This window comes from Molothrus aeneus, chromosome 20, assembly GCF_037042795.1.
Source record: "Molothrus aeneus isolate 106 chromosome 20, BPBGC_Maene_1.0, whole genome shotgun sequence".
In the NCBI taxonomy this organism is placed as follows: domain Eukaryota; kingdom Metazoa; phylum Chordata; class Aves; order Passeriformes; family Icteridae; genus Molothrus; species Molothrus aeneus.
Window position 1 is genome coordinate 5,279,107 of NC_089665.1, and position 136,497 is coordinate 5,415,603.

General features: G+C 51.4%; 9 protein-coding genes across 13 annotated transcripts in view; 5 read left to right on the plus strand and 4 right to left on the minus strand.

Annotated features, from left to right (window-relative positions):
* Positions 1-377: 377 nt before the first annotated feature.
* On the minus strand, positions 378-8,954 carry MDH2 (malate dehydrogenase 2). The gene is made up of 9 exons (XM_066563379.1): positions 8,813-8,954; positions 6,626-6,794; positions 5,808-5,891; positions 4,763-4,872; positions 4,113-4,238; positions 3,398-3,475; positions 2,178-2,277; positions 1,618-1,769; positions 378-678 (listed from the first exon to the last, which is right to left on the minus strand). The coding sequence occupies exons 1-9, from the start codon at positions 8,870-8,872 to the stop codon at positions 547-549; spliced, it is 1,011 nt and encodes a 336-aa protein (XP_066419476.1). The 5' UTR covers positions 8,873-8,954; the 3' UTR covers positions 378-546.
* Positions 8,955-9,107: 153 nt separating this feature from the next.
* On the plus strand, positions 9,108-19,835 carry STYXL1 (serine/threonine/tyrosine interacting like 1). The gene is made up of 9 exons (XM_066563380.1): positions 9,108-9,235; positions 10,351-10,412; positions 10,879-11,029; positions 11,528-11,584; positions 12,487-12,632; positions 13,999-14,144; positions 15,162-15,256; positions 16,904-17,013; positions 19,078-19,835. Exons 1-9 carry the CDS (start codon positions 9,133-9,135, stop codon positions 19,207-19,209), a joined length of 1,002 nt encoding a protein of 333 aa, XP_066419477.1. The 5' UTR covers positions 9,108-9,132; the 3' UTR covers positions 19,210-19,835.
* A 749-nt stretch (positions 19,836-20,584) lies between these two features.
* Positions 20,585-27,297, plus strand: TMEM120A (transmembrane protein 120A). Its single transcript, XM_066563377.1, has 12 exons — positions 20,585-20,689; positions 22,595-22,713; positions 23,155-23,271; positions 23,677-23,736; positions 24,413-24,508; positions 24,750-24,839; positions 25,185-25,250; positions 25,338-25,399; positions 25,597-25,689; positions 26,282-26,346; positions 26,910-26,978; positions 27,059-27,297. The coding sequence occupies exons 1-12, from the start codon at positions 20,615-20,617 to the stop codon at positions 27,170-27,172; spliced, it is 1,026 nt and encodes a 341-aa protein (XP_066419474.1). The 5' UTR covers positions 20,585-20,614; the 3' UTR covers positions 27,173-27,297.
* Positions 27,298-28,572: 1,275 nt separating this feature from the next.
* Positions 28,573-58,819, minus strand: POR (cytochrome p450 oxidoreductase). 3 transcript variants are annotated; one of them, XM_066563374.1, is made up of 17 exons: positions 58,756-58,819; positions 56,285-56,420; positions 45,872-46,061; positions 39,809-39,857; positions 38,833-38,961; positions 38,279-38,428; positions 37,313-37,437; positions 36,356-36,445; positions 35,808-35,906; positions 35,055-35,171; positions 34,236-34,354; positions 33,006-33,187; positions 32,160-32,309; positions 31,051-31,378; positions 30,040-30,185; positions 29,761-29,846; positions 28,573-29,555 (listed from the first exon to the last, which is right to left on the minus strand). In XM_066563374.1, the coding sequence occupies exons 3-17, from the start codon at positions 46,045-46,047 to the stop codon at positions 29,411-29,413; spliced, it is 2,091 nt and encodes a 696-aa protein (XP_066419471.1). In that variant the 5' UTR covers positions 46,048-46,061; positions 56,285-56,420; positions 58,756-58,819; the 3' UTR covers positions 28,573-29,410. The 3 variants fall into 3 exon arrangements, with proteins under 3 accessions (XP_066419471.1, XP_066419470.1, XP_066419472.1); XM_066563373.1 differs by having other exon boundaries at positions 56,285-56,425; positions 58,756-58,802; XM_066563375.1 differs by lacking the exons at positions 56,285-56,420; positions 58,756-58,819 and adding an exon at positions 51,654-51,725.
* Positions 58,820-63,013: 4,194 nt separating this feature from the next.
* Positions 63,014-70,273, minus strand: RHBDD2 (rhomboid domain containing 2). The gene is made up of 4 exons (XM_066563376.1): positions 70,138-70,273; positions 68,134-68,535; positions 67,509-67,659; positions 63,014-65,359 (listed from the first exon to the last, which is right to left on the minus strand). The coding sequence occupies exons 1-4, from the start codon at positions 70,271-70,273 to the stop codon at positions 64,969-64,971; spliced, it is 1,080 nt and encodes a 359-aa protein (XP_066419473.1). The 3' UTR covers positions 63,014-64,968.
* A 3,440-nt stretch (positions 70,274-73,713) lies between these two features.
* Positions 73,714-95,343, plus strand: TAF15 (TATA-box binding protein associated factor 15). Of its 2 annotated transcripts, XM_066563245.1 has the most exons (16): positions 73,714-73,823; positions 77,939-77,975; positions 78,813-78,861; positions 79,045-79,135; positions 79,214-79,331; positions 81,873-82,156; positions 83,262-83,376; positions 89,783-89,817; positions 90,418-90,450; positions 90,967-91,076; positions 91,610-91,739; positions 93,149-93,238; positions 94,258-94,342; positions 94,427-94,512; positions 94,609-94,711; positions 94,978-95,343. In XM_066563245.1, exons 1-16 carry the CDS (start codon positions 73,814-73,816, stop codon positions 95,015-95,017), a joined length of 1,416 nt encoding a protein of 471 aa, XP_066419342.1. In that variant the 5' UTR covers positions 73,714-73,813; the 3' UTR covers positions 95,018-95,343. The 2 variants fall into 2 exon arrangements, with proteins under 2 accessions (XP_066419342.1, XP_066419344.1); XM_066563247.1 differs by lacking the exons at positions 73,714-73,823; positions 77,939-77,975; positions 78,813-78,861; positions 79,045-79,135; positions 89,783-89,817 and having other exon boundaries at positions 79,143-79,331.
* Positions 95,344-101,106: 5,763 nt separating this feature from the next.
* On the plus strand, positions 101,107-119,447 carry MMP28 (matrix metallopeptidase 28). Its single transcript, XM_066563762.1, has 8 exons — positions 101,107-101,519; positions 110,026-110,268; positions 111,458-111,603; positions 114,393-114,614; positions 115,821-116,066; positions 116,461-116,610; positions 117,032-117,199; positions 118,807-119,447. Exons 1-8 carry the CDS (start codon positions 101,107-101,109, stop codon positions 119,199-119,201), a joined length of 1,983 nt encoding a protein of 660 aa, XP_066419859.1. The 3' UTR covers positions 119,202-119,447.
* Positions 119,448-122,705: 3,258 nt separating this feature from the next.
* GAS2L2 (growth arrest specific 2 like 2) lies at positions 122,706-128,746 on the plus strand. The gene is made up of 8 exons (XM_066563763.1): positions 122,706-122,805; positions 122,892-123,261; positions 123,908-124,149; positions 124,565-124,672; positions 125,218-125,314; positions 125,650-125,882; positions 126,060-126,350; positions 126,466-128,746. Exons 2-8 carry the CDS (start codon positions 122,904-122,906, stop codon positions 127,312-127,314), a joined length of 2,178 nt encoding a protein of 725 aa, XP_066419860.1. The 5' UTR covers positions 122,706-122,805; positions 122,892-122,903; the 3' UTR covers positions 127,315-128,746.
* Positions 128,107-136,497, minus strand: part of RASL10B (RAS like family 10 member B) — a 10,608-nt gene continuing 2,217 nt past the window's right edge. For both annotated transcript variants that reach the window (XM_066563431.1, XM_066563432.1), the window contains exons 2-4: positions 135,025-135,351; positions 132,501-132,625; positions 128,107-131,235 (exon numbers count right to left, since the gene is read on the minus strand). In XM_066563431.1, the coding sequence (XP_066419528.1) occupies positions 130,965-131,235; positions 132,501-132,625; positions 135,025-135,240 (612 nt within the window). In that variant the 5' untranslated portion in view covers positions 135,241-135,351 and the 3' untranslated portion in view covers positions 128,107-130,964. The remainder of the gene's footprint in view (positions 131,236-132,500; positions 132,626-135,024; positions 135,352-136,497) is intronic.

The window sequence follows — 136,497 nt, forward strand, 5'->3', positions numbered from 1 at the left end:
AGTCGCTCTCAGCAGTTTAATTATTGTCTTAGTGCAGGACTGACGTTTCAAACGCTGTGCTCTTTCACTAACTCCTTTAAAATCAAATTACATAAGAGATTAAGGTAACACAAGGTAATAGAAGTAATGCCACCTCCTGAAAAAACATCTTTTACATAATTTCACTCAGTTATCCCTATACCCATCCTGATCTGGTCACACCTGGTTCCCAGTGGCTGTGCTGAACAAGGAGCCCAAACCCAGGCAGCAGCAGAGTTGGGAGTAATGAGTTCATCCCCTTTCCAAGGCTATTCCATCCCTGCTGAAACCAATTCCCTCTTAGAGACCTGCAGCCTCCACCTTCCAAAGGACAAGCACACCAGGACACCTCCACATGGTACACTGAAAAAATGAGGCTGTTTTATTGATGATTAGACTGCACTGGCAACAAGCATCAAGCTAATACAGACAGACTTCAACCAAAGCATGAGCTTTGAATCAGAAGTCGATAAGTGACATGATGCCTTAATAAATTAAGGAAGTTAATTCCTCTCCGTAGTCAAGTCTTCACTTGAAGTTCTTTGCAAATTCCTCTCCTTTCTTAATAGAGCCCTTCAGCTCAGACATGGCTGCAGCAACCATCTTCTCTTCAAAGGGGGAGAGCTTGCCAAGGCCTAGGTTCTTCTCAATTCCTTTTTTCTGAGGGAAAGAGGATTTAAGGATTAAGCATTCATTGAATGACCTAAAGAGTAGCTTAACAGTTCTGACTAAGTATTATCCAGCTGAGACAGAGACCCAGCCTGGCACCTGTGTCATCTCTAGTCTGCCAACCTTGTACTTCCTGGAAAGAAGTCTCTTATTATCTGTGGCAACTTCTAGAGCCCTCACAAACTTCTCATTCACTGTTCACATGTGTGAAACCAGAAGCCACAGCAGCTCCTTCAAGAGGAGACTGACACCAACTGACCTTTCCTAACTTCACACCCACCATCTGGCAAGAGGTGTGTATGTCCTTTGCTTGCCATCTCAAACTGCCTCAGAGTGGTACTCACAGGTTTTCAAGATGTCTACATTCCCTCTTAATACTCCTCTGCTTGCATCCCCTCACCAGCAAACACCACCCTTGGCATCCCAGCAGCCATGACAGGGCTGCAGCATCACTGTTTTCCATACCCCAGGTTATGGGTGACAAAAGAACACTGCTTTCAGAGTTCAGCAGAGGTCCTGAAAGCAAGCTATTAATCCTAATCCATGCTGCAGCTCCCCATGTGCCTCAGTTTCTGAGGATTTGCTTGTAGCAGATCAAGCTGAGGAGACAGGATTGCTGACTCTGGTTAATCATATGAAAGCCCAGAGTAAACAGGCCTGACTTGAGGCTAGTGTTGACCTCTTAAGCCAAGTCTGAACCTCTGGTTACTCAGTGACCTGCAGTCTAAGAGCAGATAAAAGCAGCAGCATCCTTGTCAAGCTGAGCTATGTGCCTAAACACCACACCCAAATACTGCAGACTCTTAAAGGCACACTCAGCTGCTAACTCCAGCAATAGCAGGCACTCAGCTAAACTGAACCCCCTGAGTAAAACCCACATGACACAAGCAGTAGCTGCTGCTCATAAGGCTTGTGATGTAAAGTACATACCCCAAGCTGCAGAGGTGTAGAGAAGTAGGGGACCTCTGTCACGTCCGACCGAACAAAGGCACATTCAACAACCCCCTGCTTTCCACTCATGGCCTCCAACAGGGAGAATGCAAATCGAGCACCAGCATAGGCCATGGACAAGGTGGCAGATCCTGCAAGAGTTACACCACTTTCAGAACAGATCACACTGAAATTTGATACTTCCTTTAGCATCAAAGGTTTCCATACCAGTATGTTGTCAGTAATAATGTGTCACTGACTTCAAGTTCATGGCCAGTTAGATAAAGCAGAAGCTTTTAGCCAGTTACATGTATCTAACTGACAAGATTTATAAAAGAAACAGCTTAATTTGACAGAGAGAATTCTTTTAAAGCCACAGGTGGTGTGGGATCAGTTAATAGTTAGTGTTACACACTGAGCTGTTTCTAGTAGCACAGCCCAGGCAGCAGTGAGACTGACAACCAGCAGTTCATAACCTGTAAATAAGATTAAACTGCAGAAGACTGCAGCCCTACAGACAGACAACAAGACTTACTTGGGAGCTTTACTCAAGAACCCACCTGCTCCTGCTTTAGCTTGGACAACTTCAGTCCCAGCTTCTTGAATTCTTGCTGTAAGCTTCTCCAGCTGATCCTGAGGAAACTCCACTTTTGGTGTGCACTGGATGGGAAAAAAGAAGTTACTACAAATACCAGAAGCCCTCTAGATGCAGTATAAACACACAATATTTTTTGTACCACTGCAGTTGTTATCAATAACTCTCAACTGGGCAAAATGGGTTTCCCCAGCTTGTGTGACACTGACCAACTGCAAAAGTCATCAGAGCTGGGGTTACTGCATGGCCTGGAACAGGAACCCAGCCCTGCCCAGCTTCCTCAGGGACAAACCACAGCTTCACAGCCAAACCAGGGCTTGCCATGGCTCCTCACGACTGTGCAGTCCTGTGCATTACAGACACCCTCCAAGCTTGAGGAATTTCAGAAAGTCATCTTGTAAATATTTGGGTCACGGTGGCATTATGGAAGTCAAGCCTTATGGAAGATCCAGTTTCCCAGCAGTATTTAGGAATTCACTGAACCTTCAGTTACAGCTACACCAGCAGCTTAAGCACAGTTGTGTCTGTCCCAATGGACTGTTTAACTAAAGCACCTCTCAGCATTCAGCTGCTCCAAAGCCCTTGCTCTTATTCCCAAGAAAATTCTTCTCTAAAGGATACTTTATTCCCCACTTAGAGCACAGCTTTTCTCCAGATTGCTCCTTGGCCACATCCCAGCATCTCCCCATGAGACTGCACCTGCTTCAGAACTGCATTTCAGCCTGGCTGAAGGGCCAGACTACCAGCATGGCTGGAACAGGCCTCCCTGCACAGCCTGACCTGTGCCTTTCAATGCTGGAGCTTCAAGTGGGGTTTCCACTCCATCACAGCAAAATCAATTCAATTTTTCTCCTGAAGCCAGGTATTCCTGTCATGAGATACCTGTCACAAACAGTGCCAGGACACCTAAACACCCACACTACCCCTCAGTTCTTATCCCAAACTCCTTTCCTTAGAGGAAAGCTGGAACTGTTTATACTGCCCAGGTGGGTTCAGATTTAGGCTGCTGCCTTCCACCTCATCCTGCACTCCATCCCAGAAGGAAAGCAGCCATGAGAGCAGGAAGAGATAGAGCAGGATAGCATGCTCTATCCTGGCACATTTCCTGCCATCACAAAGGCACTTTATATCAACCCTAACATGCTGCTGAGTGTGCTGCCACACACAGCTGTCACCCTGACTCACCTGAGAGATCAGAGGGATGATGGTCTTCCCAGCATGGCCACCAATAACTGGCACAGTTACTCGAGCTGGATCCAAGCCCTGAAGGAAACACAAAACTTTCCAGCTTCTGAAGCACACGGGCAAGAAAAACAAGTGACTTCACTCCCTGCCCTGGATATCAGGACACACAGGGCAGGAGTTCCAGAGGCAGCTGCACTGCAGGGACAAAGCCACATCTACAGAGCAGAACTCTGGGTTACTCTGATCACTTCATACAGTTACAGGATATTATTACTGCAGGGCTGGATAAAGAGCAGCACAACATAAACACCAGCAGGGCTATTAAGAGCAGTAACCTGTTACAGCTCCTGATACTTTGCAGAGTATCCTGTGACACACAGCACAGAGTTTGACTTGCAAACACACACCACAACTCAACCCTCTCCTCTGGCTGCATGGCAGGGCTGGGAATGCCAAGGGAATTAAGGCCAACACGTAGCTCACTTGCAGGGCTCAGCTATGAAAAGGAAAGGTCAAAGTCTCTTGAACCACATTTTGCAAGAAACCTTATCTTCAGGCTCCTCTAAATAAGGGAGACAGGGAATCATTGCCTTTGCCTCTAGCTGCACAGAAATCTGAGCTCCTTTGGCTCTCTGCAGTGATTTTGGAAGAACTTCATAGATCTGATGATCAAAGCAGGCAGTATCCCTCCCCCTGTACATTAACCATGACCTGCCTTTAGTTCAGCCACAAAAGTGTTCGCTCTGACGATGTCCAGTGTTGTAACACCAAAGATTTTGTTGGGATTATACACACCGTGCTTCTTGAAGACCTCTGAAGTTATTGGGATGGTTGAATTTACCTACAAGCAAGAAGAGGCAAGCACTGATTAAAAGCAGTTTAATAAAGAAGCCAATGCATGAACTTAACAGGCAAATTAACAATCTGAACTATACTTTCAATTTGGAAACAACTGTAGCCAATTACTTTAATGCCTAAATTGAAGAGCAATTTACAGTCAGGCTGGAATAAAAATCATTAATTTTAAATAACCATTAAGACAATAAATTTGTTCATTCCCATTACAAAGGCTCCTCCCTTAGTGAGCTAAGGCTTTTATCCCAGCTAATACACCAGCTTGCATTATAACCAGTCACACAGACTTGGAGATATTAAGCACTTTTACATCCAAGTTTTCTCTGAATTAAAAATAGCCAAGAAAAATGGGTTAGTAGAACCAGGCTTTTCTGCAAATACACTGCAGATTTTAAAGACACTGGTCAAAATTAGTAGGAATTAGGATTACTCTAGTATTTGGTATACTCTAGTATCTGGAATTTGGTGAGGTTTTTCCTCTACATTCCAAGGTCTCCAGAAAACACTTACTGGGTTAGAAATAATACAGATCATGGCTTCTGGACAGTGCTTTGCACAGGCAGTTGTCAAAGAGGCAACAATGCTGGCATTGGTGTTGAACAGGTCGTCACGGGTCATACCTAAAACACAGCCAGGGCAGGATTCCAAGTTACCCACAGTTACCATCACAGGCAGGAAATGCAATCAAAATCCAAAATCAAAATTCTGCTCTGCACAGACACACATCTGGTTTCACAGATCAAGAACAAATTCTCCAGCTGCAGTAAGGAATTGGCTCCACAGGTAACTCCTCTCACTAATAGAGAGATCAGCCCTTCCCAGGAGGAACCAGCCCAACAGAACCCACTTCACTGAGACTGCCTGAGTGCACTGTGACCACACAACCCACACCAGAGGTGCTCAGAGCAGCACAACTGCTCCCAAGATGAATTCTCTTCCCCCTTTTAAGTCACTTCCACAACTACAGTTTAAATGACAACTGCTGTGTGCAAATATTGCTGGCTGTGTAAGTGCCACCCCCCACTGCTGTTGCAGCAACCACTTTAACTATGAAAAATGAATATTTAGGAAGAGCTAGGCATTAAAGTCTAGAATTTCGTTATGTTCCTAACAGAATAATGGAAAATAGAAATGGAGGAGGTCAGAAACATTCCAGAAAGGTTTAACAGCATTTATTCAGAGATGCCCCAAGAAGTTGCTGTAAAATTGACACAAACTAAAATGGATTATTTCTCTTCTGCTGAGAAATTAAACAAAGAACCAGTTTTTATTCCTTGAGCATTGCTCTGGGACAAGGAACACTAAGGGAGATTTAGGATCACTTGCATCAAAAGCCTTTGCAGCTCAGGCCCAAGTAGGAACTCCAGAAATCCATTTAGCCCATTTCAGAAGGGACAGTGTAAGAGAGGCTGAATGAGCTGTCTGATAGCACCAGGAGCTCTGGGGCAGAAGCATGAACAGACCTCTGACACCCCAACAGACACAGCTCTGAGCAGCAGAACTGCAGAGACCCACTGCAAAGCAGCCCTGGGGCTTTCCAACAAACAGAACCTACCTGGTTTTCTTGGGACTCCTGCTGGAATAACAACAACATCACAGCCCTTCAGACATTCTGGCAACTGCTCAGGTCCCATGTAGCCTGAAATGGAAGACATTCAGGTATTATGTTTCTGATAGTTATTAAACAGTTGACACTTTGAAGTATAAAATCATGCCCAGAGGCAACCAAGTTTTTTTTTTTAATTTAACCTTCAATTTAGACTTGATGCTGAAAAGCAAAGCAACACAATTATGGATGGATCCCATTTGATGTCTTATTTTTATCCTTGTTTCAAAACTTCCAGAATGAGAGTGGTGAGAATCTCACATTCACCTGTTTCCAAACTCTCAGTTCCTCCAGCTATGTGTATTTACTCTCCAAAAGCCTTGGCACTAGAGTCAGTGCCCCCAAAGAACTGCAGACATGTAAAATGTCACCTTTTGGTGATCTTCAGATAAAAGAAAGATGAGCAGATTAAGTTTTGATTTCATTAGAATCTAAGAGAAAAGAAGCACATGGAATTCACCCAGGGAGTGTTAAACCTATTTCTGGTCAAACTTTTAAATTCAACGCTCTGAGATAATTTCACTGAATGTTTCCTGCCAGATGTCACAAATTTCCCTTCAACCACAGCCCATATTTATCTCTATACACGTCAATCTAATCAGCTAAACCTTAATTAATCATTCACTGCTTGAGGAAAAAGCTACTTAAATTGATACTGGGCTTCAGGATCAGTGGGTGAAGACTTCCCCTCAGGGGCAATGGGCACTCAGGGTCAGAGCCACCCCTGTGGGAGGATCCCTTTGGCAGCGAGGCCATTCCCAGGGTACCTTTGACGCTGGCTTTGGTCTCGATGTGGCTGAGGTCGGCGGCCACGCCCGGCGTGTGAGCGATGTCGTAGAGGCTGAGCTTGCTCACCAGGGGGCTGTTCTTCAGCAGCAGCGACAGCGGCTGCCCGATGCCCCCCGAGGCCCCCAGCACGGCCACCTTGGCATGGTTCTGTGCAAAACAGACAGCAAACACGTTGGAGAGCTGTTCTGGCACTCACCTCCCCCAGCAGTGACCTTGGGGATTTCACCACTCTTTCTTTACTTTTAGTACTTTTAGTTCTGCTTCTCGTTTTTTTTTGGTTTTTTTTTTTTTTTTTACCAAGCACTGTGCAAACTTGATGGTTTAAGCCTACAGGAAATGACCCTCACAGCAGCCTCCTCGAGGTTTATTGGTAGGACAGGTTGGAGGAAATGGTTACCTGTGATCTGAAGCTCAAAAGGGAAGCTAGGCTAGGTTAAAGGAACTCAAGGGATCACCCTTCCCCCAAAAGAAATGCCTGCCTGAGACTAATACCTGCTACCCTGTGGGCCCAGGCCTGATTTAGGGCAAATCTGGTTTGTAGTTTTTCTAGTTTACATTGCCAGTATAAAAAAAAAAAAAAAGCTTTCCATTTGGCAAATCAGTACATTCAATGGACTACAAGAAATGTAATAACCACTGCATATATGTGAAGAACATGTTTAGACCTGATATAAATCCAAAATAGCACCTGCAGATTGAGGACAGAGAACATTAAGTGGCTACAATTTCCAGCTTTGATCACGCGGATGAGAATCAAGTAAAATCAACTCTGCTTGGTTGCCCTGTGGACCAATTTTATCCTCACTCAGGTACCGACTGGCAGAGTGTAATTTCTGTCAAAAATGCCTGTTTGCAAAGTGCTGCTCCACAAGAGGAAAGCTCCTTCCAGGGCCAGAACAACCTTAAAGTGCAACACTGCCAAAGTGATGGAAAACTCCTGTGGAGAGGTAACGAGCAATTACTGCTGACAAAGCCATTCTTTATCACAATGTTTCCAGATAAAAGCCATAATAGCTCTACTTCTCGTCATGAACAGCTTAATTACTGTGCTATGCAGGAAAAAATCTACCCAGGAACTGGACCAGATTAACCTCAACCCAGTTTTCTTGCTATTGCAACAAAGATAATTTTGCATGAAACTCTTTAAGAGGAAGCAAAGTCTGGCTTGAGTCACTGCTGAGCCCCATTTGTGACGGAGCTGACACCGTGGGGTCAAAATCTCACTGCTAATCAATACAGTTTCCATAGACAAGGCTGTCCTATACAACACTTATTTACAGCTGCAATAATCACTCTTTTACATCCCACCAGACCTATTAACACTGGACAGAGGTCGGTTTCTATCTGTGCAGCCACAGCAGAGTAGTCTGGAGCCAGCACAGTGGATTTTGGCACATGAAGGATTATTGCTAAACCAACCACCAGCTTTAGTTCTTAACACCTCCGGAACGCAGGGGCATTTTTGCACTGGAGTGAGGAAGCAGCAAACCCATCACCCTCCGCACACCATCAGAGAGAGGGAGCTCATTCGGGATCATCACACTCACAGCCCGGCTGGGCTGACACCCGCAGGGCCACGGTGCTGTCACCGGGCACACCCAGCACCGAGACCGCCCAAGCCCTCTGCCCTGCGTGCCTGAGGCACCGGCACAGCTCCCAGCCCCTCTCCGAGGTGTTCTAGGCTACACCCGAGCCCTGCAGCCCCGCTCTGCGGAGCTCCTGGGCTCCACACACCCCTCATTGAGGCCCCGGGCTCCTTCCCGGCCCCGCAGCCCCGCTCCGAGGAGGGGTCTGAGCTCTACCCCGAGCTCCGAGGAGGGGTCCAGGCTCCACCCGAGCTCCGCAGCCCTCACCGAGCAGACCCAGGGCTCTACAGCCGAGGAGCACCGGTGCTGCCTCCCGACCCCGCAGCCCCTATCGAAGGCCTGCGTTCCACCCGAGCCCCGCAGGAGGAACTACGTCCAACTCCGGCCCTGCAGGCCCAGAACGGAGAACAACCAGCCTGCATCCCCGCTCCGCACCCCTTCAACCGGCTGCGCCCGTGCTCCACAGCCTCCTCACCGAGCAGCACCGGGGCTCCTCCCCGGCTTCCCCCCGCGCTCCGCGGCAGCCCCAGAGCGGAGGAGGAAGCGCGGCGGGGGGCGGTGTGTGTGCGGGGGCCGTACCTGCGCGGAGGTGGCGATGCCGCGGCGCAGGGCGGTGGCGGTGCTGAGGCGGGACAGCATGGCGGGCACGGCGGGCACGGCGGGCACAGCGAGCGGCGGCGGCTCCGGTGACTCCAACGACCTCCAGGGCCCGCGGTGCGCCTGCGCGGCCCCGCCCGCCGCTCTCGCGAGACTGCTCCCTGCCGCGGGGAGGGGGGGGGGAAGTCTCGCGAGATCCCGCCTGAGGTAACCTTGGAGACCGGCGGGCGTCGCTGCGTGCGGCTGGGCGGGGAGGGGGAGCGCGGTGTCGCGATAGTCGGCGACAGCCGGGCGGATGGGGGATGGCGGGGGTGATGTTCTGCGAGCCCCGACACCTCTACAACATCATCAACCAGTACCGGTGGAGATCGCGGCTGGCGGAGCCCAACTACCTGTGCCTGCTGGGTGAGGCCGCGGCATAGGCCTGTCCCTGTCCCTGTCCCTGCCTAGCCCCATGCCTCCCCCTGCTTGCTGCTTCCCCTGCCTGTCCCTGTTGGTGCTGCCCCTTCCTCTGCCTATCCCGGTCCCTCCTCCTGCCTGTGCATGCCCCTCCCTGTCCCTACCTGTCTTTGCCCTGGCTGCTCCTTCCCCGCCTGCTTTTTCTGCCCCTGCCTGTCCCTGCCTGCCCCAGGTCCTTCCTTGCCTTGTCCCTGCCTGTCCCTGTCCCTGTCCCTGCCTGCCCCTGTCCCTGCCAGCAGCCAGGCACTGTGCTCAGCCCAGGCAGATATCCTGAGCCATCAGGGCTTGTGAGGAAAAGCACAGACATCACTTCTCAGCATTTCTGGGGGCTGGCACTTGGCACTTCCCTCCCATCCCATTTCAGGTGCTGTGAGCTGGTGCTGTTTGGCTTTCCTCGTGCTCTCCCTGCTCTCATCAGTCCCATGCACAAACACTCTCCCCTGCTGCTCCCAGAGGTTTTAGAACTGGACTAGATTTCTCACCCATTACACAAAGATCCCTGATAACCACATCCATTCTGCATAGTGCCAATACCCCCAGAGGGGCGCCTGTCATTCAGTGTTTTGCTGAGGGGGTTGGCCAGTTTGGGAGTGGGGCTGGGGTCTTTGCAGTGCCCCTCTCCACAGCTCTGGAGCAGCAGAGGCAGAGCTGCTGGGCAGGTCAGGGCAGAGCACAGGGCAGAGCACAGGGCAGAGCACAGGGCAGAGCACAGGACTGAGGCTGGCAATGCTGCAGGAGCACACTTGGGGCAGGACTAACACTGCTGGTGTTACACACAGACTCACATCCACCTTGGAGTTTGTTATACCCACACCAGAAACCCTCAGTTTCTAAAAAAAACCCCAAATCACTAAATCATCAAAGTTGGAAAACACCTTTGAGTTCATCCAGTCCAACAGGTGCAACACTACAACCACCCCTAAACCATATCCCCAAGTGCCACATTTCCAAACCTCTTTCTCTGAGTGCTGCCTGGATTCCCACTGACAAAATACAAAGAGGATTCCACCTTTAAAATCCAATTGCTCTGTCTTGGTTGGTTTTGTTTGTTTTTTTTTCAGATGCCCGTTCTCAGCTTGAATTTGATGACAGCCACATTGTTACAGCCCAAAGGATTGTACTGGTGAGGGGATTGCTGTTTGTGTGAGCCACCCCTGGATTTAGCAATTAGCAGGAAGCCAGAACTGGTTTGAAACCCAGGGGAAATGTCCCAGCCCCTGCTCGGCCGTGCCCCGCGGCTGCCACTGGGGGGATGTATTCTGTCACAAAGCAGAGGTGGCTCCAGCAGCCCCAAGGATTGGCACACAGCAGCTGAAAATCAGGGAAAACATTGCACAAGAGCTCACCCAGCTCTAGCCTTGCCTCACAAGGCCAGCGCTGGCATCTGCACCGCTGCTGCCGGTGGAGCAATCAGCGGGATTTGCATCATTCCTGACTCCTAAGCGGGGCTGTCAGTGCCGTGTCCACCCACACGTACAAACACAACAAACCCAAGCCAGAGTTGTAACTTGCAGGATGTCAGGAGTGCTGATGCCAGCAGAGGAGAGTGGAGCCGTGCCCCTGATGGAATTGCTCTGTGATTTTGGCAGAGTCCTGCAGGGCAGTATGTGATCCCCAACCCCGAGGAGCTGGGCTATGTCAGATTCTGTGTGGTGTATGACCACGACACTGGATTTTTGACTGACACTGACAATCAGGAGGAGGAGGAGGAGGAGGAGGAGGAGGAGGAAGAAGAAACAGGTACGTGTGACCTGTGTCAGTCCAGTCCTCACTGCTGGATTGAGATTCTTCCCATTCCTCATTTAATGTTATGAGGAATAATAATGTTATGAGGTGGATTCCTTGGGAGGAGGAGGAGGAGCAGCCATCTCACATAATCTACTCCACCGAGGGGCGTGTTTAAAACATTTGTGAAGAATTTAATTAAGACATTTCTTTTTTTTTTTCCCCTGTTTACCTAAAGCAGTTATGAGCTTGTTGGAAGAGATGTAAATGTTCCCAGATTTATGTGAAAAACTGTGCCCTGCCTCTGTTTTTTCACTGTGTTGTGTATGTTCTCAGGCTTCAAAAATCCAGGTTTTATTTCAAAGCATCCTGGCAGCCCTGGTTTCCCATCTGTGGATGATCCTCACAGGATCCTCATGATCCTCACATCCTAGTTGCATGTGAGGAAAGGGTTCTTTATTTTTTTTGGCCACATTTCCCTGAGATTTGGCTTGTCCAACAATTGTCTTTCAGGGAGCAGCACTTCTTCAGAGACTGAAATCAGCAGCTCAGATTCCGTGTGTTCCCAGAGTGAGTACTTCCTTCTTTGAAGGTCACAAAAGGCTTTCACTTCATGATATTTTAAAAGAATTACTTTTAATGGGGGTGGTGATTTGATGGGGTTCACCAAGAAATGTGAAGTGCTGGAAACTTTTCCATGGCATTATTCAGTTTTCCTTGAACCATGGAAGTGTTTGGCTTTCACACATCCTTTGGCACATCCTTCTGTGAGCAGAACCACTTCTGTTTGTTTGAGCTTTACAAAAGCTACAGAGTTTTAGCAAATATTTACATCACTTTTTAAAGAAAAAAATAGCGGAGGTGTGAGGGGAATGAATAAAGCAAGCAGGTTCCTAAATGCTCAGTGGTAGAGGGAGTAGAGGCAGTAGAGGGAAGGTGTGAAGAATCAGAGCTGGGTTTCTATTGTGCTGATCCATTTCTAAAGCAGACATAGCTAGAGGGAAACAGGATGGAATCCTTGGGAGGAGGAGCAGCCATCTCACATAATCTACTTCACTGAGGGGGGTGTTTAAAACATTTGTGAAGAATTTAATTAAGACATTTCTTTTTTTTTCCCTGTTTGCCTAAAGCAGGCTAAAGAAAAGAGCCTCCATAAAACTAAGATTATTAAATTTGAATTAATAAAACTTCCCTATTATGGAAACTTATTACAAGCATTTCCCAAAGTAAAACAGGGAGAGGAAATCTGGTCCTAGAAAAGAAACCAGGAGAGGAATAAAAGATCAGGATGAGAGGGGAAAAGCAGCACCCCCCTGTAACTGACCTGCAGCAACAAGTAAAGAATAAGTTGAGCTTTTAACAAAGTTTTCTCCAGAGCATTAGATGGAATGAAAAGGGATTTGCTGTGGATGCCAGGGAGGCAGATGGAGACACTGAACCTGCCCAGGCCAACAGCTCTTTGGTCTCTGTAGGTGCTGAGGAAGGAGATGCCCTCTTCCATGCCAGGAACTTGGAGCAGTTCACCCGGCACCCCGTGCTCCTCCTGAAGGGAGGCTACAGGCGCTTTTCAGCTTGTTACCATTTCCTGAAGAGCCACAAGACACTGTGGATGCCCCAGGTGAGATGAGACTAATTTCCAAGCAGATGACATTAATATTCAACTGGTGATGGCTGCTGAATTCAGGTTAGATGGTGTTGCAAATGTGGTATGACAGTAACTTCAGACAAAGGAATTAAATGAATTTGAGTTACTGTGCTTGCTCTGAGTCTCACCACTGATTCTTTTACAGCCACACTTCTTCCTCTTCTACTGCCTGAAAGGAAGTTCATGGAAACAAGCTGGGAATGTTCCCCTGATAACCCCAAAACTGGCCTATGGAGAGTACAGATAACTGAACAAACAGTAGCAAGTGGTGACAGGAAGCAGGCTGCTCTCTCACACGTGGTTATCTGGCATAGTACTCAGCAAATGTTTTCAAACACAAGTACAATTCCTACCAAGCACTGTGATCCATGTCTTTTCATCAGAAAGGGTCACAACTGCCTTGTTTCAATAGGCCCAGGAAGAAAACAGCCATCCACTCAAACACTGAGTCCTGATTGCTTGGTTTCACCTGTAAACGTCAATCTATTTAGCTTATGAGAAACAATTACCCTTTATTGCACATTTAGGACAGGCAGGGCAGGTCAAGAAGGTGCTGGACAACAGAGCATTTCATTCCAAGGTGTTTTTTGTTCCCATTGTTCCCATCTGGTTCCCAGGAAACAGCCCATGACACAGTGCTAACCTGGGGATGCCACAGCACAAGAGAGAAAATAATTCACTTTGTGCTGCCCTGTGAAGGGCAATTCACTGCTGAGCTTCCTGCTCACACTCAGCTGGACACAGGCACCTCCTTAAATTGAGAATTGTAGCTTTGAATTGTTCGACTCCTCCTCTGTGCTCCTGGAGCAGCATCCAAGGCACATCCCCTCAGGGATGTGAGGCACTGCTGGCTGCACATCCAAGGCACATCCCCTCAGGGATGTGAGGCACTGCTGGCTGCCTGTGTGTTTTCCTCCTCAGCCTCCAGGCTGCCACACCGGATGCAGCTGTGGATTTGTGCTGTGCCACTCCAGGGCACCTGCAGCTCTGCAGGTGGCAGATGATTTCATTTAGCCTTGTAAACAGTAACCAGGGAGAACATCAAAGGAATCTGTCCTGCTGCAGCCCCTCCAGACAATGGAAAGAATGTATTCCACCTCCTGTTTAGTTGGGATTTGCTTCAAGTAATGCCACAACAACAGTGAGGCTGTTAATTATTCTCAGTAAAACTAGCAAAGACTTCAAAATACAGCAAATCCAGGTGATTGAATGAATCATTACACTAAAATATGTCATGGGCTGCTGACTAAGTACCTGTTCAACTCTTCACATGACTTCTGTTTAAGATATATCCAGCAAAGACACTCTCTAACCTGAGCCTGTGGTTTCTTTCTGGCAGGAACTAGACACCTTCCAGCCATACCCTGTAGAAATACTGCCTGCAAAGCTATATATGGGCAATTTCAAGCAGGCCAGTGACAAACAAATTCAGAAAGATCTGAGGATCAAAGCACTGGTCAACGTCTCAGAACAGCCCGTGATTCTGTAAGTCAAACAGTTCAAGGCTCACCCTCACCAGTCTGTGATGTGAAAAATAGAGGTGACACAGAGTTTATTGGCAGAGGAGTCAGTTCCTGTGGCTTTCCAAGGAAACCTCTGCAGATTCCAGTGCCATTTCATGGTCACTTTTCTAATTTCTGCTCTAGAGTTAACACAACAGCAACACAGTCCTGCAGCCTTTGACCATGCCACGGGTGAACTGGGTAAGAGGAGGACTGGGAAGCCCTTGGTATTTCAAGTCTATCACATACCACCTCTCTTCAGGAAAAACCTGTATCTCTAAATAGCTTTCAGAGCAAAATCTTACCAACACATCTGTGTAAAAGCTAAGTCAGCAATATGTCACGTTTTTGGTCTTCCTTCCTTACCTGCTGTGTCCATGAGCAGACAGCCTTGCTGGAAATGCAATTTCACACAGTGAAAAACCCAGTGGCATTTCTCAAGGTGGTGACCCAAAAAAAGTAACAAAACCAGTTACCCACCCCAGGACATATGCACCAGCAGACATTTCACATGCCTTTGGCTCCAGAGGAATGTCTCTGCACTGTGGGTAATATTCCCATGCCCTCTGCATGATGTGCTTCTACATTTTGGAAATTCCTCACCAATTTTTTGCCCCTCTGAGTCTCTGGAAGGCGAAGTCACTGCCATAGAAAACCACATGAAGGGAACTAGGGGGCCCCACAAAACAGCCACCACACACTCTGTGAAAGCACATCTGCTTTCAGTTTATCTGTTTTCACTTATCTCTCTGTAGGTTATCTATCTGTAGGTTAAAGCATCAATACTGATACCATTGAAATGGAAAATCAGTGACTAAACTGGTTCTGTGTTACAAACATCTCTGTGCCTCACCACAATAAATCCCTTATCATGTTAATGATGCTGATGATTAAAAACTCACAAATGTAACAGCAAACAAAATGATCACCTTGCCTCCAACAAGCACATCTTGTCAAGGCTACTCCTCTGCTCCATGGGGTCTGTGTGCTCTTTTTCCAGGTTTGCAGAAGAAGGTAAATCCCTCCATGTACCTGTTCCTGATTCACTCGAAGCAGATCTTTTTTCTTCCTTCCCCACCATTTCTCATTTCATAGGTGAGTGGATCCTGATGTGGAATTCCTGAGCCCTTGCTCACTGTAGCATATTAGATGGGAGTGACAGGAAGCCCAGGTAGGAGGGTAAGCACACCCACACCCTGATGGATACCAGAGCTGCCTCACTAACCAGCCTGATGGACAGAGAGGAGATTTTACAGAGCATCTGACTCTGATGTCCCTGCTCACCCTAAAGGATACCTCACTCTGATAACAGGGAGCTTTGCATCCAGATCTTTGCAGCTGAGAATCTACCAGAGCTTCACAGGATTCCCTCTTACTCCTCTGACTCTCACCAGCCCAAATCTTCAGCCACCAGAGCTTTATTTGAAGCAGAGTGTGACACACATTAGAGAGCTCAGCATGAGGCATTGATAATCTTTGTGATTTGCAGTGCAGACCCACTGTAGGGCCCAGGAGGACTTTCAGGTTGGACAGCATGGACCTGCCTTCAGCTGATTACATCAGATAGGACAAGAAAAAACACTCTGCAGCTCAGTGCCTGCAGCTCAGGCTCCTGCAGCTCCATCCTGATGCTGTCCAACCATGTTGTTATCTTTTATTGTGCTTATCAAATAACATCTGCCACAGACCCAGGCCCTGCTGAGCTGTGCTGGACAGAGCCAGAAGCAAAAGACCACCCTGAGCCCACAGAGCTTAACCCAAGTACAATATCAGACATGACAACTGCACACAAAGAAACAACATTTGTTGTTGGATATAATTTTGTAGTTCTGAACTGAATTTCATTATTTGGTGCACCTGAATGTTGACATTCACTTACTTGCCTTTCATTGTGCCTCATGCTTTTCCCCAGTAGTATTTCAGAAGTTTCCTTCTGACATTACACATGATTTGTGGCTGTTTCCAAACCAGACTACAAGAGCCTATTAGCTGCACTTGTGGAAGTGTTCCACTGTTTACCTGATAGTGGAACTGTTTGTTTGGCAGTGGAGAGCAGATTACTCAAACCAGAACACGAGACTAAAGCTCTCCACATACTCCAAGAGGAGTGTGAATGTCCTCATGCCAGGTCTATGTTGGAGTGAGGCCAGTTCTACCCAGATAGAAGTAGTATCTCACAATAGAAATGAGTTTAAAAAGGCTGATTTAGTGCTTGGAAAAAAAACCAACCAAACAAAGCATCTTGACAGCACTAAAAGAAAAGGTTTTGCTCTATGAATTCTGGAGTTCAGTTGCCAATATTTTAAAAACATCATTCTGTCTAGAGAGGGAGAGAAAGAATTAAAAAGTTATTAATTAAATATGCAACCTTCCAGGCAGAATAAAATTTCAGTACCTTTAGACCTGTCTGGGGAGAGTTTGTGATGCTGACCACAGCTGGTAGGTCATGAAAGACCACATCTCCTCAGATCCCTGATGTGAGGGTGACACTGATGTGTAATGAAGCATTGACTGGTCATTGTCATTGCTGCTGCTCTTCAAGGCCACGTTTTAACTGAGGATTTTTAAGAAAGGCAAATGCTTACAGAAACGGGAGCTGGCAGTGCCCATCTGCTGCTGTCAGGGCTCCTGAGGGCTCCTGTCTCTAAGAATGCAGCCCCCCTGTCAGCTGTCACCAAATGAGTGCCACGGGGGGCTCCGTTTCCCAGCTCACTAATTTGTGACTGGCATTTCTTGGCTCAGATGCTCAGCTGGATGAGGGAGCAGTGCTGGTGCTCTCCAGCCTGGGGATCAGCCGGAGCAGCACGGCCACCATGGCCTATCTGATGCACTCCTGCCGCTTCTCCCTGCAGGTACGTCCCTGTCACAGTGCCACACCACTGCCTCTGCACTCCCCTGCTCCTCCTGAAACCCCAGCACTCATGCACAATACCCACCTGATGATGGAACTGATTATGATTTGAGATTGCATCTTCTTTAGACCATTAAGGAGGTGGATTAGGTGTGATTTTGGATCTTTGAGTCCTTACTCTAGAACTTGAGATATTTTTGTTTTTCCTACTTAACTAAAGGGCTAGAAAAGCAAAGCTGTGGATACAGAACATGGTACTCATCTCCTGGATTTGAGGGAAAGAGTGGAAGCTACTGCAGTTAATCCTATCTCTAATTCCATGGTGTTAGAGAAGTTCAGAACACAATGTTTGCAGGGTTCTCATTCACCATTGACTTCAGCACTGCCACCTTCCAAAATCCTTTTTTACTCCTCCAGAAGCAATCCCCTCCCACAGACACCCCTGTATAGAAATCTGCAATGGGATAACACCTGCCCAGAGGGGATGTGCAGGTCAGATGTCCAGCACAGGCTGTTCCATAGCTCTGAACAAGGAAAGAAATGAATGAAGGATGGCTGGGGATGGCCTGGCTGTGCAAGAGCCTGGTGGCCTCTCCCCTGGTGCCAGGCCTTCCTCCCTTTGCAGCATCTCCTGGTGGCTCCTGACAGGGAGCAGGAGAGTTCCCATGGCAACTGACCAGCCTCTCCTTGAAAACCTCCCCCTTGTTTGGAAAATTCAGGAGCTAGAAGGGATTGATCCAAACTTCACTGAAGCTGGGTCTGTATCTGATAAGGTGATTGATTTTGTGCAAACATGTCCAATGTAAGAGGAAAGCTCTTTCCATGGCTGTGTGCCAGTGGGTAATTAGAGGCTGAGGGTGCCAGCAGGGCTCAGACAGGGTTCAGCCCCTGCTCTAACAGGGATGTGATTGCTCCTGCAGGCTGATAACAGCCACTCACTCACTGAATCACAGAATGTGCTTCCAATGGCAGTGCAAAAGTCAAAGCCTGAGCCTTGCCATTCCCCTCAGTTGGCATCAACAGGTTGGTCTCAGCATTTAACTAAATGCCAAAAAAAAAAAAAAGAAAGAAAATATTGACAGGGCAGTGCTTGCCCACTGTTGGCTGGGCAAAGCTTTCCTGAGGGATTACCCTGGCAGCCAAGTTTGTTTCTTGCAGACAAAAGCAGTGCAAAGATTTCTGTGTGATCCTCCAGCCAATCCAGGCAAAGATCTTTGAAAGCTTCCAAAAAGGCAAAAACAAGGCAGAATTGGGATGTGCAGCCCCTGATTCTATTAGTGAGCAATATGTGAGTAAATCCATTGAGTCCAGGGGAACCAGAGACACCCACACTGTGAACCCAGAGGAGTAAATATTGGAATATCAGCCTCAGAGCCTGCAGAATCAGCAAGATTAGAAAAACAAACCAATGGAGCACTATCTGCTGACCTTTGGTCTCATTTCCCTTAAGCAACCCTCCAAGTGCAGGGGTCAAACTCTTTTATGAGCAGGAAGATGAGCACTGACAGGAAAACCCAGGGATGGAGCTGGAGTAATGCTGGGGGATCTGCCCTGTGTGTGTCAGAGTTTCTAGGTGATTACTTGGAGCTAACAAATAATTAAGATGGCTGTAATTAATACAGTGGGACAACTGCAAGGTCATAACTGCTCTGCCACATCAGGTCACACCAATCCAAAAATGTGATAACCTCCATTGCTTTATAACCTTTATGGCTGATACTTCACTGCTTTGCTCATCATCTGTGGAAGGAGCAGCATTTTAGAGTGGAAAATCCAGGACTGCATCGCTCCAGCAGAGTAGAATAACATCAGTAGTGAAAACAGCCTGAGCTGTCCTCATATCCAGGAGAGCAGAGCATGAAAGGGGACAGGTTTCTCTCAGGGTCACATCTGGATCCAGCCTGTCCCCACTTTGATGCCAAACTCCTCTCTGCATGTTCTTGCTGTCCAGCACAGGCAGCAAATACAAAGCTGTGTTGACTGAAGTGTAGCTGCTTTGTGAAAATGCCCAAGAGTCACTTTCTGTTCAACTCCTAACACTTCTTTACTTTCCTTCTGTTTACAGAGAGCTTGGAAATACCTTCTGAAATGCAAAATGAACATGAGACCAAACCGGGGCTTTGTGGAGCAGCTCTCAGCCTGGGAGACCCAAATCTATGGGTACCCAGTCACAGACGTGTCTGAGCCAAATTACTGACAGAGAACACCCGTGGGCAAAGCCACTTCCCTTCCCCTCTCTGAGGAGAAAGTTACTTGAAAGCTGTGTGAAAAAAGTCCCAAATGTAATGGAAAAGCTTTCCTCTAGCTCCATGTTCATTTTGGGTCAAGATCTGGAGCTTCCTGGGGAACTCAGCTGTGCTGGAGGAGGTGGAAGTTTGGGGAATGCAAGTCCTGCAGGCTGTGGCCCATTAGACACAGCTCGACTCTTTTGTAAGCAAAGGGGATTATAACCACAGCTGTGGGGCAGTCAGTAGGGTTATCACTGTAAGGGTTTGTTAGCCATGGTCTGGAATAGGAAATTTAGAGTCTGACAGTGCCCACTTCCAGTTTGGAGAGGTGACAACAGAATTTCCCTGTTTCAGAAGTCCCTGTGCCCTGTAAGTACCTTCTCAGCCCCCTCAGCCTGGCTGGCTGGATTGGTGACAATCCACCCTTCCCATTTGCTGCCTTCTAATCCTACAGCCAAACCCCTGGGCAGAGGTGGTGATTTTAAACCCTCAGTGCTGTCACATGCAACCTCAACCAGTACCTAAATCAGTCCATCCTTTCTCTTACTCCGAATTCTGTTCTTTGAATCACAAAATAAAACACCACAGAAAACCCTCCCTGCCTTTGCAGCACTCTGTGTTTGGGATTTAGCAGTGGGTTTGGGTTTTTCATCCTGACACGCGCAGCCAGGGACGGGAGCGCATCCCGAGAGCTGGGAGTGAGCCCAGGGCACCAAGGGCTGCCATTCGAGGGAATTTCTGGTTTTCCAGACTCTGCTTTAGATGGAATTTCTGGTTTTCCAGGCTCCGCTTTAAAGGGAATTTCTGGTTTTCCAGACTCTGCTTTAGATGGAATTTCTGGTTTTCCAGGCTCTGCTTTGGAGGGAATTTCTGGTTTTCCAGGCTGAGCTTTAGAGGGAGTTTCTCGTTTTCCAGGCTCCAATTTAGAGGGAATTTCTCGTTTTCCAGGCTCCACTCTAGAGGGAATTTCTCGTTTTCCAGGCTCCACTCTAGAGGGAATTTCTGGTTTTCCAGGCTCCGCTTTAAAGGGAATTTCTGGTTTTCCAGGCTCCGATTCAGAGGGAATTTCTGGTTTTCCAGGCTCCGCTTTGGAGGGAATTTCTGGTTTTCCAGGCTCCGCTTTGGAGGGAATTTCTGGTTTTCCAGGCTCCGCTCTAGAGGGAATTTCTCGTTCTCCAGGCTCTGATTTAGAGGGTATTTCTGGTTTTCCAAGGGAATTTCTGGTTTTCCAGGCTCCGCTTCAGAGGGAAGCGCGGAATGACGGAGGCCCCGCCCCGCCCCGCCCCTGGGCGTGTCCGGAAGGGGGCGTGGCCAGCGCCGCCCGTCGCCGCGGGCCGGGCCGGGCCGGTCGCCGCCGCCGCCGCCATCGCCGCCATGGCCTGGGGCGCCTCGCTCGCCGAGTGCCTGCGCGAGTGGGAGGAGCTGCAGGACGGCTACCAGCGCATCCAGGTACCACCGGGCCCGGGACGGGCCGGGGGAGCGCTCCGGCCGAGCGCGGCACGCCGCGGTTACCGGCACCGGGGGTGGGGGATCCCCCGCGGGTGCCCCGCAGCATCCCCAGCGGGCACGGCGGGAGCCGGGCTGTCCCCGCTGCAGTCCTGGTGCTGGCCCCCGTGCCCCAGCCCCCGTGTGCCTTGGGGCAGAGCGTTTGGGAGCAGGGCAGGGGTGCCGGGCTGTGCCGGGCTGTGCCGGGCTGTGCCGGGGCTCGGGAACAGCGGGGCTGCCCCGGTCCGATGCCCCAGCCCGCCGCGGACGTGGCGTGGAGAGCTCAGATCTGCCGGTTTTGCTGCTGGGAGCGGGGAGCGGCGGTGCCCGGCGTGGCACGGCCGGACGAGGTGCGCAGATGCTGTTTCAGCCCTTATCGCTGCTCTCGGGGCAGCTCGGAGCCGGGCAGCCCCGCGGGGACAGCGGCCGGCGGAGCCCGGCGCTCCCGGAACGCAGGCACGCTTCAGCCGTGTCCCCAGCGCCGTGCCCTGTCACCGCTCCGTGCCACGAAGGTGACCGGTGTCAGAGGTGCTTCCACCTGCTTTGTGTAATCCCCAGGGCGCTGCCTGCCGGAGAAGGAGTGGGCAGGGTTCAGCTCGCACAGGGTCACCCCAGGGAAAGGTTGGCCAACCATCTCCTGCTGCCGCTCAGGTCACTGGGCTGCAGCTGCAGCCGTTCCCTTTCCCCCTCCTTCCCCCCCGAGACCGGGGTGAAGCGGATGTTGTTGCCCAGATCTGGGGCAAGGGAGGCTTTGAGAAACCTCCTCTTGCTCCATAGGGCTTGCGTGGATGTCCCGGGTCGCCCACTCCGAGCCCTGAGTGCAGCCGCTCAGCGCCGGCCCTTCCCTTGGGACACCTCCTTCCTCCCTGGGTCACTCCTCACCCGGGCTGTCCCCGATGCTGGCACGGCCAAAGGACTTGTCACAAAAGCCACTTGCTCACGGTTTACTCCAGAGCCAGAGGGAGGTGACTCTAGGTGGCAGCAGGAAAGCTCGATGGTCAAGCAGGGAATGTCCTCGGATAAATCAGGGACATAAATCACTGCTGTGGAACCGGGACTATCTGGGATCTGTTCCCTCCTTGCCGCTGCTTGTCACCAGAGGGAGAAGGGTTCTCTCCTCTGCTCTTGGTTTCACCTTTCTCCTTTGGGAACAACTTTTAAAATCTGGCGATCGAGTGGTTGATAAGAGCTACAGAGGTTAGAATTTGTTTGTGCCAAGGTCTAGTCCAAGGGTTGGAGTGAGCAGCGTGTGGAGGTGGCAGTCAGGCTGCTGTGGCTGAGGTGAGGCTGTTTTCCTGCTGACCTGGACAAGCAGCAGCAGCATTGATCCAGCAGCTCTCCCCTTTCCCTGCTAAAAATAGTGGAGAAATGCAGCCAGCCTTATCCAGGTGTGGTTGGGTTACAGGGCATTGGCTGCAGCCCTGCTGGGAGCCCTTCCTTTGTCCAGCTCACGGACAGGCTCCTTCCAGCTTCCCAGGGGAGCTCAGGCAGAGCCCCAAAGCCACCAGCTGGGAGAGCTGAGGCACAAAGAGCTGCTCATCCTGTCCCAGCACCCAAAGCCCCTGTGGTACCACAGTTGTAGCCTGGCCCACTCAAGGTTTATTCCCAAGTCTTTCCTATCTGCTGTGTGCAGTCATTGGTGTCCCAAGCACGGGAACATCCTGTGCATGTCCTGCTTGGGACTGGGGCTGGGCATCACCATGGAAGCAGGGCTGGCTGTCCCCAAACACACCTGGCCTTCTGCAGCCACCCCTCCTCTCACCCAGCAGCTGCACAGGTGAAATTAAGGACATTTTTCATAGAGGGCCCGAGGACAGGAGTGTCTGGGGAGGCAGGTCTAATGTGTGCTGTTCTCTCTCTCCTTCCCAGGACAACCACAGGCTGTACAAGCAGAAACTCGAGGAGCTGACCAAGCTGCAGGATGGGATCTCCAGCTCCATCGCCCGGCAGAAGAAGCGGCTGAAGGAGCTGTCCCTGTCCCTCAAAAAGTGAGTCAGTGCTCTGTGACAGCACAGGAGGGGACAGCAGCTAGGACTGAGCTCCCCTCATGCCTCAGATGCAAACCTCTCTGCAGCCAGGGGCTGTGGGGAAGTTGTTCTTCCCCAGCCCCCCTTTCCTGTGCCCTGTTTGCAGTTCAGAGCTTGCAAGAGTTTTGCAGGTACCATGAACTGCCCTCCTCCTGCACAAAGCTCTCCCCATCCTTGCTGAGGGTGAGAGACCCATCTGGCCTCACCCTGCTCCCTTCTCTTGAGCAACACCACGGCCTGACAGAGGAGCTCGTCCTGCAGATGGAGTTGTGGACTTGCCTCCCATGCACCTTCCCTGTCCTTGGGGTGTCCTTGCCCCAGCCAGTCACTTGTGGAGTGCCAGCATGTGCCACTCACGTTCCAGAGGCTCTCCTGGTGCCAGTGCCTGTGTTTGCTCCCCAGATGCAGAGCCCAGGCGTCTCCCGAGCAGGAAGCATCCATCCAAGAGACCCAGAGCCTGATTAAAGAGAGGCAGAACGTGTTCTTTGAGATGGAGGCCTATCTGCCAAAGAAGAACGGGTGAGAAGGCACCTCAGCTCTGGCTGGGCCACCAGGGCCACCCTCCCCATCCCTGTGGCTGTAAGGAACAGCCCCCAGAGCTGCCACCCTGCACCCATCAGTGTCACAGCTGTGCTGCTCCCCTTGGGCTCCCCAAGGACATCTGGGCAGGAGCCAGCAGTGCTTCCCTCACTCCTCTGCCTGCTCATGGCCATCACCCACCCTTGCCCAGTGGCTGTGCCCGAGGAGAAGCCCTGGTGAACACCCCAGTGCCTGTGGGAGGTGGGGTGTGTGCTCCCCACGCATGGGAGGGGATTCCAGAGAGTTGTGGAAGCACCTGGGGGCTCATCCCTGGTCTCACTGGTGGCACAAGAGGGGACAGCTGCACAGGCAGGTCCTTGTCCTAACGCTCTGCTCTCTCCCCAGGTTGTACCTGAGTCTGGTGCTCGGCAATGTGAACGTGACCCTGCTCAGCAAACAGGCCAAGTACGGCCCCTCCTCGCTGCTCCTCTGATTTTCCTGCCTTGGGATCCCCTTGGCACCAGGAACAACAGCTCTTCCCAGGCAGACACGGGGCTGGCTTGGCTCACCTGGTGTAGATTCCCTTCCTGAGCTGTTTTCTGCATCATTTCCCAGGAATCAGCCAAATCCTTGGCTCCCCCTCACATTCCTGCCGCTGGGCTGGGCTGGACCATTAGCTCTGACAAGTTAATGGGATCCTCCACTGAAGCCATGTCCGTGTTTCCACTGTGTCAGGAACTTCCAGGAAAGACAGACAGTGGACAGTCCCCTCCTCTTTTCTTTGGGGAAACACCAGAAGTTGGTTTTGGCCCCTTAGAGCCTTTCCTTTGCCAGAGATGCCCAGCCAGGAGCCACTCCCCTCTCCCTCTGCTCCCCAGTCCTCCCAGTGGAGATGTGTGCACATCCCAGTCTGCCCAGCTCCCCCTCCAGGGCCACCCCCAGGCTGGGGTGGTTTGGGCTGCTCAGACATGTCCCAGCTGTGTGGGAGCAGCCTGGTGTGCTCTGCTCTCAGAAATCCCCCAAGGCAAGGTTCTCCCCGAGTGTCTCCCAGAAACATCACTTTGCCCAGCCAGATGGGATAGGAGGACACAGATTTCCAGCAGCCCCCTTGCTCCAAGCCTGTCCTTGTGCTTCCCTGCAGGTTTGCCTATAAAGATGAGTACGAGAAGTTCAAGCTCTACCTCACCATCATCCTACTCATTGTCTCCTTCTCCTGTCGGTTCCTCCTCAACTCCAGGTGAGTCTGGCTTGGTGCTGGGCAGAGATCTCCTCCCAGAGCCCCCCTGCCTTCTCTCCCATCCTGGAATATCCAGAGCTGAACAGGAGGTCCTGCTAAAGCATCTGAAGGTGGGGTGGCCTTTGTGGCCATGGTCGGTGGTGGGGAGCAGGTCCCTTCCCTTGGAGGTGGGTGTCCCACGGGCTGTCACCGTGCCTGTGGCCCCAGCACGTGCCTTGACAGCCTGCTCTGTGTGACACAGGGTGACAGACGCCGTCTTCAACTTCCTCCTGGTGTGGTACTACTGCACCCTCACCATCCGCGAGAGCATCCTCATCAACAACGGCTCCAAGTGAGTGGCCCGGGGAGGGGCTGGGCCTTCCCTGCAGGGCTGGGGGAGCTGGGCCTGTCACAGGGGAGCAGCTCCCTCCCACTCAGGGTGTGTGGCAAACCCTGCTGGGAGCTGCAGGAGGGGGCAGGAGGAACCTCCCGTTCCCACGGGGGCGGCGCGGGCAGGTGGAGCTGGCAGGGCGCTGGTGCTGCCCAGCCCCGAGGCCCTGGGTCCTGCTCTGAGCCATTTCCCAACCAGCCCTGGGAGCTTGGGGTGGCTGGGGCTGGGCTGCTGCACTCCCCAGGCTGCCTTTGGCTTGGGTTCATGCTCCAGATGTGACGCTGCTTCTCTGTGTCTGCCCTCCAGGATCAAAGGCTGGTGGGTTTTCCATCACTACATCTCCACCTTCCTCTCAGGTGTCATGCTGACGTGGTAAGTCTGTGTCCCTTGTCCCATGGAGGGGCTGCCTCCTGCCCCCTCCCAGCCCCACGTCCCCCAGCCAGCACTGTCTCTCCACAGGCCAGATGGGCTCATGTACCAGATGTTCAGGAACCAGTTTCTGTCCTTCTCCATGTACCAGAGTAAGTGCTGCCACGTGTGCTGGGCCAGGGACTGACCCCAGGTGCTGGGAGTGCCTGCAGAGCTCTACACACGGAGACCTGGCTGCAGCTGCTCAGCTCCCAGATCACCTGGCAGCTCCCTTGGCCTCATGGGGTGATGCTGAGGCTGGAAGGTGATCCCTGGGCAGCTCCTGACAGCAGCCATGCTCTCCTTGCAGGCTTTGTGCAGTTCCTGCAGTATTACTACCAGAGTGGGTGCTTGTACCGGCTGCGAGCGCTGGGAGAGAGGCACAACATGGACCTGACTGTGGGTGAGTGGGATGGCCCCTTGCTGCTGCTCAGCTCACTGGGAGCTGTGGGTTCTACTGAAGGAAATGGTGATACTTGGATTTGAGGTCATTTTTATCAGTGGCAGGAACAGTAAAACTACAAGTGAAACCAAAGCCCCAGAGCAGCATCTCCTATGGGGCAGCACCACCCCATAGGCTGATTGTCCCCCTCCTCCTGCTCTGCTGGGACCACCAGCCCACAGCTGGCTGCCTCAGGATGTGAGGTGGCAGTGGATGTGGCTCTGGGCATCCCAGGTTTGCTCAGGAAGCTCCTTCAGACATGGCACACCCCTCCAAACCCCAGGCACTGTGGGCTGTCACCTCCCCAGCCCCTGGGACACTGAGGGCAGGAGCTGAGGGCCAGCTGCACTGCAGCCCAGAGCCCTGTGTTGGATTAGGGGTCTCTGCCACTGTCCCCTGCAAGTGGCCACAGTGAGGCTGGAATGGCAGGACCTCCTCAGCCAGGCACGTGTGGGCACTGAGCCTCCCTGCCCTCCGTGTCTGGAGGAGCTGGGCTCCATCCCCTGTCCACCAGCCCATTCCAGCTCCTCACAGAAACCTTCATCCTTTGCAGAGGGCTTCCAGTCCTGGATGTGGAGAGGCCTCACGTTCCTGCTTCCCTTCCTCTTCTTTGGGCAGGTGAGGCTGCACCAGTCCTTGCAGGATGTCAGAGCCTGGGGTGAGAGTGGGATGTGCCACATTCCCAGCTGTGCTCGGTGCTCTGGACGTGGCACAGACCCCACAGGCTGCCACAGCAGGGAAATGCTTCCAACAAATGCCAAACCTTTCCCTCCAAAGCAGCCACCACAACTGGGGAAGTGAGGTGGGGAGGAGCTGGGGTGGTTCTGCTGGGTGCTGTGGTAAGAACCCTTCCAAAGCCCTTCTGAGCTTTGAGCTGCTGCTGAAAGGATCAATCAAGTCCTTCCTCAGTCACATTGTTGAGGCTGATGGCCAAAGGCTGCTCTGAGGCTGCCTGAGGCCCTTGGGCTCCAGCTGGCCTGAAACAGGGGGGATGTCCCAGCTGGGGTCCTCTGGGAGGGAGCCCTCTGTCCCTGAGCCTGGATGGGGTCTCAGTGCCCCCACACGAGGTGGGTGTGGGGTTTATACCCAGAGGGAGCAGCTGGACAGGCACCAGCCTGGGGCTGAGCCTCTGGAAGCAGCAGCAGCAGCAGCAGCTGCCCTGACTCTCCTCTGCCCTGCAGTTCTGGCAGCTCTACAACGCCATCACCCTGTTCCGCATGCTGCAGCACCCCGAGTGCAAGGAGTGGCAGGTAAGGAGGATCCTGGGAGGGCCCTGGCAGGGGCAGCCCCAGCAGGTCCCTCCTGCTGACCCCAGCCTCTCCTCCCACAGGTCCTCATGTGTGGCCTCCCCTTCTCCATCCTCTTCCTGGGCAACTTCTTCACCACCCTCCGCGTCGTCCACCAGAAGATCCAGAACAAGAACCAGGACACGAAGGAGAATTGAAGAGGGGCCCTGTGGGGGCCTGGACTGTTTCTTCCCACTGGCTCCATCCCCTGTCCCCATCTCCTCGATTCCGTCCGGACTCTGGGGTCTCATCCCATCCCTTGGAGGCCTGGGTGTGGGACAGAGCTTGGGGCCTGCTCCTGGACAGTCCCTGTGCTCAGCACGGGGCTGGATCCGTGCTGGAGTCCCTCACCTGCAGCCTGGAGCACCCTGCACCTCCTGTCCTGGCTGCCTTCCCCATCCAGACAGCAGGATGCCTGGGACAGCCACTCCCCTCCCTGGCACTGGGATGTCCTCTGGCTGCTGCTGCTCCCCACTGGGACAGGGCAGTGTCCAGGGACTGCCTCCCACAGCTCCTGGGGTGCTGGAGGCTCCCCCTTTTCCCCCCAGCCCTGCACCCAGGGCAGCCCCTGTGTGCTGAGGGCAGGGACCCTCCAAGGGCAGCTGGGGCTGTGCACAGCTCTGATTCCAGGGCTGCCCCAGCTCCTCCCTCACCTTCAATCCACAGGGAAGGGGTGGCTGGGGCACGGGAGGGGTGGGAGCAGCAGGAGCTGGGGCTGTGCAAGCAGCAGCCTGGGCTGGCAGCTCCTGAGGCTGCAGATGTGAAAATAAAGGGAAGGAGCTGCCCTGGCTCAGTCTGGGAACTGCTCCCACACTCTGCTCTGTGGCTTTGGTTCATCAGGAAGGAGGTCCTGACACAACCTCCCTGAAAGGAGGGTGGAGGTGGGGGGCAATAGGACAATTGTCACAACAGGACAAGAGGAAACAGCCTCAGGTTCCACCAGGGGAGGTTTAGGTCAGATACTAAGGAAAATGTCTTTACAAAAAAGGGTTGTCCAGCCCTGAGAGAGGCTGCCCAGAGCAGTGGTGGAGTCACCATCCCTGCAGGGATTTAAAAGCCATGTAGATGTGGCAGTTGGGGACACAGTTGAGTGGTGGGTTTGGTATTGCTGGGTTAAGGGTTGGACTCAATGATTTGGAGGGGCTTTCCAGCCTAAATGAGCCCATGATTTTATGGAAAGTCATCTCCCTGTGCCCTTCCACCAGCCTGAGCTGCAGGGGGTTCTCCTTCCCATGGCATCCCAAGGAGCCCAGCAGAAGCTCAGTGTCCCTGGAGGTGGGGAAGAGACACCCTGTACCAGCTGTACCAGCACTGGGAGCTCTGGAATAACCAAAGAGCAGGTTGGGCACAGCTGCACCCCAGTCCAGAGCCCCCCACTGCCATCCTCCTTCCCCCTTCCACAGCCCAGCACTCAGGGTAGGGGCTGCCCCAGCTCAGACCAAATCCAGAGCTGCCACCACATCCCCAGATTTCCTCCTGGTTATCATCCATTGCTCCTCCTGCCTCCTTCTTCTCTCTGGCTGAGCAGAGAGATGCAGGAAGCAAACTCCAGACACAGGGTTTTTATTCCAAGGGTAAATGTATTTAAATAATTTACAATCACTGGACAGCCTGGAAGTCTGGGGTTTCCGTTGTTTCTTGTTTTGGTTTTTTTTTTTTGTTTGTTTTTTTCCATGCTAAAATCACAAAGATGTTCAAAATAAAAACCGTATTTAAAAAATGACCGTACATGGTGTGAGGGAGGGGCTGGGCTCAGGGGAGCAGGCAGGGCCCCCATGGGCTGAGACCCCACCTCCCAATCCGGCTGTATTCCACAGGGAGAGGAGCTTCCCGCTGCTGCTGGAGCCAGGGCAGGCAGCAGGAATGGAGCAGGACATGCTGCTGGGGCCATGGGACAGCTCTGTGCCCAGAGGCAGCTGCCAGCCCCACATCCCAGGGGTGGCAGGAGAGAGGCAAAGCTGCGACGCCAGCCCCAGCACAGCCCCTCCACCCCTCTGCTGTCCCTGCAGGCCAGGCTGGGCTCCAGCCCCGGGGATAAGGTAACACCTCATGTCCAGGGAAGGAGTCCCTGGCCGTGTCTGTCCCTCGTGGCCGTGTCCCTGCTGTCCCCGGCCTCAAGGCCAACGCTGGTGCACCCTGAGGTGCTGGTGACACCGCAGCTCCTGGGCAGCAGCCTGAGCTACCCCCCTGCCCCTCTCAACCCTTTCCACCCCCTGAGTGCCCAGCCTGCCCTGAGGGAATGCAGAGGCCCAGGAAGGGTTGGGAGTGACACTGGGGTAGCCGTGGGCTGGGAGCCACACCATCACCCACAGCAGCAGTGGGTGAGCAGGCACTTGCCAGCTCCCCTGGCCCATGCCTGGGGACCTGTTCTCTCCCCGGCCCCGGCAGCCCCGCTCTTAGCTCCACACATCCAGGGAGTAGCGGCCCTTTGTCATCAGTTTCTTTACATAGTCCACGGCCTGGGGCTGGCTCATGCTGCCAAACTCGGACACGATCTCGTAGAAGGTGTTCTGCACGTCCCGGGCCATGTTCCGGGCATCGCTGCAAACACGGAGTGAGTGAGACACCAGAGCACGGCCACACAGCCACCTCCCACTCTGGAGGGTGTGCTCACCCCAGCCCCCTGCCCTCCTCTGAACCAGGACAGCAGAACCCTCCCAGGGCTTGTAATGCATGGCTGGGGAAACTGAGTCACACTCCTTTTCCTGAGAATTGCCCCCAAATCCCCATCCTGTCCCCAACCTACCCGCACACATAGATGTGAGCCATCCCCTCATTAACCAGCTTCCAGACGTTCTCCTTGTTCTTCTTCAGTAAGTGCTGGACATAAACCTGGCAGGAAACAAGGTGGAGGAGTGAGGGGAGAGGAGCAGAGCCCCCTCACCACAGACCTTTCAGAGGGAGGCTCAGGAAGGCAAGGCTGTGCTCGTGCCTCTGGCAGACAGGGCAAGTGCTGGGTGCTCCTGCCTGCCATGGGAGCGATGGTGGGCAGCAGGAACAAGTGGCAGGAGGAACAGTGTGGTACCTTCTCAGCCTGGTCCCTGGAGAAGGCCACGTTGAGCTGGGTGAGCACTCCCTCCTTCTGGAAGCGGGCCAGCTCCTCCCTGTACAGGTAGTCCTCGCGCTCATGGCGGCAGCCATAGTAAAGCACTGTCTCACCAACCTCCTTGCCTGCAGGGTGGGTCACACAGCCCCCATCAGCTGGGCCCTGCCAGCCCCAGCCCTGCCCCTTCCCAACCTCCCCTTGTCCTGACACCCCCAGCCCTGTGCTCTCCCCCACCCTGGGCTCGCAGAGCTGCACGATGGTTTCTGGTTACAAGGGGAAGCTCAGGACTGATTCCCAGGAGTGGCAACAGGCTTTGGATTCCAGTCTGAGTGACCTGACTGTGGTTATTTGGAGGTGTGGTGGTGGCATGTGATATTCACATGCCCTCTGAACAGAGGGAAGCTGTGAGACAAGCAGAGAAGTCGGAAAACACAATTCTTACCTTGCTTGCTGTGCCTGTGTTGTGCTAAAGTAGAATGCAATATGGAGATTGTTTACCCAAAGTGAGGATGCTTTGTTCCCTTGGCCTATCAGGGCCAAGAAGTGTGTGTGTGTTGGATTGTCAGGAGAGAACCAGAGATGAGTGCAGGTCTGTGCAGCTGTGAGCAAGAGTGCAGGGCAAATTCAATGTAGATGAAATGTATATAGTATAGTATAATAAAGTAATTCATTAGCCTTCTGATGATGGAGTCAGATACATCATTCTCTCTCCCCTTCATTGGAGTCACCTTTGATTTACAATAGTGGCAGAGATCAGAGAAGTGGCCCAGCTCTGTCCACCCCCAAACATCCTCTGTGGCCAAGAGCAGGACAGAACACCCTTGTGTGGACAAAACCACTCAGCCCTGTTCACCCTGCCCCAGCACTCTGCTTTTGGCTGGGCCAACCCGCAACAGGACCAGCAAAGCTGCACCCTGGAGGCACCAAACTGCCCCCAGAGACCCCTGCAGCAGCTCCAGCCCCTGGGCACTCACTCACTCACTCACTCACCCTGCTGCTTGAGCCAGGCCCTCTCCTGGATGAAGCCCATGAAGGGGGCGATGCCGGTGCCTGGCCCAATCATGATCACGGGCGTGCTGGGCTTGAAGGGCAGCCGGAACTGCGACTTGCGCACGTACATGGGCACCAGGGAGCTGCTCCCCTGCTGGACAGGCACCTGGGAGCTGCTCTCCTGCTGGCCAGGCACCTGGGAGCTGCTCCCCTGCTGGACAGGCACCTTGCTCCTGAGCCAGCTGGTGGCCACCCCTTTGTTCAGGCGGCCCGTCTTGGTCTCATACTCCACTGTCACGGCACAGATGTGGATGGAGTTGGGATGGACCTGGGTAGGGGGATAAATATAAGGAAATAAAGATGGTGTAGAAAGTAATCTTACCCCTAAGGAGTTGCAGCTGGGTCAGTTAGCAAAGATTAGGAGCAGGCCTGACTTGAACAGGCCACAGCTGTGACCAATGAGACGAAGATGCTATAAAAGAGTGGGGTGGCTGGTTGGGAAGGGAACTGGAGTCATTTGGCTGTTTTGTGAAGAATAAAGAGTCAGTGCTCTGAGGAACTGCCCACGGGAAACACCAAGAAGGTGTGAAACTTCTGTGATAAGGAGACAACAGCATGGAACCCCTGCAATAAGATGACAGCAGACCTGCAGGGAAAAGATGCTGGAACCAGGCAGAGAAGGAGTCCAGCAACCCCACACTGTGCTCAGGAATGTGGGATAAGTTTAACTTCATGTTAACATTGGGACAGCTACTCCTCCCTGTGTGCTCCTCATGGGGCTTCTCTCTTGTCCTCAACTCATCACAGGACCACTGAGCTTCCCTGGAGGTTGCCAAGAGGGACTTTTGACCAGCCCCTAAAATGCCACCTTGCCAAGCAAATGAGCAAAGAGGAGCAGGGCTCCAGAGAGTCTGGTGGTATCAGGGCACAGCTGGCTGCAGCATGGGACTTTGCACAGACCCTCTGGGAAGCTGGGATAACTCCATGCATGAAGATCACTAAATCTGCCCTTCTCATAGTAAATGTCACCAGGAGAAGCTCCCAGCTGAGGGAAGCTGCAGCTGAAGAGGTCCCTCCACAGGCACATTCCCTGCTGGAAGCACACCCACCTTGGAGGAGGAGGCGATGGAGTAGTAGCGGGCCTGCAGGCGGGGCAGGAGCTCGCACAGGTGGTCGATGGGGGGGCGCAGGGAGGGCATGTCCTGCAGGATGGCCAGGATGTTCCTGCGGGCCTCCACCACCCAGCTGAGGTACAGCGCCTGCAGGCAAGGAGAGCACAGGCATCACAACCTCCCCACACGGCTGGCAAACACTCCCCTTGAGCCTGAACTGCTGCTAGTAAAGTCCAGGGTAAAGAAACAAAAAGGGCCTTTGCATAATATCCACAGATGTTTAATTCAGCTGCACCATGAGATGTTCAGGTGTGGAGGGACAGAATGTAAGAGAATAGTGCAGAAGGCAATCTCACACCTGAGGAGTGCAGCTGTACTAATCACCAAAGATTAGGAACAGGCCTGCCCTTAATAGGCTACAGCTGTGTCCAATAAGAAGACAAGTGCACCACAAAAGAGTGGGTTAGCTGGTGGAGAAGGGAGCTGGAGTTTGTTGGCTGTACTGTGAAGAAGGAGTCAGTGCTGTGAGGAGATGCCCATGAGAAATCACCAAGAACATATGGAACTTTTGCAATAAGATGACAACATTCAGGTCTCCAGCACACACACCTGGAGAGCTCAGCTTTCTCTCCAGGGGCCTGGAGGCTGACCCTGGTCTGGGGGCAGTACAAAGATACGGGCCAAGCAGGGAAATGTGAAGGAGTGGCTCATGAACATAGGGACAGAGGAACAGGGGAAGCAGCCAATGGGGCATAACTTAGGAGATGCCCCCCACACCCTGTGGGCTCTCTGGCTGCCTTTTGGGGACCCCCCCAGCCCAGGTGGGCAGGGCAGTGCTCCCACCTTGCCCTCAGCAGCAGACGAGGCCATTTTGCGCAGGCGCTCCTGCTCGCCGCTGTCCGAGGCGTACTGGGCCAGCTCGTAGAGCACGTTGGTGCGGGGAGGGTTGGTGATGTCCAGGTAGTAGGTCAGGGCTGTCCTGTATGATGTGGGGCAGGGGAAGGGATGCTTCTTGTTGGATTCCTCTGGAGAAGTGGGAGAAAAAGAAAAAATAAAAATCCATCCGTCTCGTGCTGTTGTGTTAAGAGGTTTTGTGCCAGCTGCTACACACGCAGTGAGGGCTGGAGACAGAGCAGAGTGGGCTTCAGCAGCCTGTGGGTCAGAGCCCCAGCTCCACACTGAATCACCTCCATCTCCCAGTAGCCCATTTTGTGTTTCACAGATGCTGCCTGATAGTTTTGCAGCAAAAAACACACCCTGTGTTCCCCAAGGGGCTCCCTGCCCCGAGATGTGCACGAACAGTCCAGCAAACCCCCAGGCTAAGCAGGGGGCTGCCCTCCATGGCTAATTCGGCCTCAGGCACTTACAGCTCCATCAGATCTGGCCTCAAAAGTGTCCTTAGGCTCTGTCAGCCACATACAGCTGTGCTCCAAGGCCAGACCCATTCTGTTCAGCCTTGAGAGGTCCAAGGCTGGGGGACAGGAATGACAGCACAGGACACTGCACAGGGGGCCACAGGCTCCAGCAATGCCTTAAATCCACTTTGTCTCTAGAAACCAGGAGCTCTCTCAGGCTTCTGGGCCAGCACATCTGCTGCCTCAGGTCTGGCTGTGCTGCTCCAGGACTGTGATGGGCAGCAGCTGCCATCTCCCTCCTGCCAGAGGCTGGCTCTGCTGGGAATGCTCACCAGGAACAGCTCCTTGGATCAGCACAAGTGCTCCCTGCTGGCAGTTCAGTCCCCAAGCCTGTGCCTCCTCCCAGGACTGAATAAGAACATCTCACACACTCAGGGCCCTGAGGAGCTCCAGGGCTGCTGAAGGATGCTCTGGTGGGCTGGTGCTCCATAATTAGGAGTGTGCTGTTACATAATTTGTGGTTGAATGGGCTCACCAAGCGCATTTCACAACTGACCCACTTCAGCTGATCTCAGCAGGCAGGCTCTGAGCCCCTGCTAAAACAGCACAACACTGAGAGGGGCTGTGGGACATCTGGAGGTGCCCCACAGGATCTGAGGGTGAAGGACAGAGGCCACAGCTGGAGAACTGGAGAGCCTCAGGGGTCATCCCTACTCACCATCCAAGTTGTTTAGGGACATGACAGTGTCCAGGTCCGTGCCCAGGATCTCACCAATCTGGTTCACCAGGGAGGAGTCGTTGGCTGGGTACACAGCCACATGGTCCCCAGACTCATACCTGGCACAGAGCAGGAGGAGAGCACATGGAACACCTGCACCACTTCTTGACCACCCCCAGCAGCTCAGCCAGAAGACAAGGGGGCTGGTGCAAGAGGCAGCAGGACAACACTGAGGTCTGATGCACAGGACCTGCACCACCAGGACCCACAGAGCCAGCAGTGACAGCAGCAGTGACATTGTGGGATAATGGTTTCCCAGGGTTTTTATTAACAGCAGTTCTGCCAGAGTTTCAGCAAGGACAGGTCAGTTTCCCAACAGAACAGAGCAAAGCTCCTCAAAACCTCTGCAGTTGTTATGTTAAGCCACCTGGATTCATGACTTCCTAACAATTTAAGGAATTTAAGCCAGTGAGAGGGTTTTAAGAACAGGGCTTTATTCCCCTATGCACATACACCTAAACCAGGCACACAGAGGCAAGAGCAATCCTCAGCTCAGCTGCCCTCTCATTTATTGACTTCTAGAGAATTTCTGCAACTGGCACTGCTCAGGTAGGACAGAGATGTGGGATGGGATGGACCCAAAGCACTGCAAGAGCTGGGAGCAAGTCCTGGCAGGGGGTACCTGGTACAGAAGCCCAAAGGGGCAGTTAAGGCTGTGCTAAGGAGCAAGGTCCCCTTCTAAGTGCTGGATGAGGCTGGTGCCACATCTTTTTCTTTGCTCCTGACAAAAGAGAGGAGCAGTCTCCCCCAGGGAAGTACCTGATTTTGGAATTGGAGATATCCAGCTCCAGGTGCATCAAGTGTCGCTCTCCACCCTCGTTCAGCTTGCGGTTCTCTGTGACCTGAGCCAGGAAGGGGTTCTTGGCATCAAAGGGGCTGCAAGGAAAGACAAAGGTGCTCTGGGATTGGCTCATGGAGCTCCTTGTGTCCAGGCATGATCCCTCTGACTCCAGAGCAGGCCCCCATGACTTGATCCTGTTCCAAAGCACACTGCACCCCAGCATAAACCAAATCACAATCTGCTGCTCCCCACACTGGCACAGAAAACAGATCATGAGCCTGCTGCTCCCCACACTGCCATAGAAAACAGATCCTTTTCCTTCTCAGCACAGCCCAGCAGTTGACAGCTTCTTTCCCATTAAGGACACATGACATCCAACGGGATTGGAGGCACTGTCACATCTCAAAGAAATATTTCAGGCTGGAATTAATGTTTAAAGCTCATCTCTCCCCACAGCAATACTGCCAGCAGCCATCATGCATTGGCTGCTGCAGGCAAGGAAAGGCTCAGGACAGATGCTGTGGATGTACCAGCCAAACAGCACATGTGACCACAGCCATCTCCTCACCATAAATGATTCATTAATTGGGGAATCTCAGAGTCCCAGTGGAGCTTTGAGCCCATTTCTCTTGGGCAGAGAGCTGCTGTGCTGCAGGTGCTGTTACAAACATCAGGGAGCCACCAGCCAAGCCCTGCCCCAGGCACAGCCTGCCCAGGGGTTTGGCACTCACGGCTTCTGGTTCTCGTAGCTCTTGAGTCTGCCCATCTCCCCTGTGTAGACTTTGTTCATGTTCACATCTGTGTGCACCACCAGCTCGTACTGCCGGATGCTGGGGGGAAAAAGGAGAGAAAAGAGAAAAAACTCACATTGGAACCCACAAGGTACAGCTGGAAGCATCATCTCCTTTGCTGGATTTGCTGCAGCTCAAAAACAAATTCCACCCCTTTGCCCCTCTTGAGACATGAGAAAACAGGAAGACTCTGCAGAAAGCCCAAAGCAAAGGGAACCCTCAGCCTCCCTGGAGCCTCACAACCAGCCCCAAAGGAACCAGAGCTATCATCTCCCCACTCAGAACAGGAACCCAGAGCTGGGCTCAGACTCACACCAGCGCAGGCTCAGGCCAAACATCCCCACTCACTGCTATACTTCACTTGTGCCCTTGAATCTGGAAGGGGAGGCAGTGCAGAGGAAAGGGAACAGCAGCCCAGGGCTGATGACACAGCCACCAGTCAAGGTGGCCAGTCCGTGACACCCAGGAGGAGCTGCTCCCAAACCCACCTGGACTCTTCTCCTGTAGCCTCCACCCCGAAGTGCTCACACACTGCTGGCCAGAACTGCTCTCTCCAGGTGATGAAGTCTTCTTCCAGGCTAGCCAGGGCAGAAGAGAGAGTCAACAACCCAGCCCCATTCCCAGAGAAGCCACCTGAGACCCCTGTGTCCTCCTCCCATCACTGTGGGAAAAAGCATTTGCCTCGGACCCGGCACCCTTGGTACCTCCACATGCCCACAGATCACCAGGAAAGCACCTGCAGAGCACTGAGTGGGAACTGCTGCTACACCAGACTCCCCTCCCTTCCCCAGCTCTGCCAAGGAAGGCTTGGCAGGCATTTAGGCTCAGTCTTTAAAAAACTCCCTGTTGCCCACCCCTGGCATGAGGTGACCTTCCTAAAAGGTCATTATTCCATTGTGGCACTGCTTATTATTCCAGGCTCAGAGCCTTCCACACATGGCATATCCCTCCCACAAGGCCCTGCAGAGCTTAGAGGTAGAGCCACAGGTTGATATAATGTTCCAAGGTGCTCAAGTGAACACAGAGAGGTAAAAAAAAAAAAAAAAAAAAGAAAATATCAATATCATTGTCCGAGTTGGAAAGTTGCTGCCTCCCACCATAAAACAGCTCCCAAGGAGATTAACCTGCCTCCCTCACTGGGATGGGTGAGTTTATCCACAAAGGCAGAGGAGGCTGCAAAGCCTGCTCCAGTTGTCCCATGAGCATTTCAAGACTTAAAGCTGAGGTGGGATTTCCCAGACACAGGATCCCTCAGAACACTCCCTGTGCACAGAGAGCTGATTGTGGAAGACACAGCAGGCACACACACTCACAAACATGTCAACCCAAACAACAAGCCCTGTGGAGCTTATTTCTGGCTTGGTAGTGGAGCCAATTCCCTGCCAAGGTCTCTTCCAAGATGCTTTCAGCCAGCTCTGACCAGCCCCTCAGCCCAAGGCACTCACTTGCCATCGTCATCTCCCAGCCCCAGCTCAAAGATGCGCTGTGCTCCAAGCTCCTCCAGCCTCTTGTCCACGTACTTCCCCATGGCATTGAAGTGCTCATAAGTTTTGTTCCCCAGCCCAAAGACCTGGAAGGGAACACTCATGAGCATGCAGAAGCAGGAGATGGACTTTCCCCATCCATTTGACATCCTCTGGACAGGTATCACCCCACAAAGGATGCAGAACAAAGACAGTGAGACCTCTCCCAGCTCCCCCATCAGCTCTCCAGTAAGAATCTACCACTGAGAGTGTGTGGTCAGGAGGCACCAGCACCTCCCCTGAGCCTGGATGCACTTCCAAGAGCTCCTGCATATCTCCTTGTGGGACCAGTAAGAACCTGGACTGCCTGGAGAGCCATTGCTGGCCTTTGCCTCCCACAAACCACACAGTAAATAAATCCTTGCTCACTGCTTCACACAGAGTAGCCTCACATCTCCACCAGTGGATTTTACTCTCATTTGCAATATTATGCTGCCTAAGGAATTTGGCCAGGTTTTAGGTGAGGTGGCTGTTTCTCAGCCAGTATTCAGCTCAGCACGGGAAGAGAGCTACACACTCCTCCAAGTGATTTAATTAGTGGGAGAAGATCTGGCCCCAGGCTGCTCAATTAGCTTCTGAAGAGCAGCAGCAGCCTGTAGCTCATTTACAAACCTGTATTCAGTGCCTGCAGGGCTGTTTGGGGCTGTTTATACCAGGGAACCCTGATGATTTAAGGAGTGGAGAGCAAACTCTGACATTTGCATTTAAAGCCTCCAAAAGTACATTTGCAGGTGTCCACAAAGCCTGGGCAGGAAGACAGCAGGGACCTCATCCCAGACAAAGTGTACAAGGCACAGACATCATGTTGGGCCTTTCCCCAAGCCACTCTGGAGGGCTCTTGGCCTTCCTGCCCAAATGCAAGACAAGAACTGGAATAGAGCCACTTACTGCAAACCGGAGACCCGAGAGGTCGGCATCAGCCTCCTGCAGCCAGTCATAGAAATCCTGGGCATTATCTGTGGGATCCCCCTCTCCATAGGTGGCCATGCAGAACACTGCCAAGGATTTGTCAATCTCAGAGAGGCGACTCAGGTCCGACTGCAAGCAGAGGAAAGAAGGAATATTCAAGGATCCCACACTGTGGCTGTTGGGAAATTCCTATTCCCACAGTGTAGGTGTGCAAACAGCACCACGTGTTTACAGAAGGGGTTGGGAAAGGCCAAACCCACCCAAAATGGCTGGGAAAATAAAGGAAACCACCCTTACTGGACTGCAAGTCAATATTTCTGCTCCACCACAAAGAAAAGCAATGGGATTTTCCATGCAAGGCTTTAAAGGACCAGGAGAATGTAGAACGGCAAGGACCGAGCCCGTACCTGCATCTCTCAGGCTGATCTTTTCTCCCCTAAATGACACAACTGTCCCTTGGCCAGGGTCATTGGATTTCTTTAGGGGGCACTGAAAGGTTGTGACTATCCCCAGGCTGTTCAGGGCTAAATTACCAGGTCATACTCCTCTGGATCTGCTGCCATGCCCCGGAGGCCATAGCGATGGGCATCTTTGGCCAGGCGATTGGCAAACTCCTCTGCTGTGCCTGTCTGGGAACCATAGAAAACCACGATATTTCGGCCCTGGAGAGAAAGAAAAATCCCTTTTAAATGGTGATTAATCATTTGGCAAATGCATGGATGAAGCACAAAGGAAATGCCTAAGATCAGGAATCCTGGACTGCGACCTAAAGGCAACCAGGAGTGTGCGCTTGTGCAGGACTCCAAGAGCTTGGCAGAAGACTCAGGGCTGAGCTGTTAATGAGAACATGACTCTTGCCACTCTCAGAGGGGAGATTCAGGTCAGACTAAAACCCAAAGCAAAGAATAAACTTTCCAGATTTATTCTCAACTTCGAGGCTGCAGCGTGACTCCTGGAAACAGGGAACACCCTGGATGGGAATGCAGAACTTGCCAGAGGCTCTGGGCAAGTGCCTGAGCACCAGAGCTCCTGCTCTGCTGCAAGCCAGCTACTTTGAAGTAGAATGGAAAATGCATCCAGCCCTTGCTTCCTCTTGTGTCCAGAGCAGCAGAGTCAAAAGCTGACAGTTCTGTGTACAATTCCCATTGCACAGCCAGCCAGTTTGGGAAGCAACCACACAGATAAACAACTGCCAGCCAATGACTTCAAAGTCTCTGCCATTTCCCTTCTGACTTTGATCTCATATTACATTATTTTTTTCCACCACTGAATTTTTACTTTAATTTCTTCTCTAAGAACAACTCTCAGGCACAGACTAAAAGAGCTATTCCTGGCTGCTCACACAGCCTTCCTCTGGATGCTCTCTGCAGCAGCCATGTGTCTGTATCCAAACCAGCTCCTCCTGCTGACACTTTCCAGAGGAAAATGGGATGGTTCCAGAGGAAACTGGGATGGACATGAGCTCCCCCACCTTCCCAGCACCCCTTGGAGGCAGAACAAGCAGCTTACCGTCTTCTTCATCTTCTCAATGAAGCTGCTGTCTCTCACTGGAGCTGCTCTGAAAGACAGGAGGAACATCTTTTCAGATGAGTACATTCATTTTTGAGGTCAGGAATAAGCAAGTGGGAGAAAAGTGGCCTCCAGACGTCAGGAAAGCTGCCCAGAAGGGTGTGAATCTCCACTGAGCACTGTTATTCACCTGGTCCCAGGGATGCCCATTGCTCAGCCACAGGGCTTCTGCACACAACCATGGAGCAGGGACTTGGAGCACAGGGGAAAAGCTGAGCTCCTGCCTGACCCCCATCAGTGAATTCCCCCACAGGAAAAGCCCAGGCATACAGCCCTGCCCACCAGGAAACCTTTATCAACTGCTCTGAGAGGTTTCACAGCTGAGCTAAAGGATCTCACAGGAGCAGGTCTCCAGATAAGTCTCAGGGGCCAAGCCATGGTTTGAAAGAAGGGAATGGAAAACTCCCTCCTTCCCACACCACTGTGGGCAGGCAGGATCAGTCCTGAGCCATGCCCCCCAGGGCATATCCCCCAAACCTGAAATCAAACAGGGCTAAAAATCAGCTGTTTGAACCTCCAAACAGCATGCCAGCCATGAGCCCCAGGGCTGCAGAGCCCTGTGGAGCAGGCACACGCAGCTGATCAGAGCCACAGAGCTCCCAGCAAGGCCACCACTGCCAGCCAAGGTCCTGTGGAGATCATTCTGTGCTGGTTTCCCATTCCCAGGATGGATCTCCTGCACAGAACATTTGCATTATTGAATAGATGTGGCTTTCCCTAGCTTGGAAGTGGGACAAACCCCAGCAGAGCCAGAAACATGGAGGTGGGGATTCACACTGCTGGGGCTGCCCTGTTAGGGAGGGAGCCAGAAGAGCTTTGCTATCCTTAGCACATCTTTGGATTTTCAGTGTCATGGAGTGAAAACAGCCCAGCCCTGAGGACTCTGGGAGCCTCACAAGCAGAGGTGACCATAACTACAGCCAGATTAGGTGCTGGGAGCTTTTCAGAGCAGGCTGGGACAGAAGCTCCCCCGCTGTCCTCCCCCAGCTCTGGTAGCAGGGAAGAGGAACGTGGGACCCGTTTCTGTGCCACAATGGAAGAATGCAAGGCCGGGTCTCCTGTGGGAAGAGAGAAGCCTCCAGGCAAAAAACAAATGGTTTTGGCTCCAGCCCATGTAAGAATGTGAAGAGCTTGCTAACAGTTTCCTCAGCTCTGTAGCCCAGAGGGAGGGATCCTGCGGATGTGCTGAGGCATTTGTGGAGAGCACACACACACAGAGCAGCAGGGTGGGGGACACTGATAAAACATCCCTTCCAGCACCCCTTGCTACCCAAAGGGATCAAGGAGCTCCATAACTGGGCCTGACAGCTCTGAGCACCAACAGTCTCATACAAAAGACAAAGCACACACAAAGGACAAGCAAAGCTGACCCCAAAAAGCTCCCCAAGGCAGCCATGCTCCCAGGAGAGCTGCTTCACACCCTGCTTGGCTCTCTCAGCAGCTAACAGCCTCCTCATGTTGTCATTTGTCCCCTGTTGGGAACTGGGATATCACAAATATCCTAAGGGAGCAGCCTCAGCCCTGCCCACGCTGCAGCCAGGGCATGGGCTCGGGAGAGCTCTCAAGACTCAGCTCTCACTTAGTTTTTATCTCCTTGGTGAACTTCTTTAATTCCTGCCCTCTGCAAATGAGATCCAATTAAAACAACTGTTGGTTTAACTACTAAACAAAATGCTTTTAAAGGAGGAGAAAAAGAAAAGTTTTTAGATCCTTTCAACAAGCTCCCTTTGGAAGAAAAAAGGGAGCAGCACATGGAGCTCGTCCATTTTCAAAGGAGGCAACCCTGCACTGAAGTGAGTGCTGGAGAACAGGCTGTGGCTCAGATACAGAAGAAATAATGAGTCTGGCTTTGGAAAAAAGGCTACACAACTCACTGAAATTGCTTCATCAGGGTGGCCTGAAAATCTGAGCAATGAAAACACACAGGCACCAAAGGCAGAAACTACACACATTTCCACTGCTCTGCCAGGGAAACTTGGAAGAGAAAGTTTGTCCTCAGCAAGGACTGCTCTTACAGCTTAGACAGCTCAAGGTAGCAGCTCCAAGCACCAGAAGAAGCACTGGGTGGAGGGAAGGGGATTAACCCCATTGTCAGAGTGAGTCTGTAACTTGTACAGCTCCCCCACCCTTGGTGAGAGCCCACAGCTCAAACAACTCCCAGGGCTCTCTGTCACTTTGGTTTCAGGAGAAAGAAAGGACAGGGGAGGAAGCTTCCAAAAGCTCAGCAGGAATACCAAAGCCTGTCTCAGCTGAACACTTCTCCTTCAGAAAGCTCCCATGGCTTTCCTGCTGAAAGCAGAGATACATCCAGAAGTGAGGACGCAGGCTGGATGCTGCACAGAAACCGAGCACTGACAGCAGGGACTCCTCTGGAGCAGCCTGCTTCCAAGCAGAGCCTCTCCCCTCCCTTCTCCTCCTGTTGCAGAGGGAGGAGGCACCCACTCCACCCAGCTTTGGAGCTGGAAGGACCCCAGCAGCCCATCAGGCAGAGTAACTCACCTGGCCACGGCCGGCTCTTCCCGCGGGGCTGAGTACACACAGCCCATGGCAGGGCAGGGAGGAGGCAGACAAAGAGTCCAGGGCAGCTGTGTCTGCAAAGGGAGCTGTGGGGGGACGGATCTAACTTAGCTCTGGAGCCACAGGCACACAGGCCTTTCCATTCTGCTCCTCCCGGGCGTTAAAACCAAGCATCAGCCTTTTGTTGAGGAGAAGAGAGCCAGCACAAAAGGTCCCGGCACGGGTCATAGCAGGAGTGGTGCTGTCCACTCCAATCCTCCTGGTGGGGCTTTGGAAGTTACTGAGTGGATCTGCACAGTCCTGAGAAACTGCAACATCTGGCAGCAGTGGCAGAAAGGAATTAGGAGTGGAGAATGAAACCTCCCAGGATCCTCCGCAGCACACGTCCCTCTCCCACCCGCACGGAGCAGGGGACGGGACACAAAACCCTCCCCCTGCCTCGTTCCCTTGGAAACTGTTTATATCACAGCTGCTTTTATATATTCTTTTATTAAAAAAAAAAAAAAGGGGAAAAAAGGGAAAAAAAGCTTGATGCTGTAGCTGAATGAAACGATTCCAGACACTGCGTGAGCAACACTTTGGGTAACTATGGCAGTGCCATTACAGACGCAGCTCAAAGGAGTTTGTTTTCCTCAGGATCCTATTAAATTAAATTAGAGATGGTCTCTCTCACACACACAGGCAGCAGAGAGCTAATCAGGCTGAGGACTTGGAGCAATTCCTGCCACAGGAAGCCCTACAAGTACCAGGGAATGGATTTCTGCATAGCTGCAGAATAGAGATAAGCCAGTTTCTGTCCCAAACAATGTTAAAGAGGGGGGGAGAAGGGAGAGGGTGACACTCAGCATACCAATGGCTGTCCCACCAGCATCTCTCCCCAGGATGACTGTCTGCAGAGTGGGGACAGGAGAAGGGAAAGAAATCTGTGATTGAGAAACTTGCAGAGGAAGAGCAGCCAAAGAGCAAAAATAAATTCCTGCATTCCCCGGCAATGGCCCTGCGAGGAAGCGCGGTGGCCGTGGCTGCTGCTGATCCAGAGCTGCTCTCCCTAACGACATCTGCAGAGCAGGCCACAGGGAGGGCTGCTCTGGTGGTTTTAATTAAGCCTGAAAATGGTCAAAACACAAGCAATGCTCAGTCAGTGGGATCCCAGCCTGGCCCACACACACTTGTTACACGTCACAGGTACAGGACACGTCGTCTGCAGGAGACACTGCATGTGCTGGGTTCTGTCCCTTCCGTGGGCACTTCAGACAGGAAAACAGCTCCACTTAAGGGTGAAGATCAGCAGCCTGATCCCTCTCTGAGCTGTGGCTGAACCTGGAGATGCATTGCTGGGGCAAGATCATGATGATTCCCAGGCCACGCAGAGAGAACCCAGAACAGGGCATCTCAACCTCACATCTGCTCTTCCACAATCAAAGGCAGTAACAAAAGGCATTTTCTTTGCAGACCCTGCTGAGCTGACATGGTTTTATGAAGGTGTGCTGCTCCCAAAAACCCCAGAAGGGCACTGAAGTGCTGGATGCTGTGTTTAGGTCAGCATTGCACTTTAGCAATCACATTGCTAAAGCAGCAGCCACTGTGATGTGTCTGAATTGTTATTCAGCACCTTCATCCTCCAGTGTTCTGAGGCTGAAATTGGGGGGCCAAAGTGACACAACAGAAACCATCAGCCAATGCCATCAGATAAAGCAGTTCAGGACACTTTGGCAGAGCTGCAGAGAATGAGCTGAAGAAATGCAACCCCCCCTAAAGGTCAAGGCTCTCCACTCCAGCCAGAGACAGCCCCACTGAGGCCTCTCTGCCTTCATGGGTCTGGGACAGCTTCCCTGCCCCCCACATCCAGCCAGCCACAGGCAGAGGCTGGCAGTGGGATCCTGATTTGCTTGTTCATCAGAAAGGAAACTCCACCCCAGACTGAAGGATTACAGGAGGGAAGGAAACCCAAGGCTGACCAAGCTTGTTTTCTCACTCATTTTCCTCCCGGTTCCAGGCATCCCATAAAATCCCACTGCAAAAGCTGCAGGAAGTCACTGTCTCTGTCCTGAAGGATGGATGTGCCACCAGCCTTGGCTTTTAGGGTCACAGTGTCCTGGGACCAGCTTGATACAATGACCACAGCAGGTCTGCAGCAGGGTCCAGCGAAAAAAAAACCACTCCACAGCCTCCTGTCACTCTGCACCTGCCTGGCTGACACTTTTCCAAAGTGCAGCTGTGTCAGACACCTTGCTGAACAACCTCACCTCTCTGGTTATCAGCAACAGGAGGTGCTGCTGCTCCACATCTCCCACAAGGAGCAGCTGCTCCCAGGCACAGAGAAGGCAGCACAGACCCCAAAGAAGAAACAAAGTGCCTGTGAGGCAGCTCAGAGCCAGGGCCTGCAGCCAGGCTGGGATGGAACCCATGTGCTGAGGCCCTGCAGCAGAACAAGGTGGTAACACACAACCAGCAGTCAAAGCTTCCCTGCAAGGTCACCACAGCCTCTGGAAGAGCTGCACATGATGGGCTGCAGGTGGAATCAGTCACAAGGATGGGGAGCACGGGAGCCCAGGCTGTGCCATGGCAGGATCCAATTTCAGATGGACAGTGCCCTTTCCCCAGCCAGCACAGCCATTCTTACAATCTCCAGAGGCAACCACGTGCACTGACACACACAGCCCTGGCTGGCAGGCATGGCAGGGAAAGCATCCCAGCAATCCAACAGGACACATTCCCAAGGTAAGGCTGGGCTGGCACAGGCAGCTGGGCTGCTGCCAGCCATGTGTGCACCCATCTGCACAAGGTAGCACAGCCAGGGACACTGCTGCCCTTTAAAACCCTCCCAGCCAGAAAATGTACTTTCCAACCTCCAGAAACAAAGCACGAGCTTAAAAAAACCCAGCAGAAAACTGAGTTAAGTTTGGAATGTGACTGAGACAAGGAATGAAATGCACCCAGATCTCCACCTGTGTGGCTCATTCCTGGCCCCAAGCCCTCTGCAGGAGACAGGGTAGAACAAAGCTCTCCTCCTCCAAATTCAGTCTCCCACTCCAGGGCTAACCTGGTATCAAAAGCCAATCATGTTTTACAGGAGCTGCCAAGCAGCTCATCCCAGAAACTATTTCTTTCCTTCATAGCCAAGGGTAGATAAAATCTCCAACAGGAAACCTGCTTAAGAGCAAGCAACCTTTCTCCAGATTTACCTAAATGTGACTTTTATCAGAAAACACCAAGAATGAAATCCTTAAGAGTTCTGAAGTACAGCCAGAGGCTTTCCTGCCTTGCTTGGGAAAGGCCAATTCCCAGTTTGGGCCACACAGTGGGGTAAGGCAGAACTGCAGCCTGGCTCTTCCACCGGGATTTCTGCACTGTGAGCAGAACCCACAGCTGAGGGCACAGAAACGCCCCCTCACCGACCTCCCACAATCCAGCTGAGCCTCCCAGAGCCCACCACAAGAGAGAAAAGCTCCACTAGAGCCACACAGGCTGAGAGTTGTTACTTACACTGTCTGCATCTTGGGGAGCTCAGGCACTTCCTCCTTTTTCTTGCGGAAGAAGAACCAGTAGGTGAAAAGTCCAGTGATGAGGGAGATGAGGAACACGTCTGTCATGCTGAAGAGAGAGTCCTGCTGTGCAGGGCTGTCAGCAGCAATGGTTGGGTCCATGCTGGGCTCCCCCATGGCACTCAGAGGCACTGTGAGCAAGGAGAAACAGTGAGCACCAGCAGCCACACGGGACAGCATTACAGCACACCCTGAAAATGAGTTTTGCTTTACACTTTGTCTTAGGAGCACAAGGCTGCCCAACAACTCTTGGGCTAGAGGCCTTGCATCACAGCTCTGCAAGGTTCTTCTGTGTCCCACCAAGCTTTTTCCTTGCTGTTGTATCCATGCTGATCCATCCCTCTGCCAGCAGCATCAGAGCAGCCCCACACTCCAGCCAAGGAGCCAAACCAGGCTCCTAACCCCAGCAATAGGGACTCATGGCCAGCCTTTACTAAAGCCCTCACTCACCACACAACCCCTGGGTGTTACTGAGGGATGACCCCACTCTTCAGTCATCCCACAGATCTGGGGCTTCCTCCCTCCTTCCCACAAGGTGACAGGATGCCCTGGCCCCACTGCTGTGCTGATATTTCTGATTTACTCCATTGCAGATTGGATTTACTATCCATCTCTCTCTGGGCCTTTGGCTTCCCAGTTCCCTCCATGATCTCCCCCAGTTTAACTTCCATCTCCTTGAATTGCTCCTTTACACTTACCAAGGCAGAGTTTAAGTGATTTGGGACTTGCCCACAGCCATACCCACAGAGTCTGTGGTAGCACAAGGATAAACACCCAGCCCTCAAATACCCAGGCAGCCCCATGGCCCCTGTCCCTCCCCTGGGGAGCCACCCATCCCTCCCTCCCTCCCACTGCTGTGCCAAAGCTCTGAACCCCTCTGACCCTAACCCAATGGCAAGATTATCTTCCCTACACACAAGGACACACTCTGTCCAAACAGACAGATAATTAACTCTAAACTTGATTTGGAAGGGCAAAGTGACTCTCTCTTTGTACTTGGGCATGCTGCCAACCCAGGGGACCATGGACATTTGAACTTGCACGTAGAAAAGTGACTCAGAGCCTTGCTGGTGTCACAGAGGATACATGCCATGGCTGAGAAATAAAAGTGAGAAGAGAAGAGAAGAGAAGAGAAGAGAAGAGAAGAGAAGAGAAGAGAAGAGAAGAGAAGAGAAGAGAAGAGAAGAGAAGAGAAGAGAAGAGAAGAGAAGAGAAGAGAAGAGAAGAGAAGAGAAGAGAAGAGAAGAGAAGAGAAGAGAAGAGAAGAGAAGAGAAGAGAAGAGAAGAGAAGAGAAGAGAAGAGAAGTGATGCTTAGGGAGCACTAATGAGGGAGACCAGGTACCTTCAGCAAAGATCAACCCCCTGTTGTTACCCACACAAGGGAAGTCCAGCTCCAGACAACACACAGCCCTGTGCCACAGGGCACCAGCCATAAAAATCACCCTGTGGAGCACAGGGAGAGGTCCACAGCCACCTGGCAGTGACCCTGGGCAGGTGCTCTGGAAACCAATGAGTGCTCAACCCCACAAGAAGTTTCATTTGGTGGAGAACTTGGCAAGTAATTGCATTACAAAGAGCACTCAAACACCACCTCAAAGCTGCCTGTTAGATTCCCACAGAAGACACCAAGGCACGGTGCTGGAAGAAAAATAACAGTGATGTGACTGCAGACAAGCAAATTGCACATTCCTCTCCATCAGACAGGTCACCCTGTCCTCCCTCCTTGCAAACAGGCTTTCCATGGCTGGAGCTTGGAGCCAAGCAAGAGCTGGATGTTACTTCTGTACAACTGTAGACTAAACTGTTAGTTAAAGCCTCCACAAAAAAAATTAGTTGCCAAAAAGGCACAGCTCCCAGGAAGATCCCTCTCCTCCTCCTCATCTGGTTCCAGTAAATCAGAAAGGAGCTGGTCTGGCAATCAGCATCAGGGGAATCTGCTGGTGGGGGAAAAATGTTGCTGGTTTATTGCTTTTATTCCTGATTAAAGAAGTTTTAATTACAAGCTCTTCTCCTCTCCCCCTCTGCCACCCAACCTGTAGGAATTTCAGCCAATCTCAGCCAAAACCTGCCAGTGAATCCTTCATTTCACAGAGTTTTGGGGTTTTGGTTCTTGCCATCTCACTCATCACTTGAACTCTCATTACACCTCAGGGCAAAGAACCCCTGAGTGGTCCATGGTTCCTAGGGAGCCTCAACTGCTGCCTGTGCACAGCACAGCCCAACTCTGCAAAGAGATGGAGGAGTCAGTGCCCAGACACAGGCAGGAGTAAATATCTCCAACTCTGCAAGGTGGCTTGGTTTGTTCAGCAGCAGTTTCACTGCCCAAATTACACAAGGGTGGACAATTCCCCTCACACAGGGCAGTGATGGCCATGTCAGTAAAATTACCCTCAGAACAGCCTGTCTTTCACTCACTTTCCCTGAAAACTCCAAGGCACATAAGGCAATGACAAGCCTTTGCTCAGAGGAAGCCACGAATAAACACAAGGCTGATGGAGACCGTGCTGAGCTGGTTTGGGGCAGGAGCTGCAGCTCTTTCCCTTCTGAGCCCTGGGAAAGGCTCCTTGCTGAGGACACAGCAGCTTCCCTTGTCACCAAGGGCAGGTGCAGAGAGCTCCAAACCAGACATGTTTGTGGTGATCAGCACCTGGCCCACAGCAATTCCCAGCTCCAGACAGCTCAGACATGGATATTCATGAGCTGCCCTGTGTGGGCAAAGAATGAGGGCAAGAACCAGCCTGTGCTCTGCTCAGCCAGGTGAGGGCTTTGTCTCCAGCCAAAATTCATGACTGTGCTCAAAGCAGCAGAGCTGCAGCTCCCAGAGCAGAGGGGTTTGGCTCTCTCGAGCCTCCAGAGGAGGTCTGCTCTCCCAAGCAGTGCTGCCCTGGAGAGAGGCATCCTCAGGGAGCAGCTGCCAGGAATGCTGCCTGGGGGGATGTGGGGGTGGAAGCTGTGCTATCTCCTTGCCTTGACCACACTGCAGCTCTCCAGGGCTTCAACAGGGAGCCCTGCAGCTGCAGCCAGGCCACCCACTCACTGCCCACAGCCAGGGAAGGGAATATTCCAGGAGGTTCATGGCTCTGGTGCATCCAGCAGAGCCTGGTTTGTTCTCTCTTCATTCACAATCTCCACTGCACAAAGTCTCCACACTGACTTCTAACCCTGGGAGGAAATGTGATCATGGCCTGGTGACAAGAGCTGCTTTAATTTTGATTAATTTTAATTTTGGGCTCCCTCTGGTCCTGGACATTTGGTTATTCAAGGTTTATATCCCAGCTACAGATTCTTCTTTTTGCTTTCCCTTCACCACCCCTACCCTCAGGAAAAGGTTTGCTTAGGCATAGCAAGAGAAAGGCCAAGAATGTGAAATCAGACCTCATTTCTCTTTTTTAAAGGGTTGTCTTAACTCAGGAACTATTGAACTCACTTCACCCAGCACAGGAAGATTATTGCTCAGCTTATCTCAGTCTCACCTAGCTGGCTGTAACAATTATTTTCCAGAAGTTCACAGCAAATCTGTCATTTTCAAATGACATTTTCATGTCATTTTCAAATACATATCCTTTACTAACTTCCAGTGAAAAGAAACCTGACTCTTACTTGAAATGTAGCTATCCTGGGAATCCTGCAGTCTCTGGAAGGGCCTTGGTAGAATCCAACTAGATTTTTAAAAGGAAAAGGAAATTTATGATACAGGAGTAAAACTTTCCCTGACAACAGTTTCAAGGGTGGTCATTTTATCCACAGTGTTTATTATATCTTCAATCTAGGTAAGACAAGATGTCCATATCCCTGGGGTTTTTTCTAATGGTGGCTCCAGTTCCTGGATCCCTGCTTGTGCACACAGCAAAGCCATCAGGCTCAGCAAGATGTGAGCATTTTCATCACACAGAAAAGTCACAACATTTTGAAAGATTGCTATCAAGCAATGCTATGTTTTAGCACAGCTTTTCAGCCCCTGAATGTGAGAATTTGCTTGATAAATGGCAGCTCACAATAATTCAAATCATCAGGGACCTTCTTTGCACATCTCTGTGCTAGCAAACACTTCATCTTCATATTAAATGAAATGTATCCCTCATTCTCATGCACACCTTGGAAAAAGAAAAAGGACTGGAAACACTCTCAGTGCCAGGCATCCTCAAATTCCCCCTGATTTCCCTACAGACTAAAGGGTCTATAAGGTCACAGGGTTAAAAATACATAAATATATATAGAAACAGTATTGCAACAAACAAGACAGGAGTGATGAAGGCCAAGTGGTCAGCAACCTGAAGAGATTTATTCTCCTTCCTTGCATCAGAAGATGGTGCATCAGATGCCCCCAAAAGCACCCTAGAACACAGCACCAAAAGCACAAAAGGTGGCTGGGAGGTTTCCCCTTGTGGAAGTCACCCTGTGATATCTCCTATGACCAAAAGCCTTGGCTCTGAAGCTAAACTGGCAATGTGGGCAGGAAGTTGTCTCTCTTGAGACTGAAGCAGCCTTTTTCTTAATGTAGTATCTGTGATGGGTTTCAAGTACCTCAGCTGGACTTCCCAGTCCCAGACCAGGACTGCAGCCTGTGACTCTTGCCCCAAAAATGAGTGACCAAGTTTCTCTGCTTGACTCTGCCCCGTGCCACCACCAGCACACCCTGACATGCAGAGTCAGCCTCGCCCAGAGGGGAAGGAGAAGGAGAACTGCTGAGCAAGCACAATCTCACAGGGTTTGTGTGATACTGGCTGCTAATCCCTGGGCTGCTCCAGGGAAGGGGCCAGCTGAAGTAAGATAAAGTGACACATCAGCATGGTCCCAAATGAAATGCTCTGGTATGCAGAAATCTGTCTTATCCCACCTTGTGTTCAGCACTGCATTCTCCTGGGAGGTACTGAGGTTTTAGCAAACTTTGGAACACAAAAGTTATCAATTCCTGGATGGGGATGGACATCTTTCTGTGGGTCAACACACTGGCTTGATTTTATTTAAGAAATAGGAGGGGCAGAGGGAAAGACTCAGTCCCAGGGTTTTCCTTGAGAAGCATAAGAAGGGAGATGCCTTGCTCAGCAGGGAAGGAGAAGGAAAACTGCTGAGCCCAGGCTGCTCACTGCCCCCACCTCTGATCATCCATCCCCAGCAGCAGCTGGAGCACCAAGGAGCCCCTGACTGCAGCCCAGCACACCAGAGAGGGATCCCCACACACCCTGCAGACACTGCCTGCCCTGGCATGGCTGGCACAGGGGCTGCACCCCCAGAGCTATCAAAACACCCAAGGTTTTTCCCTTTGGACACCTGCAGATAAGCACAGGAGCTGCAGGTGGAACCTGTGCTCTGCAGCATGTGGAGAAAGAGAATCAGTGGTGATGGAGTCAAAGAGGAGCTGCGTGACAAACGTGCAGTGCCACCAGCCACCCTCTGCCCGACCCTGGCACCAGTGCCAGGCTACATTCAAAGGGAGCTCAGCAGGGTGCAGGCAGAGGAGCCCTCCCAGCCCACAGCAAGGTCCAGGCTGCCTCAGCTGAGCAGCAGCAGGGACAGCAGGCAGTGGTTTGGAGCCAAACCACCCCTGCAGCAACGAGATCCCCTCATTTCTCACATCACAGTGCCAACTGGAGCTCTGGAGCCCCTGTCCCCCCTCCACCAGCCCACCATCCCCTCATTTCTCACATCACAGTGCCAACTGGAGCTCTGGAGCCCCTGTCCCCTCTCCACCAGCCCACCCAGCCCCTCCAGCAACACTCACCAAAGGACTGCCTTCCAGATTTTCACAAACAGGAGTCCATGCAAGGCTAACTGCAGATATAACAGCAACACACACTCAAAAAGCTCCTTCAGACTGCCCTCCTCCAGCTCAGACTGAGAGCCCTGCAGAGGCACACAGGGCAGGAGACAAGGGGGCACTGCTGGCAGGGAGGGCACTCGTGCTCCTGCAGCCATGTGACAGTGACCCTCATGTCCCTGACTCAGCATAGACATCACGTTAGGCAGCACAGAGGAAGTGCAGCTGTGATGATTTCCAGTGCTGGCAGCTCTGTGTGGCTGGGGATGTCACCATTGCCACCAGACCCCCCTTTCTGACCAGGAAGGACCATCCTCAATTCCCAAGGCAGAGGCAGGTGGGTGTGTGTGTGTGACCAGATTTCCCCTCTCACCTTGTCTGCCCCAGGGACTGCCCTTCCTCTTGTGCTGACAGATTTAGGGCATTATCAGCCTTAAGAAGAAGCCTTAAAAAAGCCCAATTTTAAATCAGAGACCAATTTTTTCCACCAGCATCATGGCACAGCCCCAAAATTCAACCTCAGAACAGACACATAAAAGATAAGCAGCAAGCCAAGTGAAAACTCTGACTCTTTGTACAGCACTGACCTGCAGCCCGAGATTTAGGTACAATGGCAAAACAGGGAGACTGTAAATAGAAATTAAACAACTGAAATATCTGGGAGGAAAAAAAGAAAACCCCTGGACAGCCCTCTCACAGGTCTGCAAAGTTTGTGGAGAGCTCACAGCACCAAAAGGAAGCTGCACTGAGACCCCACCACTCCTCCCAGCAGCAGCAGAGGAAGAGACTTGCCCACAAACAGGAATGCAGTCTTGTGACCAGCCAAGGGCTCTCTTCTTTCACCCACTAATGACATCAGGCAGGTCACTGGTGGCTGTCAGGGAGAGGAGCCCCACAGACACAATCCCAGGAGGGAGGAGAGAGGCAGCAGCAGCAGAGACAGCAGGGCTGTGGTGGAGGTGCCATTCCTGCCCTGTGCCTGGTCTCCTCTGAACCCCACTGCAGCCAAGACTTCCTGCATGTTAATGTGTGATATTGGGCCAGGAGACCCTCAGGGCAAAACCAGATCTCTTATTCCTCTTAGAAATGCAATAAATTAGACTGAAGAAATTCTGTTTACATCAGCCTGTGCCAGCTTCAAATGAGCTCTTTTTACTTTCCCTTTTAGTAAAAGGAGACCTGGCAGGAAAAATCAGCCTTTCCAAAACAAAAGCAGTTCAAGGAAGCAGCTGCTCAGATCCAGGATATTTAACAACTGCCTTGGGTCAGCCTTTTCTCCACAGCTCTGGCACAAAGAGACTGCATTTCCCATCAACAAGAGGATGCTGATCTGGGCAGACAAGTGGCCCTGTTTGGCCTGGTCTGCACAGGCTCCATGCTTGGGGTGGGAATCATCCCACAGGTGAGTCCTGGGCTCATGGGAAGGAAGGCACAGTGAGAAACCTCACAGCTTTCCTTGTCCCTTCAGCCTCTGTTGGACCACAGGTCCTGGGGTGAAGGATTGCTACACCTACAGCTTCCCTATCCCTTTCTTCCCACATATTTCCCACAACTTCCCATTAACCAGCTCAATAAAGAAGGGTAGAAAGTAGCAAAGCCTCAGAGAAAACCAGGAAAGTGCTTCTGCACTCTTCCACCAGCTCAGAAATCCCAGCCCAAGCTGAGGAGTTGGCTGCAGCAGCACCTGAAGCAAGGAAGGGAACACAAAAACTGCTGGGTTTTTTTGTGAAATAAAATTTACTCTCACTGTGAAAGGTGTCTTCTACCCAGACCCTGACACACCAGCTCAGACATCAGCAAAACTGCTATTTTAGACACAGGACAGATACAGAATGTGCATCAGTCAGTCTGGATCTTGAAATACTGCATATTTGAGCTTCCACTGTGTCACACTTGCATGTTTTCTGGCCCCTGGGTCTTATTCAAGGACAGCAGAGCAGCTGCAAAAGCAAGGAAGAGAACAAGAACTGTTTTACTGAGGCAGAAATCTCTGCTATGGGTATGCTCAGGTGAGGCTGTGCAGTGAGCCCAGTGCACTGAACCAAAGGATTTAAGGCATTATCCAACACAAAAATGAACTCAAACTTGCCAAGCTGGCTTCAAGCAAGCTAGAATTACTGAACTTGCACATTTCCTTCTATGAGATAAAAGCCTGACTCTGAACCTTTAAACATGGGGGATCTCCCCAGCTTAGGCACTTGGACACCTTCCTTCATAGATTAATGTGAGCCAGCAGAGAAAAACAGGATTTCAGGGTTACCAGGACAAACACAACCTGAGAATGGCAGGTAACTGACCCCCTGTGAACCAACACTGCTCCCCAACCTCTCCTCCCAGTGAGGGACAAATCCAGAGCACCACAGCCCAGGAATTGCTTGGAACAGGAACAGGGGCCTTGCCAGCACCAATCTTCAGGAGCAGGGACAAGCCTGCAGGAGTTCTACACCACCCTGATGCCAATTCCACGGGCACCTCTCAGGCCAACAACTGCTCAGAGGGCTGCAAAACCTCAGGAGAAACCCATCCAGGCATGGGCTCTGCATGGCTCAGGTCCTGCTGAAGATGTTTTTCTAAGATCAAGAGGGAAAATGCCGGTTTTTCAGCAGCCTCTTCTGTGAGTGCTGTAGCCTGTGCTGCCACAGCCAGAGCTGGACATTCCTCCCCACAGGCTGTTTGCTCACCCTCTGCCTGAGCTTGTGGAGGGTTGGTGTGACAGCCTGTGGCTTTGCCTTATGCCACCACTGGGAAAGGAGCCCTATGGATGGGGTCAGTAGCCAGAGACTTTGACCTCTTCCACCAGGAAAAGTTTAAACAACAAAACCCTCCAATGCTGGTCTCTTTTGAGAGGTTTCCCTTGAAACCAACAGCTGAAAGAGCACCAGAGGGACAGGGTTATACACATCTTGCAAAGTTTTCACAGTTGTCAAGACTTTTGATCAGAACAGTGTGTTTTGGGGATTTATTCATTTATTTCAAGAGAACCAAGAACTGTTTGTAAGGAGCCAGGATATTTTGTATTTATAGCCCAGTTTCCTCTGAGAATGGAAGAGCTTTTCAGACATTACAGGCCCACCTCCTGCGTTGCTGTAGGGGATGGAGGTGTCACTGCATTACCCTTGCACCTCTTGGAATCTCAGCACTTAAGCTGTCCTGCTCTGGCTGCCCTATCAGGAGGATGTGCAATCACCCTACAGAACCTCCCTGCCTGCCATGGGTCAGCAATCTGACCTGGACTTCACCTTTTTGAAATGATTTGGGAAACACAGATCACTTCCCAGCCCAGCCCCTTGCAATCACACACAGCCATGGCCACAGCAGACCTCAGAACATCAACTCCATCCCCAAAACATGACACAGGCCACCAGACACCTGAGAACTCAGGGGTCACAGGCTGAAAGGCTGGTCCCAGGCTGCAAAAACCACAGCTCTCCGATGCCCCAGCAGAATCAACACAAAGAGAAGAGACTTGACACGGGTTTTTAGTTCCTCTGTAACAGGAGCTGCTCCTCTTACCTCCAGCAGTTATGCATTGAGTCCTGTTACACAACCAGGGCTTGCACAATCCTTGCAGGCATTTTATCAACTTGCTCCTCCAAAGCTTGGAGTTAGAGAGGAGATGCAGCAATGACCCGTGAAAGAGTGTCAATTGATGTGTTTCACAACCACACAGCAACATCCAGCACCACAAAACCAGACCTACCAACTCCCCAGGCTGTTAAACCTTCCCAGCAGACTTCCCTTGCACTGCCAGAGCCAGATTTTACCAAGGAGAAAAATCCAACCCCATCTCAAACTCCACACAGCAAGAAAGGAAGATAAATAAATCAATACCTCCATTCCTTGCAAAGGAGTGACTGCAGGCATGAACGTGGCTGATTACTAAGCAAAAATACTACAATAATCTGCCACCACGGGTCAAACTCAGCCACTCTTTGGACTTGTGGCCCTCCAGAAGCCACCAGACACAGCTTCTGATCTCTCTATCTCGATTCCATGGGTGACAGCAACATGCAATTAACTTGAAATGTTTACTCAGGGACAAACAGCAAGAGATTATGAGCAGCCTGCAATTATTATTTGTTCTGACCTATGAAATTGTCAGGCCTATAAAAAAGCAGAGGTGCACCTGTCACTGCAGGGCTGGTGATTCACTCTCCACAGCAGCATGTGCAAAGTAATCTCATCACTGGGATCAAATGATCACGTTGGGAAAGCAAATTATGCAAGTTCTAAGAATTGTGGTTTTTGAGGCAGGAGAGTCCACGTCAGGAAACAGAACAAAGTTCAGTGACCACAGAGGTAACTGCAGGTGATTTTCCTTTATACCAGGGGAGGAGAAGGCAGGAGCACAGACCTGAGCAGGGAAGCCTTTTCCCCAGTCCTTCAGAAGTGAGCAAACACAAACTTTGCTGTATCCCAACAGGCAAAGGAGAGAGCAAAGACCAAACAGGATTTCAGTCTGACAGCTCCACACTTTGCTTTTGCTGCAGGTAAAGAAAGCATCACTCCCAGCACCCACTGCCAGCCACCCTCCCCAAACCCAACTGCACCCAGAGATGCTCCACACCCTGTGACACTCAAAAGAGAGTGGTTACCTTGCACCTATGGCTCTGCAAACAAGAGCTGGTGGGGCCTCTGAGCTCCAGCACGGAGGGTGGTGAGCAGCAGGGAAAGTCTCCCTTGAGGCAGTTCAAAGAGTTTTGGTTGTATGGCCCTGTCCAGCTCCTCCAGCTGCTCTGCAAGAAACAAAAGAAAAGTTGCAGAAGGCACTTGGCTGTCCAGGAAGCACAAACCCAGAAATTACTGACTGAACTGGAGGCAACTGCGAAGTGATGACAAGCAAGAGGTTCTTCTCTGTCACAATTAGAGCAGGACTAATTAAGAGGGGATTAAGCCAGATTTGTGACACTACACCCTCCTTCCTGCCCACTCTTCAAGGCTTTCAGGCTCAAGGATTAAAAGAAGGCACTCAGCTGGTGTTTCTGCCTGTAGCTCTGTATCCTCCCTGCTCTGTTCTGCAAACACAGTTCTCGTGCACAGTCACATCCAGGTGCAAAACCAAGGCACACTCCATGCCATGCACACCCTGCCTCAGTGCTGTCAACCAGCCCAAGAAAAACCTGTACTGAGACAATGCTGGGTTTTCCAGGAAGGGTCTGGCTTAGCAGCCCTCCCAGACAAAACACTGATTTCCTCATTTGCAGCAGATTAATCAGCGAGCTGCTCTGCGTGTGTGCAACAGTTCCTCGGAATTTCTCAGAGAATTACAGAAATATTGGAACAAAGCCCATTCCCTTCCATCTAGCAAAAGGGGGATGTGTACACCACTGCACCTCAATAAGCAAAAAAAATTCTGAAACTCCACAGCTCCTCCTGGCAGCCCACACAAAGTGTAGAGTTCTGTTGTGGAGGGGATGTCCCCACCAACGCTATCACTGATTCACTTCCACAACTCAGAAACACAGACCTCACTCCTTCTTCCTTGCACTTTTCCAGCTTCTCAGCCAGATTTATGTTTCTACTTTTTAAAACACAAACTCATTTCACTTTTCCAGACTCACATCAGAGCACCTCAGTGATCCCTCTTCTCTGTACACATTCCACTAAGCATTCCCATTTCCTTTCACACTCCAAAAGCTAACCCAAGGTCTAAGCACTGGCAGAACAAAGCACACTCCAGGCTGTACCAGCAGTGCTTACTCCTGAAACTAAGACAACTCCCCAGGAACCAATTCCACGCTGATGACTAACTCCCAACACCATCATCCAGGTACCTTCGCCCCCTCCAGCCTCAATATTCCCTAAACCAAGGGGTTCCCATCATTTCCTTTGACAAGCACACTCCCTAGGTGAGTAATTTCACTCTTCTAAGAAACTCCTGCAGGAAAAGTCAGGAGCAAACAGTCTTCCCACACCCCAGCAGTTTATAAAGTGAAATAAATGGAGCAACAGCAGAACAGCCCAGCCTGCAGCAAAGGTATCAATTAAACACTGGGAATAACGTTCTCCGGGGAAGTGCCAGAAAATTAAGCTCGTTAAAGGCTTTAAACCAGCAACACCTTGGGATGGGGTAAGGCTGAGCAACCCTTCAGTGCTGTGGAAGCAAGGCAGGGCAGGCATCACCCCATTCCCAGGGCTGCTAGTCTGTCCCCTGCCCCACAGCCCCTGGGGTGACAGATGTGATGGGGTTCCCCCCGAAAAAATAGGGGGGTGCACGCATGCCAGCCCTCCATACACACACATTTATTTATTTCAAAAGAACCAAGCACTGTTTGTAAGGAGCCAGGATATTTTGTACTTATAAACCCAGTTTCCTCTGAGAATGGAAGAGCTTTTCAGACATTACACATCGGCCACACCAGTCTCGCCAGTAACAGGGGATCAGCACCACCAGATATTCCCAAATAAGAGGGGCTCTGGTCACCCCAATTCCAACAGGTAACAGGGGAGCAGCCACATCAGACTCTCCAGGTAACAGGGAGCTCTGGTCACCCCAATTCCCCCAAATAACAGGGGACCGTCACATCAGATTCTCCAGATAACAGGGAGCTCTGGTCACCCCAATTCCAACAGGTAACAGGGGACCAGTCACATCAGATTCTCCAGATAATACGGAGCTCTAGCCATCCCGGTCCAAAACAGGGGACAGCAGAGCACAGTGCCCACGTAACAGGGGTGATCCCAGTCCTCCCCGACCCCCTCCCAATAAGAAGGATCTCTAAACACCCAGTAACCCCCAGGAACAGGACACCCACTCACACCACACCTCCCAGTGAACAGGGGGCTCTGGTCATGCCAGTCCCCCCCACATTCACATGGCGGATGTCCCCGCCAGCGACAGCGGTGCCACTCACCCCTCACACAGGGGACCGCAGTCATGCCCGTAACACGCAGCCAGTACCCCCAACACAGAAACAGCCCCCATGCCACGCCAACCCCACCGGGGGATGCCGGACCGCCCCTGCCCAGCACAGAAGCCCCCGGCGGCGGAGCTCAGCCCCAGAGAACCCCTGGTGCCGCACCCTCCTCACCACACGCCCCCGGTGCCGCGGCTCCCCACACCCACCGCCGCTCCGGCCCGTCTGGCGCTGGCGGCTCCCGCGGCCCCGGCGCGGCCGGCACGTACGGCGGACCGCACCACCCGGGCACACGCGCGGGGGAATACTCCGCCCTCGCCGCCCGCTAATAGGCGGAGAGCGCGCCCGCTGGTGGAGATCACCCCTCTGCGGCGGCGCATGGTACAGCCCCAGGACGGGGGTCTTAAAGGGACAGGCGCGGCGGGAGTGGCCGGGTAAGGTGAGGGTCAGGGGACGGTCAGGACTGAGGGGGCCATGGGTGGGGTCAGGGTGCAGAACTGGGCCCAGAGGCCACCATGGGTGCCAGCAGGGGCTCGGTCTGGGGGCAAGCTCAAGAGGGGAGGCAGAGTTGGGGTGAACATTGTAGTTTGGGGGTGAGTATGGGGGCAAGCGTTGAGGTCATGGCAGGGTCAGAGTTGGGGTGACAGTGGGAGCAGAGACTGGGGCACTGTGGGGTCATGAACTGGGGTCAGTGTTGGACACTAACTGGGCTCAGCCAGGACCTGCAGACCCAGGAGCCCTGTCTGTGGCCACTGCTGGGTGCCCATGGTGTGGGACTCCCAGCCCCCCCCCAGGGTCATTGTCCACACCAGGGCCCCGTGGGGACTCAAGGGGACCCCGAGGTGGGGGCTGGCACCCAGTCACTGCCATCCTCTGTGGGATCCAGGGGCTGCTTCACCCGGGGCAAGCACATGCTCCTGATGTAACCACAGCCCAGATGATTTGGATGGTTTGGGGTGGTCTTTCTCTCGCTGCCACACGTGGAAGTTGCTCAAGCAGCTCTGGAAGCATCCCCAGCAGTCCCAGTGGGACATTTCACAACCCAGACCTCAGATCCCACAGGAACTGCTGCTCTCCTCCCTGTTGTTTTTTTTGGGGAGGGGAAAGCTGGGTTATAACTGCACTGTTTCCAGCTTGGCCAAAGCCAGAGGCCCAGCTTGCCACTGAGCAGTCCCACGGTTATGTGGGGTCACCCCGGGCTGGGTCCCCTCCCTTTGCCTGCTGGGCACTGGCACATCCAAAGTCACCGTTCTGGCACCATCGCTGTGTTGACGCTCACTCCAGAGTCAATAAAACACTTGGGGAAGGTCCAAAGTTCGAGCTGGGCCTGGCAGGCACCTGAAGAGGTGTGAGGAGGGGGCACAGACCCAAAGAACAGCCCACGGCTGCATGGACTGTTTCCTGACAGCAGCTGAGCAGAGGGTCGAGGGCTGTGAGGTCACCTGAGTCCTGGTGCTCTCAAGGTGAAAAAAGGGAAGTTTATTTTCTGAGTCCAACATTTCTAGTTTTCCAAAAGTGACAGCAGATTGGAGGGTGACGGTGCCACCTCTCCAGTGTCACTGGACAAACAAACAGTCCATCAAATTTCTCCTCCTCCATAAAAGAATGCAAAACAATGAGTTATTCACAGAAAGTGTGTGAGACAGTTTGTTACAAGAATGTTAACATCAGAAAGTTTAGAAAATCTTAAAAAATCAAGGCGACACTGGTGCCACTCACAGCAGCTTTGGGACTGACCCCATGGAAGCTCCCTGGGGTGGCTGGTTTGTGACCATCCCCCGTGGGGTGAATGGAAATGGGTTAAAGATCCCAGTGGCCCTGAGGGAATGGCAGGACTGAGCAGGTCCATGGCTGGGGTCATCCCATCAGGTGCCCAGACTGGCATTATGGCACAGCCTGTCCCATTCTGTCCCCACAGGAAAGGGACTGGGAGCTCATCACACCCAGCCCAAACCCCCCAGGGACAAGCAGCAGAGTCCTGCAGCCCACAGAGTCCTCTTTGGTCAGTGCTTTGTCTCTCTGCTTATTTCTCCCATCTCTCCTCCCTTCCCAGCACAGTTTGAGGCTGAACTTTTGGCCACAGAACCCTCCCAGTGGCAGCCAACAGGGGACATCATGGGACAGTCATGGAGGTGGTGTTTGGCAGCGTCCTGGCCCTGGCACAGGGAACCTGGCCCCCAGTCAGGATGTCTGCATGGGTGTGCTTGGCCAAAAGTTAATGGCAGGAAAGCAAACACAGACCCATTTTCCTGCCAGCATCAATGTCACCTGCCAGGCCTCCCCACTTTGTGGGTCCCCTCTCACTTCTGCATGGGGCAGCAATGGAGGTGCAAGTCAGTTCTGCTTTCCTCGTGTATCCCTGACCCCTTTTCCCTTGCACCATGCAGAGGGGATGGACTTGGACTTCCAGAGCATCCCTCCCATGGCAGGACAGCGACTCCAAGAACAGGAAACAGCTGGCTCTGCTGCCAGCACTGTCCCCAGACTGTCCCTCTGCAGCGACCCTCTGAGGACATGGGGGCAACCCATGGGGATTTCTGGACTCTCTGCACACCCTGTGGTCACACACACAGTCCTGGCATGGGCAGTTTTACTAGGAATGAGCCAGAGGCACAGAATAACAACCTCCAGGGACAGCACGTTCCCAGGGCAGTCACCCCAGGGGCAGCCATCCCTGGCTGAACTGGGAGGTTATTGATTTTTTTTCTTCTTTTTAAATTTCATTTCCTGCTTTAGGAACTTCAATTCTCTGTCTCCCCACCAAGGAAATGAGTGGGTACTGCAATGTGTGATGAGTAACATTACTGTGAGCTGAGATAGGCAGATGCCAAAGCCCAGTGAGCTGATGACTTTTACCTCCCTCTCTTCAAATTTAAATCCCCTTCTCAGCCTTTGACACGTTGGCAAATTCTCATCCCAACCTGCTTCCTCTCTCTCGGCAACTTCACTTCCCTGGGTGTTGAGTTCTGAATTCACACCCAGCCCTGAGGAACTGGGACTTGTTGGACTCCACTGCCCAAGAGCATCTCACTGTGGAATGGATGCCCTCAGGAAAGCAGGGAACAGAGAAGAAATCTCCACAAACACCCAACTGAAGGGCACTGAAGACAGGTCCAACACATTGCACATGACCAGGAGGTGCAGCTGGACTCTGAACACTCCTTGGGGACATGGTGGAAGCTGTAGAAATCAGAGAGACCAAGTGATCTGCCACAGTCACCGAGAAGCTCCCGAAATATCTGGGAGCAGAAAGAAAATAAATCCAAACTCCGGTTTTGTGCTCAGTCCTGCCCTCAGGGCTCACCTGGAAGGCTGTGGCAGTTGTCTTGTCCCAGCACAGAAAGGTTCATGGCTGGGACCTGCTCCTTCCCTCCTGGAGGGAGGTTTGCACCACCTGGGACTGGGGTGGCGACTCTTACAGGGCTTCCTGGCAATAAAGCCAGGAAATGCTCCCTGGAAACACATCCCTGGGACAGCTCTGCGGGGAGAGCGACTCCCTCACCGCACCACTGATGGAGTGGACAAGGAAAAACACCAAGATTCCAGCGGATCCCAGCGTGCAGTACCGTCTGTCCCCAGCGCTCGTCCTCACTGCGCGTCCTAAGCCACTGGCCTGACACTGCTGAGCCCATCCTGCCCCACTGATCCCACCCCAGGGATCCCACCCCACTGATCCCGCCCCACTAATCCCACTGATCCCATCCCACAGAACCTATCCCACTGATCCCACCCCACAGAACCTATCCCACTGATCCCACCGATCCCATCCCACTGATCCCACCCCACTGATCCCACCGATCCCATCCCACTGATCCCATCCCACAGAACCTATCCCACTGATCCCACCCCACTGATCCCGCCCCACTAATCCCACCGATCCCATCCCACAGAACCTATCCCACTGATCCCACCCCACAGAACCTATCCCACTGATCCCACCCCAGGGATCCCACCGATCCCATCCCATTGATCCTGTCCCATCTGATCCTGCCCCACAGATGCTGCCCCAATGATCTCACCCCACTGATCCCACCCCACTGACCCTGCCCCAGGGATCCCATCCCATGGATTCACCCCACAGATCCCATCTCACTGATCCCATCCCACAGACTCTACCCCACAGATCCACCCTACTCATCCCATCTCACTGATCCTGCCTCACAGATCCCATCCCAGGGATCCCATCCCAGGGATCCCATCCCACGGATCCCACCCCACAACAGATCCCACTCCAGGGATCCCATCCCACCCCACTGATCCCATCTCACAGACTCCACCCCACAGATCCCACCCCGCTGATCCCACCCCACAGATCCCACCCCGCTGATCCCATCCCACAAACTCCATCCTCCTGATCCCATCCCACTGATCCTGCCCCACAGATCTCGCCCCACTGATCCCACCCCACCCATCCCCCAAGGGGCACGCTCTAGCTCCCCACTTATAAACGCACCCAGAGAAAACCAGTCCATCTTTCAGATTCTATTTCAAGTTCACAGTTTGGAGACACACAACATTTGTGATTGCTATTGATCCTCATCACCCTTCTGGAAAAAAATCAGTGGTAAAATTCCTCAGTTTACAGGCAAGGATTTCACAAGGAGGAAAAATCAAGGCACTAACAGGAGTGGAGTGTCAACACTTCAATGTTATCTCTAGCATTTCTTTCCTGGTATTAAAAACATGCTTTTAAATTCCAAACAAGCTCCTTATCCTGCTCTTGCTCCACACTAAAAGTATAACAATGCAATTGCTGTCAGCAGGAAAAAGAGGACCATGAAATCAAGTCCACTTGTGATCCCACAGAGGAAATAATCAGGTATGAAACAGAGTTGTTCCCCAACTCCAAGTTGGTTCCCAAGTACTGCTGAAAGCCCTGCCTGGGTGCTCACCTTCACAAGAAGAGCTTCTTACTCATGTCTTACTCCTGTGAGGTGCAAGTTCTCAGCACTGACTTTGGTCTCCTCCCAAAGGAAGCCCCTGCATCCCAGATGGGACCATGGCAGTGACTCCAGAGGGGCTGCTGGAGAAGTAAAGCAGCTGGATGGCAACTCAGGGTTTGTTCTCACCCTGATGATGGAAAAATCAAAGAGGCAGGGATGTGGTTTGGAATGTGCCAGAACTCAGCCTCTGGCCAGGCTCAGTGAGAGCAGGGAGGAGCCCTGAGGCTGTTGAGTTTCTGGGGATGGGTGAGGCACTGCAAGAACATCTCCAAGAGCAGGAATGGCACTTTGTGCTTCATGAAGCACTTTTTTATGGAGCACAGCAAAACTCCAAGGAGAGTCAAGGGCAGTTGTTGAGATCTTGGCTGATTTACAGGCACAGAGACAGCAGATTCCTCCTGGGCACTGTACAGTGAGCTACACAGCTGGGAATAAAGCTCAAATCCCAGCAACTCCTTCATTATAGCCTCAGGCAGCAAACAGTGAATCCTATTGTAAATCCCTGGCTGAAAACTCCCCTCTCCCACACACCTGCCCACCAGCTCTGAAAAAATCAGAGAGATTGTGCTAATATTGTTGGGTGAGATTTCTGAAGCTGAGCAGTGTGAACACCCCCAACAGCACTGCTACATTCCACTTAATTCTTCTAACCCATTGTTAAGGTCCCTCCCAGCTCTTTGGATTTATAAATATTTGCTCCACAAAGGGCCAAAATCCCTTATTGAAAAGTGTCTCACTACTTCACAGGCATTTGAGGCTGCCAAGTGCTGGTGATACAGGCTAAGCTGGTGCAATGCTCTCAGAAAATGAAGGCAATCCATTGATGCAGGCACGGGACCTTCAGCATTTCAGAGCTGTGTTTTGGGGCAGAAGAAGGTACTCTGTATTCTATCCTCCTGCCCCAGGCTGGTGTAACAAGCCCCCTTCAAGGCACTCTCTTAAGAGGACAAGTCACCAGTAGAACAGACATTGTCCTCCTCCATTTAATTTTAAGTTACAACCTAAGGCTCATATGTTTCTCACTCTTTTGGGTTCTAGCTACATCAAACCTGTAAAAAAGACAGGAATGTAAATGGGAAGTGCTTATTGCTGCAGCTTAGTTAAAGCCCAGATTTGCTCAGTGTTTTGCCACTGAGGTTCCTGCCTTGGCCTGGGGACCTGGTGCACTGGAACTCCAGTGGACTTGTGGAAAAAGGCAGCTGCTAAATGCAGCAAAGAAAAGACATAAAAAGGATGAGAAGTTCACTGAGGTGATACAGTTCCCATCCTCCAGCCACATCAAAAAGTAAAAAAAACCCAACAAAATTATAAAGGAAATATTCAAGTAGACCGTGCCAGGGAACAGGGAAATTCAGGGGAATGGCCTTCACTGGAGCTACCAACACTCACCCAGACACAGCACAGATCCCAACAAAGCACTGCTGTGCCAGCCTCACACAGCACTCCTGCCCTGTGTGAGTCCTGCTGCTTTCTGGAGGATCAGTACACCTGCACTCTGGTAAATTCAGCTGGAACAGGGCCCACTGGGGCTGCTGGATACCCTGGTGCTTGCTGAAGGCCCATGGCTGTGGGTGGCTGTGGCTGAGCTGGGCACACACGCTGTGGGACAGAGAATTTGCCCAGCTGGCAGCACTGTCCTGGTGAGGCTCCAGCCTGGGCCTGCCCAGGGCACTCTCCAAAGGCACCTCTGGCTTGGCAGTGGGCAGAGCTGAGGCTGTGTCCTGCAGCAGGGCCATGCTGAGGTGCCTGCTGTCCCAGAGCCTGGCTGTGATGAAAGCTCTGGCCCTGAGCACTGGGGTGAGCAGGAAGAGCCAGAGGCGATAGGCAGTGGTAGCTCTGGGTGGGGTAAGTGCCAGGCACGGCTTTAATCCTGGGCAGGAAGAAAACAGAAAGTTACACTGTGCTCAGAACTGCCATTGCCTAATTAGGGCTGGAAATGCCCTGGGGGCAGATTTCCTCCGACCAGCGCTCAGAGAGGTCACTGCAACCCATCAGAGGGATTCACTACAACAGAAGCCCTTATTATAAGCAGCACTTGAGTAAAAAATGGCTTTAGTGGCCTCCCAGGACAGCTGTTCCCAGTCCCAACCCACTCTCACTCCACACCCACTGAAGGAGCCTGGCTCTTGGCCCCAGACTCTTTGTGCAAGGAATACACAAAGCCAAATTTCAACATGCTTTGAGATTCCTGTGCACATCCTCCCTGCCCTGTGAGTGACACATCTGCCAAGTCATTAATCAGGAGAAGTTACAGCTGCCAAGTGTTATTTATCAAGAAAACACAAAAGGCCTTTGGTGCGACTAAGAGCCCAGAGTATAGAGCAAAGGAAAAAAAAAAAAAAGGAAGGAAGAAAGAGTTAGAAATAAAAGAGAGAGTTAGAAATAAAATTAATCATTCAGAAGCAAGGGCTAGGAAGGGTTTGCCAGCAGAAGGCATGACTCATCCTGCCAAAACCCATCAGGAGAGAGGCAATCTGCCTGCAAGCCTCAGCCTCTGGGACTTCAGGAGTGCTGCTCAGCCCACGCACATGAGGATGAGAGCTGAGAATCCAGGCAATATTCATGAAGCCATGGGTGCCAAGTTCCCAGCAAGAAGAAGAGACTGGCTCATGCTGGGATTTTCAGGCTTGGAGATTTCTTTTTAATTATTTCAGGTGTGGGTTTGAGTTTGGATTTTTATTTGTGGACATAAACATGATGCCAAGGCCTGGACTTCAAAGAATTATCTCCTCTCTTGCAGCCATTTGATGCCTGAACCTTATGAAAATTTAAGATTAAAACAAATCCCAAACTATTAAGAGCTCTTGCTTGGAATAATCATCAAAATAATAAAAATTAAACTCCAGAAGCATTTACAGAAGTTGTATCTAAGACACAGACATGCAAATTCAGCTGCAGCAGTGGAAGCATCCTAGAAACACCTTCCCACGCCCTGCTTGATAGTCAAACGTTCATGTAAATACCTTTGTGTCACAACAGCCTGTGTCACCTCACCAAAGGAGGCAGGTTCAGACACTGAGGTGCTGTGCACAGCAGGATGGCACTGGTGCTGACACAGGCTCAGCACAGAACCAGGCTCCCTCTCCTCCCAAAACCTGCACTTGCACAGGAGGGAGAGAGGGAAAACAAATTCTGGGCCTCTCTGGCCCCCCCTGCAAGCACCCACACGTTTTGAACGTCCTGATGGACTGGGGGACACCCCTGCTGCAGGCAAGGGTTGCTTTTATGGTTTCCCATGGGTGAGGGCAGTGCAAACACCTGGGAATGCTTCCACTTCAAATAAAACTTTACAGCAAGCTGATGGCTTAAACAATACATAAAATGTAACCCTGAATAGAAAATTATTTTTCCTCTGTGAAACTGAAAGTATACCTTAGAATAAGTAAATATTTGACCTGCATTTTGAAACTTTTTAGAGTACAAGTGAATCCTCATGGTTTGTATTAAACTTAAAACCTTTCCTGCATGTCAGCTCTGGGCCCCAAGGTTTCTTTTCTGTAAAGCAACATTGCCTTGACACTGAAAACCTGCTGAAAGGTTAAAAGACACCAAAAGGTCTGCACTGAACTTTGTAAGTGCCATCCTTAATTTACAAAGCTCTGGTCCTAAGTAGGTTTGGACACAACTCACTTCACAGCATTCCTGGCAGGAAAGGTGGGGCAGATAAAGATAAGGATCATGGCCCAGGGAGCCATATAGCCAGGAACAATTGCCTAAAGCTGGGGCAGAGTTACACAACTTAGCTCTCCTGTCAGCCAGAGCTGCAATATTCCCATGTGTACACGCTGCCCTTGCAGCAAAGGAGAGGTCTACAACCTCCATTTAGAGATCTGGTTAATGTGTGGTGATTCATTAGTCACACCAATGTCACCAGTGTAACAGCACTGGGTGACTCTGCTGCCCATGGCACCCACTCTGTGAACAGGAGAGGTACAATACAGCTTTTAGAGATGAGTTAAGGCCTCTGCTCACACCTCAAAATTCCCCTACAAATGTTTCACAGGAACTCCTGTACTTACATGCTGTTTCCAGAGGCTCTTCTCTCTGCTAAGGACCCTGGGATGTATTTCAGCCCTGGTATCCTCTTCAGCAGAGTGAAAGGGAACACCCAGTCCAGCTTAGAGCCCACAGACTCTGGAAAATCCAAGCAGAAACAGTAGCCAAGACCATCTGAAATCAGGAGCTTGTTAAGGAGAGCTGAGGACAACACACTCATTTCTGACACAGCCACACAGAGCCCCCTCTGTTCCCAAACCACTTCCTCTGGGGAATTCTCCCTGCTCTAACCAGCAGCACCTTCAGAGACCATCCCCCTCCTCAGCTCCACCTTCTCTGCAGGCACTGAGAGGGGCAGGGGGAGTGAAACACAAATGCAGAATGGGAGCGGATGAGTATGAGAAAAGCCAGTGAGGGTTAAGGGCAGTGTGAGTGAAACACAAATGCAGAATGGGATGAGCATGAGAAAAGCCTGTGAGGGTTAGGGGCAGTGTGAGGTGGAACACAAATGTAGAGTGGGATGAGCATGAGAAAAGCCCGTGAGGGTTCAGTGCAGGGCAAGAGTCCAGGGAAAGCCAGCAGTGAGAACTACAGCACTTCCCACCAGGATCTCACTCTGGCCCAGGGCTTCCCACTCAGAAAGGATACAGGCTTCCCCAACCAGGAGCCCACACAGGTTCCCCAAGAGGGAAGAGTGGGGGACAAACCACGCCAGGCAGAGCCCAAGCCACGGCACCAGCAGCACAGGAACTCTGCACCCCAAAAGCAGAGTCCTCTTCATGCGTGAGCGGGTGGTGGAGACCCCCAGCATGGCAAAAGCCACGGGCATGAAGCCCTTGGCATCTCCCACTTCCAGCAGCCTGGAGACAAGGGGCTGGAGGAAGAGGTAGAGGAGGGCAGAGAGGACAGAGAAAGTGGCAGTGAGGATGCAGTGCTTCACTGTGCCCACGTTCTTCTCAAAGCTGCCAGCAAAGTACCAGATGATAACAGCCCCACAGGCCAGGGAGATCAGGTCCTCGTAGATGAAGATGTAGGTGATCAACCTGTGAACTGAGCACAGCAGCACCTCAGACAGGCACAGACAGCACTGGGGCTGCTAGAAAACAATTACAGGCTTGAGCAGAGGGGGAGTGAGCCCATGGGATTAATTAAGAGCTTTCATTTCTATCCTGGTAGAGAAAAGAAGGAACCTGAGGCCTTTAAAACCAGGCATAAATAACAAGATAGAGTGGAAAAAGTGCTATCTTGGGTGTCACAAACATATGGGCCGGCTCTTGCTGCTTCCTGGGAAGCTGCCTGGAAAAAAGCAACAGCATCTGTAGTAAATTTCAGTCTCATTAAAAGAGAAGGCAAGAGACATAAAAATAACTGTTACAGTACTGATGATTTTGGCAAAAAGATAAACACTTCTTAAATTGCTGGCAGGCTGATTTTCACCACCAAAAAAGTCTGGTGTCACCATGATATTTTCTGAAAAATCCTCTTTGCCCAGGATTTTCTCCTGAGAAGCCTCAGAAAAGAATGAAAACAATAATTACCTGATTGCTTTGGAATGTGGCCTGGAGATCGTTTACCAACAGGTGCATTTTTGATTGGTTCCATGTGAATTGTTTTTAATTAATGACCAATCACAGCCAGCGGTGTTGGACTCTCTGAGTCAGTCATGAGGTTTTTATTATTTATTCTTGTTAATGAATGAACCTTTTTAGTATGGTTTTAGTATAGTACTCTATAATGTAATATATAATATGAGATCATAATATATAATAGAAAGTATAATATAATATATAACAGAAAATATAATATTATATATTCTACATTACATATATTATATTATATATTATATATATAACACAATAGAAAATATAATATAATATAACAATAAATCAGCCTTCTGAGAACTTGGAATCAGATCCTCATCTCTTCCCTCGTCCTGGGGACCCTCACCACAGCCTGGAGGTTATCACACCTCAGAAGTGCTTCTGGGTCCTCTGTTTAGGTGTTCCCCATGACACATAGCAGGGATTGAGACACTTCACCTCCCTCCCATCAACCTCAGTTCCACAGCCAGAAAAACAGCAGTGAGAAACAAAACAACAGAGTGCAACCCCTGGAGACACGTGAGGAGATGGTGGAATCACCCATCAGCTCAGAGCCCTGGACTGATACAGGAAATCACTGCACGGGGGCAAGCTGGAACACAGGAATTAAAAGTGTGATAAAAATCATTCTGGGAATACAAGAGGGACTGAGAAATGCAAATCCCTCAAGCTCCCAGTAGCGTTATCCCCTGGGCTGACTGTCGAAGGACAGAGATGAGGGTGTGGAAGAGCAGTTGGACATCGAGGGACTGAGATGGGTGCCCAGCAGGCTCGGGGCCGGCCAGGGGAAGCGCACGGAGAGCGGGAAGGGACATGGACAGGGAGAGAGGGAAGAAAAGGGACACGGAGAGAGGGACGGGGGGGAGCAGCGAACTCGGAGACAAGCTTGAGGAAATGCACAGAAATGGGGGCTGGGGGGTACCACGGCGTCCAGGGCAGGACAAGGAGAGGCTGGAGAGAGGGGACACAAAGGGATTTGGGGAAGGCGCGGAATGAGGCGGGCAGAGGGACCAAGGAGGCAGCGGCTGCGCCCGCCGGCGGCCCCGCTCACCTTCCCCGTCCTGCAGGGCTGCGGGGCGCAGCGCGGCGGCGAGGGGGACACCCCTCAGCAGCCCGGGCGCGGAGGCTCCGACCGACAGCAGCACCGTGAGGGCGGCGGCGGCCGGCGGGGCCGAGGGCGCCGCCATTGCTGCCCCGCGCGCCCGCCGCTTCCGGGCGCCGCCGGAAGGCCTGGCCGTTACCAAGGCAACAGGAGGCGCCGTGCGGTCGTTACCATGGTGACGGGGGGATTTCTCGCTTTCTCTATCTCCACCCCCTCATTTGAATTTTTATTTAATTATTGTTATCTTTTCCCTGTTCAGAAGGAGAAATATCGCAGCGAGAGGTTGAGGTCCGCTCAGGGCTGGATTCTAGCCGGGTGTTCCCGCACTGCGCCCCAGGGTGTGGGAGGCCCATCTAAGCCACCACCCACTCCCCCGAGCCTCAGGGTCTGGCTGCTGGGGAGCAGAGAATCAATCAACCTGGAAAAGATCTCTGGGATCATCGAGTCTAACCCGTGACTGATGAACACCACCATGTCAACTAGCCCAGAGCACCGTGTGCACATTCAGTGTTTCTGTAAACACCTCCAGGGATGGGGACACCACCACTACCCTGGGCAGCCCCCTCCAATGTCTAATCACCCCTTCTGTGAAGGAATTCCTCCTCATATTCAGCCTGAACCTGCTGTGATGCAGCTTATGACTAAATCCTCTCACCTTGTCCCTTGGAGCAGAGCCCAACCCCCACCTGGCTACAACCTCCTGTAAGATAATTGTAGAGCACAAGAAGGTCCTCTCTGTGAAAAATGTGTATTTTATGATTGGTTTTTTGCAAATATTAAAATGAATATTATATATGTTATATTAGAAAGTTATGCTGTTTTAAGTTTCTTAAGTAGTGTGTTAAATATAGTTTTAGGCTATAACATAATGTTAAAATAGAAACTATGCTATGTAAGATACTTTTTTTAAAGAAAGGACTCACAGCGAGATAGCAGCCACAGGACACCTAAATCTGTCAGAGAAAAACAATTTATTGCTCCATTATCAGAAGAAATGAACTTCTTCCTACCTCACTCATCCCTGTAGATGCTGTCAGGATTCAGAGGAAGAAGTTGACACTGACCAGACAGAATCCTGTGTTTGAATGGAAGTTATGCATCATGTATGAGATGTATGAATATGCAACAGCCTCTTGCATTTAAGGGTTAATCCTCTGTTAACATGGGTTCTTTTCAGGCTTATTTTGCCCAGAAAGAGGTCCAGACTGTCTGCAACTCTTTGTTTCTATTGTCTCATATTGTCTTAATTCAAATTGTCCAAATTATTATTACTCTAATTATATTGCTATTTTTATAACCACTTTATTACTATTAAACTTTTAAAATATTAAAACCAAGCGATTGGCGTTTTTCACAAGACTTTTCCCCAGCTCTGTTCCCTTCTCTGCTCCAGCCCCTCAATGTCCTTCCTGAACTGAGGGCCCCAGAACTGGACATGGGACTCAAAGGCTGAGTGTTTCCCTTCAGATGCAGAGGAACATCCACACCAGAGCTGCTCCTGCCATGCTCATACCAAAACCTGTGGCAGGTTTGTGTTGTCTGCCTTCAATTCCCCAGAACATTGGCTTCATCGTTTGGCCAGTTCTGGTCAGATCTAGGAGAGGAATCAGCAGCTCAAAAATGAAGATACCAAACTTCCTGCAAGTCTTGTGGACAAAAGGAGATGATGAAATGTGGGAAATAGTAAAGGTAAGTTTGGGTGCTGCTGGTTGTGGGTGAGCTTTTGCCATATTTCTGTTGTCTCAACCATGCAATGAGGCTGATGCTGCAATAAAAGGAATGTACCCCAGCAGTGCTGTCCTGTTTGTGATAAAAACCTCCAAACACAATGAAGTAGGGAGAACTTCATCTGATTCCAAAGCTTCCCCGTGATCATGACCATTAGCCAGCTTTATACCCAGTTAGAACAAACCACAGTTAGTGGTTCTTGAGCTTGTAGTTGGATATTGTGGATATTGTAGTAGGAAAAGAGTATATTTGCACAAAAGGAGAAAATTGTACATCCCACCTGGGTGTGTTCCTGTGCCACCTGCTCCAGGTGACCCTGCCTTGGCAGGGGGGTTGGAGTGGATGATTGCAGAGGTCACTTCTAACCCTCAGTGACCCTGTGAACTCTGCTTGTGGCTGCTGGTTCACAGAATCCCAGAAGGGTTTGGATTGGAAGGGACCCTAAAGAAGGATCAGAAGAAACCCACTGTCCACACCACCTCTGATTTTGCAACGTGGAGACGGATTTGAAGCAGCTGGGATCACTTCCAGCCAAGGGGAAAGAGCAGAGGGTAGAAGGGCTGATGTTTTTCCCACATCTCAGCTTCAAAGTTTTTGGTTGGGACCATAGCACAGATCCATCAGCAGGCAGGCACAAAAGCCTGAAACTGTCTCTGAATTAATTCAATTTCCACATATGAGAAGCCTTCAGCCCCTGAGGAATGCACAAACACCAAGAGGCTCTACATCCCCCCACATCCCCTGTCTAGGGAGCACTGTTTGGGATCTGCCCTAATCCCTTTGTGAGCTGCCAGGTTGGCACAGAAAGGCTCATGGAGCTGTAGAAGGCATCATGGCTAGAGGAGATGAAGTTTCTCAAGGAGAAACCAAAAGACAGGCAGGGAGCTCAACCCCTTTTATTTTTTGGGGTTTTTTTTTCGTTTGTTTTTTTTTTTTTCTTTAATTAATTATTCCAGTCACTGCTTGTTTTGCCCAAACTTATTTTTGGCTGTGGCAGTGGGATTTGCCTCCTGCTGCTAACGCCCAGGGGGGAAAGAAACAGCCCAACTTCTCTGTAAATCTGCTCAAAGCATTCAGCTGAAATCAGAGAAAATTCCTCGCTGCTGTTAAAATTTAAAAAACCAGGGTAAATCCTCACTGTTTTCTGAGTGCATGTGCAGACTGTCCCTAGACAGAAAGGTGCAACTGTTAACTTACCAACTCTCCCAAGAAGGTGGTTTGATGTGAAACAAGAAATACAACTTCTAAAAAGAATCAGATTAAGTAATCAAGTCGCTTTTGCTGTCTTCTCATTTCATGACTCTTCCTCTCTGAAGCAAACCCTCACATTTCATAGAATTGGCTCCCAAGATCATGACCCGTCCCTTTCTTTGGAAAACCATTCTCCAAGTTGATATTTGGCTTTTTTAGGATACTCAGAAACGCTGGCAAACCTTTCTTATTTTTCCTTTAGGACCCAGATTTTGGATGTTTTCTCTAACTCCATTTAGCATCTGCTACAAACGGTGATGCACAAGTGGGGTACTGAGGGAAATAGGGGAGCTGCTGCTGCGGAAAGCCGGGCATGCAAACCCCCATTTCCCCCTGCGCACCTTGACCGTGCCCTGCGCGTTTATTAATTTAATTAATTTAATTAATTTAATCCTTTGACGCTGCGCCCGCACAGCCTCGCACCCTCTCCGCTCAGTACAAACCCCCCCGCTCGCTGTACCTTGGCACGGCCCAGCTCACCTCCCCCCCGCTTCCCCAGCGAGTGGTAGGCGCCGCGCACTCTGATTGGCCGCCCGGCCCCGCAGTCCGCGCGAGCTGCGGGTGCTTCAGTGTGCGCGCGGCCGGCGCGGCGGGCGGGTCGCTCCCTGCTCTCCTTCCGCTCCCTCCGCCCCTCAGCGCCGCCGCCATGGCTTCGGGTAGGTGCCGCCAGCCCCGCCGGGCTCAGCGGGCAGCGGCGGCTCCGCTTCCCGCCGCCGAGCGCGGGCGCGGTGGGGCGCGGGAGGGCGGGCGGAGCGAGCGCCATGTGGCGCATGTGGGAAAGGCCGCGGCCATGTTGCGGGGGACGCGCCCGCATTTTACCTCACGCCCCCCCACCGCCATTGCGCTCGGTGAGGGGGAGGGGAGCCACGCCCCCGCCGGTGGCCCCCGTGGACACGCCCCCGAGGCCACGCCCCCTCCCCGGGGAGCCCCGTTGCGCGAGGCGCTCGGGTCACGCCCCTTTAGGCGCGGGGGCGTGGCCTGGCGGGCGCGCCCCCCACCCGTGTCGCAATGGAGGGGCCCTGGGGGCAGGAGCCCTGTGGGCTCCTGTGCTCGCGTGATGCTGGGGTGCACCCCTCCTTTTGGGGTCTGAGCCCCCCCTTTAGGCCACAGCCCCCCCAGTGTGAGTGTGGACCCCATTTTGGTTCATACTTCCCAGTGTAGGCCCTCCCGTCTTGGGTTGTGTATCCCCCATGTGAGGGATGTGGGCCCTGTTTTGGTTCATACCCCTCATTGTAGGCTCCCCTACTTTTGGGTTGTGTTCCCTTCCCCCTGGTGTGAGATGGAAGCTCCCCCTTCTGGGTCACAGCTCTTCTCCTATGTGGACCCCGACTTTGGTTTGTGGTTCCCCCCATCATGTTGTGATGGGGTTGTGTGACCCCATCCCGGTGTGAGCTGGGGGTCACCTTTGTGTCGTGCCCCTCTCCATAACGTGCTTTGTGTGCTCCCCTTTGGATCAGCACCCCGCATGGAATGCAGGCACCCCCTCCCTTGGGTCTTGCCCCTCTTTACATGGGCAATGCCCTCCTCACTCTGCAGCAGAGGAGCCACCTTTGTGTCCCGGTGTGTCTGTTCTGCCCTCTGTGCGCTCTCCACAGCGTGAAGTGAGGGGGCTTCACCCCCTCCTGTGGGTTTAACACCTCCCTGGCTGGGATTGTTTTCCAGCGAGGCTTTAGCTGAGCACAGAGGCAGGATCTGCTCTCCCTGGTGACCTGACACAGCCCAGCCTCCCCTGGGGCCTCTCCGAGCACAATGTGCTGTTCCTTCATCCCCTTTGATGGCTGCTCCCCCGGCAGGGAAGCCTTGGATAGGTGTGGATACTGGTGTATCCCAGAGTGGGAGGAGGAATTCCAAGGCTGCCCGTGCTTTGTGGAGCGAGCCATGTTTTGTTGTGGTCGAGCCATTTTGGCGTTGTCTCGTGCTGCGTGTGTGAGTGATAGACAATACAAACAAAGCAAGGGCTGCTACAGGAATCCTTTCATTCAGGAAAAGCAAATGTGGCCAAAGGTACTAAAATGAGTCCAAATCACGAATTTTTCTATAAATGAGTAAAGCTTGGCAGTAAATTACATCCACTTTCCCCTCATCTGTCAGCTACGGACCAGTGAAGCACCTGAGTGTCTCCTCTGTTTTTAGTGATGTTCAAACACGAGGTTCTTTTTCTTTGGAGGATATTGAGAGGCACTGCTGCTCCTTTATATGTATTACTTAATAAGAAAATCTCGGTTTTCAAATGTACACAGCAGATTGTTGTATCTTGAGAGGAATAGACCCCCTGGGCAATGCAAGGTGATTAAGCTCTACATCCCACTTCGTCAACAGGAAATCCTTCCATGAACTTTTTAAACATTAAAAAAAATAGTGTAGGAATTTCCAGAATAAACTGTTATTTCCAAAAATCCTTACAGACTCTTGTCCCCATTGAGCCCACAAAAATAAATTGATCAGAAGTTTGTAAGAGGTCAAGCAGAGGATGTAGAAAATTGTATAAATAAAGGAAATTCCTCTACTTTTGTGTTTTCATATTGTACAGGCTCCTTATCTGGTTGCTTTCAATTTTTTTTTCCGAAATGTTGTGGTTTGGTGGAAGTTTGTTAAGGAGAAGCTAAGGACATGAAATGCACTTCTTAAATTTATAGCTAATTACATCCTTACTCAAGGATGTAATTTTCTGATACTACCATTAATATTCTTTAATTAGCAGTATTAATGGCATATAAATGTTAAACCACAACCATGTTTCACAATGTGGTTACCTGCTTAATAGTAATCTTTGTGATCATTTAAATAGAAATTGTAAAAATTTTACTTTACCCCTTAAAAACAAACTTGAATTGCACCTCTACATTGGCTTTTTAATATGAAAAAGCAATGCAATATTTATGTAGCAGTGCAAAAGGAGGAGAAATTCACATCTAAGTGAAACTGCTTTATAGGACATGTGAAATTTAACCTTTCATCTCATGTTAGCTTTGGTAAATGTTTCTGTTACAGAATATGAAATTGGATACTTTGTGTTGCTTTGAGGAGATACCTTACCATTAAAAATGCTGTTTTGTGTGTGAATATCTGGGGTGATCCCCCCCATCTCACATCCATCACCTCAGGTGATGCCCTCATCAAAGCTCTGGTTAAGTGTCTGTAACCACGGGCAGGATTGGATTTATGGCCTGCTGAGGGAGGTATAATGAGCACATTCAGCAATCTGATGAGTGTTTTGATTGGAAAATGGTCACAGTCATTTATGACATTTACCCTGCCTTGTAATTAATTCTCAGTGTCAGCGTTTTAGGCACTTCTGGGGGTAGAGGCTGGAGAGAGAATGTGGGGGGAAGGGTAAAGCTGGGCATGAGAAGCTCCTGATAGATTTTATTACACCGTGGCACAAGAGTATTTCTGTAAATTCTTGAACAGAAATATTGCAGTGCTTATCCAGAAAGTTTGGCTTTTGACAAGAAGGTGGGAATTTCATGCAAATTTCCTCCTGCCTAGCAAGGGAGCTGGATGGAGCCTGAGCAGTGCAGGGGCTGGAAGGGCACGGGGCAGAGTGAGGAATTCTGCAGAGCTGGGATGGATGTGAGCTGAGGGAGCCTCAGTGTGTTCTGTGTGTGTGTGTGTGTTCTGTGTGTGTGTGTGTGTTCTGTGTGTGTGTGTGTGTTCTGTGTGTGTGTGTGTGTTCTGTGTGTGTGTGTGTGTTCTGTGTGTGTGTGTGTGTTCTGTGTGTGTGTGTGTGTTCTGTGTGTGTGTGTGTTCTGTGTGTGTGTGTGTTCTGTGTGTGTGTGTTCTGTGTGTGTGTGTGTGTGTGTTCTGTGTGTGTGTTCTGTGTGTGTGTTCTGTGTGTGTGTGTGTTCTGTGTGTGTGTGTGTTCTGTGTGTGTGTGTGTTCTGTGTTCTGTGTGTGTTCTGTGTGTGTTCTGTGTGTGTTCTGTGTGTGTTCTGTGTGTGTTCTGTGTGTTCTGTGTGTTCTGTGTGTTCTGTGTGTTCTGTGTCTGTGTTCTGTGTCTCTGTGTGTGTTCTGTGTGTGTTCTGTGTGTGTTCTGTGTGTTCTGTGTCTGTGTTCTGTGTCTCTGTGTGTGTTCTGTGTGTGTTCTGTGTGTGTTCTGTGTGTGTTCTGTGTGTGTTCTGTGTGTGTTCTGTGTGTGTTCTGTGTGTGTGTGTGTGTGTTCTGTGTCTCTGTGTGTGTTCTGTGTGTGTTCTGTGTGTGTGTGTCTGTGTGTTCTGTGTGCTGCATCTGTCACGTGCTGCTCTGCTCTCTGCTGGGATTCTCCTCTTGCAGCAGGGGCAAAGGGAAGTGTGGTGGCTCCTCCATCCCTGGTTTTCCATCTCCCATTCTGCCTGTGTTTGTGCCCTTTAGCTCAGCAGAGCTCTTTCTTAGAGCATCCCAAAAAGGGGTTCAGCTGCACTGACCTACTTAGCTTTGCTTGATTAATGAAGCTGCTGCATTCTGCTCATTGATGATGGCGCTGTACTCTATAGCCATTAGAGGGGTTGTACAGTTCTGGATATTTGAAAAGACGCCTTGAAAACAGAATTCCTTCAAAAAGGACATTTCCAAGTGTGTTGTGTCCCCCACACCCTGTGACCCTGTGCTGCTGTCATTCCACTCTTCATATTTTCACTTTTGTTAATGAAGAGGAAGCTTCATTCTGCAGGGATAGCAGTTGTAATATCCAGTGTACTTGAACCTTTCTCCCTCTCCCCAGATTTTCCCCTCCAGCAAGTAGAGACTAAAATGTTCATTGGAAATTCTCAATATGACTTATTTCTTTTTCTAGATTCTGGAAGTTACAGTCAGTCTGGGGGCCAGCAGAGGTATGTGAGGATTTTTGTTTTGCTGTTAGCAATTACATCTGCAGACTGAAAGACCATTTAGTATTCCCAGCATGATGCCTGCTTGTTCAGGATAGAGTTATTGATAGGTGTTTGGAATTAAGGATGCAGAAAGCTTACACCTGGGCCTTTCTCAAGATGTCTTACAAAACAAAGAGAAATCACTCTGTATTCCTGAAAAGAAGACAATAGTCATGCAATGTAAATGGATGTAAATTGGAATGACATCTGGTAACAGTGAGAACTTTTGAAATGACATGAATATGGAGAAATACTTTCCATGTGATTGCCTTAAGCTGTTCACTGAGATTTTAGCCAAAGGTTATGATATTTGTTACATGGCCCAAGGCTGCAGGGCATATTTTAATCAGTGAGACAAGAGTTTTTATGGAAGTATAAAAATCATGACTAATGCTGCCTGTGCTAATGAAGATCATGAGGCTTTGTGCTTGTAGCACTGCCTGAGTTTGGGTTTGTATCTCAGTTTGATGAGTTTCAGCATGTGTTTCTTCTGTCAGTTCATGAAGGCTTAAAGTGGCAGAATAATGAGTAAGTATAATATAAAATTACAGCAAACCCAGCTTTCATGTACTTAAAATTTATATTTGAAACACAGCAGAAATTAAAATAAGCTCTTCTGGCTTCTGACAGTCAACCATTAATTCATTGATGCAGTTTTAATATGCCTGAAACTGCAGCACTTGGATTAAACACCTATTTTGGAATGAAGAGAAACTCAGAGACACCAAAAATACCTTTACTTTCCAGCCTGTGTGGAGGGCACTCTAAGCATTTCCTAAATGCATTTTTCTCTTCCAGCTACTCGTCCTATGGCAATCAGAGCAGTCAGAATTATGGACAAGGACAGGTATGTTAAAAAAAACATTGTGGCTTTCAAAGCAGATGTTCCTTGAGTGAAAAAAACTGTTCCTGGGCCAGGAAGAATTCCAGTCTCAGCTGTGCTTGATGTTTGCAGTTGTGTCTAGCCAAGGAAACTGTGATTTACTGCTGTGGAAGTTACACTTATTTGAGTACATTCTTGAAATTACAGGGATATTCTGGTTATGGGCAGAGTGGAGACAGTTCCTCCTATGGACAGAACTATGGAAGCTATCATGGGAACTATGGACAAAATCAATCAGGTTTGGCTAGCTTGTTACATTCATTGGCAGGATTTAAAAGGTGAATATTGACTAAAAATTTTCTTCCTCCATTTCCAGGTTATGGACAAGATTCCCAGGGATATGATGATGAATCCAATTATGAAAATCAGAATCAGAGCTCCTACAACCAGCAGTCCTATGGCAGCCAGGGGCAGCAGAAAGGGTCATCCAGAGGGTAAGGAGGCAGAGTTTATCAGTAGCTATTTAAGATATTGTCTAGTAGTTGTGCAGTCTTAGTTATAAATAATAAATAAATAGAGCTATAATATATTTCTTGCTAACATTGCTGAGAAGAAGACAAATAGTTGAAAATCCACGTCCTTGAAACATGTTTAATGTCTGAAAGGGGGTACAGGAAGAATATTTTTTTGTGTAGGAAGGATGGGTGTAGTTGTTTTGAAGTCAAGCTATATGGGGACATGCACTTTAGAAAGTCTTTGGATTGTGGCTACAATGAAGAATGGGCTTGGCAGAGTGTTTTGATTAGGAGAAAGACCTATCAAATCCCTCTCCAATCACATTCTTTTGTATAAACTTACAGTGCTCTTTTATTAACTTCAAATAAGCTCTTAGCAATGGAACTCTTAGCTGCTCTCAGATTGCAGACTGCTTATCTGGCTCAGAATGCCTTTTCTTGAAAGAGAAAGGGCTCAAAAATGTCATGTAAGAAATATATTTTGGTTTTCCAACTAAGTAGAGTTCTCAGAACATGGTGGGTTTATATCCTCATCAGGAAATTAAATATGCCCATACATGCTGCACTCTGTGCTATTGCAAATGTATTTTACTTGTGATGTTGTGTTGGATTCAATTTCAGGAGGATTGATGATACAGCTTTGAAAGTATGTTGGAAAATACAACCCAACTTCCCAGGATGACTAAAAAGGCCATTTAATGCTAGAATACCTCCCTGTCTGCTTTACAGGCTTTGTGCCTCCACCCCAGGTCACTGCTTGTGTTAGAGCTTTGCTGAGCATCATGTGACCTCTCTGAAATACTCTGTTGAGTCCTAAACCTCAGTCTTGTGTCCAAGGTCCAAATGGTTTTGTATTCTTTGCAAGGTGATAAAACAATCTGGTCTTGAGCAAAGCTCTGTTTGGTTTCTGGTTTTGTAGTTCTTATTACAAAACATTTTAATATTTAAAAAAAAATCTTAATCTGCCAGCAATAGGTTCTTTCACTCAGATGTCATTTTTGCTTCTGTAACAAAGGCAGGTACACAGTTAAGTTTTGTTTTGCTTTGTTTTCTGAGTATTTATTAGAGTTGTACAGAGGTAGTAATGTACTTTTTAACTCTGTAGATGTCCAGTAGAATAAAATTACAGCACATAGGTTCTCCAGCAAGTTTGTGATCTAGAAAATGAAGAAAAGACCTTGAAGGGAAGCTTCTCATTTTCAGGTTGTAACAAACATGGAGAAAGTGAGACATTAAATGGTAGCAGCTTTGAGGAGGGTACCACAAACCTGCAGCTGTCACATCCTAGAGGAGGGAAGGGAGGACAGCAAATAGTGGATGCTTCCAGCAATGCTTCCTTTGGTGGTGAAAGGCTAAAGCAGAGCTGACTTTTTTGAAGTGAAGATAATAACAAGAATCTTCGCAAGCTGTTTACCACTGGGATTAGCAAGGTTAAAGCTGAGATCTAGGCTGGAAGTGGGAGAGAGCAGATTAAATGGTATTTACACAGATGGGATATTTTGGGATTGGTTAGACCCAATGCACTACATCTGAAAGTGCTTTGAAAAGCTGCTGGAAACTTCCTGGAGGCTCTTGTGGTTTTTTTCCTTTTCTCTGAGATACTTTCACTAGCAAGTAAGATTGCCAGATCCTGGAGAGTGGCAGATCTAGTGCCTCATCCTTCAAAAAAGGATGGAAGCAGGGGGGAAAAAGGGAAGAAAAGGTGGTAGAGGTCAGAGATTCTTTTCAGTTACTGAAAAAAAAGACAGCTAAGGCACAGCTAAGTACCTGGGGGAAACAAAGGAATCAGTAACAGCCAGTGTTCCCTGGATGCAATTTATTTCTCATAAATCTATATTATGCCTTGCCATGAAAGGCTAAGAGAACTATTGTCTCATATATCTAGATTTTCAAAATACTTCAGTTTCTACTGAAGTAGGGTGGTGTAGGCAAGTGTAGTGTAGGTGAGATTCCCTTGTGGTTGCTCTAAAGTCATTAATCTTAATCTTAGAGAAGATTTATGACTCCCTCTTGGAATGTAGAGCTGCATTGTGTTGGAGCATCCTGGATGTGATGCTGCTCAGTATTTCTGATGAGGGCTGCTGGGATAGTTTAGATGGCACTGAAATGAGAAGAACCACAGGTATGTTAGAGGCCACCAGAACAGTTAGAAAAATTCTTGATAAACTGTAGAAGGCCCAGAAGAAGAGAGGTTGCAATTCAGTGAAAGCAAAATGTTGGGATTTTTTAGGGAGCAAGTCTCAGCTGCGCTGTCCAGCATTAGCACTGAGGCTCTCCCTGCAGGTCCAGAGGGAAGGATTTGGTGTTCAGTAGGTCACAATCAGCCATTGATGGGACTGGGGAGAGGGGGGAAAGCAACTGTTGGACTGGGACACCTCCTGAGAGGAGTGATGCTCCTAATTTACATAATGAAGTAACTGCAATTAGGAAATTTTTAACAATGTCATGAATTTTCAACCATGATTTTCCTCTCTATTCTCTGAACATTTAGCTATTAATTCCAATTCTGTTTGTTTTAAGTGGAAGAGGCTCTTATGAACAAAAGTCAAACTATGGTCAGCACCAAAGCTCTTATGACCAGCAGTCAAGCTATGGACAAAACCAAGACTCTTATGACCAGCAGTCAAGCTCCTATGACCAGCAGTCGGGCTATGGCCACCAGGGCTCCTATGACCAGCAGTCTGGCTATGGCCACCAGAGCTCTTATGACCAAAAGTCAGGCTATAACCAGCACCAAAGCTCATATGGGCACTCCCAGCAATCCTACCAGTCCCAGAAGGGAAGCTATAGCCACAACAGCCAAGGTAAAATTGACTGCTTGAATTCAGTATTGGCTAATAAAATTGAGCAGGTCTGTGAAATGGTTGGATTTCCTTCTGCAAGCAGTTTTTGATTTGATGGATACTTAATTTTTTTTCCATGTTGATATTCTGGGGGATGTATATTAGTTAAGACTTTCAAAACATTGTTTTGAGATGGGAGATGAAAACCTCTTGAGGCCCCAAAATGGTTGCATTTAGGTATGTTGGAACAGCATTGCAGAGACTCTGTCCCTGAGTTCTGCAAATTCTAGATGGATTTTTTTTTTCCCCCAAGTTATTTTGAACCCTCTTCATGCACGAGGGTGACATGTCTTGATCAGTCATGAAGGAGCTCTGTGAAATGGTTGGATTTTTTTCCTTCTGCAAGCAGTTTGATTTGATGGATACTTAAATTCCTTTCAATGTTGATATTCTTGGGGGATGTTTTATTTGTTAAAACTTTCAAAACATTGAAAGTAGGGAGATGAAAATCTCTTGGAGTCCCAAAATGGTTGCATTTAGGTATGTTGGAACAGCATTGCAGAGACTCTGTCCTGAGTTCTGCAAATTCTAGATGGATTTTTTTTTCCCCAAGCTATTTTGAACCCTCTTCCTGCACGAGGGTGACATGTCTTGATCAGTCATGAAGAGCTTCTGCACTTCACATTCCAGCTTTATGCTGTGTAGGTGAATTGTGAGATAGAAGGAGAAGTTTAAGATGAAGCTTTTTTTTGCATTAACTTCACACCAGCAGCACAACCCACTCTATTTATCCTTGTTCTGTCTTCAGTGATGTCTTTTGCAAACTGGGAGGACTGTATGGAAATCAAATGGAAAGTGTATTTTAGACAATATGTGTTTAATGTTTGGAAAGTGGAGTGTAATTACAGAGTGGTTTTTACATTCTGATATACTCAGTGACCCTGGAGATAACCGAGCAAAGTTGGTTTGGTTTTTTTTCCCTTTTTGGCGCAGAGAATGTCAGAGAGATTTAGGAGTTGATACATTTCAGATGTAAATGAAGAGGAGGTGGGAATTGCAGGGTGTGAATTTTCTCTGTGCTGCAGTTGGCACTACAATTGACTCTGTTTGGTTTGACTCCTCCCAGATGATCGCCGTGAAAAGAGCAGGTATGGAGAAGATAATAGAGGATATGGCGGGTCACAGGGAGGAGGTAGAGGGGGATATGACATGGATGGAAGAGGTCATATGTCTGGATATAGGTAAGTGATCTCATTCCAGTGCCTGCAGCTTGTTTCCTATTATTTAGTTATTCCTATTATTTGGTTTTCATTTTTGTTTATTATATGTCTATTCCTAAGGTGGTTCAGGTTTAGATTTCCAAAACTGGAAGGTTTCTAAAATTAAACCTTTCTGCACTGCACAGAAATGGGTTTTGCCTAGGGGAGCAGCTTTTACATTCACATAGATTGAGAGCAGGCATTTGATTGTTTTGACACACAGCTGCATTTTATTTGCATGAGTTGCAATACAAAAACTGCCTCAGCCCATCACTTATTTTCAGTGATGAGAAAACCAACAGCCAGTGATTGAGAAAAATTTATGAAATTCCTACCTAAGGTAGCTCACATTTATCAGGGAAGTATTTTGGCCTTGAATAATTTAGCAGTAAAATTATTTGTTCTTTGTTGCTTTTTTCAGTTATAAACTTCTATTAAAATACACATCTTTTATTATTGATTTATTTGTCAGTCTGAACACGTTTATTTTGGGCAGATCTGAAACACTAACAATGCTGTCACCCCTTTCCCCATTGCCTTAGGCCCTGCACTGTCAAGAAAATTTATGCACATATTTAATTCTGTGCTTGCAGATGATCTCATGCCGAGGTCTGCAATTGGGACCTTGGCTTTAAAGCCTACTGAATGAAACATATGACATATTATTTATTAATAACTCACACAACTGGCTCCCCTTTGTGTCCCTCTGAGTGGTTGGAGGTGCTCAGGGCTCACTGATGCAGGGCAAGAATGTTGAAGCTTCCAGAGAGCTTTGAGGTGTTGCTTGTCAGCACCACTTACCCTTCAAAAGGCTGCACAGCTCTGGGTTATTCCTAAATTCCAGATTAAAAACTCTATAATTACACAGTGTTTTCTGTTGGAACTGATCTGATTTAAATAAAATAATTCACTACTTGGTTACTTTTAAATGTACTTATTTTTAAATCATATTTAAAATCTGTCTGCTTCTGAGTTGCTCCTAAATTGTACTTAATGGATTGTTTATAATGATGTAGGAGGATCTTACCTCTTCTAATTAGGTGTGGTAACACAATTAGAAAATCATATTAGTGTTATTTTATGTTTGCTGAGGTTTTATATAATATAAAGTTAATGTATTTTTCTGTAATATTTTTATAATAACCACAAATTTATATACTATAAATAAACATAAATGTATATAACAAAGACTTCTATAATATATAGCACCTCACATAAAACAAAAATAACAAGCAAAATAATTTCTAAGTTAATTTTAATTTTCAGTTAAAACTGAACCTTTTTTTTAATCGGATTTACTTTGTGGATGAGGACTTTCCATATTCCTGTGATAAAAACTATTTTTAAAAAAAATTTCATAGCTTAGCCCTTTCCAATAATAGCAATGAATGTGAGCTTCAAAAAACACACTGCTGATAGAGTTTGTCACTTTGAAACAAACTTGGGTCTTTGCAAGATAAAGTCAAATGTATTAATGTCTGTGAAAATAAAGCCTCTTGCCATATTTTTCCAAAATGTGAGGAAACTTTTGCTCACACATCCATGTAGATCATGGAGCCAAAAGAAGGGAGAGAGGGGAAGTGAATGAAGAAGTGGAGGAAAATTCAGGGAAGTGGGAAGGCATTTATTAGGAATTCTGTCTGCTTCTGTTAAGTGATGTTGGCTTTAATGGTATTTTTTGTGGAAGTTTTCTGGATCCTACAGTGTCATATAATTTTATTCAGTCTTTTTGCATAATTGTGACAGAGGATTCTCCTGACATATGTATTTTACCAGACATGCTTATTAGAGAAGTCTAAAAGGTTAAATTAAATAACAAACTCTATAATGAAGGGGAAAATAACTTGTAATAAGGTAAGAAATCATGTTTAGTCCTGTGAAAATGTGGGGTTTAAGGGCAGGGGTTCTTTGGGGGGATTATTTTCTTGGGTTTCTCTTATTTATATGTTTATTTCTTGGGGGAAAATACATGTAGGAATATCAGGTTGATCTTCAGTAGCCACCATTTTCAGTTTTTCTGATCCTCTTTTAATTCTAAACCATGAAAATTCCATAGCCATCAGGAGATAATCTAAGAATCTTGTCTGCACAGATACTTTAATGATGCTGTAATCACAGAATTCCAAAATGGTTTTGGGTTGGAAGGGACCTCAAAAATCAACTTTTCCCTCCCTCTGCCATGGGCAGGGACACCTTCCACTAACCCAGGGTGCTCAGAGCTCCATCCAAGCTGGCCTTGAGCAGGGCATGGAATAAGAACAGGCTTTGACTTTTACAGTGCTTAGGAAATAACATGTAAAAATTGCTCCTTGACTTTATAAACAAATCAGCATCAAATGGGAGACCACAAGGAATGGATCTCTTGTTCTTAGCTAATAATTATTCTTCCTTGTCTGACATTTAGACACAAGGAGAAGCTTTAGAGGTGTAGTTTTGTTCTGACAACCAGTTCATGTCCTGGACTGAATGCTTCCAGCACTCATTTTTCTTTAGTGCCTGTGTAAAGTCACCCAGCACTGAGAAGAAAATCTCTTTGGAGAAATTCCTGTTCACATTTTTTAACTGATATTAGTCTAGTGAAGAACACATGTGTCAGACAAATGTGACACATTTGTCATGTGTCAGAAGTTCACATTTTTAGTTTTAATAACTTAAGGTTTCAGAATTATCCTAGAGATTTTTTTAATGGTCTTGAATTGCATCTTTTGGGATTTTAGTAGAATTTCCCCATCCTATTGTTTTGAAGCTTGAAAAATTTATGATCTTCCTAATTTTTATTCTAGCTAAGAAGTAAAATATTTCTCCTTTCTTCATAGTTAGAAGACTGTCATCTTTTGGTTAGAAGGCAGGAACAGCAAGTCTTGAGAATGCAGAGTTTTTCTTTAAGAAATTCACCCAATTTTTAGACTCATCTGAAAACAAGGAATTAATGGTTACTGTGGCTGGGGGACTGAATTGTTTTGGTTAAGGCTGTAAGTGGGAAACACAGGAGCAAACAAAGCATGTGAGAGGAGCTTTGCTTTTGGCTCTGCTCACACAGCCTGTGCTGGGGGAGCCACAGGGATGCAGTTCAGAAAGGATTTGCCATTGTGTTAGGATTTGTCATAGAAATCCTGACTTTGCTCAACAGAGATTATTTTTTCTCTCTTGTGCAGATTTATGGTGATCTACTATAAACACAAATTACCTATGCAGCTTAATTTATCAGCTATTAGGAATGGGAATAAATGTGATATGAAGAAACTGCAGCATAGTGCAGATGAGTTTTACAAGTGTGGTTTGTGTTCAGAATTGATATTTTGACTTGTAACAGATATGCTCAAGCTTAGCCTTATGGAGACTTTGGAAAAATGTGAACAGAGGCAATAAATATAAGCAAGGGGAAAAAAACCCATCTGTCAGTGACTGTTGGTGCACTAAATATTCCTTTCTTGTTTGTAAAATACACTCTTAGGTGTTAGGGACACACTTGGTGAGACAGATACATGTTGCAGGCTGAATTTGGTCCCTGATTTCTTAGTGCTGCTTCTGCCAGTATCTGATATTTATAAAACTGCATTTCTTGTATGTTGAACTCCCTATATTACCAGTACTTTAATTTAAAGAGATGTTCCCAGCTGGATTAAGCAATATCCAGATGCAGTCTAGTAGGGGATGATAAATCTATGATTGAACATGGGAGAAATGAACAACTGAGGACTTGGGGCAGCAAGTTCACACAGCGAGTGGTGCCCTGTCATGTTCTGGCTGCCTGCAGTTCAGCCTCTTATTTATTATCTTAGCTGCTGGCACTGCTGAATTTTAACTGCCTGTTTCTGTTTCTGACACAGAACATTAAGACTCCAAATTCCATCTGGTCACCCATGTCTGAGGTCTGTGTGCAGGCCTGGTAAAGCAGTGGGCTGTGAATGCTGCAGTTGTATTTTCCACAGGTTTTATGGCAATAATGTGGGAACTAATTCAGTTGCTGAGGTTGAATTTTGGGTCTCAATGAGGGGCAAATCTGAGACTGTAGCATCAGCTGCTTGCAATTTCTGTGTTTGACTTGCTGCAGGATATCTGCCTGATCCCAGGGAGTCTTGGCTAGCTTTGCCCAGCAATTGCAGGAAGGTGACAAACTGCAGCTTCATAAATCACATATCAAATGCCACATAAAAATGTAGGAAAGCATTAATCTACTGTCAAAGGTGTCTATCAGTAGATTGCTCCAGATTTTTGTTGTGTTGGTCATGTGTGACTAAGCAGAAGACAAAACATGCTGAGGCATACTTGGGCAAAAATGTATTTCTGTAGACATTAATTAAAAAACTGATTAAAATTATTGATTGCACTCATTAGTGCAGAGTGCAGAACTGCTGTATCACAGAATAAAGGCATTGGACTGTGACTTCCTTTACATTTTGTATATTCAGCTCCTTCTTTTCAGGATTATGGTGCACACATTTTCACCCCAGCATCCTACAAAACCTTCACTTCCAGCAAAATCCTGGATGTGTTGACACAAACTTACTTTGTGTAAGTTTTTAGATTGCTGGGGTTTTCTAACTGCCATACACTTCCACATCAGAAAATATATTTGTTCTGGATGTTGCTGTCCTGATGAGCTGGGACCATAATCTGAGGTTGGAAAATTTTCATAACATTTAGATGGTTGATATTATTCACTGTTGTTGTTTCTGAGTTCAAATCCCAGAAAAACAGGCATCCTACTAAAAATTGTTGTGTCATAATGAAGTTGGTTTTTTTTTAGCTGAAGTGAATTGGAGGTGGCAGAAAGGTATTTACAGTAAATTTTATCATCACCATTGTGTTTTTAATCATCAGTCCTTGAAAACAGCCTTGAGTAAAGACCAGCACTGATGCTGCATGTAAAATCTTTAATGAGCAGAGTGGATTAATGAATAAATGACACTGCAATTTAGCATTCAGATTTCTTCTGTGGAACAGCAATAAAATCTGCAGCAGCAAAAATTTATTTTAAGAAAAGTCACTGTAAAAGTAATACTGTCTGTTGTGCCAAACTGTTCCAAGTGTCTGTCACCCTCCAAAGAGTGTCTCTTAATCCAGGTTTGATAATAACCTGTTGAAACTTTATTTGGTCCTCACTTTGGGCAGATTTTCTCTCATAAATGTTAAGTATCAGCAGCTTCCATTTATGACTTTCCATTTGCTGTAACAGATGGACAGAGTGCCAGAGAAATGACTCCCTAATTTTACTGCATTGCCTTTTGATGGTGCTTGTGTGCCCTGATTGGGCTGATGTGTGAGCAGACAGATGGAATTAACACCTGGAGTGATTTCTGGTGACAAAGTGCTTTGCTGAGGAGGCACAATAGCTCCAGAGGCTGGAGATATTTCTCTGCAGCAGGGTTTGAGCTCACACTGGTGGGTTTGAGCTCCCCTCATGGTGAGAAAGCTCTTGGGATGAGGTGATCCTGCCTGATTTTGAGGTGGCAGCTGTGTCCCTCAGGACAAGGAGGACAAGCAGGCATTTGTACATGGAAGTATGAGAGAGTCCTTCTGACATTTGGTTATTGACTTTCTCAAAAACCCAGTGGTTTTTTTCTGACAGCTCTGAGTATTGATTATCTTATGTTCATAACATGGATGCAATTAAAAATGCTGCTGTGAAAAATCCTTCCAGTACAAACCTATCCAGTGAAAAAAGAGTGAGGGTTTATTTTCATGCACATAATTGGAGGCATAACCACCTGTTTTAAATCCCCTTTTAACCTCTGAAAATTGATGTGTGTATTCTCTTAACTTGGTCTACATTTTGTGCCACAGGTTTCAGAATGAATGAAATAAAACTTCACGGCCTCTGCTTTTGAAGCTCACATACACACACACCTTCTCTGTAATGCCAAGTGCTGTAGTACAGTAGGTCCCCACAGACCCTTGCTCAGAGAATGGTTCATTCTGCTAATTTACCCCCTCTATTATGAATGCATAACAATAGAGATTAATTTTAGCTCTTTTGACATCTAGGAAAGTACTAAAGTACTAATTATTCCAAAGTAGCAATTACATCTACAATTAAAGCCCACATTAATCTTCATGAAAATACCATTTTTGTTTTAAACCCCAGTTTTGAATAGCTGTTATTTTGGCTGATGGGATGGGAGAAAGTATTGAACCAACCACATGTGTATGGGTTAGTTTAAAATACTCCTTAGGGCTTGTCTTCTCCAGTGCAGCACCCTGAGAGATTTTCTTTTTTTGTAATTTAATTTTTGAACATGAATGGGTAGTGAGGAGAACATAGACATGGTGCTTTAGCTGCCAGACAGTAATTCTCAACTTGTCATCAGTTAACTGTAGATTGAGCCTTGGGCTCAGCACGTAGAGACTTAAGGAAGAAATCATTTCTTCAATTTTTCCTCTGCAGTGGTGGTGACCGTGGTGGCTTCAAAAATTACGGTGGTAAGTGCCGAGTATCCAAAAATGTTTCAGTGGAAATTCTTTATAAATCTAAAAGCCACCAATATCTTGTTACTATCTAGTAGAAGCATTATAGAGTTTTGGTGAGGCTGGTGTGTTCACGAGTTTTAATAGCCAAACTTGTAGCAATAAACTGGATTTCTGCTTTGTCAAATTGCATGAGAGAATTTGTGGAGACAGTGACGTTCACCGGATTTTTTTTTTTCTTTTCTTTTTTTAATTTTTGTTACAAATGCTTCTTAGAAAGGTACTAGAGGTAGAAAAAAAAAAAGTGGGAAACTGCTTGGTGATGTGACAACCAGCATTTGCAAGCAAACACCAGCACAGCATCAGTGTGGCAAGTGCCACATGCTGCAAGTTAAAGAACACGTTAACGTCCTACAGACGCCTTCTGTTGAACGTTTAAATCTAAATATTCTCTAAATCTCTGGTGAATGTCTTAGATCTTAGATGCATTGCATACATTCTTTATATATTTTCTTGTTGCTAAAAAGGTCACTTGAATGTGTTGTGCTAAAAATAGTCTTTTTTCTTTCTTTCTTTTTTTTTTTTTTTTTTTTTTTGGTCAAACCCATATCATAGGTCAAAGGGATTATGGACCAAGATCAGATGCTGGTAAGGAAACAAGCAGTGAGTGGGAGTGGATTGTAGCTCTTAGGTCACTGCTTTTAAAATGTTTATCTAGAAAGATGGATGTGGTTGCAGTTCCCATGGCTCAAGAGAAACCTAGCTAAAGCACGCCTTCCTTGAAAGAAATATATTTAATTAAAGTGCATGTGAATTTTTGGATGCTAATGCAGCAAGTAAGAATTTCCTGTTGAATTCTGAATGTGCTTGAGCCAAGCAGCTGCTTTAACTGTCATCACACTTCTGCTAAGCTTGTGTTATTTAAAACACACACTGTTCTGGTGGGTTGGGATGCCCAGCTGCATGAATGTTGGGTGTAAGGCAGGTCAGCTGTCCAATGTACTCAGTTGATGTTGTTAACCTCAAAATTAAGCTCCCTGCTCCTCTTTTATTTCACACAAAATGTCTGTGGGATTTAAGGGTCTTCTACTGGGCAGCACGGAGCTGAGCTCAAAGTATTGCTCCCACAAAAACACATGGTAAATGTAGCTTAATTTTCCACAGATTCAGAGTCTGACAACTCTGATAACAACACCATCTTTGTGCAAGGACTTGGAGAGGATGTTTCAACAGATCAAGTGGCAGACTATTTCAAACAGATTGGTATCATAAAGGTATGTGAAATGAGAAATCATGGGTCAGAAGGAAGGGAACTGGTGGAGCTGGTGTACTGGGAGTGTAGTGGTATCATTCAAGGCAGAGTTCTCTCTGACTCCCCAGCAGCTGTAGATAATATTTTATCTGGGTTCCCAGCTGACAGCTCATTTGTAAGCTGGCAGCACTAGCACCTTTCTCCTAGTGACATTTAGATTGCATCGTGTCTCTTCTTTAGTCTTTATAGCCCTGACACTCTATCCATTGTGCCACCCTCGTACTGCAGCATGTGTGCCTCTGTTCTGGGGCTGCTGCTTCTGGTTCTGCCATTCTAAATTACGATTTTGTGCACTTGACCTCATTTTTTTGTTAAAACTGAGCCCATCATTACTTCATGGAGAACAGCCAGTCAGTATCCTTCAGTCAAATCCCTATTTCTGCAGGCCAGCTCCAGGAGAATATTCTCAGTAAAGATACTTAGTGTTACAGTTTATGCTCTGAACTGATTTCACCACTGTTTTTGCTATGCCAAGTGTACAACCTTTCTTTTCAGACCAACAAAAAGACTGGCAAACCCATGATAAATCTGTACACAGACAAGGATACTGGCAAGCCAAAGGGAGAAGCCACAGTATCTTTTGATGACCCTCCTTCTGCTAAAGCAGCAATCGACTGGTTTGATGGTGGGTGAGACTTACCTGTTCCTTTGGCCATTTTTGAATCTAACAGGCAGTAGAAGAAGCAAATCAATTCCCTTTTTGGAGGCCCAATGCTGCTATTTATGTAGCTTTTGGCTTGGGTTTTTGGTTTTGTTTTGGGGAGTTTTGGTTAGGGTTATAGTTAGTTTGGGGGTTTTTTCCCCTTAAATAAAGAGCTATATTTCATGGTTTCTTGTGTGTGTTGGATTTCTCTTGTTTCATTAAATAGCAGATAGTGATTTAGACCAAAAATGTGCAGTGAAACTGAGGGTTTGCTGCTGTATCTCAGTCACCCATGCACAAGGTACAAGAGGTGGTGTTTGTGTCACCTCTTGTTTAGACCAACAGGGCTGTAATCTGTGTTAGCAGCTGAAGGGATTCCCTACAGTCTTGCATTGATATTTTTAGTGTTGTGGGAGCATTCTTAGAGTTTGGGAATGGTTCTGGCAATCTTGTGCTGAGTGCTGTATATGCACAGTGAAAAACAAGGTTTTAAAATTGTGGATTTATCCCAGAATTATATTGTAATGTAAAACATTACAACATGTAATGTTTTACATTACAATATAATGTACATCATTTACAAATGATATAAAACTCCTCAGTAAAATGTAAAATATAATGTATATAATTTACAAATGATCATTTACATCATTTACAAATGATGTAAAACTCCTCAGACTGCAGGAAGTACAGTGACACTCTTGTAGTAATAAACTCAAGGGGGTGAGGGAAAAGTACCTTCTCCTGTCACCTTGTGTGCTCACAGAATTTTAGTGATACTGGGTAGAAACAAAAGGTCGTGCTCTGCATCTGGTGGGAAATGATACTGCTTTAAAAAATTGGCTTGGCATGCTTGTCTGAGTTTGTATTTGCTAATAAAATGCAAATTGACTTTTGTTAAGAGGGTAAGGCAAATATGACTATATTAGGCACATGTGCAGTGCTCTTTATCTGTGATAAACATTGCATCTATGAAGAATCCAGTCACTGAAAACCATGAACTTTATTTAAATACACTTAGTTGAGTTTTGGGCTGGCTATTGAGTGGTACAAAAGCCTTTTTGCCTTGGTAGAATTACAGACAGTTCAAACATCCAAACTACTTCCCCATGAGCATGGCCAAAAATCTTCTAAACATTCTTATGTCTTTAAGTTGCAACTTACAGATCTCATTTAAACTAAAATATCTGTGGGTTTGAGGAGAGTTTAGCAAGTAGATCAGGGCTTCCATCTCACCTTTGGACCAGTGCTTTCAAAACCAAGAGATTCACTGCAGCTTCCCTGTGTCTCAAGAGTTTTGTGTTCAGTCTGGGTGTGCAAATCACTTCTGCTCTGCTGGGTTTGCTGCTGTGTTGTTGGGAGCTGTATTGATCCTTTCTCTCCTCCCACAGGAAAAGAATTCAATGGCAATGTTATCAAAGTTTCTTTTGCAACCAGAAGACCTGAATTCATGAGAGGAGGTGGAGGTGGCGGGCGTCGAGGTGGGGCTAAAGTCTGTAGAGTCCTTGGTTTTGCACAGTTAAATGCTTTTGCACTATGATTGATTTATTAAAAAGAAGTTGACTTTGAAGCAGTGATTCATCAAATATATGAGCCTTTGGGATTCTGCCAGGAAGGGGAGTAATAAGGATTGAACCCAGTTAAGTAAACTGAAATCTGTAATCTCTTCTGCACAGCACAGAATTTATGCTTTCCTTTAGAACTGGAAAGTCTCCAGGTCTTGTCTGCCTTGCTTTTAAAGAGAAAGTGTAACAGGGATGTTGAGCTGTGCCATCCCCACATATATAGGGGGGAATTCCCAGTGAGTATTTGCTTGTTACAGCAAAGCTCTGAGATTCTCTTTCCAGCTGGGATAAAGCAGGGTACATAATTCAGCTGCTGCTGATTTGGAGCAGCATTTAGATTTCTGCTTCCTTTAATCAAGGCTGTATCAATCTCCCTGATTCTCTGCATATACAGTTTTGTCAGTAATCCACTGGGTATTCATTACCGTTTTCCAGGAATCGTGCTTTGGGCAGTGACTGTCAACAAATTATAGTTCTGAAATCAGGCATTTCTGTAGAGTGATGGAAAAGGATTCTTCAACAACTTCACTTGTATAAAAGTTGTAGTTTTGTGATGCAGAAAACAAGAACATTGTCCCTCTCCTTGTGTCAGAATCATCCTGGGATTAATCCAGACTTCTTTTATTGTTAAATTTTTGTTCTGTGCCCAAGTCTGGCCATAAGTGACTGATCTTATACCTTGTTAAATCTTTCAGAAATTTTATTAATGCATGTAGTGGGTTTGTATTTACCCAGTGGCAATTCAAGCAGATCAGCTTTCCCTTTACTGCTGAAAAAGAATTTATAATAAATAGTGGGAATATATTTGCATTAAACACTCCTTCCACTTGAAAAGTGTGTCTGTCACTGAGGGTCTGAAGGCAGTGACAGTCTTTGATACCTGTTTGTCATGTGCACTTCACAGAACTTTATTCTGATTATAATTTTATCTGCAGGTTCACGAGGTGGCTATGGAAGAGGTGGGGGCTTCCAGGGTAGAAGTGGGGAACCAAAAAATGGTGATTGGGTTTGTCCTAACCCGTAAGTGTCATTTTAATTGGGATGGGATGTTCCACGTGTGCTTCACCTTCACAGCTCATTCTGGGCAATCCTTGTCTGTTCCAGGTCCTGTGGCAACATGAACTTCGCTCGCAGGAATTCCTGCAACCAGTGTGGGGAGCCCAGACCAGAGGATTCACGTCCATCAGGAGGTGTGCAAAAGCAGCTTACACATCTTGAACATTTCAAGTGTTCCTATCACCTGCATCTTTCTGAAGAAGCTGATGCAGTTCCATGTTTTTCCCCAGATTTCCGTGGCAGAGGTGGCTATGGAGGAGAGCGGGGCTATCGAGGGCGCGGCGGCCGAGGCGGCGACAGGGGAGGAGGCTATGGGGGCAAAATGGGAGGGAGGTAAGAGCAGCCTTTGCCTTTGCCTGGCTCTGGGATTGATGGGGACTGTGGGAAAAGTGTTGTTTATGTGTGCAAGTACAACTGCCATGAAAATATTCACTACAGACAGGAGCTTCCAGAGAGAGCCACTCAGTCTGTTGAGTTTTGTGAATGTTTCTGGATGAGGCTCTCTGTAAACACAGAATGTCAGAAATGTTTGACTGAAGGGACTGTTTGTTATTTGCTTAATTTATTACTTGCTTAGAACCTTTTCTTTCCCTTTCCAGAAATGATTTCAGAAATGATCAACGCAACAGACCATACTGAAGACCACTGTGAATGTTTTGTTTGTCTTCTTGATGCGTTTGATAGTGAAATTGCCTGCAGCTTCACCCATGGCCTCTTTCGATAGTGGAATTGAGTGAAACTAGATTTTTATTTTGGTGGGAGGGACTGGGGTGGTTTGGGAGGATTTTTTTTTAAGCAAGACATTGAAATTTAATCCTAATTTCCACATTCTCCTCTTTTCTTCCCCCCCTCACCCCATACCTTTTCAACAGGCCCTAAGAAGGAAAAGATAAACTGTAAAATATTGCCAAAATATGAAGTGTTTTGTAATACAACAATAAATGCTGATTGTTTTATTTGTGAAATCCTACTGTTTCACAATTTCTTGAGTTGCATGCATTTCCTTACATATTCCCAGTGTTCCTGTGGTATGGTTTAAGCAGTAAATAGGCACTTGTTTGGAATGGCACTGCAGCTCTGACCCAAGCTCTGTGTGTTCATAGAATCTGCAGGCAGTACAGTGATGAGCCTCCTTGCTGTCCATATCCTCTGGCCTGGATTTGCAGACTTGTTCCCTGCTCCTTTCCTTTTTCCCTCCTCTGGTGCCTGCAAACCTTGCCCTGCACCCTGAGGGGAGCAAGCAGAAGCAATGTGAGTGTGTTCTGCTGCTGCCAGGGGGCAGAACAGCTCAAAATCTAAGGTGGGATAGCTTTAAAAAAAGCTACATCCTGCTCATTTTGGAATGTGGGTGATGGAAACAATTGTTGTGTGCAGCTGCTTCATCCTGGAGTTCAGATGCAGGTGAGGTTCAGTAGATGCATTGTGAGCATTTGGGATTGAGCTCTGCAGTCAAGGGAGAGGAGAGGAGGGAGGTGAATTATCCCTCCTGCTCAGGTAGGTCACTGCAGAGGGAAGCAGTCTGAGAAGGTGGCACTGCCCCAGCCAGGTCATGGCAGCGCTGCCTCTGCACCACAGGCCTTTGAGAGAGAACCTCTGACTGTCCAACATTCCAGTGGGCAGCACTATAAATACAGGTCCTTGGGGGCTGTGGTTACAGCTGGGCATAGGGCTGGGCCATATCTCCTGAGAAATGAGCAGAAATTGCTCTTGTTGAGGTTTATGAGCCACTCCCCAGATTGGTGTGCATTGATGGTCATGGTAACAAAGTCCAAACCAGCATTTTCAGGGTTGTAAATGTGGTCAATGCTGGGCCTTCTTCATGTTTCTCCTGGAAAGCAATCTGCTGTGTTAGAAAAGACATTTTTCTCAGATTATGGAAACTTTTCTTAAAACAGTGGAATTTGAGGTATGTATGTACCTAGTGACAGTATAAAATCCAATGTATGGCATGTGAGGGTTCAGAAAGTTGATGAATTCAGTATCTGTTGTCTTGCTGGCCTAGCAAAGTTGGATGCTGATGGTTTGAAGCTGGAGTTACTGTTTGGAGGGAAGAGGCTAGAGGGTGCTCTTGCCCACTGTTCTGCTGGCAGATGCAGGAACGGTGCCAGCTGGATGGGATGGGAGGACAGCAGGGATCAGCCACTGAGAGCAGCCTCAGTGTCCCTGCTGAGGTTCGTCCCCAGCAGAGCTGACACCTTGCGCTGCACAAGCACCTCCTGAGGGTGCAGCTCCCAGGAGAACTGGGAATGGCTGAGCTGAGCAGAAGCCAGGGCTGGTGCAGCATCACCCCTCTGCTCTCTGCAGTTCCCCAGCGGGGCTCTGGCTTCTTCCCTCCTGGAGAAGGAGCTTGGTGGCTCAAAGAGCTGGTGCTTCCAGCATTGGGAGTAACAGTTGTAGCTGCCTTTAGTGCCAACTCAGCTTCCAACCCTGCTTTCTCCCCCAGGCTAAGAGCACTTTCCTCTTCAGTCACTGCCCAGCATTACCACGTAGATGAGTCTTCAAGTGAGCCGCAAAACTGGAGCTGTCCCCACCTTCTCAGCTTTTCCACCCTGGCAGTGATGCTGAGCACTTCTTGTTTATGTTCTGTTCTGCACTGGGGCAAAACCACCTGAGTTCTTGCATGGTTTTAAGGCACCTTCAGCAGCTGCTGGATCTTTCAGAAAATCAGCAGGACAGATTGTACTGGTTTGATGGATTGTTTTACTTGCCTTTGGTGCAGTGAGTGTTAAATTAGCTCAGAGAGGCCTGGGAAGATGTTCTGTGAAAAATACAAACCCAGCTGATGGTTTAACTTTGTCATTGCCCTCCAACTGCTTCTGCCAAGTCCTTTGGTCCTGCAGGTTTTCTCCACAGCTGCCTAAAGTTTGCCCGGACAAGCTTTAATTGAGGTTAAAAGGAAAGTAAAAAACTTTTAAAATATAGTATATTAAAGATTGAATGAATTGTAGTTCTTCCCAGTACTGTGTGAGGATTTGGTAGGACTCCCTATATTAAAATTCCAGACTAAGGAGGGATAGGACAGTAGATCTGTCCTGTCAGGAGGTGGAAAACCAGGAGAATCTCAGCAGAAAAGAGCAGTTTGGGTTGTTCTCAGCATAGCTGGGAGCAGCTCTGCTCTGCTCTGATCTCTATTTGTGCTCCATCTTCCAATAATACATTTTTTTCATGGCAAGGGTTTCATTTTGGAAATCAGTCCTGTGTGGAATGCTGGTGGTTTATTTATAAAAACAGGTCCAGCACTTGCCAAGCTCAACAAGGACATCAAGAGGGATGCCAGTGCAGGAGTGGCACGTGATCCTTAGAGAGCTGAAATGCCACTCCTATATAAAATAATAGCTAAACATTTTCAGAAACAGACAAATAGTTTCCATGCTGGGCCTCTGCAGCTAAACCCACCTCACCCTGAGAAGAAATGCAACTTTAAGTTGCTCAAATACCACAGTCCTAGAGAGAGATATGGGGGCAGTGACTGGAGCCAATCTCTCAAGTCTCCAGGGCTTTGAGGCCAGAATCCAGCCAGTGCTGCTTTGCCTAATCTAGAACTGATAATTCCCATTTCCAGGGTAACAGAGGCTGTGTGATGATGTCCCAGTAGATGATGTTGCTAATGCTGCTGTAGCAGTTGCTTGTAAAGCTGTTGTAATGAAATACAGCTGCCACAATGCACTCAAAACTGCTTTAAACTCCACTTTTCATACCAAGGTGATGATGTTTGCTGGAACTTAGGTGCCACCCTGATCCTGGAAAGAGATGCATCGTTTTGGCTGTTAGCCAAGCAAATAGCAGTGAGATTCAAAGTGCTCCAGCAAATTGGTGTGTTTGTGGGAGGCCTCATCAGCTGGATGCAGCTTCTTGACCTCACTGACTTCCAGGAACTCCACACAAAGAAGGTAAAGCCAAGGGAAGTCTGTGCAGACTTTGCATTTTCTCTTTAACATCCTTGTGGTAAGTTTATGTTCTTGGCTCTGTTTGAGACAGGATACTGAGCAAAACAGAATTTCTAACACATTTTAAGGACACAGGAAAGTCCTTTGACCTGTGAGAATTCACTGTGCACTAATGAAGTACCCAGAAAACAGTGTCTGAGCAGGAAAGCTTCACTTGTGACAGCCCAAGGAACGTTAAGCTGCTCATGCCTTGGTAAAGAATTTGACTCCTGCAGGCTGGGGTTGGGAGGGAAAGCAATGACTGTGCCTGTCTGACCTGGCAGGATCCAAAGTCCTGGCTCTGGCCACTTTCCAGCAGCAGGATGAGGATTTTGGGCATTGCCTGGCACAGCACACACTGAGCCATCCTGCTGCTGCACAGCAGCAAACATCTGAAGAATGGCTGTTCTCAGGAGGATGAAAGGGAACAACTTGAACCTCTTCTCAGTGCAGAGCTTTAGAGGTTTTTGATGGTAGGTTCTTGTGCATCACATCCATCTTGGGTAGGAGCTGCCACAGAGGAGTAATGGGGTTGCTATTTGCTTATCTGTTATGATAAACACTCAGAGCTGCTCTGAGAAAGCTCATGTCACAAGAGCTGTTTCATAATCTTGGTTTATAAACCCTTGGATCTCACCTCAGACAGGGATCCAGCTCTTCTCTCTGCAATGTCCAGCTGCTCTTGGTGTGCCCCTATGGACAAAAGGGGCTCCCCCATGCAGACCCCATGCCTGTGGTAATGGCATTTAGTTCTCTGTGATGTTCACAGGTCAGTATTCAAATGCTATTAAATTAGGAACACTCTGGATCTCTGAGCTGGGAGGTGTCTTTAGGAAAGGGTCTGGAAATTGAGCTCAGTGAGTGCACTGAGATCTTTTGAGTTAAACTCAAGGGAGGAGGGATTTTCTCTAGAAATTCAAGAAATCGGGGATGATTAGGCAACCAGACCTTGTAGGGATCTATTTATCATGCTCTTGGTGAATGTTTTACTAGAAGACTTCATTGCTTCTCTGCCACAGGCTTAACTTGTCAGGTTTCAGTTTTGGGGTAGAAATTACAAGGATTGAAACTCTTTTATTTTTCCCCCCATTTCTGATCTTTCACCTAGCCCTGTAAAAGCCGGAAATCTGTTCACCTTTCCACGAGATAATATTTCTGTTCCTGATACCGCTCTGATTACAGCAGCTGCATAAACATCTTTATACTCCCAGCCAAAAGTCTGCACACAACTATGATTTGGCATCCCTAAGGCCGAATTCTCCTCCATCTGAATGCCAAACCCCTGAGGAGTGAGGCAGCAGCCCCGGGAAATGCCCGGTCGGAAAGCTGGCGGCTCCGGGGGCTGCAGGTGCCCTCCCAGACGCTTCCCCACATCACAATGAGCAGAGGAGGGAGTTTCCTGCTCCTGCTGGAGCCCAGCCAGTCACTTTCTCATCATCCATATTCTTAAGTGGAAGAGCAGATGGATCAGTTGCTTCCTAGATACGACGCAAACACGGATGCGTTTGCAGACAGAGCTGCTCTTGTTTTGAAAGGAAGCGTGAGGCTGACCTGAGTGAGGAGCGGCCATCCCTTGGCTCTCCCTCCTGCCAGGGCTGAGTATTCCCCTCACACCATCCCTCAGGCTGTGCCAACTGCCCACTGTGCTCTCCAGCAGCTCCTCAGTCAGTTCTTACCGGCCCAGCCACAAAACCTTCATTTTTCCCATATTTTCTATCATGTAGCTTAGTGACTTCCCTATTTTTCCATGTTATGTGTCACTTTTTTTCTCCAAATCCTGCTTCCCCTCCCTGCATCCCTGTCCAGCTGTAAAGCAAAGTGTCACACACTCTCTTCAACTCTCTTCAAGCTGCACTCAACAAATGCTTCTGTAACTTCAGGTTTTGGCATGATTAAAAAGTGGAGGAAGGAGCCTGGGAGCTTTAAAATAGGTGTGGGGTTGAAGCTGGCATGAAAACAAAAGCAGATACAAGTCACATCCTATTTTTTTTCCCCTTGAATCAAAGCAGAATCAAAACATCCTTTTGCTTTGGTCAAATTAAAACAAAATAGTCAAACAAAATACTGCTGTGAGTAAACAGAGCTGTTGACTTGTCACTGCAGCCCTCAACATCATCAGCTCTGTGTGAGCTGCAGGAGAGCTGTGACACTGACATGGTGCAGCAAACCCCTCCTTGCCCATGGGCCACCACGTCCGTGCCTGGGAGGGAAATTTAAGCAGAAAGAGTGTAGCCCACAGCCCTGAGTGTGCAAACCACACAACCCTGAGTGTGTAAACCACACAACCCTGAGTGTGTAAATCACAATCCTGAGTGTGTAACCACACAACCCTGAGTGTGTAACCACACAATGCTGAGTGTGTAAATCACAATCCTGAGTGTGTAACCACACAACCCTGAGTGTGTAACCACACAATGCTGAGTGTGTAAATCACAATCCTGAGTGTGTAACCACACAACGCTGAGTGTGTAACCTCACAACCCTGAGTGCGTAAACCACACAACCCTGAGGGTGTAAATCACAATCCTGAGGGTGTAACCCACAACGCTGAGTGTGTAAATCACAACTCAGAGTGTGTGGTTATTGTGTAAAGCCTGAGAGAGCACTGCTCTGATGTGTGGATTTTGCCAGAGCCCTGAAGAGGGCTGCACTGGCCCAGCCCTCTGGGCTGCTGAGCCATGCTGGGCCATGGATGAACGCAGGGTTAGGAAAAGCTGGAATTGCTTTCTCCTCCTTTCCACAGCTTCCATCCGTGCAGAGCCACCGTCCCACCTGGCGGACGGGGACCCGCACGGGCCGAGGATGCTCCCGGGGCACAGGGGACAGGGCACAGGGGTCATCCCCCGGAGGGTGGCACGGGGGGAGCCCGAGCAGGGCCAGCCCCTGGGCTCGGTGCTGCAGCGGAGCCCGGCCCACGGCCGGAGCCGGGGCTGGGGCCGCCCCCGGGGCCGGGGCCGGGGCCGGGGCCGGGGCGGGGAGAGGCGGCCGGGGCGGCGGCGGAGCGGAGCGGAGCGGGGATGGCAGCGCCGCTGCGGGCGGCCCTGGCGCTGGGGCTGCTGGCGGCCGCTCAGCCCGCAGCGGCCCCGGGACAGCGGCGGCAGGCGGAGGTACGGGCGGCACCGGCACCGGCAGCGGCAGCGGCAGCGGGGAGGGCGGGAGCGTGTCCGGGCTGTGCGTCCCCAGCGGGTGCGCGTGTCCCGGGTGGCCGTGGAGCGGTGTGCGTGTCCCCGGTGTGCGTGTCCCTGCTATGTGTGTCCCTGGTGTGCGTGTCCCGGGTGGCCGTGGAGGGGTGTGCGTGTCCCCGGTGTGCGTGTCCCCGGTGTGCGTGTCCCTGCTATGTGTGTCCCTGGTGTGCGTGTCCCTGCTGTGTGTGTCCCTGGTGTGCCCACGTCCCCGTGCCCCGGCTGTGCCTGTCCCCGTGTGGCCGTGTCCCCGGTGTGCGTGTTCCTGGTCTGTGTGTCCCTGGTGTGCCCACATCCCCGTCCCCGTGCCCCAGCTGTGCCTGTCCCCACTGAGTCCATGCCCTAGGCATGCCCATGTCCCTGTTCCTGTGCCATGGGTGTGCCCAGGCTCTAGATGTGACTGTCCCTGGTGTGCCCATGTCCCGCCAGGGGTGTGCATATCCCTGTGTGCCCGTGCCATGGGTGTGTCTTTGCCCTGGGTGTGCATGTCCCTGGTGTGCCAGTGTCATAGGTGTGGCCGTGCCCCAGGTGTCACTGTGTCCCTGGTGTGCCCATATCCCTGTTGTACCCGTGCCAAAGGTATGAGTGTGTCCCCCAGGTCCCTCCCCAGCACAGGTGAGTGTCCTGAGCTCCTGACCCCTGTGCCTGCCCGTGTGCCCAGGGTACAGCAGTGTGTGTGCCGCAGGTGTGTGGCTGTGCCAGCTGGAGGTGGATGGGGCAGTGCCACAGGCTGGTGTCGGGATGCCAGGGTGTGTGTGTGGCCACCTGTGCTTGGGGAGCTGTGGCAGAGAGTCACAGGCTGGTTTGGGTTAGAATGGACCTAAAACTCATCCTATTTCACCCCCTGCAAGGGCAGGGACACTTCCACTACCCCAGGTTGCTCCATGCCCTGGCCTTGGGCACTGCCAGGGATCCAGGGGCAGCCACAGCTGCTCTGGCACCCTGTGCCAGGGCCTGCCCACCCTCACAGAGAAGAATTCTTTCCCAAATCTAATCTAAGTCTGCCCTATTTGAGCTTAAAGCCATTCCTCCTTGTCCTATCTGTCCTTGCTCTTGCCTAAAATCCCTCTCCAGCTCCCTGGGAGCCCCTTAGGCACCGGATGGGCTCTGTGTGTCCCTGGAGCCTTCTCTTGTCCAGGATGAACAGCCCCAGCTCTCCCAGCCCGTGTCCAGGTGTCCCCACAGGTGATGTGCACCTGCAAACCTCCCCATCTCCCAGCATTTGGTCCCCAGGAGGGGACAAAATCCAGCCCTTCCCCTGCCTGCCTCTCCCCAGGGCTGTCCCCATCACCTCTGCTTGGATTTCTCTGTTTGTCCTGCTGTCATTGTCACCCTGTGCCACCATCCATTCCTGTTTGTTTTGGGAGGACAAGGTATGAGATCTGGCTGGTGAACAAAGGCTCATATTGGGGATTTCTTCTCGTTTAGGCCTCGATCCAGTGTACATTTGTACAAATGCTTAATTTTCAACCCCAGCCAGCAAGTCCTGGTGAATTAATTGGGATTTTGAACACATGCTCTGAGAGGAAAAGGGCACAGGAATGCTCAGAGGCTTATTTTGAGGCACAGGCTCCTTCTGCAGGGAGATGCTGCTTCACAGAGCTCATTAATAGTTGTGCTTTTCCCACTGTGCACAAACCTCAGCCCAGCCCCTCGTGACACCTGCAGAAAATAAATCTGCAAAGATTTTAATGCTCAGGAAACCAATAATTTAAAATTCACTGTAAAAGGGAACCAACTGATTGGGGAAAACTGGTTTAACAACCCAAACTGCCTTTCCAGCCCTCCTTGGTGACTTCTGAGCTGTTTTCCCTTGAAGCTTCAGAACAGATCCCAGGAATGTGGCAGATCCCTCCCGAGGGAGTTCTGGGCAAGGCACTTTCCTGTCTCCCTGCCTCAGTTTCCCCAAGGGGATGTGCTGTGCTGCCCAGGGACTTGGGGACAGCACACACACAATGGAAATGCTGGGACTAGGGAGTGGAACTTGTCTAAATAAACTGAGCAGTTAATTTTCTTTCAGGAGGAAGCTGAAATTCTCACATAACATCAAATAGTTCTGGTGATTTGTGGCTTTCAGAGCACTTCCAGGCTTTGCTTCTAAAGCTTGCTTTTGCTTTTTTTTTTTTTTAATTCTTTTTAAAAAGCCACAGTTAGCAACAATATGTTGTGTAAACTTAGATGCATAAGACTGTCAAATGTCCAGTTATGTGCTTTTCCTGGCTGGTTTCCATGTTTTCACTGCATCTGTACCAATTGCAGTTAAAAAAACAAAACAAAACAAAACAAACAAAAAAAAACCCACCCAAAAAAACAAAAAACAAAAAAACCCCAAACCACTTTAAAAAATAAGGAAAAATCGAAAATTTAATTTGAAACATTTCTATGTGAAATCACCTTATCATCTCCAGATAGGAAAGGGCCCAGTGTAAGAGAGCACATGGTTTGGCAGAGCTGTGTCTGGCTGGGCTGTGCTCAGACAGCAGCTGGGGGGTGGTAATGCCCAAAGTTCCCTGATCCTGAGGGAATTGTGTAAAACACCCGGGGCATGTGAGATCTCAGCCTGTGGTGGGAGTGAGGAGCTGGACAAAGAAGCCCCAGATTTGTGTGAGAAGCTCCAGGTGACATAAAAGCTGAGGAGGAATTTGAGAAAAGCAGGGAATGGGAACAGAGAGCTGGGCTAACAGACTGAATAATTCTAATTTTGGAAATTTTTTTCCAATTTTTCCCCCTGTACTGCTGTTCTCCTGCGCATCTTGCAGTACGTGGATGCTTCCAGATATGTTTTGATATATTTCATATTCTCCCCCTTATCAAACCAAGGTCTTCAGATTTCTCAGATTTTGGGCTGGGAGATGCTCCAGCATTTCTGAGCTGCTTTGGGAGCAGGATGCTGTTGGGATGGATGCAGGATGCTGAGCACAGCTGGGTGTGGTACCAGGGAGGCTCCTGGTACCACACAGACCCTGTGGGGCTGGGAGCTCAGCCCCTTGGGGCTCAGAGCATCCCACATCTTCCTTCTGACACAAGGCGGAGAAAGCCTCCTTCCTGTAAAAAATCCCTGCACTTCAACCTCAGCACGATGGAGGGAGAGGTGGAGAGGAGGAGGAATTCCCCCTCTGAGGAGAGGAGGAGGAGGAGGAATTCCCCCTCTGCGGCATGGCCGGGCTCTGCATCGCCCCCATCCCGCGTCTCGGAGCCGCCGGCGCGGATGTGGGGAGCGGCCCCGGGTGCCCCGGCCATCCCCGGTGTGATTTCCACGCCGTGAGTCACCGCAGCACGAACAGCTCGCCTTTCTTCCTGCTTCTGCCCCAAAACAATCCCCGCTTGTTCGGGCAAACCTCGCCCGCCGGGCAGGGGCCGGGGCCGGCGCCTTCCCCCGCTCCCAGACGGTGGAGGGCAGGACTCCTTCTCCTTCTCCTTCTCCTTCTCCTTCTCCTTCTCCTTCTCCTTCTCCTTCTCCTTTCTTTCCCTTTCCTTTCCTTTCTTTCCTTTTCCTTTTCCTTTCCCTTTCCTTCCTTTTCCTTTTCCCTTTCCTTTCCTTTCCTTTCCTTTCCTTTCCTTTCCTTTCCTTTCCTTTCCTTTCCTTTCCTTTCCTTTCCTTTCCTTTCCTTTCCTTTCCTTTCCTTTCCTTTCCTTTCCTTTCCTTTCCTTTCCTTTCCTTTCCTTCCCTTCCCTTCCCTTCCCTTCCCTTCCCTTCCCTTCCCTTCCCTTCCCTTCCCTTCCCTTCCCTTCCCTTTCCTTTCCCCTTTCCTTTCCCCTTTCCCCTTTCCCTGCTCAGACACCACAACACAACCAGGCTGTGTGACCAAACTGGTTTGTCAGCCCCTCTGGTATTCACAGGGGAAGGTTTGGCCAAGCCCAGTGTTCTTCCCTGGTTTCCCCAAGAGTTTTGGGTCACATTCAGCAGTTTTGGTGCTGCAGCCCATCGGGGTGCTGAGGGTGCCAGGGCAAAGCTGCTTCCCAACGAGTTAGCACTGATCCATGGGTTGGTTTGGGTTGGAAGGACCTTAAATCTCCTCTCATTGCACCCCCTGCCACACCTTCCACTAGACCAAGTTGCTCCAAGCCACATCCAGACTATTAGTGAAACCAGGAGGGGTTTTAGCTAGGCCAGGCTTACTGCTTCTCAGCTTTACAAGATGGAGTGTGAAAATAAATGGAGTTTAGAGGACCCCAACTCCACATCTTTAGTGGCAAGTGGATTATTTGCTGCTAAAAAGTAGATTTTAGGAGTGGTTGGCAGGACAGGAGGTTCCTCCAGGGCACAACAGAGGAATCCCAGCAGCCAGGGATGGGATGGGATGGGATGGGATGGGATGGGATGGGATGGGATGGGATGGGATGGGATGGGATGGGATGGGATGGGATGGGATGGGATGGGATGGGATGGGATGGGATGGGATGGGATGCTTGGGGCTTTCACCACACTCCATCCCCAGTGCAGGGAATCAGCTGAGGCTTCCCTGCCTTTCCACTGGGAGCACAGCCAGGCTCTGTGCTCGCTAATGCCCCTGCTCGTGTGTCCATAGATGCAATATTTATAGAGATACTTACACACACACTTAAACAAAGGCGGCGCGGGCTCTGCCTGAGGCTTTGCAGGGATGAGCGGCAGCAAATGAGCGTTTTTAATTGCTGTGCCATCTTCTGGAGGCAGCAGGGAGCCGATGGGCAGGAGGAGCCGCTGCTCCCTCTGTGACCACGCCAAAACACGCCCGGGGCCAGCTCTGCTGGTGTGTGTGCTGGGGGAAACTGAGGCTGAAAGGCAGGAGGCTCTGTGCCCAGTTGGCTGTGAGATGATGTGGGATGAGCCTGGGGATGCTGGAACCAGGGTTTAGGATCCGCCTGGGCTGTCTCATGGCTTCAAACAAAAGACTTTGAAGGGGCAGATTGTGGTGGTATCACCTGTAATCATGACATAAAACACCTGTGTCAGATTAAACCCTTTTCTGACCCAGAGATGGAGCAACTGAGAGGTGTTCTAAAAACTTTTACTCTATTTTCAGTCTCATGAGAAGGATGAGACAATACAGATGTTACAATCCACACCAGCACAATCAGAAGCCAGCTATTTCTTAACCACAATATATTATAAGCACTTCTTGGCCTTGTCTGGCAGGATGGGGTCCCTTCCCTGCCCTGCCGGGGATGGAGGGGAGGGATGCGGTTTGTGCCCGGTCAGCAGGAGCTGTGTGAGGCTTCTCGGGTACTCAGGGGCTGGAAAGGAGCCAGCAGCGGCGTGGCTGCAGGGGAGGAGCCGATCCTGCTGTCTCCTTATCCCGGCTTCCAGGCACGGAGGGCTAATTGTGTTTGCCACCGGCTGCCTTCCACCCGGGATGCCTGTGGTGGAGGGCAAGGTGTTTCCTTGGCTTTGGCCGAGGCAGAGGTGATTTCCAGGGTTGTAACAGGCTCCACATCAGAGCCCTGAGATGGGAAGGGTCCCTCTGTCTCCCCCAGCCTCCTCCTGCTGTCCCCGAGGGTTCTCTGCTCCATCCCTGGCTCCCAGGCAGCCGGATCTGTGCTCCTCTCCCTCCCTCGTGCAGAGGGGGAGCTGGGCATATTTCATGTTAATGCTTCTCTCGGTTTCCTGCTGTTTTTCTTTTCCCATTGTATGGAAAAGAGCATTTCCCCGTCTGGGGCAGGAGGGAGGGGGTTTTCCCAGCACGGCCAGACTTTTCATTGCAGCCTCTGGAGAGGTTGAATGTGCTGGTGCCAGATTCCAGCCAGCCCTGCCTGAGCCTGGCTGGGCTCTGGGGGGTTGTGCAGTGCTGGGGGAGCCTTCAGCACCGGTTTGGGCACAGGATGCTGTGGCAAGGGGCTCTTGGGTTCCCCTGGACCCCAAAAACTCCCTGGATTTGTATGCTCTGTGCTTGGATAAATATCTGACAGACATCAGCACATCCCTCTCCTGCAGCTCCGTGTTTCCAGGACCACCATCACCCTTAGCTGACAGCAGATGTGTCTAGAAAACATAATAGAATTTCTCCTGATGGTTTTGCAGCTGGAGAGTTGGTGCCTGTGTGTGAGAACCTCAATGTGGCACAGGCCAGAAACCACAGAGAAAATGCTGCTTTGCTTGGGCTTGCAAAGCTCAAGGAGCTCTGGGCAGGAATGATAAAGCCAGTGGCCTCTGTGCCTTCTGGTGCTGCTCAAGAGCAGCTGCTGGGACAGGGGTTGCTTTTTTCATTGTGCACCCTGATGTGTCCAGATGGGGTTTCAAGCCTTCATGAGATCATGGTGAGGAAAAAACATTTTCACGCTTTAATGGTGGGATTGTGTTGGGTTACAGGCATGGAAAGAGCTTCAGGTTGTGCTGAGTGAATGCAAAATTGTGTTAGAAAATGTTCAGACCATGATGTGAGAGCCAGGACTTCCCATCCAGGTGTTCAGCTCACATTTATCTGCACTGATGTCACCTCTGGCATCTTCACCCTGTAACTGGTGATTCACCATGGAACTGGTGATTCTGTGCTTCTGGAGGAGAACTTTACTTTATGAAAATACAAGCACAGGGGGAAAGGATGAGATCCCTTCTCCTCTCCAGATACTCCCAGAGGGCTCCAAGCCACCCCATCCCCAGGATGCTCCTCCATCCCTGCATGCCCATCCTGAGCTGCTCCTGCTGGGTTTTGCTCCTGTTACCCTGTGAGGGTGGGGATATCCTGGTGTGGCTGGGGAATGGCAAGTCCAGGCTGGATGGTAAAGCCTGGGCAGAGGTGTTGTGGCTTCTCCTGACAAACAAACCACTGCTCTCCCTGCCAGTGTGGCACTTGATTTCCCCTGACTCACTGTGAGGTGTCTGGGTGACCCTGGCCATTCTCAGGCTCCTCTTGCTGCAGCCTGGCACTGCTGGGATGAGCTGCTGGTGCCTCCAGCTAAGACAGGCAGCTTTGGTGGGAAAAGCAGCCAAATTCTTTGTGTGGGGCTGGGTAAAGAGCGTGTCCAGGCAGGAATCTGTGCTGGTGCTCTGCCAGAGGGGGATGCTCCAGGTAGAAGGGGGTGTAAAGGAGGAGATGAAACTGGAGGAGATGGAACTGGAGGAGATGAGGGCTGCAGAGCACACGTGGCTGTGCCTGCCCACGTGGGGTGACGTGTTTGGGGGTGACATGAGGATGGCTGTTCATGGCAAGCAGAGCTTTGGGCAGGAGGAGGAGAGGGAGAGGCCCTGAAACACCTCGGGGCTGCCGCATCCACAAACCATTCCTGCTGCCTGCCTGGTGACAGGGCCCAGGAGGAGCTGCTGCCTCCTCTGCAGGGACACAAAGGAGAGCTGGGTCACCCACAGTCAGGAGCAGCACTGAGAGGAGATCACCACTCCAACCCCTTCCCTTTCCCGGCCCCGAGATGAGCTGGAAGGGAAAACAGCCTTAAAAACACCCCCAGGGCCCCAGCCGCGCTCTCTGGGCCATCCCGTGGCATTCCTGGTGCTCAGCACACCTCTCCTCTGGGATGCGGGGAGGGGAATCCGCCACTTTCGCTTTTTATTCTGATTATTATTCACTGCCGTAAGCGCGGCTCTGCTGCACTAACAGGATGCTGGGCAGCTTGTTTGTGTCCCGCAGACATCCCTGGCGGCGGGGCAGGCGGGCGTGGAGCATTCCTGTGACCCCGGCTATTAACTCCTCCAAAAGCAGCCTCAGGCTGCTTATTTTCTTTATTTTCTTTAACATACAATTCAAGCGCTGGAGCAAGTTCAGAGAGGCAATCTCCGTCCGTGTCGGCGGCCGATAAGAAGAAGAAGAAGAAGAATGGTTTGGCAAAGCCAATTGCACCCTGAGCGTCCCCACTCGGCAGCAGCAGATCCTGGTGGGGATGGGGGAGGCTGAGCCTGGCCCCAGCTCACCCCGCACTAAATCGCGGCCACTCCGGCTTTGTTTGGATCCCTGCCCAGAGCCAGGGCGATCAGAGCCGTGGGTTTGGTCGCCTCTGGCTGCGGATGGGATGGCAGCTGAGGTTTCTGATCTCTGTATTTCCTCCCACGACTCCATCGTGGCCAAAAATCCTAAGAGCCAAATAAAATTATATGGGGAGGAGACACACAGGAACCTGTATGGGCATGGCTGCTTGAGGTGCAGAGCTCCCAGGAGCAAAACAAGCGGGTATTTGGGGTTTGCAGAACTGTTTGCCATCTCATCTCCTTTCCTTCCCCTTCCCAAGCCAACACGTGCTCTGAGCTGCACCTTTGCCACTTTTTCTTGCAGCTCTTCCTGAGAAATACGGCTACTCCAGGGAGTCACACACATTTACCTGCACTGATGTCACCTCTGGCATCTTCACCCTGCACCCTCACATATAACGGGTGATTCTGTGCTCCTGGAGGGGAACTTTATGAAAATACAAGCACAGGGGGAAAGGATGAGATCCCTTCTCCTCTCCAGATACTCCCAGAGGGCTCCAAGCCACCCCATCCCAGGATGCTCCTCCATCCCTGCATGCCCATCCTGAGCTGCTCCTGCTGGGTTTTGCTCCTGGTACCCCTGTGAGGGTGGGGATATCCTGGTGTGGCTGGGGAATGGCAGGCCCAGGCTGGATGGTAAAGCCTGGGCAGAGGTGTTGTGGCTTCTCCTGACAAACAAACCACTGCAAAGCAAAACCAGGGGGCAGTTCGGGTTTGCAGCACTGTTTGCCACCTCATCCCCTTTCCCCCCTCTTCCCAAGCCGACACGTTCTCCGAGTTACACCTTTCCCATTTTTTCTTGCAGCTCTTCCTGGAGAAATACGGCTATTTCAGGGAGCGGGGGGCCGGCACACACAGCCCTGCCGAGTTCAGCAAGGCGCTGAGGTAGGAGCCTTTTATCCAACGCTGCCCTCCAACCTCCAGCTGCAGCGATGCTGCCAGCACCCCGAGGGGGTTTTTCACAGCCAGAGGGGTCTTTTTGCAGCTGGAGGCTCTGTGTCTCACGGGCTGATGCTAAAGCAGAGCCAGGGAGAGGCGGGTCCGTGCCCGGTCCCCAGCTGGGTGCCGGCTGCTGGCACCCGGCTCTCGCTGCTTTATTCGCCTTTTATGGCCCGGAGCTCGCCTGCAATAAAATCTGTGGGAGGCCGAACTTGGGGACGGCTGGGAGATGTCAGAGGGGGAGAGCTGCCAGCTCCTGCCTGGGCTTCTCCTAAGGACATCACCTCTGGGAGCATCCCGGGCTTGACTTTGTGCAAAGCCAAGTGCAAAATTAAATGTGAAAGGCAAATTACTGGGGTTAAAAACGGAAAAAGGCTTTTTTAGGATCCATTTTTAGGCTTCTTTGCCCCTGCTAGGAGGCGACTTACAGGTCAGATGTGCTTGCAGAGCCAAATCCTTCTTGTTTTACCAATTGGATGAAGTTCTGATGCTGGGGTTTGAAGCTTGTGGGGTGAAAATCATGGCTTGGGTCAAACTCCTGGCACAAACATACCCAAACCCTGGCACCAAAACACACCCAAACCCCCAGCACAAACCCCCCCAAACCCCCAGCACAAACACACCAAAACCTCTGGCACAAACATCCCCAAACCCCTAGAACCAACATATCCAACCCCCAGAACAACATCCCCAAACCCCCAGCACAAACATCCCCAAACCCTGGCACAAACATCCCCAAACCCTCAGCACCAACATATCCAACCCCCCAGCACCAATATACCCAAACCCCTGGCACAAACATCCCCAAACCACTGGCACAAACACACCAAAACCTCTGGCACAAACATCCCCAAACCCCCAGAACCAACACATCCAAACCCCCAACACAAACACACCCAAACCCTGGCACAATCACACCCAAACCCCTGGCACAAACACACCCAAACCCCTGGCACAAACACACCCAAACCCTGGCACAATCACACCCAAACCCCTGGCACAAACACACCCAAACCCCTGGCACAAACACACCCAAATCCTCAGCATCAAAATACCCAAACCCTGGCACAAACACACCCAAACCCCACCACGGAGGGTCTGGACGTGGCTGCTGACATCCCTCTTCCCCCTGCAGGCATTTCCAGCGTGTGACCCACCTCCCTCCCAGCGGGGTGCTGGATGTCCCCACCCTCCATCAGATGGCCCTGCCCAGGTGTGGCACGGATGACGGGCACGGCCGCGCTGCCCCCGCCCGGCGCCGGCGGCGCTCGGCACAGCACGGTGAGCACCGGGGCTCCCGGCGGGTTTGGGGTCTGGGATGCTCGGATCTCCCATCCTGGACTCGTGGGGAAGCTGCTGTGGGTGGGAGGTGCAGCCCCACTGGCACAGCATCCAGCCCAGGACATGCTTGGAGGTTGTTTTTAAAGCAGTGATTAGAGATTCGACTCCCGGTTTTGGGGAATTCGGCTCTCTGGGGTGGTTTTAGTGCTGCTGTGGGAGCCAGGAGATCTCCCAGAGAGCACTCAGGTCACCATGGCCCCACACTCAGCTGGGCTGGCATGATCTGGAGGGCAGGGGCTGGCACACGTGAAGTTATCCCCCAGTTTTGCTGATCTTTGGGACTTCTAATGCATATTAGGGACACAGCAGTAACCAAAAACCTGCCAGCACTTGGCTGCCTGACCCAAGGGTCGTTTCACCCATGTTAAGGGGTTTCACTCTGCTCCAAGCATCCTTCTGTGCTCCTGTGTGGCCAGGACTGGGCCTCTTGTCCCTCGTGAGCTCTCTTTGGGCTTGCAGATGAGTAACTGGATTCCTAGAGAGCAAGAGGGCCGGGACCAGCTGTGCTCAGGACATGGGAAAAACGAAGGGGAGATTAGGAAAAGGCTCTGTGCCGTGTCAGGCTGTCTGTGCATCTGGCAGGGCTGGCCATGGACAGCCCCAGGAGAGCCCTGTCATCCTCCTCCAGCCTCTGGATTTCCTCCCAGAGCCCCAGCATGTGTCCCTTGCAGGAGCCATCCTGTGCCCACAATGGGCAGTGGATGGCAGTGGGCAGTGAGCAGAGCTGGAAGGACATAGAGCAGGAGGTGGGCAAACAGGAGCAGCCAGAGCCCTGTGGCTCATGGGGCTCCTCTTTGGGCATCAAAAAAGTGGGTGGGTGGCAGGAAATGCCCAATGGCTCAAGGATAGGGCAGGAAAGGGCTCAGTGTGGTTATTGCTCTGGTGATCTGATGTCACAGCAGTGGGGATGGGACAGCACCACATCTGTACCCATGGGCTGGATGGGAGACAGGAGGTGCCTGCAGGGCTGATGGCACTGGCCAGGAAGGCTGGGGAGGGCTTTGTGCTGTTTATCCTGCTTGAAGCAGGAACCCCTGGCAGCTGAGCCAGCACAGTGCCCTGTTATCCCCCCCGTGTCCCTCATCCTGCTGGCTTGGGGCACACCCAGAGCCCAGCACGGGGCAAAGCCAAGCTCTCCTCTTCCCAAGCTTAGCAAGCCAGCCTTGCTAAGCCAGCTTTGCCATCCTCCTCTGGTGGTGGATGCTCTGCCCCTGTGGAGGGAAGGATGGGATGCCAGGCTTTGTTTTAGGGCTGATTTTAGCTTTTGCTGTGCAGAGTGGAAGCTCATCTGTGTCCTTTTGGAGCTGGAGGCCATCACTGCAGTGGGAACTGATTCTGTCCCCACGAGTGTGACCAGACAGCCCAGAGTGTCCCCAGCCACGGGGAGAAGGAGGCAGAGCTGGGCTGGGATGTGTGCCAGCTTTGCTGGGAGGCTCAGCCCAGAGGCAGAGCAGTGAGCCCTGGTGTGCTGCCAGCTCTGTTCCCCCTGTTTTCCTGCACATCTGGAGCAGAGGCAGAGGCTGGAGCCTGTCCCCACTCCCACGCCTCAGCACCAGCTCTGGCACCCACATCCCCCCAGGGCCCCACGGCTTTTTTCCTGCTCCCAGATGCCTCCAGATAAATGTAATCCCAGGGCTCTGGGGTCCCACAGCTTCCGAGGGGTGCTGGAGGAGGAGGAGGAGGAGGAGGAGGAGGAAGAAGGGGCTGCAATGCTGCTCACCAACTATGTGAACTCTCATCTTTGCCCTCCTGTGTGTTAGGAGGGTCAGGGAACTTAGGGGGAGTCGCATCACTTGTCCCCTTCATCCTGGTCGCCAGCTGTCCTTGTAGCACCAAGGCTCTGTCCTTGATGTCTGTGCTGGGACTTGGGTCAAACCCCCGGCACAAACATCCTCAAACCACTGGCACAAACACACCCAAACCCCTGCCAGAAACATCCCCAAACCCCCAGCATCCACATCCCCAAACCCTCAGCACCAACATCCCCAAACCACTGGCACAAACACACCCAAACCCCTGACAGAAACATCCCCAACCTCCCAGCACCAAAATACTCAAACCCCCGGACCAACACACCCAAACCCCCAGCACAAACACACTCAAACCATCAGCATCAACATCCCCAAGCCCCCAGCATCAACATCCCCAAACCCCCAGCACCAACATCCCCAAACTCCAGCACAAACACACCCAAACCCCCTGCACCAACATCCCCAAACCCCCAGCACCAACATCCCCAAACCCCCAGCACCAACATCCCCAAACTCCAGCACAAACACACCCAAACCCCCAGCACCAACATCCCCAAACCCCCTGCACCAACATCCCCAAACCCCCAGCACCAACATCCCCAAACCCCCAGCACCAACATCCCCAAACTCCAGCACAAACACACCCAAACCCCCAGCACCAACATCCCCAAACCCCCTGCACCAACATCCCCAAACCCCCAGCACCAACATCCCCAAACCCCCAGCACCAACATCCCCAAACTCCAGCACAAACACACCCAAACCCCCAGCACCAACATCCCCAAACCCTCTGCACCAACATCCCCAAACCCCCAGCACCAACATCCCCAAACCCCCAGCACCAACATGCCCCAAACCCCTGGCACCAACCCCCCAAACATCCCCAAACCCTGGCACCCTTTGAAGGAAGCAATCTGGGACAGATTGAGCCCTGCTCACCCTTTCTCCCTGCCCGGGGGTGGCTTTGTTTTGGCACAGGAGGGCGGTGGCCGAAGCGGCAGCTGACGTACCGAGTGGTGAACCGCCCGCCGTACCTGCCGCAGCACGGGGTGCGCCTGGCCGTGCGCGCCGCCTTCCAGCTCTGGAGCAACGTGTCCTCGCTGACATTCTGGGAGGCACAGGATGGTCCTGCTGACATCCGCCTCACCTTCTTCCACGGGGACCACAACGATGGACTCAACAACGCCTTCGATGGGCCAGGTGCTGGTCGCTTCCTCCTTGTAAGCTTCTCTTTGTGATGTGGGGTCTTCCCCCGCGGGGAGGAGGGCTGGGATTGTGCTGGGCTGGGGGTGATGGAGGCTCTGCAGTGTCTCCAGCCCAATTTGTACCAGTTTTCTGTCTGATTTGGGGTCTGATTTGCTGTCTGATTTGGGGTCTCCCCTCTCAACTCTGCAACTGAGGTCTGTCGCCACATTTCTCTTCACAGAGAAAAGCAAGGCACCATTCTTCCCAAGAATATTTCTGGGTTTCACATTCTCTGAACCTCAGAGAAAAGGAAAACAATTCTTATCTCATTTGCTGTGCCTGTGTTTGTGCAAAAGTAGAATGCAGTATGGAGATTGTTTACCCAAAGTGATGGTGTTTTGTTTCCTTGGCCTGTCAGGGCCAAGTGTGTGTGTGTGTGTGTGTGTGTGTTGGGACTGTGGGCTGACAGTCATGAGATTCAGTGCAGTGGAGTGCAGCTGAGTGCTTGGCAGATCCAGTTTAGATGTAATGTAATATGGTGTAATATAATATAGAATAATATAATATAATAAAGTAGTTAATTAGCCTTCTGATAAGATGGAGTCAGATGCATCATTCTCTCCCCCTCATCGGGAGTGAAAATATCCATGATAGAGGTCTGCCAGCAAGGTGGCTGAGATGCTCCTCAAGGAGCCCCACAACACCCTCCAAACCTGGGCTCCCCCAAAAACACCTAAAACTGACTCACATTTGGGCAAAGCAGAGCTGCATGTTGTGGCAATGTTCCTCACTCGGGGCTCACCCAATGTGGAGTTTTCTTGACTCGGGGTCACCAATTGTGGGAATTTGCAGGCAACCCCGACATGGGAAGAGACAAGAATCTTGACTCCATGTTTCAGAAGGATGATTTATTATTTAATGATATATTAAAAGAAAATTATATGTTAAAACTATACTAAAAGAATAGAAGAAAGGATTTCATCAGAAGGCTTGAAAGGAATGGAATGATAAAATCTTATGACTGTGATTGGCCATTAATTAAAACCAACCACATGAGACCAATCAAAGATGCACCTGTTGCATTCCACAGCAGCAGATAATCACTGTTTGCATGTTGTTCCTGAGGCCTCTCAGCTTCTCAGGACAAAAAATCCTCGCAAAAGGATTTTTCATAAAGCGCCGTGGTGACGTTATGGTCCCTGCTGGCTCTCGTGTCCCCAGGAGGTGCCCTGGCTCACGCCTTCCTGCCCCGGCGAGGAGAAGCTCACTTTGACAGTGCTGAGCGCTGGTCCCTGCACAGTGGCAAAGGGAGGAACCTCTTCATCGTGGTGGCCCACGAGGTGGGGCACACGCTGGGGCTGCAGCACTCGCCCGTCAAGAGCGCCCTGATGTCGCCCTACTACAAGAAGCTCAGCAAGGATTTTGTCCTCAGCTGGGATGACATCTTGGCCATCCAGAATTTGTACGGTGAGCCTGGCTTCTCTGAGCATCCCTGGGTTCCTGCAGGGTTGTTCTCTGGGGTTCTCCGGGTTCCTGCAGGGTTGTTCTCTGGAGCAGTAGGGATGGGAGCAGGGGAGAGGACTGCTGCCACATGGGCTCCATTCCTGTGGTGGCTGGGGAGGAAAATGCAGGAGAGGGGCACAGGTGCCAGGGCCTCCAGGGCAGGGAAGGTTGGGTTTGCTGCCCACTTGTCTGCTGGTGCATGTTTTTTGGGGTACCAAGGGATTTTTGTCACCATCATGTAGAGTGGGATAGGAACCAGACATTGGGACAAGGAGTCTTGGGAGTCCCAGCCCTGTGCTTTGGGAAAAGTTGTTTCTTTGCTCCTTCTGTGGACTCATCACCCCCTGTTCCATCCCAGGAAAGCCCTCCAAGGGCTCGGCCATCCAGCTCCCAGGAAAGGTCTTCACTCACTTCCAGGACTGGAACACGGACCTTTACAGCAGGGACCGGCAGCAGAGGAGCCTCAGCACCTATTACTGCCACTCCTTCTTCGACGCCATAACCTCTGGTGGGTGCAGGCCAGCGTGACCCCCTCCAAAACCTGCACCCCACACCTTGTCCCAGTGCTGCTGCAGCTCCCAGTGGAGGGAGAGCTGGTTTTCACTGGTCCACAGCTCCTGGCACTCCTGGCATCACTCATGCACAGTGCACTTTGAGGGCACAGCAATGTGCCAGAAATAGGGAAACGCCCCAAAACTCAGGCCATGGCAAGGATTAATCACTGCAGGAGCTCAGCTGTGCAAGATAAGCCTTGAGCTGTGGCCAGAATTTATCCTCTCGTGCCTGGAGGGGAGAAAATGGATTCTGGAAGCTGGAAGGGCAGGAGGAAGCATCCAAACCCCAAAGCACCACGGGGCTGCACGGGGAGGAGAGGGGATCTGGGGAGCAGTGCAGGGTGGTTCAATAACATTTCTCCCTCTGCTTCACAGACGGGGATCACAACCTCTACATCTTCAAGGGCAGCCACTACTGGGTGGTGTCAGGCAGTGGCAATGCCAGTGAGCCCCAGGCACTGCAGCCACGCTGGCCCGGCCTCCCCGCCGGCATCGACGCCTGCGCCTGGTCCCGGAGCACTGGGAAGTTCTACTTCTTCAAAGGTGGGTGAGGGGGCAGGGGACGCCCCTCGGGGCTGCCACTGCTCCTGCCTGCGGGGTGGCTGGCCAGGTCTGGCTGGAGCCACGCAGTTCTTGTTTGTGTCCCCTCCCAGTGCAGAGCTGGGGCGTTGCTGCACCCTGGGTGTGCAAAACCTGGGCTGGGTGCCCTGTCATGGGTGAGCCACATGGCCCTGGCAGCCACAGCACCTCCTCGTGCCTCAGTTTCCCCATCAGGAGAGCAGCACTCACTGGTGTGTCAAAGCAAATCCAGGTGGAGTTGTGGGTGTTGGGGAGAAACTGCTCCCCAAAACACGAGGTGCAGGGGAGTGCATGGGGGTTTCATGGGGCACATGGATCCCTGTGCTGTGCCTGGGGGCTGAGCTGCCCTGGGAGCTGGGATACCACCCATGGGCTGCCCCAGCAGCTGGGATACCATCCATGAGCTGTCCCAGCAGCTGGGATACCATCCCTAAACTGCCCCAGCAGCTGGGACACCATCCCTAAACTGCCCCAGGAGCTGGGATACCATCCATGAGCTGTCCCAGCAGCTGGGATACCGTCCCTAAACTGCCCTGAGCTGTCCCAGCAGCTGGGATCCCATCCATGAGCTGTCCCAGAAGCCAGATGGGGAGAGGAAGGTCAAACCAAGCAGCCTGGCTGCCAGGGTCAGCCCCAGCTTTTGATGGGAAGCTGCTCAGAAAAGGGGCTTTGTGCTGCAGCTGGGTGAGAGCCAAAGCCCCTCTGCCTCCCCAGCCCTCACTGCTCCCTCCGTCCTCCCCAGGGCTGTGTCAGGCTGTGCCTTGTGAGCAGAATGGGGCTTTTGTCTGCCCTGTTGTGGGGACAGGGTGCTGTGGGGACAGCCAAGCCACCGATCCCCATCACAATTCCCGCTGCAGGGCTGGGTTTGGATGCCCCAGCCTCAGCTGGATCTGTTTCTGTCTGTCCCGTTCACTGTGCAGGGCCAGGGGGGAGGCTTGCCAGAAGCAGCGTGGTGGTGGCCTTGCTCTGTCCCTGATGGTCCCTTTCCATGCCTTCAAACCCCAGAGCTGTCGTGCCTCAGTTTCCCCTGTGACCATGTTCAAAGGGATGCAAGGATGAGGGGAGAGACTAAGATCTGACTCCACGTTTCAGAAGACTTATTATTTTATGCTATGTATTATATTAAAACTATACTAAAAGAACAGAAGAAAGGTTTTCCTCAGAAGGCTGGCTAAGAATAGAATAGCAAGGAATGATAACAAATGTTTGTGGCTCGGGCTCTCTGTCTGAGCCAGCTGGGCTGTGATTGGACATTAATTAGAAACAACCACATGAGACCAATCCCAGATGCACCTGTTGCATTCCACAGCAGCAGACAACCATTGTTTACATTTTGTTCCTGAGGCCTCTCAGCTTCTCAGGAGGAAAAATCCTAAGGAAAGGATTTTTATAAAAGATGTCTGTGACATTCCCCTCAGGCTGGTCCTCGGGGCAGCCCCGCTGTTGGTCACCAGTGGCATGGATGTCACTGGCCACCACGAGGCCGGTCCTGTGGCTGAGTCTGAGCACATCTGGAGCTCGGCCTGCCAGGGTGCCCTCCGGGGTGTGCTCTGACCCTCCTGTCCCCGCAGGTGGCCGATGCTGGCGCTACTCTGGCTCGGAGCTGGATGCGGGATTCCCCCGCAAATGCAGCGCCCTGGGGCTGCCCCGGCACCCGGACACCGCGCTCTACTTCCAGCAGCTCCGGCGCCTCGTCCTCTTCAAAGGGCCCAAGTACTTCGTGGTGGGCGAGGATCCGCTGGGCGTGGAGCCGTACTACCCCCGCAGCCTGCGGGACTGGGCAGGGCTGCCCCCGGGCACCGCCGGCGCTCTCACCCACCGCGACCGCGCCCTCTACTTCTTCAGGGATGATCAGTACTGGAAATTCGACCAGGATAAGCTGCAGGTGGTGGCCACCGGCAAATGGGCCACGCAGCTGGCCTGGATGGGCTGCTGGGATGCCAACAGTGAGCAGGTCCTGTTCTGAGAAAAGGGGGTCTGGACCTTGCCTGGATCCCTCTGGGTGTGACTCTGGTTCCTGTCTGAGGATGGCTGGGCAGGGACTGGATGCCCATTGGAGCCGTGGGATGGTGCAGCAGTGACCCAGCAGAGCTGGGATGGAGCTGGGACACAGCCAGGTGTGCCCCAGCCAGGTGTGCCATAGCCAGGTGTGCCATAGCCAGGTGTGCCCCAGCCAGGTGTGCCCCAGCCAGGTGTGCCATAGCCAGGTGTGCCCCAGCCAGGTGTGCCCCAGCCAGGTGTGCCATAGCCAGGTGTGCCATAGCCAGGTGTGCCCCAGCCAGGTGTGCCCCAGCCAGGTGTGCCATAGCCAGGTGTGCCCCAGCCAGGTGTGCCCCAGCCAGGTGTGCCATAGCCAGGTGTGCCATAGCCAGGTGTGCCCCAGCCAGGTGTGCCCCAGCCAGGTGTGCCATAGCCAGGTGTGGCACAGGCCTGCAGGCTTTGGGACAGTATTTTTTATAACAGAGCACAGAAAAAAATCTATCAGCCACGGAGACTGCAAACACACCCATTTCTGTTAATTTTCAGGATGTGTGTCACTGCCAGGTGGCCTGAAGGCTTTGGGACTGTATTTTTTCTTTTAAAAGACCACAGAAAAATGTATCAGCCATGGAGACTGCAAACACACCCATTTCTGTTCACTTTCAGGATATTGTTACGCACGTTTTTCAAACCAGCACTGGGGTTTGGTGATACTTTTTGATATCTTTGTTGATGCTTGTTGATATCTGTCATTTTCCCACTATCAGATGGAGAAGTTTCTCGCTGCTGCTTGCTGTGGGGTTTGGATGGTTTTCAACAGCAGACTGACAACGTCTCCTGCTTAAAACTAAAAGAAAGGAGACATTTGGACAAAAAATTTGGGTCCATGAGGAGCTTTGCTGTTTGTTCAGACCCTGGGGTATGGAGGGTTGGGGATGCTTTGCTGGGCTGTGCTCACACCCCAGTGCTCTGCTGGAGACACCCCCACAGTGGGATTTTGGGGCAGAAAGCAGCAGGGTTTGGTGCAGGAGCCTCTTTGGGGTGGAGAGAAAGGGGGGGCTCAGCTGAGCTGCTGGCCACAGGCAGCAGGAGCTTTGGCTTTGGATGGGTTTGGGGTGCCTGGGTGGGTTCTCCTGGGCTGTGCTCACCTGGCAGCCCCCACTGTGTGCACAGAAGGTGCCTGTGCTCCGCTGCCTCTGCAAGGAACGGGATCAGGGAATTTCTGACTCCTGGGCCCCACCCGGGTGATGAACGGGGGGTGACAAATGACTGGGGGAGGAGGGGAAGAGGAGAGGGTGAGCAGGACAGAGGGACATGTCTGTGCATGCAGGACAGTGTGGCTGCATATTCCTCATTCCTTTCCCAAGGCAGAGTCCCCACCTGGAAACGCCTCTGGCTCCTGGGCAGGGTCACCAGCCGTGTCTGCAAAGGGCCCAGCGTGTCCCAGGGCTGGGGGATGGACCTCAGCTTCCTAGGGCTGGGATTCTGAGGCATTGGTGCTGGGCAAGACAGGGCTCAGCTTTATTAAATGATTTATTGAAGCCATTTGTGCCATGGTTCTGCCAGGACTCAGAGCCCAGCCCTGCTCTGGTGCTGCTGTGCTGTCAGGGTGCTGTGCTGGGTGCCACGCCAGGGTGCCCTCCTGATGCCAGCAGCTTCAAGGATTCCTCTTTCCCTCATCTTTGCCCTTTCCAGAGCCTCCCTGCAGAGCAGGGCTTGCCCTGAGCAGGGTGCCAGGGCTGGTCCTTCCCAAGGGGTGTCAGTGGAACCCAACACCAGCTGAGCTGTGGGTTTGGCAGGATGGGGAGCCAGCACTCCTCCCATTCTCCACAACACTTGTGATGAGCCCTTCATGTGCAGACACACACACAGGGGCTTCATCTGCCCAAAACCTCAGGGGACTTGCCAGGTTTCCAGAGAAACTCACATTTTCATAGGAATTGAATGACAATCAGGTGAGTGGCCCGCAGGGAGTCCCAAGGGCTTGGAGACCTGACAGCAAATAAAACCAACCTCTGGATGTGTGGTGTTGGGATTTGTGCTTGTTTTCATGTCACACTTTGGGTTTGGGTTGTTTTTTTTTAAAGCAAATCTCCAGTTTCCTGACAGGGCTGTGTTTCAGATGCCTGTGGGTGTTTGGGGTTGGAGAGGGGGTTGCTGAATTTGGCCTCAGCTTTCATGCTGGCACGATCAAAGAGGGGAGATGGATCCCACTGAAAACTCACTGATGGTGATGAAAACATGGAAATTCTTTCTTACTTCAACCCCAAATTACTGAGGATTTTTCCACACTTTGGAATGTGTTAATAGGTTTTTTCCCCCAGGCTGAATTCATTCATTATCCCTTTTCCTGTCCCCTTAGGAGAAAGCCATGTGCTGTGTGACTGGAGGCTGAGGACGGGATTACCTCAAATCCTCTCCCCTTTTTGGGTTTTCCATCTCTTCCCTGGCTTGCTGCCATGTGTTTCCTGGGGCTGTGTCCTGTGGGATGTTTTGGGGCCCTGTGATGCTGCAGAGGCAGCGGGGTCACTCTGCTGTGTCCCCTGTGCCCCATCAGTCTGGGGGGCTCTGGGGAAGTGAACTCACACCCTGAGCCTTTCAACTCACCCCCCTGGGTGCCCTGGATGGAAATCCAGCTCCTCAAGGGTTCTTTTCTCCTGCTGGGCTCCCTGGCTGGGCACATCAGGCGAAGACTCCCCCAGCCTGCCTCACATTCCCCAAACTGAATAGCTGGGATTCCTGCATTCCCTGCCCCAAAATGACCCCGGCTGGACACTGAGCTGCAGTGGCATCAGCAGCTGCCTCCAGGGACAGGATGGGTCCCCACCACAGCAAGGAACCCCACAAAGCCCAGGAGAGGCTCGGATGTTCCCAAGGTGTGAACACTTCCCTGGTAGATTTGTTTTTTGCAGAGGTACCTGGGTGCTGTGGCAGCTCTGCCAGGCCTGGCTGAGGGAGGGAGTGTCCCACATTCCCAGGGGTGCCCACTCATAAGCAGCTCTTTCCTTAAAGCCCCAGCTCCTGGAGTCACTCCATCCCTGCAGGAGCTTGGCTTTTCCCAAACACCTCGCTGCCGTGGGCAAGGAGGGAAGGAGTTTGGAAAGGAGCACAGAGCAGAGAAAGCCCAAAGGTGGGTGTGAAAATGAACCCTCCTCACCCTGAGGTCGCCCTGAAGATGCACCTTGTGACCCTCAGGTCACCTCACCTGTGGTGGAGGTGGGTGTAGGGGTTTTGGGAAGGGGGAAAATCCCCCTCGTGTGGCTGGGAGCAACCTGGGTGCTGAGGAGCTGCTCTCTAAGCTGAGGAGCTGCTCTCCAACTCCTTCCTGCCCCGGAGCCAGGGCCCTCGGGGGGAAAATCCACCCCTGGCATGGCTGGGGAGGAGCAGGGCTGTGAGAGAGGAGCAGGTGCTGAAGGGTTAACAGGGAGTGTTTGCAGCCAGTCCCTTGTCACCAAGGAGAAGCCATCAGCACTTGGGAAGGAAACAAAACACCCAGGAGGGCGATTTCCTCTCCCCAGCACCATCGCAGGGCTCGGGGCACCACCAGGACACTGCCACCACCCCGTGTGGCAGGGAGCAAGGGGCACCAGGTGAGTGTGGCTGCTGGGGAGGTGTGCTGGGGCCAGCACAGGGACAGCCATGTCCCCACCACCCTTTTCCCTCGACCTCCTCCCAGTCTTATGGCAGAATGTGGGGCACCCTGGGCACGGGGGCACAGAGCATCCGTCCCTACCAGTCCAGCGGGCAGTACCTGTACGCCATGAAGGAGGACCTGGCAGAGTGGCTGAAGGAGCTCTATGACCTCGACATCGAGGTGGGCACCTTCCTGGAGGTGCTGGAGACAGGGGCTGTGCTGTGCTCCCACGCCAACCACGTCACCCAGGTGGCAGGGGAGTTTGCCCAGGCGTGCCCCGAGGTGGCCCAGCATCTGCACCTGCCCTCCACCGGTGTCACCTGCAACCTCACAGCACAGCCTGGCACCTTCCAGGCCAGGGACAACGTCTCCAACTTCATCCAGTGGTGCAGGAAGGAGATGGGTATCAAAGGTAGGATGCCAGGCCCCAGCTGTCCCATGTCTCTGTGTTCAAGTCCCCTCCAGCCATTCCATGTTTTGCCATGTGTCCCCCAAACCCAGCACCACCCTGGCATGGGACAGCACCGTGTGCAGGCACCCCTGGACTGGCATCCCTTGTGCAAGGTCCTCCAGGCTTGGCAGCAGCTTTGCAGGGTGCTGGCACGTGGCTGGAGGGTTTGCTTGGGTGCAAATACACACAGGGGGAATGGCAAAGGGAAGGGTGGATGGCACAGTGTGTCCCTGCCAGGCACGGCACAATCCCAGCCCTAAGGACAGCAGGAGAAGTCCTGGCTCTGAGCAAAGCATCTGTCACCCTGTCCTACCCCCATGGATGCCCAGGGAGGGGAGGGGCACAGAGCAAGACATCCTCAGGGTCCTCAGGCACGGAGTTTTGTGGCTTTGGGATGCCGTGAAACAGCTGTAGATGCCCAAAAGGAAAGGCTCTTCCTCCTTTATCACTTATCCCAACTCTTGTTGAACCCAGCCATATTCCTGGTGGGATGGCTCCAGTGCAGAGCAGCCTTTTGGGTGGGTTTTGCCTCCATCTGTGCCCTCCATCTGCCCTGTCCTCATCCCCACGTGCCAGCCCTGGCTCAGCCCTGCCCTGCCCTGCCCAGATGTGCTGATGTTCGAGACAGAGGACCTGGTGCTGAGGAAGAACGAGAAGAACTTCGTGCTGTGCCTGCTGGAGCTGGCACGCCACGCCTCCCGCTTTGGGATGCGCGCCCCGACCCTGGTGCAGATGGAGGAGGAGATCGAGGAGGAGCTTCGGCAGGAGCTGGAGCTGCCTCCCCCAGAGCCCACCCTGCCACGGGGCCCCAGGAGGGCACCACGGGACCTCCAGAACCTCGACCAGATGGTACCGAGGGGCAGGGGGGCATGGGGGGCATGGGGGGGCATGGGGATGGGGATGGGGATGGAAATGGATGGGATGGGCATGGAGATGGATGGGATGGGCATGGAGACGGATGGGGATGGAGATGGATGGGGAGGGGCATGGAGATGGACATGGAGATGGACTGGATGGGGATGGGCATAGATGGGGATGGGGATGGAAATGGATGGGGATGGGGATGGACATGGAGATGGATTGGATGGGGATGGGCATGGAAATGGATGGGGATGGCATGGAGATAGATGGGCATGGAGATGGAGATGGGCATGGAGATGGATTGGATGGGGATGGGATAGGCATGGATGGGGATGGGATGGGCATGGTCACCTCAGGACCTTTCCCAGCTGCCCTGGTGAGGACCCATCCCTGCCACCCTCAGGTGCAGCACCTGGTGAGCCGCTGTACCTGCCCTGTGCAGTTCCCCATGATCAAGATCTCCGAAGGGAAATACCGAGTGGGGGACTCTGACAGCCTCATCTTTGTGCGGGTGAGTCTGCTTCACCCCTGCTCTTGGGGGAAAAGCATCAGGAATTCTGCTCTGCTGCCATGCCCCCATTTCCACAATCCCCCAAAAGGGGCCCCTGTGGGAGTTTGGATCATTATTCCCAAAGCAGGGGAGCTCAGCCCTGTCATAGATGTAGGTATGGATTTCACCATCCACGTGTGTGGGACAAACCCTGACACCCCACAGAGCCACAGCCTGCTCTCACCCAGCTATGGGATCCCTGGCATGCTCTGAATCCATCCCCGAGCCTGCCCAAAGAACTCAGCACACCACGAAGGACAGGGATCTTCCAAAAGGATCCCTCACCCTCCTTGTGGTGACAAAATAAACGTGTCGGGATGGCCGCAGGAGCTGGGCCAGGGACGCAGCCGCCCTTTGGGACACCTGGTGGCACTTAGGGCCAGCCCACAGCCGCCCTTTGGGACACCTGGTGGCACTTAGGGCCAGCCCACATCTCTCCAAGCCCGGCCGGGCGTGCCACCCCCAGGCTGTTGCCGGTGTCCCCTGGCACGGACATTCCCGCACAGATCCTGCGGGAACACGTCATGGTGCGGGTCGGGGGCGGCTGGGACACGCTGGAGCACTACCTGGACAAGCACGACCCGTGTCGCTGCACCTCGCTCTGTGAGTCCCCGCGTCCCCAAACCCCGCGGCTGCCTGAGGGTGAGGGGTCTGTGGCTGGTCTCGATGCTTCTCGGGGATGTTTTGGCTTTGGTACAGCCACGCCTCGTTGTTCTGCCGGGGAATGTCGGGTTTTGGGGACTTTCTTTGGTTTTGGTGGCCACTAGAGGTCATGGAAGACTTTAGGATGGAGCCGGACCCCGAAAGCCGCTTTGCAGGGAGCGCAGCTTTCTGCCGGCACCCTCGGGGGGCTGGACGCTGAGCCACGGCTGGGTGGGCTTCACCGGGGGTGGGCGCAGGGGACAAGGGCGCTGAGCCCCCCCTCGTTGTCCCCACAGCTCACAAACAAGCCTGGAAAGGCCGGAGCCCGCAGCAGCAGGTGCAGCACGAGGTGCGGCTGTGCCCGGCCGCCCGCAGCCCCCGGCCCGCGCTGCTGCTCGTCAGCCGCTCCCAGAGCCCCCTGCCCCCCGTCCCCTGGGGGGGCCGCGTCCCCCCTGCCACCCCCTCCCCAGAGCGCTGGGGTCGCCAGCCGGGTGCCAGCCCTCACCCGGAGCCCGCACGGCCCCGCAGGGTCCCTTCGGGCAGGTAAGTGCTGCAGAGATGCTTCGTGCTCCAAACTGCCCGGCTTCAGAGCAGGTTTGGGAGCATCTTTAGAATTTTTGCCCCCTTCTGGAAGTGCCCAGCACCAGGCGGGACGGAGGCGGGGATGCAGCAGCTCCCTGCCCCTCTCCGCTGTCTCTCCCTGCAGGATGCGGGAGCCACCCGCTGTCCCTTTGGGGAGGCAGCTGCCACCATCCCGCTCACCGGCCCGGTCCGGCTCCCCTGGGCTCGGTGCGAGGGGCCGGGCACCCACTCCCTCTCGGCTGAGCTCCCCGAACGGCGCGGGGGTCCCCAGGGCCCCGCACGGCACCAGCCCGGGGACATCATCCGGCCTGGGGACATCCAGCCCGGGGACATCCATCCCTGTGGCACCGGCACGGGGCAGGCCCGCGGCTCCCAGCCCACGGACCGGGGCACCGGCGCCTCCGAGGAGCTCCCAGCAAGGAGGAAAATCATCTGTGCTGGCTGCCAGGCCGCAGGAGACGGGGACAGCCACCACAGCCACACCCCGAGCCCCCAGTCCCTTAAAGGTCCGTGCCCCCAGTCCCCTAAAGGTCTGCGCCCCCTCCTCGCACCGGGATGCTCCGGGAGACTCCCGGAGCCTGAAGAGCCCGCGGGAAGGGAGGCAGGGAGCCCTGGGCCGGGGCCGACAGCCCTCAGCCCGAAATTCCTCCAGCCGAGCCCCGAAACCGGAGAGCAGCGTGAAACCCCCCCTCAAAGCCAGCCCGGCCGCCCCCCGGCCCGCCACCCCTCAGGGCCGTTCTGCAGGGGGGTGCAAGGTCTGCGGTGCTGGGGACGGTCCCCAGGGGACAGGGCAGTGCCACCCCGCCCCGAGCACAAGGGCTGGGGGCGCTGAGGGACCTCGGGGGGCAGAGGATGGAGCCGGGGCAGCCTGCGGCCCTGGCAGCGGGGCCGAGGGGCTGCGGGGATGCTGTGGGCACACGCAGCCCCCCGGCTATGCCAGGGTGCTGGAGGAGCTGTCCCGCGGCCCGCAGCCCCTGCGCCCCGTGGGGATGTGGAGCCAGGTCCCCGAAACAGCCGCAGGAGCTGCCCCGGAGCTCCCAGCCCCGGGCGAGGCAGAGCGGCCGGGGGTGGGCGGCCAGACCCCGCGGGCAGCCCGGGCCAGCGGCGCCGCCAAACCCCGGCGGTGCCTGAAGAAGCCCGAGCGGGTGCCCTCCATCTACAAGCTGAAGCTGCGGCCCAAGGTGCGTCCCCGGCGGGACCACAGGCCGGGCAAGCGCCCCTCGCGCATCCCCACCCCGCTGGGGCATCGCCCCCGGGGCCGGCAGCGACCCCCGGGCACCCCCCGAGCCCCCCAGAGCGGCAGCGCCCGCCCCGCGCCCTCCCTGGCGGACAGCGGCACCTGGCTGAGCGAGGAGGATGAGGAGGAGTCGTGGGTCTGAGCCCACCCCGATGGACGGACAGACGGACGGAGCCCTCCCTGCAAGGGTGGGAGCGATGCTGCAGCTGAAGGTGGAGCTGCGGTGCCCGAGGTTTCCCCCCGGTGGGATTCCTGCAGCACAACCCCGGGGGTTCCACCTCATTTTCAGAGCTGCACCCCCTCCTTCCCAAGGGATTTTTTTCTGTCCTGGTAATCCTGCTAAGCAGGCACTTTTGTACTGGTTTGGGTGGAAAAATCCAGCCCCAAATTGATGTTTTCTTCAGGGGGAGGGGTTTAGCCCCCCCTGAAGAGGGGACACCCCATCCTTGACATCCATAAAACACATCTCACATCTCAGTGCTCCCCATCTGCACCGTGGGACCAGTGAGCCCCGTGTCTGACAGCTCCCAGAGCCTCCATGAGTGCTGGGGGGTCACAAGAGGGGACCCTTGCTGACCCCCATGGTGGCTGTGGTCCCCTCTCGGTGCTGGATGTCACCATAATTCTCCAAATTAGGGTCACAGCAGGCACTGCTGCGCCCCGTGCCCTCAGCAATGCTGGTTGTGCAATAGAAATGTGCCAAAGCTCCTCTATTTCCACATCTTTTCTGTGTGGGTGTGGAGGGAGGGAGGGTAATCCTGATGTGGGCACAGCAAACGTCCCCCTGAGAGCCCCACAATGCCCAGGAGAGTCTCATTTTCCATGAGAGGATGAAGTCAGCCCCACTCCCTGCAGAGGAGCCGCAAATGTGAGCGCTGGGACTCGGGGAATGCAAAACCTGCTGGCAAAAACACTCCTGAGGCTGGTACAGAACAAGGGGACAGACCTGATTTTTAATTCAATTTCAAAGAAGGAGGTGCAGGGCGTCACAGGCGGTGCAGACACCTCAGGAATCTCCAACAAGGAGTCCAGGGGGGAAAGGGAAGCCAAGTCCAGGCAGCTGGGATGCTCATTGGGGCAGGAGGAGGAGAGGGAGAGAGGAGCATCCTTGGTGGGGCCGAACAGAACCCAGGCATCCCCTCCACGAGCACGGGGGCAGGCACCTGGCACTGCCCTGGGCACAGCACTGGGGACATCCCAGCCTGGGACAGGCCCAGGCTGCTCTCAGCAGCACCAGGGAGGCGTTGGGTGAGTGGTAAATCTGTAGTAAGGTGTGAGCAGGGCTGTGGGGTGCTCGTGGCTGCTGCCGTGCTCCAATCCCTGTGCCTGGACAGCTGGGATCTTCCTGCCTGGGGTTCCCTGCCTGCACCCAGGGTGCCTCCAGCACCACCCACCCCTTCCTGGGCTCTGGGGAGAGGAGCTCTTTGTAGCCCTCGTTTTCCCGGGAGCTGGGAAATGCTGTCGAAGCAGTGAGAGTTGTTGTTATTACTAATATAACTTCCTCTGTCTATAAAGTACAATAGAATATAACAATTATATTTATAACCTTTTTTTTTCTTTTTTTTTCTTCAAAATACTAAATAGATGCTATAAAAACCTGTAACTAATTGTGCTATAAACTGCAGGCTACGGGGTTATAACAAACAATGTATTGGCTTAGTTGTTGATATGTGTACGTGTGAGCATTTTATAAATGCTTTATTATTAGCATTTACCAAGGAATTTCCTTCTCAGACAATTTGGAGGGATAAAGCTCTGGCCAGAGATCGATAAGTGGACTTACATGTGTTAATAAATCCTGTCAGGATCAGGATGAGCTTGGACAGGGAGCCAGGTTTGCCATGAAGGCGAGGGATGGTGACAAGTGCCACTGCCCCTCCTGGCTGAGATGGACTCATGTACCCCCATTGCCTTTCCTAATTTTTTCCCTTTTTTTTTTTTTTTTTTAAATTTTGGAGCAAGGGGTTTGATTCCCCAAGCAGGGAGGGAGGAGCAGGGTGTACCCCCAGCCCTGGCACAGGGATGGGGCAGTGAGAGGCACTGGAGCTCAGCTGGAGCTGCCTTTAATGGGAAGCAATTCCAAGAGCACAGTGGAGGAGCTGGGCCATGGACACCTGGCTGTGGTGGCAGAGAGGGCTGGGTGTCCCGTTCTGCTGCCCAGGGCAGTGCTGAGCCCCTCCAGCTCCTTGTGACAGCAGGAATCACAGGGATGGTTTTGCTGGAGGATGGATCAGACGCAGATCCTGCCTCAGCAGGTGAGGATGGTGTTTCCCTGTGTCTCACAGGGACCCGCCATGGAGAAACCACGACCCTCTCGGCCTCTTGCTCTCCCTTCACCACCCCATCACCATTTCCTAGCAGGGGCTGCCCTTTGCCAACCCTGCAGGGCAGGATGCAGGCGAGCTGCAGCTCTGGTGCAAACACAAACCAGAAGATTAAAAAATAATAATTAAAAAAAAAAAAAAAAGTGGGGCTCACTTTCCTATTAGGGATATGCAGAGAGAAAGAAAAAAAAAAAGCCAAGAATGCAGCTGGAAGTGCTGCTCCAGCTCCCTGTTGCTGCTGAGGCAACATCCCTGTGGGAAAACCCGGACCTGGTGGCCCTGCCGGGGGCACAGGGGGCACAGGGGGCACAGGGGGGCTGCCCACCTGCCCGGGGCACCCCGAGGGCTGGGATGCAGAGCTGGTCACCTGCTGAGCCCAGGAGCAGAGGTAGCAGAGGCGTGACCTGCCCGGCAAGGAGCGTTCCCAGATTATTTGGTGTTCGCAGGCTGCGGGGAGGAGGAGCCTTCCTGTGCTGGAGCTGTGCTGGGGCAGAGGGGAGCTCAGAGCCCTGGGAAGGCAGGACCCAGCTCCTGGGGATGTCAGGAGCAGGATTGGGACTTGCTTTTTTTTTTCCCCTTTTTTTTTGCTTTCATCCAGAAATTCCACCTGGAAATCTGACCCGACCGAGCCAAGAGACAGCAGCCCATGTAACAGGGCTGCTCTGCCCTCCACAGGGAGAAACCCCAGCTCCACAAGGGGAAAAGCAGAACTCCTGTTTCCCTGTGCCCCAGAGACAGAACCAGCCCCAGAACACCGGGACACAGGTGCTGGATAATTCCCTTCCAGGAGCAGGTGATGAGGCAGCACCAAGCATTGCCCCTGTGCTGCCAGGGCAGAACTGGCAAGGATGAAGTGACAGCCAAAAATGTGGGCACATCTTCCACCCTTCCATACCACGTACAACCCCCTGGGATGGCTTTGGCCTCAAGCTCTGCAGGCTTGCAGAGAGCTCAGAGCCATCCCTCACCCCTCATTATCGCCCTGCACACCCTGCCCAAGGTGCCCTGTCCCCAAATGTCACCTCAACAACCCCGGAGGTGCCTCCAGCACAGCTCCCTCTGCCCGGGGAGCAGAACCACCCCCAGGTTTGGGGGATCCCGGGGCAGGGGGCTCACATGATGGTGCAGCAGAACCATCCCAAATTTTGGGCAGCCCCTGGGCAGGGCTCTCACATGATGGTGCAGCAGAACCATCCCAAATTTTGGGCAGCCCCTGGGCAGGGCTCCCACATGATGGTGCAGCAGAACCATCCCAAATTTTGGGCAGCCCCCTGGAGGATCCCTGGGCAGGGGCTCTCACATGATGGTGCAGCAGAACCACCCCCAGGTTTGTGGTCCCTGGGCAGGGGTCTAACAGGATGGTGCAGCAGAACCATCCCTGGGTTTGGGGGGGGTCCCTGGGCTCACATGGTGGTGAGAACCATCAGAACCATCCCCGGTGTTGGGCAGCCCCTGGGCGGGGGTCTCCTCACATGATGGTGCAGCGGTTCCTGCGCAGCGCGCCCTGGAAGCGGATGGTGGTGTGGACGTGCTTGCAGCGGGCGCAGCCCACGCTCTTGAGGAGCTCGCTGAAGAGCAGCAGGATGTGCCAGTTGTACTTGGCCGAGCACTCGATGTAGCCGCACTTCCACGTCTTTTTCACCAGGTTGGAGACGTTCCAGCGCGGGATGACCCGGCCCCGCTGCAGGTCCCGCTTGTTGCCCACGATGATGATGGGCGTCTCCGAGGTGCCGATGACCCTGGGGAGAGCGGGCGGGCGGTCAGGGGGGAGGATGGCAGGGGAGGGAGCGCACAGGGACAGCCCACAGAGCTCAACCCATCCCAAAAGGGCTCCTGGCTGTGCTTTGCCTTGTCCCCTTGTCCCTCTCTGTGTCCAGCCACCCCCCCATGTGGGAATCTACAAAATCAGAGGGTTTTGGGAAAGCTGCAAAAGGTTGGCTTCAGAGGTAGTAGAATTGTGATCAGAACTAAGCAGCAGCTATGAGATAGGTCAGCAGAAAAAATATTTAAACTGTAGAAAAGCAAAGACAAATAGAACAATGGTCTGTGTATTAACACTTGTCTAGAATAACTCCCTAAGCTACAGAAAAGTTTATCTAGCAAGATATTAGGAAGTTTGAAGCTTAATAATAGAGTTTTGTGCATTGTGTTTTAAAGCTTACAAGTAGGTCTTGTATTTGAAATAAGCAAGGATTGTTTAACCAAAGGTACGTGTGCTTATGGTGATTAGATAGAACTGTTAATATGCTTTTGCTTTGTGTGATTGGTCAAAAAATTTTAAAGTAAGTTGTAACATTAAGTTCTTAGTTTGCTGCTTGAGATGTGAGCTGCTGGCATGTTCCCATTGCCATAACCATGTAATGAGGCTGATGCTGGAAAATGAAACAGCTCAAGGCACGTTCCACAGCAGCCCCGTCCCGCTGGTGATTTGTACACAGCCCCCAGCTGGCGACACCCCCATGGCACCTGCAGCTGCTCACCCAGGGCCCAGCCACAGGGGACATCTGCCTGGCACTTTAATGCACAAAACAATAGCCAGGATCAAAGCCAGATCCCAGCCAGGCTCCTCAGAGCCAACCTTAACCCTCTTTTTTCTCTCTTGGAGTAAGAGTGAGAGGCGTGGATGTGAAGTGAAGTGAAGTGGTGTTGGATGTGCTGCTGGTGAATCTTATAGAGGGCAGCTAATCCTGTTTTCCTGGGAATTCTGTCAGGAATGAGGCAGGAATTTGCTCAGAGCCTTTGTTGGGCATTTTGCAGCTCATTTTTGGGGCTGGCAGCAGAGAATCCTCCAGCCCTCACTGGGTTCCATGGAGCAGCTGTGCCAGGAGTGACAGCAGAGAATCCTGGGTTCAGGGGAGCCTGCCTGGGCTCCTGCTCCCATCCCTGCCAAGGGGCTTTGTGCCAGTCTGATATCTCCTCTCTGATGCCAAGATGTGCCCCCTTGGTGCAGAACTCCCTTGCCAGGAGCCAGGGGGCTCTGCCACCACCCCAAAGCCATCCCTACCTTGTTTCCAGGATCTGCTGGCGGATGGTTTTGATGTACTCGAAGCTGTCAAAGCAACAGATGTCATAGACCAGGATGTAGGCATGGACACTCCGGAGCCCCCTGCAACACACGTCTGCCCACTCCTGCAAGGGGCACAGAGGGGTCAGTCCTGGCTCTGTGCCTGGGGAATGCCCTGCCCTGCCCTGTTCTGGGCCTGGGCACCCCGAGGAGGCTGCTGTGGCACCAGGGGGCTGCACATTCGCCCAGCACCCACCTCTGCTCTGCCCTGGCCCCTCTGTGTGTGCCCCACAGCTCTGCAGCCACCCCGCCATCTCCAGAGATCCCTTATCCCCCTGTCAGTCCAGGAGAGAGGGAAGAGGATTTGTCAGCCCCAGTTCCACTCCTGAGGGAGGATTGCAGCCTAATTCCAGCCCAGACCTGAGCTGGGAGTGGGGCTGAATGCAGCCCCCTGCTCTGGGTGGATTCATCCTCCAGAGCTGCTAATTAGCTGTGCTAATTAGTGATGCACCCTGGTTTTTGGGGCAGGGTGGGTGAGGAGGATGCTGAGCCCCATCTGAGGTCTGAGGGTGATGCACCAGCAGCTCTGTGGCTCAGAGGGGGAAGGTGACAGCAGGTCTGTCTGGGGGGGACATGGGGACAGAAGGGGAGCAGAGACTGCTCAGGAACTGAGTCTGTGAGAGCAAGATGTGGATCCAGGGCAGAGGCAGGCAGGCAGGGGCCTCTCTATAGCCAAAATCTGGAGCTGGAAGAAATTAATGCTGTTAGGAAACCCTTGGGTTTCTGGGAACAACTGGATTTTTTTTTCCTTTTTTTTTTCTTTTTCTTTTTTCATGCCATGAGTGAAAATCTGCCTCACTTCAGGCACTTTCCCATCCCAGCAGTGGGATTGGGAATGGCAGCCCCTGCAGCCAGCACTGCAAAACCCTCCTGGGTGCCTCTGGAAAGGAGGAAGACTCTCCAGGGAGGAAAGGCATCACTTCTCCCTGAGCAAACCCCTTCAGGGCCATGAATCAGCCCTTCCCGAGCTTATAATCAGAGTGAGGTGGGGAAGGGGAGTTTTGGGATGTGGGTTGATCTCTGTCACGGGGGGCAGCAGGGGAAGGAGCTGGCAGAGGGACACAGCCCCTCCCTGCCCAGCCAGGGGAGATGCTGGGGAGATCCTGGGGCTCAGAGATGCAGGAGGATGGAGCAGCAGCCTCTGGGCTCCTCTGAGCCCTGATACACCTGGCAGCGAGGAGCTGCAGCTATTTCACTGTGCTGGGGGCAGCTTGCTCCGGCCCTGCCATGTCAGGGTGGTTCTCCTCAGCAGTGCAGGTTTCCTGGGATGCTAGAGCTGGAGAAGTGTTGCACTGCAGGAGCAGCGTGTCACAGAGCCACTGGCTCCTGCTCCCCTTCCAGGACAGCACTGCAGGGATGCTGCTCCTGGCACAGAGCTGAGTCCACGATGTTTCCCAGCAGACAGAGCTTTATCCCTCTCCTTTCTCCTCACACCCATCCCTCTGATCACCCTCTCTTCCCTGGAAACCTCCATCTGTTCCCACTGGCACCTCCTCTGGGGTGCAGCAAGGCAGGGAGCTAATGGAGTGTGTGAGCATTGGCTGCTGTGTCAATAAATTACCCTTTGCTATTTCGGGCTCTTTCTCACGCTGACCTTTCCTTCCCTGCACTCACCCATTAATTTTTAAACCTTCTCCTCGCTCCTGGAGTGCTCATTTCACCTCCTGCCTGATGGTACAGGGACTCTTGGAGCACTACATGGCCCCTGTGGCCCTGGCCCTGCTGGGGACAGGGACACTGTGACTAATTGAGGTGGCCCCACGAGTGGCACTGCCCTCCAGCCACAGCTGGGAACCTCCAGCTCCTTTCCCCACACTGGTGACACAACCTGTGCCCCTGGGACTGGGGCTATGGCGTGAGCTTCACATCTCCTTTTCCCCCATTAACTCCACCCAGAAGTTGTTGGCGCTGGTGGCAACGCTTTCCAACCCCACCCTGCTTTCTGGGGGGGTTTGGAAGCACCTGAGGGGGTGGAGGAGGAGCTGGTGGGTTCAGAGCTCCAGGAACAAGCCCAGGCAGTGCTGGAGGTGGTGATGGCCACTCGCAGGAGGGGACGAGCTCTGCCTGCCTTGGGCAGTGGGTGCCTCAGGGCTCTGCTCTCCAGGAACCCCTGGGTTTCACCCAAATGTTCTGCTGTTGGTTCTGACTGGATCCCCGTGCTCCAGGACCCCAGGTGGATCCCAGCTGTGGGCAATGCCAGAGCCACACTCCTTGGAGTGCTTTGCCACCTCTCTTGCGTGTGTTGTCACCAAACTTTAGAACACTCTTTATCCTGGACCCGCTCAGCGGGATCCATGAGGACACAATCCCTCATTTAGCAACCAAACCCTGCCACGGAGAGAGAAACATCCCCCAAAACCGGATGCAGAACTGGAGCCCCACGGATTTTAACAGCAAAACCCCACCACAGGGGGGGTTCACCACAGACCCCCAGAGGTGGAGGCGCCCTCGGGTGCCCCCCTACCTGCAGGGTGTTGACAGGGAAGGCGGTGATGGGGGGAAAGTCCATGATCTGCAGGTCGTGCACGTGGCCGTTCATGACCACGGCGGGCAGGTAGACGCGGCGGGCCGTGGTGGGCACGCAGACCTCGCTGAACTCGTTGTACAGGAACTGCCGGACTATGGCGCTCTTGCCCACGCCCTGGGCTCCCAGCACGGCGATCTTGAAGGTTGCCACCATCCCGCCGCGCTCCGGCCCCGGTGCTGCCCCCGCGGTGCCGAGGCTGCATATTCCCGAGCAGGGGGCCTCAGCCCCATTCAGGATGCATTTCCCCTCCGGGGATTCCCGTCACTGCAAGGCCAAGGAGAAGCTGGTCAGGTCTCAGAGACCTCTCAGGGGGTGTTTTTTTTTCCAGCAGGAGCTGACAATGTGCCCAGGGACCTTGGCACTGCAGGACCTCGGGGTCCCCCTTGGAGCCTCCAGCCCCAGCAGCCAAGGAGAGGCAGGATTTGAGTGGGGTTCATTCCAGGAAGGTTCTCACAGGCACATTCAGCCCTTTCAGTACCAGAACAAGGAAAGGCTCTGTCTTTGCTCAGGGTCCCAGGCTGTGCTGGGCCACTGTCACCAGCTGTCCCTTCCCGGTGCTGTCCCAAGCTGGAGAATCCATCTTCCCTGGGCTTGGACAGCCGGAATTGCCTTTTGCGGGCGGGGGGACATCGCTGTGCGCCTGCGAGCGACAGCTTGAGCGTTTCCTTTCAGCCTTTGAGCGGCTGGGCAATTAACGTGATGGGGACTCATTTAGAAGCCAGCTGACAGGGTGAGCCCGGAGCCACCGCTGTGCCGAGGCCGGAGGGGCCCCGGGGCAGGGCCCACGTGTGGGGGGACACGGGGGGATAACCCACACACAGGGACGTGGGAGCTGAGCCTGAGGAGCCCAAACACCGCTGGCACCGGCAGCTGTGATGGGGACGGCACGGGCGAGGGATGGGTCCCGCTCTCACTGGCTCTCATCCCTAGGAAGCAGCTTGTGCTTTATCCCAAAGTGTGGATGCTTCGACCAATTTCTGATGCTCTGGCCCATTTTCCCTGCACCATCCTCAAAGTGCAGGGCAGCAGCGGAAAGTGTCAGGTTCAAACACCCTGTTGTGCCTGTTTGATGGAGATTATTTACCCCAGGGGGAGCCTGGGCACAGCGGTTCCCGCTGCTGGGCGCTGGAGTGGCCAAGCTCCCCGGGATCCCTTCCCTGGGCCGTGGCTCACACCAGCATCGGGGACCCTGTCCCCGGGGTGCTGGCCCTGTCCCCCCGTGCTGCTGGCACTGTCCCCGTGCTGCTGGCACTGTCCCCGTGCTGCTGACCCTGTCCCCGGGGTGCTGGCCCTGTCCCCCGGGGTGCTGGCCCTGTCCCCAGCCCCACAGTGGGAATGTTCCTGTGCCAGGTGCAGGGAAATGGGGGGTGCAGGAGCCCCCAGGCCCGACCCTGCCAGGGCCTTTCTCGG

What these genes read in the sequence shown, in the direction of transcription:
- MDH2 (XM_066563379.1), bottom strand. Translation starts at nt 8,872, where the DNA reads ATGCTGTCCCGCCTCAGCACCGCCACCGCCCTGCGCCGCGGCATCGCC. An exon ending in GACCAAAGCCAGCGTCAAAG is followed by an intron (nt 5,892 to 6,625) that starts GTACCCTGGGAA and finishes CTTCCATTTCAG; the next exon opens with GCTACATGGGACCTGAGCAG. An exon ending in TCTGTATTATTTCTAACCCA is followed by an intron (nt 4,239 to 4,762) that starts GTAAGTGTTTTC and finishes TCTTGCTTGTAG; the next exon opens with GTAAATTCAACCATCCCAAT.
- STYXL1 (XM_066563380.1), top strand. Translation starts at nt 9,133, where the DNA reads ATGGCGGGGGTGATGTTCTGCGAGCCCCGACACCTCTACAACATCATC. An exon ending in GGAGGAGGAAGAAGAAACAG is followed by an intron (nt 11,030 to 11,527) that starts GTACGTGTGACC and finishes ATTGTCTTTCAG; the next exon opens with GGAGCAGCACTTCTTCAGAG. An exon ending in AGATTCCGTGTGTTCCCAGA is followed by an intron (nt 11,585 to 12,486) that starts GTGAGTACTTCC and finishes TGGTCTCTGTAG; the next exon opens with GTGCTGAGGAAGGAGATGCC.
- TMEM120A (XM_066563377.1), top strand. Translation starts at nt 20,615, where the DNA reads ATGGCCTGGGGCGCCTCGCTCGCCGAGTGCCTGCGCGAGTGGGAGGAG. An exon ending in ACGGCTACCAGCGCATCCAG is followed by an intron (nt 20,690 to 22,594) that starts GTACCACCGGGC and finishes TCTCCTTCCCAG; the next exon opens with GACAACCACAGGCTGTACAA. An exon ending in CCTTCCTCTTCTTTGGGCAG is followed by an intron (nt 26,347 to 26,909) that starts GTGAGGCTGCAC and finishes TCTGCCCTGCAG; the next exon opens with TTCTGGCAGCTCTACAACGC.
- POR (XM_066563374.1), bottom strand. Translation starts at nt 46,047, where the DNA reads ATGGGGGAGCCCAGCATGGACCCAACCATTGCTGCTGACAGCCCTGCA. An exon ending in CTCCCCAAGATGCAGACAGT is followed by an intron (nt 39,858 to 45,871) that starts GTAAGTAACAAC and finishes CCTGTCTTTCAG; the next exon opens with AGCAGCTCCAGTGAGAGACA. An exon ending in ATCTCCAATTCCAAAATCAG is followed by an intron (nt 34,355 to 35,054) that starts GTACTTCCCTGG and finishes GCTCTGTGCCAG; the next exon opens with GTATGAGTCTGGGGACCATG.
- RHBDD2 (XM_066563376.1), bottom strand. Translation starts at nt 70,273, where the DNA reads ATGGCGGCGCCCTCGGCCCCGCCGGCCGCCGCCGCCCTCACGGTGCTG. An exon ending in AGCCCTGCAGGACGGGGAAG is followed by an intron (nt 68,536 to 70,137) that starts GTGAGCGGGGCC and finishes TGCTGTGCTCAG; the next exon opens with TTCACAGGTTGATCACCTAC. An exon ending in AGAGCCTCTGGAAACAGCAT is followed by an intron (nt 65,360 to 67,508) that starts GTAAGTACAGGA and finishes CTTCCTGCCCAG; the next exon opens with GATTAAAGCCGTGCCTGGCA.
- TAF15 (XM_066563245.1), top strand. An exon ending in GGTCATATGTCTGGATATAG is followed by an intron (nt 83,377 to 89,782) that starts GTAAGTGATCTC and finishes TTTCCTCTGCAG; the next exon opens with TGGTGGTGACCGTGGTGGCT. An exon ending in GGATTCACGTCCATCAGGAG is followed by an intron (nt 94,513 to 94,608) that starts GTGTGCAAAAGC and finishes GTTTTTCCCCAG; the next exon opens with ATTTCCGTGGCAGAGGTGGC.
- MMP28 (XM_066563762.1), top strand. Translation starts at nt 101,107, where the DNA reads ATGCTCCCGGGGCACAGGGGACAGGGCACAGGGGTCATCCCCCGGAGG. An exon ending in TCCCGGGTGGCCGTGGAGCG is followed by an intron (nt 101,520 to 110,025) that starts GTGTGCGTGTCC and finishes TGGATGGTAAAG; the next exon opens with CCTGGGCAGAGGTGTTGTGG. An exon ending in CTTCGACGCCATAACCTCTG is followed by an intron (nt 116,611 to 117,031) that starts GTGGGTGCAGGC and finishes TCTGCTTCACAG; the next exon opens with ACGGGGATCACAACCTCTAC.
- GAS2L2 (XM_066563763.1), top strand. Translation starts at nt 122,904, where the DNA reads ATGTGGGGCACCCTGGGCACGGGGGCACAGAGCATCCGTCCCTACCAG. An exon ending in GAAGGAGATGGGTATCAAAG is followed by an intron (nt 123,262 to 123,907) that starts GTAGGATGCCAG and finishes TGCCCTGCCCAG; the next exon opens with ATGTGCTGATGTTCGAGACA. An exon ending in AGCCCGCACGGCCCCGCAGG is followed by an intron (nt 125,883 to 126,059) that starts GTCCCTTCGGGC and finishes CTCTCCCTGCAG; the next exon opens with GATGCGGGAGCCACCCGCTG.